Below are 144,179 nucleotides of genomic sequence, written 5' to 3' on the forward strand. Positions count from 1 at the left end.
GATCACCTCAGCTGAAGACAGGAGAGTATTTCATTATATATATATATATATATATATATATATATTTAAATTTATTTTTATATATATATAAAATTATTTTATATATATATATATATATATTTTATTTATTTTTTTAAAGCTTCCATAAGAATGTGATTGCCAGAGTTTTACAGACAAAAGTGGAAAAACACTGAAGTAGAAGTCAGAGCAATTAAAACTGTTCTTCCTTAAGGAGCTGAGTAACCTTGGGTAGCTCAATCTGTTTTGCTCTCTTTCTTCCTTCCTTCTTCCTCCCCTTTTTTTATGAGGCTGAGAATATTTGCTCCACCAGTATCTTTTGTTTCTAAAAAGGATCATAAGAAAAAGTTACAGAGAGCAATTTTAACAGTAATTGCTTGTGTAAAATAGCATACTAATATTATTGACAGAGAAACTGGGTGAACTGTTTTACTGTTACCATGCTAAATAGGCTTAAGTGGCAGATTTGTACTGTACATTAGAGACTTATTTTGGGAAATATTCATTTAATAATGCTCAGGGAAGATGGAATGAGACATGTTCCAGGACTGGATGTGTTTGTATATGAAAAAGCTCCATTAACCAGGGAGTCTATTCCATTTCAAAAATCAATAAAATGCTTCCTTTTAGAAGTCCTTTGTGAAAATATAAAAGGTCAAGTTTTCTCTATTTGCTTTCCTTTAAAAATGTTACTTTATTACAAAACTTATTAAAACAACAAGAAATATGAGACAAAATTGCCCACAGAAACCTAATCAATATTTTTTTGTATCTGAGTTATTTTTCTAATCACGAGCCACATTCACTAAAACTTTTAGATTTTGAGGTAAATAGATCTCTATAGTTTATGCTTTTATTTATTATTATACCATAGTTTTTTTATCCCATTTTATTGGTCTTTTATTACTTTAAAACATTTATTTTCTCTTCAACTGCTTTTAGCCAGTATCCAGCCTAGTGTATATCATTCTATCTGTTCTCCATAATGAACCTCTTTGAAATCAGCAGATATAGATCTCACTCATGCTTTTAAAATAGCTTCATGGTATTCAATAATGAGAAATTTTTTTCTATTGCTTTCCTACTGTTAGTATTCAGTGTTTGTCTATTGTGTGTCCTGTGTGCTTAGTGACCTACTATGTGTCATGCACTATTCTAGGTTTTAGGAAACACACATGGATGAAACCAAAATCCTAACCCTCATAGAACTTGTGTTAGAGAGAGAGGAGGGAGCCAGTAAAGCAATAAACATAATGTACTACTGAATTATTGAATGTGTTAGAAATTAATAAAGGATATGGAGGAAAAAAGCAGTGAAACAGGAAAACACATTTGGGAGTATAATTTTAATTGAGTAATAAGGAAAGGCCTCATACATTAGGAGGAATTTGACTAAAGATTTGATGAAGATGATGGAAATAGGTGGGGAGGGGCCTTCAGGGCAGAGGTAACATCCTGTGCAAAATCCTAGAAATAAGATTGTGTGCGTGTATGTGCAGGGGCCACCAGTAGGTCAAGGGGGCTGGCTGGAGTACACTTCAGGATGAATACAACTAGAGAAGTAAGAGGAGCACCAGGTCACTTGGGGACTTACAGGTCCGCATAGTCTTTAATAGTTTTGAGTGAATCAAGATGCCATTTCTGGGTTTCAATCACAAGTATAAAATTATTCTGTCATTCAATGTTATTTTGGAGAACTAGTTAGAAAGATTTTTTCTCCCTAACTACTATAGAATATTTTGCAATATAATCTATCACACTTGGTTCATTCACCATCCTATTAGTGGATATTTATGATATTTACAATTTTTGAATACTACAAATTTTGTTAAAAATACTTCTACATATCTCCTTGTACACATGTGTCAGAGTTTCCTTCTGTTGTATTCATTCTCAGAAGTACAAATGTGGGATCATTTTGTGCTTATTAAGAATCCCTTCTCTTGGAGCTAGGGTTATGGCTCAGTGGTAGAATACTTACCTAGCATGTGTGAGGCACTGGGTTCAATTCTCAGCACCACATAAAGATAAATAAGTAAAGGTATTGTGTCCATCTACAAATAAATTTAAAAAAAAATCCCTTTCTAATTTTTTTATTAAGATAGTTCTCCTTTTATCTTAATTGATTTTGAGTTCTATTTTTTGGTATTCCAGTCTTCAATCTCTTCAGAATTTAAATTATAGTTTTTATAACTTAAAATAACTATCTAAAAGTAAGTATAGTAAGATTCTAATTTCCTTGTCATGGAGACTTGAGTTTTCCAATATTGTTTTTGAATAGTGAATGTGCATATATGTGTATTAGATAGAGTAGCCAGAATAATAGCCTCCCACAAATGTCCATATCCTAATCTCTGGACTATTTAAATTACCTTACAGAGGAAAAGGGATTTTGCAGATGTAATTAATTTAAGAATCTTGAAATGGTGTTACTATCTAGGTGGGTCCTATGTAATAACAAGTGTCCCCTTAAGAGGGGAATAGGAGGTTCAGAGTCAGAGGCGATGGCAGAAACAGCTCAGACTGATACAGGGAGTAGGTCACAAACCAATGAACGTGGGTGCCCTCCACAAGAGGCAAGTAAACAGCCTCCAGAGGCTGGACAAGAAGCTCAGAAGGAATACAACCCTGCTGACACCTTGATTCAAGGGTTTGTGACCTCCAGGACTGTGTTTGTGTTGTGTTGTTCTAATAAAATTTTACTATTTTAAACCACTCACTATATTTTTGGTAATTTGTTATGGCAATAGAAAAGCCCTGCTCTCTATGTGTTTAGTAACTGGTACTTTTAATTTTATAGAGGTGAGATTTCTGAAGCTGAGGAGTTGTGTAATTAAATTTTTAATTAGTATTTCTAAATCACTTGTCCAGATTGATAAGCAAATCACCCTTCCACTAAAATTTCATACAGAGCTATGAGATATTACTATTATTTTCTTCCTCTCTGATTGATGAAGACTAGTACCCTAGTTTATTTCTAATTTGCATATCTTTGATGAGTCATTTGAATTTCTTCATTTGACTGTTCATAACGTTTGCCTGTTTTGTTTTTTCTAAGTTATCCTTTTTTATGCCTGTTATTTTTTTATGTTTTTAAAAAATTTATTCCAATTTGTTATATATGACAGCAGAATGCGATTCAATTCATATTACACATATAGAGCACAATTTTTCATGTCTCTGGTTGTACACAAAGTAGAGTCACACCATTCATGTCTTCATACATGTACTTAGGGTAATGATGTCCATCTCATTCCACCATCTTTATTATTCCCATGTCCTCTCTCTTCTCCTCCCTCCCTTTTGTCCTATCTAAAGTTTGTTATTCCTCCCATGCTCCCCCACCATTCCCCATTATGAATCAGCATCCTTAGAGAAAACATTCAACATTTGGTTTTCTGGGATTGGCTTACTTCACTTAGCATGATATTCTCCAACTCCATTTACCTGCAAATGCCATGATTTTATTTATTCTCTTTTAATGCTGAATAATATTCCATTGTGTATATATACCACATTTTCTTTATCCATTCATCTACTGAAGGGCATCTAACTTGGTTCCACAATTTAGCTATTGTGAATTGTGCTGCTATAAACATTGATGTGGCTGCATCCCTAGAGTCTGTTGTTTTTAAGTCCTTTGGGTATAAACCGAGGAGTGGGATAGCTGGGTCAAATGGTGGTTCCATTCCCAGTTTTCCAAGGAATCTCCATACTGCTTTATGAATGGCAGGAACTATTTGAGTCTTATGATTAACTCTTAATCCATTGTGTAGGTTGTAAATATTTTTTTTCTCTATTTATCCTTTTTAAAATATTGTTTTTGTTGTTTTACCCTAGAAGAAAATTATTTTAACTTTTATGTATCAAAAATGCCCATCTTTTATAATTTCTTGGTTTCCTCTCCTGTTTTCAATCTTGACATGGAAAAGACTCATTTACCTGAAGGATCATTTTTAGTTAAAAAAAAGTAATGGCAACATTGCATGGGAGTCCTGTGTTCATATGAAGGGTACAGCTTCTGTGGTTGTTTTTAGTTTCTCTGTGAGCCCTACTTGTGTGTTACAGCCATGGGAGAGCAACTCTGATACTAAATCTAAGATGATTATTCTTATGAATATCTGAGATCAATGTTAAAGTGTTTAGGAAGTTTGGATTATTGCCATTTTTCTTTAGGTACAGATGTAATTGTCCAGTTTTATTGGCTTTATTGGTCAAACTAGTTAGAAGAGCTAGAAACAATATAATTTGAGCCATTCTAACTGTTGCTGTAACTGTTTTGTGACTAGACTAACTTGTTTTGTTTGCTTTGACCCAACTAGTTAAATCTCTGAAAGCAGTAAAATTGACCTGCTTTGAGTAAAATTTGATTTTACTGTGTCTTCTGGGATGCTTAGCTATGAAGCATGGAACAGGATGAGTAACTCTTGAATGCAAATTTTGATTGGAGCCTCTCTAAACACAACTGCATCTCTAGGAATGGATGGTGTGTCTAGAGAGCCAAAATGTCTCCTGAGCCAACAATGGAATAGGAACGGGCTCACAACCATGCTGGATTGTGTGTTGACCACCAAAACGTCACAACATGTGTTTTCCCCCTTGGAGAACTTTGATTTGCATTTAGATTATGATTTTCTAATTGCAGAGAAAATTGGATCACATTCTAGCTTGTGTTTCATATATTTACAGCAAATTCATCTAGCTGGTTTTAACTTTGATGTCCTCATTTATAAAAGAAGAGATGCTATTACTTTATCTGTCTACCCTGAATTACAGGTTTGATATAAACAGCCAGTAGAAAGCGGAATGAAACCTTTCTTTATAGTGATATTAAGAAGGATCTTATTTTAGTCTTTTGGATTAATTATTATTTTTTTTCTGCTCCAAAATGTAAAATACATTGGCTTCAGTTTTCCTTCACTTCCCCAAGTTAAAGTTCATTTTTACCATTCTTATAGGAAATAATAAAATTTGAATCAGCTGATGTAAAATTTTCAAAGGATTAACAAAAAATCTAAATATCTCCAGAGAAATAATCTTAGATCTCTTACGTTTTGGAGTTAATGGTTTTAACATATACAAAAGTGATACATAGCAATTTAAATAATAATTGACATGCTTTGATTACTTACCATCAACTAATTACTGTTTGAAGCACTTAGCATGAAATCCTGCAACAGCTCTACAGAGTATATACTATTATTATACCCATCTTACAGATGAGGGACTTGGAGCACAGAGAGCTTAGTGATTTCCCCAAGATCGGTAGCTGTGCAGTGGTAGAATCAAGATTTTTAGGCAGGAGTTCTGATGCCAGGCTTTGTGCTCTTAACTACTACACTATACTTTGTTAATTTATTTTCCTTTCTCCTTGACAACTCTACTGGATCTGTTTCAATTTCTTTACCATTAGAAAGGGAAAAGTTTAGGGTCAGCATTTTCAGACTGGTTCTCTATTCAGCCATGGAAAGTAATTTGAAGTTCTACTTGTGGTAATAGAAGTGAGAATTGGGCTGGGTTTTGCCTTGCATAAGCTGTGTGTGTAATTAAGGAAGCTTTCAGATATAGGGGTTCTACAAGTAAGTAGAAGTCAGAAAAAAAAAGAAGTCAAATTGCTATTGCTGGTATGTCAGTAAAAAGATAATTAACTGCAAAATGGCTAGTTTTGCTGCTTTTATTTGGCTAAAGAAATGAGAGAGATAAAAAATCATTTAAACCGATTTTGTTTCTGGTGGAGAACTAACAGGGATAATGCTTTGAGCCATTATTAGAGCAATTTTAATATTCTGGATTTAAAGATACATCTTCAGTGCCTTGAGTCTCTAATGAGCAATGCTAGATAAGCTCATGAGGACAGTTTAATACAGAAGTGCAGTCTGTAAGTGCTATAAACACCCCTTATTCTTTGGCCTTTGCTTCTACAGATCTCTTCACTTCTTTTTGTCCTTCTAAAAATATGTGTTTAGAAATCGATATGCTCAAGAGGCTGCTTCATTCTGGAGACAGTAAGACAGACAGTGCATCATGTCCCCATCTTGGAGCAACTGCTGGACAGTCCCGGTTCTTTCCCATTCTTTTTGTATTCATAGGATATTTCTCTTAATGATATCCATTATATATGTCTTTTTTGGTCTTTTACTTAAAAAATCATTTAGAATAATTTACAACTTATAAGAAAAACTGCAACAACCAAGCAACTTTTCCCCTTGAACCCTTCCACAAAGTTGCTGACATGAATCATCTTTACCCTAGCAGCTAGTTTGTATTCCTTATGAAAAGCATATTTTTCTATGTAACCACAATATAATCATCAAAGTCAGGAAATTGACATTGATATATTACTCCCATTGAATCCTCTGACCTCATTCAAGGTTTTGCCAATTGTCCTAATAATGTCCTCTATAACAGAAGGATCTAGTTTAGAATTGTACATTGCATTTAATTGTCATTTTTTTTTTCATCTCCTTTCATCTGGAATCCTCAGTCTGTCTCTGACCTTGATGCTTTTCAAGATTACATGTAGTTTGTTTTTTTAGAATCCCTCATCTGGATTTGTCTGATGTTTCTTTGTAAGAAAAAAAAATTGGTGTATGTATTTTTGGTAGGAATATCACAGAAGTGATTTCTGTGTTCTTTTCATTGCATCCTGTCAGGTGTGACATAAATTCTATTTGCTTCTGTGCTGGTGATGTTAACTTTAATCTTTTCATTGAGGTGGTGTTTGTCAAGTTTATCCACTGTTGAATCACTCTCCTTTTCTGTATACTTAATAGGTGTTTTGTAGCAATTTGAGGCATTGCAAATGCCCTACTTCTTATTAAATGTTACCTACTAGTTTAGCATCTGTAGATGTTTAATTAATAGCTGAATTAGTTGTTACTAATGACATTGTGTGGTATGATGATTTTTCTAATTCAGTTATTTCTTCTACATTAGTTGTTATTCTGTTGTAAAAAGTTTTACATTCTCTTCATTTATTTATTTATATCAGTATAGTCTCTTGTGTTATTTAATGGGCTATAATCTATTACTAGTATTATGCATTTTGATGCTCAATTTAACACAGATTTGGCCAGTGGGACTCCTTCAAGCTGTTCTCTGTTCTTTTAACACATCTCTGTTATTATTTAAATGCTTTTTTAATGTTGGCTTAAGCTCAGAATTTTCTTCTACTTTGCCCTGTTTCACCTGTTTCTCCAAGGAATCCTGCCTCCTTTCAGGAAAGAAGAGTATTTAGAAACCAAGATCTGTCACTGGGTGTGCTCATAGCTTTTGGAGTGGCTCTGCTCTCAGACCCTTTCACTGTATAGAACTATGAAATACATATTCACATGTGTGAGAATATATAAATACATATTTATGTGTAACTTACTTGGATATTACTATAGTTGAAAACCACAAATTACATTAATACCTCCATTTCTAATCTGACATTGCAAAGTTGGTTTCAGTTTTGTCTCTTTCCATATTTGTGGCTCCCTTCTCTAAAAGTGAAAAACTCCCATTGTTATTCTCTCTCTCTCTCTCTCTCTCTCTCTCTCTCACACACACACACACACACACACACACACACACATTTGATTAACTCTTCATATATAACATCTCACTCTATTGAGGGTCCAAACCTCTCAGGGGGCTAGTGCATCACCTGAGGGAGCATTCTTCCTCCCTCCAATAGGACACATGATTGTCTACTTCATCACTCAGATTCTGACTTGAAGATGGCTCTGCCCATGCCCTCACATCCCTGAACTCTGCCCCACCTAGTTCTTTTTGGATTAAATTATCCAATTTAAGGGATGCTGTTACATCTTTTGGGTATTTACATTGGATTCCTAGGTTATAGGAATTACTACTATCTCTTAACAAGATAAAGAAATTCAGGGATTATGTCTCTGGTCAAAGTCACAAGATCAGTGACCAGGAGAAATTCAAGCTAAACTTAGATTGTTCAGTTACCATGTCCAGTGCTGTTATGGTGTAGCTTAGTGTGAAACAATGCAAGAATGTTAAGAGATGAAATGATTGGGTTATAAGAGCCTTAACCCTGTCAATGCACTAATCCCCTAATAGGAATTAACTGAGTGGTGACTGCAGGCAGGTAGGGTGTGGCTGGAGGAGGTGGGCCATTGGAGGTGTGCCTTTAGGGTATATATATATATATATATATATATATATATATATATATATAACATTTTTAAAAATATAGTTTTAGTTATACATGGACATAATGTCTTTATTGTTTATTTATTTTTATGTGGTGCTGAGGATGGAACCCAGAGTCTCACATGTGTGAGGCGAGCGCTCTACCAATGATCGACAACCCCAGCCCAAGGGTATATATTTTAAGAGCTGAGCTTAGTCTCATTCTCTGCTTCCTGATTGTCATGCCCTGAGCTGCTTTCCTCCAGCACACACTTCCATCATGATGTTCTGCCCCATCTCAGGCCCTGAAGAATGGAGTTGGTCACCTATGGACTGAAACCTCTGAAACCATGAGCTCCCAAATAAACGCTTTCTCCTTTAATTGTTCCCGTCAGGTCTTTTGGTCACAAGCAGTGAAAAAGCTGACCAAAACAGATGCCTTTTAAGATAGAACCCATCTTGTGATCTAAGCAGGGTTCTCCAGTTTTTTCAGTAGTGATTCCCATCTGTCAGCTCAGTAATTACCCACAGACCCAGACAACCCTGCCTGAGGATGGATATGCTCCTCCAAGTGTGCTAAGGAGCTATCCTCCAGGCTTCGATCCCTTGAATTTCCAGAGCGTATCCAGGAGTGAAATTCAGAATGTTCCACAACTGATAAGGCACTATAAGAATGGATACTGGTTATAGTGCCAGGGTATGAATCCTGTAGCCCCTTAAATTGCCAGGTTTTTTTTCCATAAGAGGCTCAGCAGCTGACAGAGCAGCAGTGGCAATATTTGTGGTCTTGAACAGCCACTGTTAACCAGCCAATTTGAACAATGTCGATATTTTAACAATCTGTGTGCCTGTCCAGTGCTTACTGGTAGGAGGTAAGGCCTCCAGGTGCTAAGGAGACAGGATCATAAATCTGTTCACTTGGCAGGTTCAGGAAAGGATGGCAATAGACAAGATTTCCCAGGTACATTCAGGGTAAAACCAATAAACTTAATGTTGGGATGGGAGTGTTTGAAATATTGACACATGTGGTTTGAATTGCTCCTTGTTCCTTTCTGTCAGAACCAGGAAATATCCTCTGTTAGGAATGTCATAACAGAAACGGAAACCACAGGCTCTGAAGGGGCTTGGAGGTTAGAAAATATTCTGAGCGAATTTTCCTTCTTTCTAAACCCAGAGGAAGTTTTTCCTGAGTTAGAGGGAGTCAGAGAATTGGAGAGTAAATTTAAAAGATTAGATTCTCCATGTTCACGAAAAATGAGCTCTGTACATTTGCCATCCTTCCTCAAACTCAGAGGAGGATAGAGGAAAGAAATTCAAATAGCACCAGGAACCCCGTGAAAAGAAAAGATGTGTGCCTGCTTCCTCAGGGGAACCACCAACTTCTCCTCGTGCCTCAGTGATGGTGGAGCAGTAGAATCATTTTCTCGTTTCCTAATAGAAGCCTAAGAAATGGGACAGCCTTAGCAGGCGACCTATAGCTGCAGAATCATTTTTGTACTCCAGAGGCATGGGGATACCCTGCTTTATGGAGCAACGCATTAGGAAACAAAGAACAACTCAACAATGACCACCATGACACAGTAATGATGATGTCTTAGAGGAAGCCAAGATGTATGTATGGATGGTAACTCAGACACCATAGCTATCCAGTGCTTTATTACAAGCAAGAGAAACAATATGATAACTGGGTACAGTCACAGAGAAAATGGAGTAATCTCTGAACTGTCCTCTCTTGGGAACTAGGCATTTTAGTTTATAAATTAAGTCTGGTTCTTGAAAAGTAAGAAGTTACATTTTATGCTCACTTGAGTTAGTGAACTGCCATTCTTCTCTATACACCTGGTACTAATCAGTAGCTAGGATTGTGTACTTTTCTTTCCAACATGGCCCAAAGGAAACTGCCCATGTGTGAAAGGGACAATTCTGACTCAGCAGTACCAACAACTCATAGATGCTCAATGCTGGCAGAAACTTTTGAACTCCACAATTTTGCAAGTGACAGTGACTTGGGGGAATGTAATTATCCAGGACAGTTTTACCCACGTAGAGCATCTGTTCTGCAGTCAGCCCCTGCTGCTTGAATACACTTTGGCAGTAGGCTTAGACTGAGGCACAAAGAAGTCAAGCAGCTTGACCCGGCCACGCAGAGAGGTGGTCGCTCAGTCCACCTTGAGATGTAAGACCTTCCTGGCATTCATTTATCTGCTATCAACACGGGTCTTCCTGCCTTATGAATGCAGCTGCAGTCTCTTGCTGAAAAATTTGCCTTCTTTCACATAGAAGGCGTAATTAAGAACACAGCTGCAAATTGGCTCTTCTCAACAATTTTCCCTGCTGTCCCATAAAATGTGAAAAATATGGGCCAGTACATTGATTAGACAGACTCTTAGGGTTGAATTGTGTATAATCTACCCACTTCTGTCACTTTGCAATAAGTTTTTTTTTTTTTTTTTTTTTTTTTTTTTGCTCTTCCACTGGAATTTAAAGAAGTGAATGGAAAATAACAGTAGCCTGGATGTTTCTTGGTTGGACATTTCATGGACACAGCCGTGCACGTCCTCGTGGGAGTAGGTAACACATATGCATTGTATCTTGTAGAGAGAATATTGATCTGCTTATCTCATCTTTGAATTTTGTGAGTGAAGAAACTAGTCATTTATTTTGGGTCTGCCCATCTGTGAGATGAAGAGGGAAAGGAAACGTATGTGAGTGTACATACTTCTTCAGGGGGTCTTCTTTCCATTTTTGGTGGTGTTGTATGGTGTAGCGGATTTACTGTGAACACTGGAGTCAGAAGAGGTGGGTTCAAGTTCCATATCTACCACTGAATAAGTGATCCAAGACATCAAGCAATTGATTTAATCTCTAGGAGCCTCAGTTTCTCTGTCATGCTGTAAGAGTGATTATTAGTCTTATAGGAGTTGTTGGGAACACCTAATATCTTACAAACTTAGGCTAGTACAATGTTGGGCCCATGGTATGTGCTCAATAAATTGTGTGATTAGCCAAATCTTCATTGAGACATATACAAGCCTGTTAAAAGGAAAGAGGGTAATCTAGCTTTATTTTCATTGAATCACCATTACAACCTTACAAAATGATTTTTATTAGACTGGGGCCGTTAAATCTGAGGAAAGGATGGAGAATATTGCTTTGTATAAGCTCTCTGAACATCCTGTATTGAAAGAAAAATACCCAACAATGTGAAACCTCTTGTAACCTAGTTCTAAAAGCAAAGAGAGAAGTGGTCCTGCTGCATTGACTTTTAAAGCAAGCTACCTATGGAGGACAAGGTACAGAGAAAACACCATAAAGACATGGGCTACATTTTCTTCCGTTTTTATTCACTTCACTCTGGTTCTTATCCAAATAATGAGCTCCAGAGAGTTCTTGCCGGTCTCACAGCAAGCTCCCAACTGAATTTTCCCACTCAGATTCTCTAGTTAGCAGCGGACAATGCACAGCTACCTCTTCTATCAACGCATCCTGATAAATGGCTGGGTCACTGTGGAAAATGTGGCCCTAGACTATGGGATGAAACAATAGTAAGGGGGGGGTGCTTGGTCTTACATGCTCCCCCCTCCCCCAAAGCAGAGGCAAAATGGCAAGGTGTAAAACAACATCCTGCAATGGTGGGAGACTGACACTTTTCCTACTGGGCTGCTGCCCTACTTAATCTCCTCAGGAAGATCCAGCAGGAAGAAAAGCCAGGGTTCAGTGCTTCGCACAGGCACAGTTAATGCACCTGTATCCTCCCTGCAGATGTAAAGTCAGAATCTAAATCCACGGAGGACATCTCCAATCAGAAGTTAATGCGTTCCATTAAGTGTTTTTTCAGCTTTTCTGTACTCTTATAACCACCCCCTTCAGTCCTGCCTACCACATTTATTCATAAAGAAATGAGCTAGAGAAATAAAAGGACATGCACATAAATAACATTCTTTGTAGAATAAAACAGATGTGTAAATCTCTTTGCTGGTACTTATTCTAATGAAGAAGATTACATTCATCTTAAGTATTCACCTGTATAGAGCAGAGGAGAGCTTTTAAGATGCGAATAAGCAGATTCCCTGTGGTAAAGGGGGGAGGGGGAAGAAAAGGACTGAATTTGCCCTGTCAGGGGAAGTGCTACTCTACAATTTAAGTCCTCACAAATGCCATTCAAAGCCACTGGCACTTTTATTGGAGACAGGCTAGCACAGGACACTTGGACAGCGGGGGTGGTGTTGTTTAACCTTTGTTCTTCACATCCCTCAGGAGAGCAGACAACACCTCTATTTGCAATGTTTCTTCTGAATGATTTCCCGCCTCGTGGATTGACAGGTACTCTGATTATCTGCCTAAGGAAAATGAAGGGATAAACAGCTGAGAGATGAAGATTGACTTGAAAGGACTGCGTTGAGGAGTGTGTGTTACACTTGGATAAAGAAGAGTATAAAACAGGGCCACGCCGAGAAATGTCAGATTAGCACCTAAATATATTTTGAAGAGAAACATAGCATTTTGCCAAAATGGTTTTTACTTGAATAGTAACGATTCCAGATTGTCACTGTCACAAGCCTACAGATTTATCTGAGAAAAATAAATGCTTTTCTCTTTTTAACCATCTAGAACAGTGTTCTGCAATGGAGGTTTCGAGGCATCTCATTCAGTAATCTGGGGTGGAGGCCTGGGATCTTTATTTGAAAACTTTCTCTTGATCAGTGAAGATGATGAAAGCCAGCATGGGGAACAAAAATAATACAAAAGTATGATTTATGCTTAAATAATGAAGTGTTTGCCTCTTGACATATCATGCCAAACCCAGACTTTCCCCAACCCCATTCTTTAAATTTTTTTTTTAAAATTGGTGCATTATTATGTATTCATGCATGTATACAACATCACCCCATTCTTGATGTTGAAGATACCCTTTTTATATTGTGCAATCCGTCTAAGTCAGAGAGACCAAGAGAAGTCTGCTGGAATTCTGTGTGATTCCCTCATGCTCTCAATCATCTTTTGCCCAACCATCCATCTTTTTTCCTTTTACCCAGCTTTTAATGATACTAAGAGTAGGTACTATGTAGCTGAATATTATTACCTAACATTGGATTTTATTCTGAGTGGATACTCAACTGGCTAGTGGTAGACCTAGAGACAGAGAAATGAAGTTAGCAAGAGGAAACCATTTCCTATCCAGTTGCCATAGCTTGGGTGTTTATGTTCCCCAAAGGTATTAGGAGGTGCTATGTTCTTTAAGAGCTGTGGTCTCATAGGAGGTCCTTAAGTCATTGCGATGTGCCCTTCAAGGGGAATGTGGAACTCCACTTGTCCTCTCTCCTCTGCTCTGGTTCAATACCTGAGCAGTTTGCTCTATTATATGTTTGCATTGTGATGTGTTACCCTCATCATTAGGTGCAAACAAATGTGACCTCCCAGTCTTGGACTTGAACCACAAGAACCATGAGACAACGTATCTTCTTTTTACTTTACAGGTAGCTTGCCTCAGATATTTTGTTGTAGTAAAGTGAAGCTGACTGATACACCAGTTTTATAATTGACTTGTGTTTTCCTTGAAGAGAATAGTATGAAGGCTGTTTCTAATGTAAGTTTGGTGTTTCTGTATGGAAAAAGGGGAGAGAGCTGAAGGAAAGGAATCCTATGGACATGATAATCAAAAAGAACAGCAAAATCTGACAATTCCTGGCTACAAAAAAAATTAATGTTTGTCATTTCTGTTTTAATATCACTGGGTTTAATGATCTGGTGGGTTGCAGAAGAAATTTCTGCCCAAACTAGTCATACCAACAAATGATGGAGCCTTTGGAAACATCCTGCATTATCTCCCTCTCACTGAATTAGAAAACAGAGCCATGCAAGGCTATTTTTACAACCTTTCCACTGTGTGATGTCTGCATTGCCCACTGTGTCAAGGCCCAGGAGTGGCAGGGGAACTTATCTGTGGACTGGACAAATGAGGTCATCAGGCTTTCATCTCTGTACCTTTGGCCGTGACTTGCACTGCTCTAATCCCTCTGTTCACATTGCCGCCGAGGCAGGGCATAATTCTTGTCATTAAAAGGGTGCATGGTTTTGTGTGTGATTGTGTGTGCATTCTCCTATCTCATCCTTCACTTTTTTTTGTTTGTTTGAAAATTAAAACTCTGAGTCGCTGATGACTGGATATGAAAAACACTCTGAATAGACTTTTTTTTTTCTTCCCCAAAATCTGCTCCACAGCTGTGTTTGTATCCATCCAAGTGCTATGGCCCTGCCCCCCTCTTCACGGGGCCAGGAAAAAGATCAGCCTGAGGTTGTGAGGCGGCCAGGTGCTCAGTGACCAGGACCTTTCCCGTGGGTGTGACTCTGCCCTGAAAGAGCACGTTTAGCCTTTCCCCTAGCCCTCTGCACATTCACTGTCTGCTTAAATTCATTTAGGTATTTCTTTTTTCCTTTGCAATTCTCTCCTCTTCCCACCCCTGCTACAGAGCATTGGGCACACTTGTCATTTTTCCCACGGGGGAAAATAAAACCCAACCAACCAAACAAAAACATGTAAAGGTATAAATGGCTATATTCTTTTGTGTTTAAGAGAATGCTAATAATCAGGACCACTCTTTGCTGTGCTTGTGTGTCTGAGAGGACTAAAGGGCACAGCCCAGCCAATGCAGGGCTTCCTTGAGTCAGCTGTTACCCATGGAGCCCAGTCAGGTCTGTGATCCTTGTGTCCACAATATAACTTGCCAGCTGCTTTTGCTCTGGAAGAGTCTCTCCCTCCCACTTCCTCTGAATACGGCTCACTGGGTTGTTCTGCCCATTGTTGTTGTGGTTGTGCCTCAGGGGTCCTTAACATAGGTCTTCTGTCCTTTCCACCTGTGACCGCTCTACTCACCTCACTCAATTCATCTTCTTACCTCCCTGCTGCTCCTGCTCTTCAGAATTGCCAAATGCAGCCCTGCTGGGTGGCAGGGAACATTATATCTTGCCTGGCATTATTCCAGAAAGGTCAAGAGGGATTCCCTGCCTGGGGGTGGGGGGAGAAAACGGGGACCACACTTATTTGACCTCCTCCATGTTCTATCTAACCTTACAGATGACGGCTTGACAACATGTGGAGAAATTGAAGCAATATTGACTTCACCTCAACCTTTTAAGAGGCTGTTGCCACGCTCAGAGCTGTGAGGACCTGATGACATTTTCAACAGGGAACCTGAAATGATCTAGACATCTGCATTGGGTTTCCCTCAGGGAATGCTGAGGAAAGGACCCCAGATTTTAATGATGTCACAGTTTCCTCCCTTACTCCACCTCCTGCTCTTATAAAAGGGAACATTTGAGAAAGCTGACTGCAGCAACTTTGATTGCTGGCCAGATGCCTGGCTAGGACCTGTACTGGCTGAAGCCAAGCATTGTGTGTGGGTGGCTTCAGGACCAACAGTGGTTTTACAGTGCAGCTGTGTGCAGCCCAGGCACCTTGCTGAGGCTCCAATCACAGGATAAGGATGCACCATCAGCAAGACCTCTGCCTCTTGCTGTTATTTCTCTCTGGAACGTGGCCAATCTGCCACTGTGGCAGGCCAGAGCTGTTGTAATATGCAGTCCATAACTGATTTGTTAGGAAACACCTTCAGTGTGTAATGGCAGAAAATCACTTCCATCTTCTTAAGACAACCAGGCATCTGCTGTGTGGGCTGTACTCCACATGTGAACAGCACACAGAATTGTCAGCAAATTCTTTCTTGAGATGTCACCACTGAAAGTTTATGCTGCACTTTGGGTTCTCCCTTGTTTTTCATGCTGACTCTCCATACAGGCACTTGATTTCTCTTCATTTTGCAAGTGAGTTGATTTGAAGATGACTAAACACCTGAGTGGCTTATTAGCAGGAATGAAGGTGGCGGGCAGCCTAGAATTGGGACCTCATTTAATTCCCCTTCCTCTTTTTTTGTCTTCCTCTTTCTCTCTGCTTTGATTTTCTAATGGTTATTGTTAGTATGGCTTACATTGATCAAATTGGTTCCTGAATGTTTCTGTGATAAGCATCTATGTAGATTTCATTTGGAAGGACGCATACACCAATGCTATTCAGCAGGACTTTCTGCTATCAAGCTGTCTCTTCATGGCTGTCCAGTTTGGTAGCTATTAGCCACGTGTATCTATGAAAATGTAGCTAATATTATAGGTGATCTAAATTTTTAAATTTTATTTAATTTTTATTAGTCTATTTTTATATTTAAATAGTTACTTGTGACTCTTGACAATTGTATTAGATGGTACAGATTTATAGACCAACCCACTCATTTTGCAGATGAAAAATGAGATCCCATGAAGTCTTGACTTTTTGCCCAACTGCATTTTCAGACTGTGGTGGCATTAACACATCTGACAGGTAATGCCCAAGCCAGCCAGCTAAAAGATTAGTTAGCACGTTTTGAATAATAAGTTAGTAATTTTTTTGATATCTCAGCCTGTTTTTAAAATCTTGTGCCTTATAAAATAAATTAAACAAGTAAATACTAAAATACAATTATATTCTGTGCCAGGTTAACCCTCTACATAATTGGTTTGTACAGAAAGAGGGGCCCGAAAGGGAAATTAGGCTGGTTAAGACCAGCCTGTTATTCTACAAAGGGCCCTAGGGTGGAGCTGTTGTATAACTTCTGAGACCTGCAAAATCCAAGCTCAAAAAACCCAAAGCAAAGAAAATCCTCTTTTTCTTCCTATTTCTGCTCTGTCCACCTCTAACAGTTTGTTCTTTTATGTTTAGATCTTTGAATATTTTACCTCCCAGAAGAAAGAGAAAGAAAATTCTTGTGAGTCTACAAAAATAGAATTAGAAACTTGAAGTTTGGTCTGCTTTAAAAAACATATTGAGAATACTATACAGATTAACCCCAAAGGAAGTTTGAGCAGATATTTATTGATGTTTCCAATAGATTAAAGATAAGATGGCAGAGAGACAAAACCCATCAATATTCTGAGGTCTTATACACTAAGGCATTCTTTTTTTTATTTTTTATTATTGGTCTTTCAAAATATTACATAGTTCTTAATACATCATATTACATGGTTTGGTTCAAGTGCACTAAGGCATTCTTAAACATCACAGTAGAGCCCCTAAATTATGAGCCTTGGTCAGAGTGTCATTTCTGGGAAAGACTGGGGAAACATGTATTTTCAGACTGTGGTGGCATAAACACATCTGACAGGCAATGTCCAAGTTTTCAGTGTGCATTTTCTAAAGACCTGACTAAAGGGAGTATTAAGAATTTTGTGTATAGGCAACCTAGCTCTTTAGCATCTGAGGCCCCAAGATTCTGCCCCTCCCATCCTATTAATGCTGTTCTCTCTCCTGGAGAGAACACTTCATGTAGACATTCAGTAATGCCTCATGCCTTGTAATTCCCTTAAAAGTTAATGAACGTGTTAGAATTAATTTTAATAAATGTTGATTAATTGCAGTTTGACTTGGGTTTTGAAGAACAAAGACGCCCCACAGTATTTGGCAGATTTTTCTGTCATTTTCAAGGTCCTCACAGCAGATGGCAGTGTTGCTCTGTGGATGCTACTAGGTAAGGCTGGTGTTCAGACTGGGCCAGAATATTCCCACCAGGACTCCCTAGCTGAGCTCTACAATGGGAGGTATCCCCAAATTAGAGCCTGGACAGAGACTGAAGGGAAAGACCCAGGAGAATTCAAAGGAATCACTGAGACTGCTGTGAATTCAGAATACGGGAATGATTTCAACTTTCTGTAATTTAGTTCAACCAAGTTTTATGGACTTGGTTCAGAAATATATATGAATAACATGGACAAATAATTTTAAACAGTCTCTCAATGTGTTTGTATATTTGTGTGTATGTGTGTGAGTGTGTATGTGTGTGGTTAGGGGAACCAGAGAATGGAAGAGGAGAAAAGAGGTGTAAATGATATTAGAACATGCTGTCTGTAGATAATACATCACTATCTACAGTATTAACATTACACATAGATCCTGTAGCTGGCCAACAGTTGATGTTTAGGTGAAAATCTCTTGTTACAGATACATAGAGAGGGAGACTAACTGAATGTTTTTCTTGTCCAGAGAATGAAGAGAGAGAACCAGTGCTCTTCCAAGGTCACTTGCAGCCCTGATATTCAAGAAGTTTGTGAATATTTTCGTTTACTCTGGCACTTGCTACACCTTTAGAGTTTACAAAACAGACTGCTGTCCTTCAAATCACACTGGCGTGGGTGAAGTCACGGAGCTGGATTACTCTCAATGTCACATCTTATTTGGCCTTTGAATGCTATTTAGCAAGACTCCTGTCCAAATGGCATGTGATGGTGACCAAGGCAATTAGAGAGATTGATTTGGCATGCATGATTTCATTCTCTGCTTTCTACAGCGAGAGATGAAGGAGCCCATAAGGACCTAAGACAACCAAATTTGATTTTGCCCACATGAAGACAGTAATTTTTCAAGTGGTTTTGGTGTTATAACTTAACCTCATTTTTAAAAGAATAAACATCTCAGAGAGAGGATTTTCAAAATTATGTTCTTTCAAAATTTTGTTCTTTTTACATTAGTTTATGGCCTAAAAAAGATTTAAAACAAGTAGCAACTTTTCAAATTAATGTTATGTTATTTTCTAAGGCTTTTTGTGTATTTTGCATTATGTCACATCCATCTGTTCACTAATTTGAAGTTGCTTCATTACTATTGTTTTAATGTCATACAAAGGCATTAAAATGTCACAGAATAATAACCTTGAACAGCAAAAAAAAAAAAAAAAAAGCATGGCTAAAAAGGGCTCTGATTTTTTCTGGATATTGATTCCCTAATTGGATTAGAGTCTCCCTTTGACAGAATTCCAAGAAAGTAAAGGGCCAGGCCATGATTCACAACTGGTTGGATTTCATCCCAATGACCACGGGTAATGTTCATTCATTCAACAAACTCTGATTAAGGGTCTTCAGTGGGCACTGGTCAGTGTTGCCAGCATTGCCCAGGCAAACACATTCCTGGTGGCAGTTACAGGGTGAGTAGGCAGGAAAGGCAGCATGAGTTTTGAAGTCTGTTCCTTTCATGTCTGCTTTGAAGAGGAGCAAGAGCATTTGGGAGTTGCTGAGGAGAGTTGAAATGGCAGGTAGCCCAAGATGGGAGGTTGAAATCTTTTTCTCCATTTGCCTGGAAACTATGTGTGGCTCCTATGTGACATCTCTGGACTTCATGGGAAGCTCTTGGACCAGCCTCAAATACCTCATAGTTTTCCTGTGAACTCAGAGCTTGAAGTTAGAAGCAGCTTGCCAGTGTGATGAGGCCTGCAGACAGCTTCTGAAATGGCAGCTGATGGGAACACATGCTCTGTGAGATATCAAGATGTGTGGATTGTTGTGGGTCTTTTGCTGAAATATTCACTATAGATACTCATACAGCACTATGAGCATGAGATGCCCAATTCAGAAAAGATTAATTGGTGGATTTTGCTTAATTTCATTTAAGTGTTCTACACTTTTTTTGGTGAAAGATCTTGCTGAGGGGACAAGTCAAATTAATCTGTAAGTTTCCTAGTCCTGTCCTGCCCTCCAGCCATACCTCCTAGGAGTTATTTGGGTCATCTGTACTGTGGAATAAAAATTATGATCAAACATTTACCAACAGTAAGTGCTTTTAGATGCCTTGCTTCATGTTATCTTCACAACGACACTATGAATTAGTTATCATACTATTGATATATCATTGAGGATCAGAGAAGTCTCTTGAGGCAGGATTTAGAATATTCCATTCTGTGACATTCTAAAGTGCATGTCATGACTGTCACTAAATGAAAGCATTCTCACAGGGATCTTAAATATATGGGTGAGAGGTCAGTTGACCTATTCTCTACAACATCTACTGAAGCATCACCATTCTTCTCAGCTGAGAGAAAGCAAATAGGCAATAAGATTATTACTTAGCATCTCCATCCACCTTCATATTGTTAATATTTATAATCTGCTAATCTCTTGGCAAGACTAACACACAGAATTGCTGAGTTCAGCATCTTTGAGAAGCAGCATCATCATCAGATGTCTCATCCATCCGAGATCTGGTTATCTCATGCTTTAGTAAATTATTTGTTCTGGACCTGCTCAAGTGAGCTGCCTGAGCACTGCCATTTGCCTAACTAGTGAAGATGAGTGGGGCCCCAGCTATAGAAGAAATAGAATAGATGTACAGATGGCATTAGGACTTAAATTCAATTTGTCATGTGTGTGTTTTAAATATGTTTCTAGGGTGTTAATTTATTTTAAAAAATAAAATTTAAAGATAAATTTCTTTTCAAAAGATTAAAAATATAACATCGTAGATTGATATTGGTGAATATAGAGAAAATAATAGAGTTAACCCAGGACCTACTTTATAACTGGAAACAGCAATTCAGTAGAGCTGGCATTCTTAAGAATTATAGTGAAATAAAATGAAATTGCACCCAATGAGGTTTTCTTATGTCTCTTCTTTATTTGAAAACCATCAAAGAACTGAGCAAGAATTGTTATATTGTATTCTAACAATGGCTCATTAATTCATATATGACTTCTAATATTCCACATATCCAATTGTGTCCTTTAGTGTCCCACAAATCATTGTGATCTCATGGTTGGCAAATAAGGTGCATTAGATGCATCTGTTAAAAAGAAGTTTAAAAAGTGGCTTCATTACACTTTCATGATATACAAAATATCGTCATCTCCAAGATCCCTCTTGAAAACCCATAATTCCTTTATTAGCAGGATACATTTTGGTGTTTTCAAGATACATAAAAACAGCATTGAGTACCTCTGAGAAGAATAAAACCAGTATCTTTGCCATGCTGAAAAATATGTAAATATCCTCTATCAAGAAGTTGTGTTGGGTATATTGCTATTAATAAAATTATTTCTCCTTTGCAAGACAATTGGATTTTGGTGACTTTTTAAAAATAAATCCATTACCTTTGACATATTTTTTTCTGAAGTACTCCCAGAAATTAATATGAAACTTGGCAAGTGTAAAATTTATATTGGCTTTATCGTGAAATTTTAGGTTGGTGACTAAGGTTGGCCTGAGTTTCTTCATATTCCTTAAAGTAGGATTGCCAAAATGATATTTATAATCTTTCTATATTTGTGTTTAAACAAATTGATGCTACCTTAAAATTAAAGCTGTATGATGACTTTGGATGCTTCATTACCATTTCTGATTGTTATGTATAAAAAATAAAAGGAATCGATTTGTTTTATTTTTTTCTTCCTTTATAAACTACAAACATGTTAGTTCAAGTGAGTGCCAGGAATTTACAAAGCCCCAAATGATGTTTATAATTTATAAAATGAAATGCTTGCATGTACATTATAGGCTTTACTTTAATATTCTAGATGTTCATGAAATAATACTGAGCATCAATGACCCGAAAAAGTGTATAGTTAATTCAATAATATTTGGCTGGATTCCCCACTTTTATTTATAGTTTTGTCTGCTTTTTAATTGTTTATTTGCATCTGGGCTAATTTTCACAACTGAATGACTGCTGGGTTGCATATTTGGATGTGACAGTGTAAATTTTAGAGTTGGCAATTTAAGGATTGATATAAAAATGAGTAGGATTTCCTCAAGAAAAGGATTAGGATTTTGCCTGGGGAAAATTGGTATTTTCTCAGTCTGTGATCACACTGTTGAAGCTTAGAAAATAATTCTAGACTCCTGAATATATTCTAGGGCCCTGCACATAATTCTCACTCCAAGGAATGGGAAGACTCATGGCTACAGGTGGACTGAACAGGTGATCCTCTGCTGAGCCCTTTCAATAAGATAGAGTGTTAGCTGTGGTAAGTGCCCTGTGGATTGTGGGTAGACATAAATACCATAAAAACAAGGCCAGAGATAAGGTGATGAGATCAGCGGAGCAGTGTTTGTGACGTTCCAGAATGCTTTTTATTTCACTAAAGAATTTCCATTTTTTTTTGTATTTAAAATTAAAAACAGAAGAAAATATGTTATTTTTTTCCCCAGAAAATATGAAGGGAAACTCTCCTAAATATGAAAATCATGATGAGGCATAGTCTTGCAAGAGATATTATCTAATGAGGAAAAGATCTTTAATTGCTGGTAATCCTGATATTTTGGATTTACTCTTCTAAATATTCATATAGATAAGGATGTTTATTTCCTTATCATAGAAAAAGGATTGCATTTATTTAATTTCATATACAAAATATACAGAATGTAATGGTTATCAAAGTCTGTGTTGGATTCTGGAGGGATATAAAATATATTTATTTTTCAAAGCAGGCAATGCCCCTATGCTCATGTCAAGAGATCATTGCAATTTCCAAAACCTTGGGGGCATCTCTAATGACTATTAGCTTATGAGACAATAACTGATTCAGTGTATTTTTTCAATGGAGGAAAAATGAGTGCCCTACACAGTCTGTAAACGCTTCAGTAGGTTGGAATAATGAAAATTCCTCACTGAAGAGATGATGATGGTTTATGTAAGTGGCTAAGAATCACATGCCACAACCAGAATAAAAATATTTCAATTTTTCTGCTGTAAGTTAATCACAAGAACAAATCTAATTTTTAGTATAAGAAATATTGACTATGTGCTTTGTCTTCCTAAAGTTAATTATAAGTCATACTACAAAAAGGATGCCTAATGGACAGACATAAGGAGCCTCAGGATGGGCTACTACAATATGGGTGATAATAGTGACAAAAAACTGGGTCATAAAACATAAAACCATCTTGAAAGAATATCTGTCACATGGGAGTGATCCTCACTATTCTTAATAATGCTGTTTTTTCTAGGAGCAGATTTCTGCTAAAAAACAATTTAATTTTTTTGATACCCTCAGTTCATGTCCAATAAATATCATCCATAGGTATTTTTAGATATAATCTGATTCAGTAAAGTGATAATAAATCTTGAATTTTAATTTTGACCTGAGCTAGGTCAAATTTTCTCAACAGAAGATGCTGGGCAAAATTTAATGAATAAAAGGCAGTAAATAAAAATATCACATAGGTGAATTGCACCTGGAGAAGCAGGTAGAAATATATAAAATGGTTGTAACCCATAGATAGCCAGAAAGGGAAAATAAATGTAGAAACTTTGCAATCTCATCTGTTTTTAATTTATAATGAAAAAAAAAAAACACTGTATATATTTTGGCAGGTATATTTTATGTCAGTAAAACATTAGGACAAAAACATTTTTGAAGCTTGGAGATATGTAAAAGATAGAGTTAATAAGTCAATGTGAAGAAAAAAAATGAAAATATAAAGTAAAAATACTATTTTTCCGTGCACAATTGGAGTATCCTTCCCTAGGCCTATTTACAGGAGATGCTCTAAAATTCCATATCTATAGGCATGTAAAGTTTTAACATACTATATTCCTGCTTAGATTCATTTAAAAAGGCTGATTGACTCATAGGACTTGTAAAGAAGTAGCAAGTTTGTCTTGGATGTCAGGTTTCATTTCTTACAAATCCCATGTATCTCATTAGGGTTACCTGAGACTAAACTTGATGAAATATATGTGATGTGTATGCAGCTTCAGCAAAGAAAAATATTTGTGGGCTTCTTTTAAATTAAGTGAAGTAATACAAACCATGAATGGGATGTTAATGAGGTCATTAAATTTTGGGAGTAATGCATTATCAGTTGATACAGAGATAGGGTATAGCTGGATTTATCCATGGGGTAAAAGAAGCCATGGTAATTATTTCTATAGAGGTTATACAGATAGTCTTAATTAAAAAGTTTAAAGGAAAAGAAATTATTTAAATGATTTATATTAAAAGTAAATGTATGGTAGAAATGAAATTATCTGAAGTAATGCCATGGTTTGTAGGGGTATATTTTAGCCTTTTCTTTCCTATTTTCCTCTCGTGTTAATTAGGTATGAAAAGCCAGAGTGCTAGAACTTGTATTTTAGACATTAAATGATATATTGGACTTAAAAATAGACTGTTTTTAGTATTTAATTCTTCTGTGGCAAAATCAAATTCTAAAGTAATAGTGTGCTTATAAGCTCCTTTTAACTCTTTGTTTTAGAGTTCAATTTCTAGAGTTTTGGAATTATAACTTGATCTAAGAAGCAAATGAAATCTATAAACACATAACATGTATCATGTCTCAATTTATAGTTAATTCTGTAAACAATATTGGTTTCTTTTTCTCAAAAGAAGAATATAAAAATTTACCTAAGATTTTTGATAAATTTCAGTCTCCTATAGATGAGGAGAGAAAGAGATAATTCCAATTACCTAAAGGATACCTGAATAAGCTTCATAGAAGAAATTTGAACAGGATTAGCCATGGCTGATGAAGTTGGTGTCTAGCCACCCCACAAAAAAGTCTGCCTGAATTACAAACATTCTTTATTTTTTGTGTCCAGAAGATAGCATAAGAAGGAATAAGAAATTAAGTCTTGAAGTATGCAGTAGGGGAAGATAGGAAAGGAAAGTTGGGGCAAATAGATAGTTGGGCCCAAAGGAAATGGACACTGTGATTTATCATATATCAGCCAATGATCATCTAATTTCACTTTTGCATGCAAGAAGCCCAGGATTATAAAATTTCTGGTAAAAAGAGAGAAGTAAAAAAGTATAGTATTTTCCCCTTATCTGCAGGGAACATGTTCCAAGACATTTTGGAAATGTCTTGGAAACTGTGGCTAAGACTGAACCCTACATATACTATGTTTTTTCTTATATATACATATATATGATTAATGTTAGCTTACAAATTAGACATAGTAAAAGATTAACAACAATGAATCATAATAAAGGAGAACTATTATAGAAATAAACTATAATGAAAGTTATTTGAAACTTTTAAATTATTTCTGGAATTTTCCATTTAATACTTTGGATTGAAGTTGAATAACTAAAGTTGTAGAAAGCAAAATCATAGATAGAAACCACTGTAGTTAGCAGCTGTCTCTGGACTTGATTAGATGGGGAACTTATTGGGGACAGTGATTGTGCTCTTCACCACTATATCCCAGGAGAGTCTGGTTTAGAGCTGTGTTTAGTAAACTATAAAATGAAGGGATTACTATATAAATGAAGCACCAAGCACATTTAGAAAATATATAATCAAGGAAAAAATAGAACTAAAGTTAGTGATTTGAGATTTGTATCCTATTATTAGTGAAATAAAATATTTAAGAAAAATAGAGAGACTCTCCCCCAAATAACCTCCACAAAACCCCACAAAAATACACCCTACTACAGTTATTCAGGACCAGAGATAATTAAGTTCTTTAGAGTTACCCTACTCAAATTGTGAGCTGCAGATCAGCACTAGCCTGCAATGAGACTAAGTGTTTAGAAACATTTATAGCAGACTGTCTCTTGAATCTAATAATGAAAAAAAATTGGGGCTTGCATTTATATGCCTCTATTTTAAATTAGTTTTTCAGTAATTAATTTTTAATGACATTTAAAATGATACCAATCTGTGATGGGTTGGAAAAATAACAACAAAACTGTTCCTTCATCATTAATCATATGAGAAACACAGCTATAGAGAACTTAGACTCTAAAAATACTGTGCAATTCCCAAAACTACTCACAATTGACAATAAAATCCCTAAATTTTAAAATGCATTTATAAAAAAGTGACACAGAGATTCTTCTTAGATGTTTTGCTTTCTGTCTCTCTGGACCTCAAGTACTCATTCCATCTACCTCTTGGCTAATTTAACCTGGTGATGTGATTCCCAAATAAGATGAGAAGGGTAAGCTGCTTGCATGGTTCTGATTGACTGTGTTATTTGGATTAACCACTGGGCCAGTGGGAAGAAATATAATCCACATGTATCTGTGTAAACTAGATGAGGTTTCTTCTTTGGTAGGGGCCCATATATCCAGGGCACGTTGGTGTTATTCTTGGTAATGAATTCTTGTTCCTAACATGGTTAAAACCGTGACTCTCACATAGGAGTGAGTAGACAAGTTCAGGAAAATAAAATTTAACATGCAGTTATCTGCTTTTTGTAATTTTCAGTTCAGGAATGAATAGTCTGTACTGGAGAGATTCTTTGGATTGCTCTGTCAAATGGGATAAATCATTTTGCTTGCAAAATGAACAGTGGGCTTAAATGAACATCAGCAGTTTCAGAGCTGGTGCACCCAATTCCGCACTTCTGACTCTCTTAGAGCTCCCATTGATTTTAATGATGATGTTCAAAGATTCAGTCTGTCACACCTAGATGAGAACTGGCCTCATAAAATGTGCCTGAAGCTGGTGGATTTTATCAGTAGGTAGGGCAACACTGATCACCTTGGGGAAAATACTTGTAATTGGCTTAACTCTTGCTGTTTGTGATTAATCATCTATTCTGAAATAATATGATTCGGTATTGTCTGCCCAGTAATTTTATAGTCACATGGAGCACTAGCTGGCTAGACAGCAAAAGTAAGTTTGAGTTCTTTATTTTAGCATTCCTTCCAAAATATAGTTAACTATGCTATCATATGTAGGCGTCCAAGGATGTCTAATAAACACAGCATTTTAATTACCCATTAAATAATAATGTACTAGATGCTATGGAGAGTACACAGGAGGGGAGCACAATATTTTAATGAATACATTTGTATGTGATTTGAACTACATTTAGTTTTCTCAAGATACAAATGCAGTATTCTATGCTTTTATTTTAGAGTTAAGTCACAAGATGCCTCAGAGATTCCTGATACTTTATCATTTCTCAAGTGTCACAGAATTCCCGAGGGTCTGTGATAAAATGAGGGATGGGTTAATAAAGAGTTGGTAAAAGTTAATGGTTAAAAATCAAATGCTTTCCTAGAAACACAGAAAAGCAGTTCCCCTCCCATTTAAAATCATATATAAGGATGTGTAACAGTATTTGTAACTAAAGCAATCAGGAAGATTTCTTCACCTTCTAGATAATCCTATTAATTAGGGCAGGTTAGAGTATGCTGAGACAAGAAACAACATCTGAAATTTAGAGGTTTAGAGCTATAGAATTGTTTTCTTAGTCTGTAGTCCTCCTCTGCAAGAGTCTGAAGGACTCTTCAGATCAGTGGTTCTCTAACCTGCAAAACAGTAAATCTATCATTTTGTAGAAGCATCATCCAGGAGATTCTACTTCCTTAGGCAGTGTGGTGGGGGAGGACCAAGGTGTGACCAGCTCTTAACTTTTCCTATCTGGAATGACATATGTCAGTTTCTTTCTCTCTCCATTCACTCCCCCCACCCCCCCCCTTTTTTTTGTTGGTGCTGGGAATGGAACCTAAGGCCTCATGCATGCTAAGTCTATGCTCTACCACTGAGCCACATCTGCAGCTGGACCGAGGTCATTTCTACTTACTGGCCAAAGCCAGTCATCAGGTTAGACTTCAAGAGAGTGGAAAAGTATAATCCTCTTTATACGTGAAAGAAGAGAAGAATTGGAGATATTGGTGAGCAATGGTTACATTTACCACAATTATCAAGTATTAAAAAATTAGGCAGAGTCATGAGAAAATAGAATTTTATACACTGAGAGTATGTATGAATTGATTCAATTTTATAAATGTCCAGTGAAAATGATTAACAAAATACACAATTTATTTTCTCTAGCAATCTCAGCTATGACTCTGGTTAACTTTACTGAGCTCTTGCTATATACCAAGTTCTGTAATGAGGTATTTACATACTTTATTATATTTAGTGCTTACTTTGGGAGTTTATTCCAAGAAAATAAATGGACATATCTGTAAAAATCCCACAATAACTTATTTTAAAAAAGGGAAATAACCTATTTATCTAGCAATAAAGGACTAATTAAATAGTATATCTACACAATGGAGCACTATACCATGGATCTGTGCTCTTGACCATTATCTATAATTTAGTGGAAAAAAAGAAAACAAGTATCATATTGTCTCATTTAAATGTATACAGAAAAAAGTTTGAAAAGATAATTACTTAATTTTTAAAAATTTAGTTTACTTGGTGTGATAAGATTAGAGAATATTTTCTTCCTTTACACTTTAAAAACTTTCCGAGTTGCTTACAATATAGTGTAAATTTCCTTTAAAATAAAGAATGTAAATCCTTTCCAGAATAAATTATAATCATTTACTTTTATTGCTTCAATTTGTAAAAGACATTGCTCAAACATGCACTTATAAAAGGTTGTGGCTCAGTGGTACAGCACTTGCCTGGCATGTGTGAGGCACTGGGTTCAGTACTCAGCACCACATAAAGATAAATAAATAAAATGTATTGTGTCCCTCTACAAATAAAAAACTTTTAAAAAGGTATATACATATATATATATAGAATTGAATTAAAACATTTCCTTCTTGATGTCAGGATTTTGGAGGGAGAATCTAGCTTAGACATTCTTCTAAAAAATTGGTTGCTACAATACCAAGCTTCTATATAGTAAGAAAAAAATTATTGGGTTCTTCATTTATTTAAACTAGCTTTGTATTCTCTCCCCTTCCCAATACATCTTATTAATAATCAAATCTAAAATTCTTTTCTATGTTGAGAATTTAGTACATTATTTCTTGGAGAATATAAGTCAGTATAGTTATTAAGATGTAAATTCTTTTCAGTTCTTGGATGTAGGCAAAGTTCTAGCATTCAGGTGGAAAGGATTTCTATTTCTTATCGATTGCTTAGACCAACCATGTTTTGTATTAAGGGTACTGGATTCTGAACCAGATTTTATTATTCGTTTCATTATAAGCCTTCCGACTGTGAGTTGAAATTCTGTCCAGGTCCCAAGAACATGATTTTCTTGTGTTTTTAAATATCAATTTGAAGAAGCTCAGAGAAGGCTCCACCATGGAATTGAAATTTCTAATAAATTTGTACTGCAACATTTATTAAAATGCATAACATCAGGGCATTCTTTGTGGAGGATTTCTTTAAATAGTCAGATAAATTTAAAAAGTATTCTGGTTGTAAACAAATATTCTCTAGACTTGTTTTAAACCAAATATATTCTAAATAATTCAGTTTCAACCACAGTTGTTCTCTATCTGTAGCAGTCATACAGTAAATATATGTATAGTTCTTCAGTATTTTTCCCACTTAGGGCTGACTACATGGCTGAGTTGATTAGAAAAGTATATGCAAGTCCAGTACTTAATAGAAAAAAGCATGTCCCTATCGATCAAGAAAGCCGCACAGACTTAAAATACTGAATAGAACAATAAACAGCTTTGTTTTGGTGATTTCACTTTTAAAGATATTGTTGTAATTATTGAAATATATAACTTTACTTTTTTCCTTTCCTAAAGAAGAAATGAAAATGGTCCAAGCAAATAGTGAAATATTAAGTAGAATGTGAGTTTTGTATTCCAATTTTAAATGTGCTCAAGGAAAATTAAATGATGCTGATTGTAGCTCCAAGTTTCTATTGTACTGCAGTGCTAAATAATAAAAATGAAATACATTTTTATAACCCAGTAGTGCAATGGAGCTGCAGTTGGCTCCACCACATATAAGAAGCCTTGTTTTGGCTGCATTTTGCTGGAGATACTTTGTCTATTTATAAGCTCAACAGTGAAGGCTACCAGGGGAATGACTACTTGGTGTGGCCATGTTTCTGTCAAAGAATTTATAAAAGAGGGTGGGGAGAAGGGAGAGGGAAAGGGAGAGAGAATCAGAAACCTCTGGCATAGAACATGCTGATCAATATGTAATGATATGGCTAGATCAATGACTCCTAATTTTCTTGGTTTGAAAAATGTCAACTGCACGAACATATTGGCAGATTTCAAAAAGTTTCTAAGTAGAACAAATGCCAAACTCCAGATAATTTTTATTATTTCTTTTATTCATGAGCATCACATTTTATTTCAGATAAAGTTCATAGTCAATAGTGTCTTCAGTCTGCAAATGTTACACTGTCCAAAATTTTCTTTTTTTAAACAACAGAAGTTCTGTCTGTTCTTTCCCACAGTGAGGTGTTTACATTCACACTGTTTAATAGCACCCCAAATGAAAGGCACACATATCTGAGGTGGTAAATATCCTAACTTGTGAGGAGGCAGCAGTTTTCTTTTAGACATTATATTTTCATATTTTATTTTTTATGTTTTTAGAGCTCAACTATAAATAAAGTTTTTTATATATAAAATAGTATCAAACATATCACCTGCACAGTGCTACAACTGTATCCTGGCCTGTACCAGGTGCTCTGTGCTGAGGGGGTTTGATTCCATGTTTCAGTGTATGTATATGAAGTTTCCCTTCCTCCCTCCCTCTTTTTTTCTTTTTCTTCCTGTCTTTTTTTTTTCACAATTTTTCTTTTTCTTTTCAGCTTTGTTCTTTTTAAAAACTTTAAAAAGTTATTATAAAATCAATTCATGCTTATTCTGGAAAATTTGATCAAAACTGAAAAATGTAACATAAAAATTGACTTCTTCAAAATCACCCATGGTTAATCTTTCCCTATAATTCCATTCAAATTTTTTCTTTAGTAAATAGTTTTGTTTCATAAAATTGACATGAGGATATATAAGCAATTTTATATATTTTGCTTTTCATTTAGCTCACGTCAAGTGTGATGTCAAGTCTGGTAGGTGATACCTTGACCAGCTGAATGCAGACGATGAGTCAAAAGCAGAGTATGCAATGTGATCATACAATTCAGTATCCAAGCAGGTCACTTTTGAAAGTGGAAGGATGCTGTTAATTACTTGAGAATGAGAGGCATAAAATGAGACATGCTGGGTACCTCCCAGCTACTTGGGAGGCTGAGGCAGGAGACCTCTGGAGGCCTGGAGTTTGAGACCAACTTGGGTAACATGGCACCTGCCCCCCAACTTGTCACCCAAAAAATATACCTATGACCACTTTAATGCCAAGGGAGAGGGGGAAACTACATTTCCCAGTGTGCACTGCTTCCTGAAAGTTAAAAAGCTTGACTGACACAAAACACCTGGGACTGTGATTAGTACTATTTAGAGGTTTACAGTCTAGGGCTGGTTTTGGATATGACAACTTCTTTCTGTGAGACACTTAACCAGACACCAGCTAGGGTGAAATTTCAATGGAGAATAAATCTTGCTGGAACCTCTCTCTCCCCTACAAGTCATTCTAGCACAGGTATGTGGTAGTCCCTGTTCTCCTGGGTGCTGACTCCTTCCCACAACTTCTAGTCTTTGGGAGGATTCTGTTCCCACTACACTTCAAGTGAACTGTTGGCCTAGGCATCTTCCACAGAGGAATGTCTGCCAAAATCAACCTGGATATCCCTGTCCAGCTCTTTCATGTTGAGTTCCTTCAGAGACAGTGCATTTTCCAGGCCTTCTGGTTGAGGGAGGTGAGATTTGGGAAGTGCCTTGCTTGAGGTACTTTGGGTGAATCTGGCTCCCAGAAATCCTGAAGAGTGTAGCATTTACCATATGCCTTTTGCAGATAGCGCTCCATTTGGTCCTGTGCATCACAATGCAGCAGGGGTGAAGGATGCACATCGTCTCTCTGGTTGACTGCTACATTGAGCCAAGGAATTAACATGGCCTTTTGGGTCCAGTGCTGTCTAACAGTTATATCTACCATCTTTCCTGGAAACTTTTTGCTGTTCCAGAGAGCTTATTCTCTGAGAGCTTGGGTGGGATTCTGTGTTTGTTGCATTTTTTACAGAATGATTCTTAATGAGGGGGCTTTTCAGGGGGCCAAGACACTGCAGCTTTCGTGTCCAGGGACTGCTCTTACCCACTGCTGGAGAAAGCTGTTTTTTTTTTTTTTTTTTTTTTTTTTTTTTTTTTTTTTTTTTTTGAGATTGGAGGGACCATCCAAGTGCCCCTTCTTTGGAGGTTCTTAGTGCAACTTTGGTACTTTGCTAGGGGGATGGTTCTTTCTTTTCAGAAAGACTCTTTACCAAGAACTGCTGCTCCTTGACAGATGTGAATACTTGACATTTCCTTCTAATACTCTTTTGGAAGCAGAGTTTTCCAGCTTTATGAGTAAGGCAGACTTGAAGGTATGCGGCAGGAGAGCAATTGGGAAGAGCAGTTCACCAATAGAAGGCAGGTGAGGGACTCATTCTCTAATGAATCCCATTTTCCAACATGTGGAGCTCTGAAGCAAACCTAAGATTTGCCACACCAAGAAACTTAAACCATTTTTTCAAAGTATAACCTGAATTTTTGGTCCCCACAAAAGCATGTCATTTGTTAAAAGCTTAGAAAAGCCTGCATCATTTCAGCATCTTTCCATTTTCTCTTTGATAATTGTAATCTTTTTCTCTCAATTACTTCATTCTCTGTTCTCTGAAAGTATGAACTAGTCTGTCTCATCTTAAACATATTTTCTAATCCTATGCCCTTCTCCAAATACTGACTTTTTCCTTCTCTTTGGAGTTAATCTTTCCTCATTTTAGAAACAATTCTATTTAGACTTCTGTCTATATAACTGCTCTGAAAAATGGCAGCACTGACAGGGTGGTTAAATCCATTGGTTTCTTACCATGACCTCTCTCTCTCTCTCTCTCTCTCTTTTTAATGGTTACTCTTCCTCTGCTTGCGTTAGTGTGCTTGTGTCTTCCAGGGCTCTGTCCTTATGTCTGTTCTCAAATTTTACACTCCAGTGATGGCTGCCACAACCTGTGTGTCCACAAACTTCAGACTCAACTTTCCATTAGCTACAAGATTCCTTAGTTGCTCTTCAGGTAATTTCAACTCTTTGTGTTTAAATGCCACTATTCTCTCATTTTTCTGCTTTGTTTTTTCTTGGATTCTCTTGTTCGCTATCCTTGTTCCAAAATCAGAATTTTGGGAATGCTTTTTGCTCCTTTATTTCACCCACTGCATCCCCTTCATCAGCAAGTCCAAGTGCTGTGAGAACCTCCTTCATCCTCTTCTCCTTTCCAAAGCCATTGCCTTGACTGAGCCTTATGATGTTGTTAGCCTGAGTACATCTGGCTCCCACTACTCTGGCCTTCCTTTTCACTAGTATTTGTGATCTTCAATCTATTTGCCAACTACTACTCAAATTTTAAGATTGCAGTTAAAGGTCAACCTTATGGAAACTTTTCTGGTGTTCAATTTCCCTACTGTAAATTTGAATACTTTTTTCCTTTGTGACTCTCCACATTACCATGCATGCCCTATCCCCTTCTACAGGTATTTAAAATTTTGTGCATATTCATGTCTTTCTCCCCACAGTTGGCTATGAAGCCCTCTATGTCAGAAATAACATTTACAAAGGTGTGTCCTGTTTTCATATTTATTATGCCTGGAACATAGGAGATGTGCAGTAAATGGTAAATGAAAGCTTACTGCTTTTATAATATTTAATCTTTTTGTTTAGTCTTAAAAATATTTCCAATTTTCTGCCTATAGCTAATGCTGTAAAATATATCATAAATCTCATTTGAATTTTTCATTCTTTCCTAGCGATAGAAATAATCCCCAGAAGTGGAATTACTGAGAAAAAGAGGATGAATATGTTAATGAGTCCTAACATATATTGCCTAACTATGTATCAGAATGTTTAACATTTTTTTAATTTGACCCAAATTTTAATAAAAAGTTTTTAAAACAATAGCATAGTGAAACCATAAATTCTTTTGAGTTTTCCAACTTGGAAGTCATTTTTGGATTGAGTAGTATTCAGCTTCTATTTGCAAACTGACATAGCAACACGCTGAAGTGAGTAATATTAAATTAGGCTCTACCTCCCAATGCTATTGAAAATACGGAAGGTAGCATTCAGTATAAGCCACATAGGCAATGTACAAAAGCTTATTTTTTTCCTTTCTTTTCCTTTTGTCACAGCCTAATAAATTCCTAGTGGACTTTGATTATTAAGACACAGTGCAAGGCCTACCTTTTTAACCTTCCTTTCTGAATAGACTATTGATTCAACTTAAACTGCTTTTTAAAAATTCAATATGCGCATCTGGGGAGTTTGCTACCCCTGTGCTTTACAGGAAGGTTGTGAAGATTAATACGTTTATAGAGCATTATGTGCTTCTTTGGATGAAAGGTTCGGTATAAAATACAACTCTAGTATTGTTATTTAAAAGCAAACTTTCTTTGGGGAAAGAAAAAAGGCTTCCACAGTAACTTTTGATTAAAAGTTATGTACTCCAGTACTTTTTTCCAAAGGCTATCTCCAAGGAAGTCTTGAAAATTGTACGCCTTGCCATCTGCTGACATGATGCGGCATAAAGGAGATGCTCTCATTTCTGTCCATCTATTTCAAGCCAGTGTGGGTTTGATTTGGTCTCAGCTTATCTTGGTGGCTCTGAGTTTATTGTTGTGCTTTATTTACATTTTAAACCATTCCTTGCCTGATTTTAATTGTTTAATTGGACCTAAATTCACGTGAATAATTCCTGGCAGAACTCCCCTCCCTCTCTTTCTTTTTCTCTCTCACAAAGAGATCCCATGTGATCAGGAATGCATAGGGTTTTGGTAGCTATGGTAACCGCATCATAAACCTTGATGGATGGCAGGTGCTTTAAGCACTTCAACTATTAGAACCTTATGGGCACTGGATGTGTTCAGCCAAGAATGACATTTGCCCACAGGGATCATAAAACAAAAAGAACCTTTACTCTTGATTTGGCAGCAAGGAGATAAAAGACACGTACTAACGAGGATGTAATGAAACCAGATGAGGATTACTCTGATAAATACTGCTAAAAGGGAGAAAAAGGGTTATAGCAGAGGGTATAGTTTAAATGGGGAAGCAGTGTAATCATTCTCTACACTGTAAGTGCATCTGATAACAAACACTGTGTTTATATCTGTGAGTTCTGGTATCCTGAGTTGTGTGTGGGTCACGAGTAAAAATTTTAGGAAGCAATTCTAAGTCCAAAACTTTTAAAAATTATGTTTATCTGAAAGAAGGAAAAGAAAACATATTTGTTATGTTTTTAAATGATTCAGGCGTGTGAATGAGGAGATGGTAGGCGGCCTGTTAGATGACAGAAGTGGGATTCAGAATCACTCAGATAGTCTAAAGTGGGTATAACCCATTTAGTTATAATAGGAAAAATGGTTTGAAAGAGATGAACCAGTGGTCATGCTCAAGAAGAGGAATTTTAGAAAAATATTGAATATGCCCCTAACAGAAGAATTGTATTTAGGAGAATAGATTATTTAATAAATCAAAAGTCCCAAAACTGGTAGATTTGGACTGAACAACACAACACACACAGTAGTTTCAGAAGACTTCAAGAATGAAAGATCAAATAAAATAAAAAAACAAATTAACAACGGCTTTTAAGAGCATGTTTTTTGCCACTCAGAGCTCCTGATCCTAGGTTAAAGGAAACAAACTAAAACGGACAATAAAGATGTAGAAAAGTGATGAAGGCATTTCCAGAAGGTTAATTCTGTGAACTGTTAGAACAGCTTTAGTGGGGCAGATTTTCAAATTGTCTTCCTTAAGAGTCTTTAAAAACAGAATGGTAATTTTGTTGTTACTAGAGACAAGTGGAGTAATGACCCAGGCTGTGCACTGCTCTCCCACAGTTCTCTCCAATAGACTTTAAACACGTTTCTGGGGCTGGGTGTAGGCCAAAGCAAGAGAACATGCCTAGCATGCCTGAGGCTCAGGGTTTAATCCCTAGCTTTGCAAAAATAAATAAGTTAGTAAAAAGATAAAGCCCGTATAATTTCTGATCAATAAAACATAACATTCTGATGTGCTAATGCACAACAGGGTGACTATAAATGACTATATATCTCAAAAAGCTTTTAGAAAGGCTTTTGAGTTTTTAATGATTAATGTTTGAGGAGATAAATAAGTTTTCTCTGATTTAAGCATTACCTGATGTATATATGTATTAAAACATTACATGGTACCCCAGTAATATGTGTTAATTTCTGTTTTTATATATCATTTAAGAATAAATTTAATTAATAATCACTTCAAACCTCAGAACATTTTCATTTTCTCTATGGGATTTGCTGACAAAATTCCATGGAATGAAAACTCACTTAGTCTAATCTATCATTTGCTTAAAAATTCTAAGTCTCAGGAGATCCCAGTGGATCCAGCCATTGTGATAAATTGTCTTCTTTGGACATCCTTAACTAACCTGAGTCGGCAATTTTTCCTGTTCTCTTTTTTTCTTACAGACTTTTTCTTTAGTTGAAGCATTAATATATGAAATGTATCAATTTTTCAAGTTCTTTCATGATATGAATGATAAGAATTTCTGTGACAGTTTAAAATTTTGTAAAAGTAACACTATTTTATTGAACTTAGGTTGTTTTCTCAGTGTGTTGTGTGTCATTAGTTAGAGTATTTTAATCTTAATTAAGGATCTGTTGGCTCATATAATATAAGCCACTTAAAGTATCTGAAGTTAAAACAGTAATTCATCAGAAGACAATGAAAGATCTCATGGAACTAGAAGTACAGCTATTTCACTGAAGGATGGAAAGTAGAAACCAGAACCATGACAATTCATTTCTCTATGCATCTCATGTCAAAAATGTAGACACCTTTAATGACTAAAGTAATTGATATAATAACTTGAGCCCAGTGTCAAATTCTCTTGAGAGACATTCTAAGGTCATTTTGGCTCAACTGTGCATCCTTGAGCTGATCAGTTTATGGCCTGGAGAGTGCTGAATGTCAGGTGCTTCTCCAAAGAGTAGCTTTTGGAAAAGCAGTATTAATATCATCTGTGAATTTGTAAGAAATGCAAATTCTTATGCTTACCTCAGATCTTCTGAATAAGACCTCTGGAGCTGGGGTCCATAAATTTGAGTTTTAACATCCCTTCATGTAATTCCAAGGCTCACTAAAGTTAGGAAATCTCTGCAGGCTAACCAACTTCTTTGTTTTTTCCTCTTGGTCTTAACCCTGAAAATCTGGCACCACAGGAGCCACTCAATCTAGGACAAACCTGCATGGCTGGCCACTCTAGTCCAGATCTACTTACTTCCTTAAAAAGGGTGTTGGGGCCTGGGGTTGTGGCTCAGTGGTAGAACATTTGCCTAGAATATGTGGGGTACTGGGTTCAATCCCTAGTACCACATTTTTTTTTTTTTTAAAAAGGGCCTTGGGAATAGGTGGTAAGGCAAGGGGGCCTAGAAGACTGTATTAAAAGAAGAGGATGTTAGGGTGATAGAAAAATCATTATAAACTGGTATTTTTAATTTGTGTAAGACCTCAATTTAACTGGAAAAAATCAAATTACTTATTAAAAGACCTATATCTAAGATATCCTGTCCTACTTAGCATACACTTTTCACTTAGCACTTCATGTTCTTAAAACATGACCAGAACTTCAAGGTTAGTTTATCAAAGTATCTTACAGAATGTTAAGTTTCCAGGTGGCTTTGTGTTGGCTCATTCCAAGAATTAAAGAGAAAACTGCTCAAATTAACCTCAACAACAGGATGAATAAAGCTGATACACGGCTTCTGTTGTTTTTGAAAACCCAAGGTCAAAGCAATGTGTTTATAAATAAATTTTAATTTATGAGAATCAGAATTTCACATTGCAGAACTGCAGCAAGTCAGAACAGTATTTTGTTGCCATGGATAGCCAAACATATTCCATTATAGAGCTCACTCCGGGGACGGGTGCGTTTCATTGTTTGTTCTTTCCAGAAGTCTGGGACTCAAGGGAGTTATCATTCTACATTAAATCAAAAACCTCTAAACACCTTCATCGTAATGAAAAAATCTTTCACAATGGACAGTTTGAAAGATGTAAAAGTTATTCTCTGTCACTGAGATTTTATGGGAAAAGCTGGTTCTAAGCACTACCTTTCTAAGCTTTCCAATAAATCAACACTATTGAAAACATTTAAAAGTGTCAGTGTGGCATAGAAATTATCCCCATAGAAAATTATGACTTTTTTTTTTCTCTTTTCTATTGCTTCAAGAACACTTTACAATATTGCCAATGCCTGCCACTCCTCGGAACCCTATAGTGGATGTGAACAGAATCATATATTGGAAAACATGATAGCTGAGCATTCATAAAAACTTCTTATCGAACAAAATGCATTAACACTTCCTAGCTGCATTGGGATTTATAGTAAATCATCAGGAATCACATTCTGTGAGATTTAAAAGAGACTTAGAATTTCCTGATTTTAAAGACTTAAAAGGGAGCTGCTCTGGGGACTTATACAGTTTTCAAATTTGCTAATACTGGAAATGCTATTAATTCTAGGAAATCTTTATTAACCAAAGTAAATAATACCATGTATATTTCCAGAGGGAAATTTAAAACTTATAGGAAGAAAATCCTATGTAAGGAATAAAACTTGCTTTAACAGACATTTCATTCCATCGAGAGAGCTGGTTAATGACTTTCTGTAGTTTAGTTCTTTTATTTAAGAGGCTTATTGGTGAAGGCTCATTCATCTTTTCTGATTTATGAATATTAATCCTGGATCAAAAAAAAGATGGATAGGAACATCTAGATCAATTTATGGAACAGCTGCTTCACAAACACCTTGAAGAGAAATAGCAAATGTTTGGACATTTCTAAATTTTGGAATAATCTTCTTTCCCATATTTCTTAGGTGCTTTAATTATGCATCTGAGTCTAAGCAAAGACCTGAGAGGAACTCTCTACCTTGTCATTAAATTATTGAGTTGGAAGAGAATGAAGCCATTAGCCAACTTCCTAATTTTACACATGAGAAAACTGGAACCATGAGTTGACCAGGGTTATTAGGTGGAAGGTACTTATTTCATGGGAAAACACTGGTGATCAAATTTGACACAGCTGAAAATGAGTTGTACAGCTTCCTCAAATTGTGTCCTATAGTTTAGAAAATGAAAGTTTAGTTTTGGGAAAAGAGACTTTGAATGTAATAGTGCAATATAGATACATACGTATGCAATTATATATGTATGTGTGTACAATTATATATAAACAAATTCAATAGTTTTGTATCAGATATATGCAAAGTAGAACCATTTTAAAATAACGTATTTTCTTCCTTCCTTGAGTCATCATTACTGCTCATCTGATTATTTAAAACTCTTCCCTATGTATTCCAATCACTTCCTGTTTGAGACTTAATTTTCCCGAGGTCCATCCGGCTCAAGCATGTTTCTCAGTCACTGTTTGTACCCAACACTGTTCAGATAGATGAAAATCTCTCTCTCAGACTTTTTCTTCCCCTTTTCCTCATTATCCCACATCCCTGGTGGTGTCTATAGTAAGGAACCTGCTGTGAAAGATTGAGCTGTATGTTCTTGTACAAATCCTGGCTTAGTTTTGGGACAGATTGTATCTCATCATTAGTATATCAGAAATTGACTCTTTTGGTTACCCTATCTATTAGGTACTTTAGTTAATTGTGGGGCCACTGTCTTGTTCCTTAAGCTTCTAGAACAAAATCCATACAACAACCAATGCTTATGATTCCTTTGCCTTCTATGGATACCTACCTCCATTATTTATGCTCCCATTTATGTTTCCAAGAGGATGCTTTGGTTACACACAAATTATACATATTTATACCCCACAAAAATGAAAATTTCTGGATAATGGTCACTCTTGGAATGAAAAGAAAAACCAAACCCAGATAGTGCAAAAGCACATTCTTCCCTAATCTTTTTCTGTTCATTGTGCTACACTGCCATTTCTCTATAGTTTTCTTTTCTTAGTGCCCAGTACCAAGGGGAATATCTGTGTGTTCTTTCCCTTAGTTAATTTAAACTGGGAACAAAGAGGTAACTGGAATTTCCAATCTGTTGGTCTTCAAGTTTCCCCAATTTCATAACCAAAAGAGTTGAATGGCACCCTCAAACTTTTGAGGTGGCACAATGAGGTCTTTTTCCAAGGAGCACCTTCTTTCTCCAATCCCCAGGCCCAAAAATCCATTTATTTCAAATTCTTGAAGACTGACAAATGCCAAAGTATTCATACTGACTCATTTACCTCATTCACATTTTTACTGGACTTAGGGTCTAATGTCAATTGGTAAAATCTCATTTTAATTCAGATTATTTCAGAATAAGCATTTTTTTTTTTTCCACTTTGTACAGTGATCTGTGCCCTCTTAGATTAACCACTAAGGAGGAAGAGATTTCGGGAAGCTTAAAAGAATAAATAAAGAAAGTTTTTAATGATATTTTAGATTCCATTTTTTCTATGGTTTTGGATAATCCAGTATACATCCAGAGAGAAACATCAACTACATTAAGCAATTATAATGATTTTATAGTCTGCATGTTTAATACTAGTCATTGATCAAGCAATTTAGAAACTAATGGGGAAAACAAAGACATTTTCATTATATTTCATAGAATAGCTTCAAAAGATGAAAATAGATACATTTAGATATGTAGGGGAACATTTTCCAAACATTAGCAAAAACTGAATTAAAAGTAGATCATGCCCCAATGAAAGGTTGACTGACCACAATGAGGCCTCTAACAAATCATGACCACCATTTAGTTAGCGCTTATTATTGTCCAAGTACAGCTCTTAGTATTTTATGTGTATTAAGCAAGTCCTCACAACACTATGCAGTAACTTGGCCATTCTCTCCTGACAATTTACTGAGATAATAATATGACTTGCCCACCTGGAGCAGCTAGTTAATGGATGAATTGGGATTAGGAAACCGGGTATCTAGTTTCCGACTCTGGGATACTAACCGTTATATACCAGATGGTTTCTCAAAGATATCATTAAATCTGTTGATGTAACTTATACTACCATTGAGGGTATGGCATAAAGAAAGGTATCACATCATCCTGCAGTGAGTTGTCTTTGCTGGGCCTGATGGAATGTGCCCCACATTGCTCCTGTCTCAGAAAGGTGATAATACTACTCATTCTCTCCTTCCCTGGCATATTTCTTCTAGGTCTTATACAGAGTTAATTCAGAAGGTTGGGTTGGCATTTCTGAGATCTGTAAACTTTAGATGGTGTCTAAATGGTTTTGGTGATATTGCAGGCTTCTTTCTGAAGCTTTGTGCCCTTGTTTCTCTGGGTGCTGTGTCTGTTGTTCTGACCTCCATGCAATGCTTTTCTACATATATTACAGGCAGAGAAACTAAGCACAAAGTCCCCAGAGTGGGGTTGAAACAAGAGTTGCATAATTAGAAGTGGGGAAGGAAGAGAATCTGTGATCCTGAGTGTTAGATGCTGTAGGACCTGATGGGCTATGGTATGGCACTGTTTGCATTGAATTCTAAATAAAATGGAACAGCATGGCAGATTTTTGTAGGTGTACATACCAGCAAATTTAATATCTAACTATCAAATAAAACTTGAAGCAGAATTTTCATGGCAAAACATTTTTGTTAGACTCTCCATCTAGCAGGAGATAGGTAGCTGGGCTAGTTTTCTGAAGATGTTTATGTTTCCTTAAATATTTCCAACAGCTTACTTTTTAGATTTAATTTTTTATTATTTATTCTTTTTAGATATACATGACAGCACAGTGTATTTTGACATATTATACATACATGGTGTAATGGTTAATTTGAATTGTCAACTTGATTGGATTAAGAGATGTCAAGGATTAAGAGGTTTATGGGGGTGTCAATGAGGGTGTGTTTATGAATGATTGGCAACTGAAATGGAGACCCTTTGTAAGCTTGGGCACCACCATCCAATAGGATGAAGGTTTGGATGGAATAAAAGTTGGAAGAATGAGGAAGCAGCAGCTGATGCAAGATCAATTCTTCTTGAACGGGTTCTTGATTGCTTCTGTGGCATGAGAGGATATGGGCCTCTTGCTTCTTCGTTCTTCCACAGTGGACTCTGTCAGTGATTCTCCAGAAGTCTTTGGTCTCAGACTAGTGTAGTGCCTTTGATCCCTCTTGTTCTGGGGCTTCAGCCTCTTGATTGTGCAGCTGCTGGTTCTTCCAGCTCTTCAATCTGAAGATGGCCATTGTGGACTACCCAGCTTCTGGTTGTGTAAGTGAACCTAATAAATCCCCTTTTTATAATTATACTTCCTGTTGATTCTGTTCCTCTAGAGAACCCTGACTAACACACATGGAGTATAATCCACTCCAGTTAGGATCCCACTCTTGTGGTTGTACATAATGTAGAGTTACGTTGAGCGTGTATTCATAGACGAGAAAGGAAATTATGTCTGATTCATTCTACTATCGTTCCTTTTACCATTCCTCCTCCCATCCCTTCATTCCTCTTTGTCTAATCCAATGAACTTCTATTCTTCTCCTCCCTACCTTCCCCTGTTGTGGGTTAGCATTCAAAAAGCTTATTTTTTAATCTCATATTTTATATGCAATTTCAAACACTACTCTATTATGTAATTGAGACAGCTATTAAAATTTTTATGCTTATTTTTAATGCAAAGTTTGAAAATATTACACTTTAAAAATATATGTTCTGGAATTTATTGTATGAATAGAAAATTAATACACTTAGCAAATTCCAGAACATATAACCAATTAGCACAAAGCATAGTGGCTTAAAATAGCACAAATTTATATGGTTACAGTTCTATAGGTTGAAAGTCATAGGTCTTACTTGGGCTAAGACCAATGTGTTTGCAGGACTGTCTTCCTATCTAGGGCCGGGGGGGGGGGCGCGGGGGAATAGATTTCCTTGTTTTTTTCCAATCTTTAAAAGTCACCTGAATTCCTTGACTCCCGAGGTCCTTCAAAACTAGCAATACATCTCCTTGGTCATTCTTCCATGGTTACATCTCCCTTGAGCTGGTAAAGGGTCTCTGCTTTTAAAGCCCCATGTGATTAAATTGAGCCTACTCAGATAATCCAGAACATTTACCCCATTGCAAGGTCCTTAATTAAATCACATTGGCAAAATCCCTTTTTCCACCTAAGGTAACATATCCACTGGTTCTAGAGATTAATATGGACATCTTTCAGAGGAGGGGCATTGTTCTGTCTACCTCACTATAGGCTTAAATTTTATAGAGTTCCATATAACATAAAAGTTTGGAGCTGCTTTGAATTTGGCATTCTGAATGGTGATTTTTTCATTGAGGTTTTCTTTTTTCTCTATGAGATCAACAAAATATTTCATCATTTTCTGAAACCTTTACCAGCCCTGTTATGCCTTAAATGTGTACAGAAGCTTCTATATTACACATAAATTGTTTTTCTTTCAATTGTTTCCTCTCCCCAAGTATTCTTTCCCTTTATTTGTGCATTATCTTTATGTCAAAGCATTTCTCAACTTGACATTTTCTTTCCAAGGTTTTAGCCTCCCCTTGCACAGGCTCTTTATTGCTTCACAGGAGAAACTCATCACAAAATTGTTTTTATTTGCTACCTGATTATGTTTCTTTTTGACACCAGCATCATTTTAACCTCTAAAAAATATAAATGTTTTGTATTTATTAGAAAGAGGTTTTAGAAGGAGACAATTAAAAGTCTATTGGTGTTCTTGGTTAAGTGTGCAATTTAAAATGGATTGATTTATTTTTTATCTGGTTTGAACACATGTCTTGGACTCACAGTGTAACTTAGTGGTAGAGTGCTTGCCAAGCATGCACTAGACACTGGGTTCAATCCCCAGCACTGCAAAAACAAATGGCAAAACCCCATACACACTGCATACATACCTATATTTATGTCTATATATTTGGGTATAGATGGATGTTTTCTGTGAAATTTCACTTATAATTTCTTCATGTTATCTTATGACTTTGCAGATGACTCCTATGAGGACTGAGAGCCACTCAGAGTTCTACTGAGAGTGTAAACACATATAGAAAGGGTTCGGAATATACAATCATCAGCAGATTATATATGCTACTGCTATCTACTTCCAAAGAATGTACTAGCCTGTTATATCACAGTTGCTATTAACTCCTTCACACAGAGTTCAGATTTAGAGTTAAAGCTCTTTAAGCAAGTCTTTAACTTGAAAAGTACATGACAGCCCATTTCTGTGTCTCTTCCACTTAGTAGAAAGGACCAAAAAACTTCTCACACGTTTTGTCATTTAATTTGCTCTGTCCCCACATTTTTGTAAATGTTATGGCTGTTCTTTGACAAGTCTCTAATTTTTCAAATAGAACGAATGTTCATGGGAGGATTTCAATTTTGAGCACTTGGCTTTTTCTTCTTCTTCTTTTTTTTTTCTCCTTAAATATGCAGCTTAAATTGTGAAAATGCCAGTTTGAACTTCAGCTTCGCAAATTCAAATATCAACTAAAGTCTCCTTAACTCCTGTGATATTTCATTTGTGCTCAAATCCCCACTTTCTTATGGCACCTTCAGCAACTCTGCCCACCTACTGTTTAGCAAGGGGGAGGAGAGTCTAATGTCTAAAGCATTCTGTAAACTTCCATTTTTTTTCATCTTTTGTTTCCAAAGTTGAGAAATTATAGTTAAGCTTTTTGCAGTTTGGAAATAAACTTTGAATTTCCCAAGAGGTGGGGTGGGCAGTTGAAAAATGAACATTAAAAATTGACATCACCATTGTGTGGGGCTGCCAGGGAGTCCAGGTTTCAAGAATGGCTTTTAGAAAATCTGTTTTCTTAATCTCTGAATTAAAACATATGAATCTTTGGAAAAGTATATTTCAATATAAGCTAATGTAATTTAAGAAAATATTCAGGACTTTAAAATAGTTACTGGGTAAATTTGAAATGATATTACTTCTCAGTTTGGGAAGATATTCAGGTCAACTTACACCAATTTGAAAATATTATATTTGCAGACAAATGGCACAAATATATCATAGGCCTAAAATTGATTTATAAAACAATCTAAACATTACATGCAGAGTCAAGATATTTTAAGGATGTGCTTGAGGGAGTGCAAACCTTCATTTCATGGGAAAATAAAGAACTCAGTGCTAAGAAAATTGATGTTATGCTAGAAAGTTCCCTATCTAAAATATGTATATAAACTGTGAAGGGGAAAAGAAAACCATCTGTCTAACACATGACTTCCAAGCCCTGTATCAAATACAAAAGTCTATACTGTAGTGGGTATACCTCAATATTTTAATTCTTCCATTAAAAAACCTTGTGATAATTAATTCTTAAATATTTCTGTATTGAGTGGGTGAACGACTGTGTAGTTTGTTGTGGAGTATTCAAAGTCAAATCCAACATGGCTTGTTCACTCATGGTCATTTAATTGGAGAGAAAAATTATTCATGAAAATAATTATTGAACTAGTACAGTATTTAGTGCCATAAAAAAGATTAAAACCTTGTGGTGCTTCAGAGGACAAATGGTTGCATCCAATGGGTTCAGGAAAGGCTTAGTGAATTGGTAGGTGAAATCATCCTTGAAGGTTCCCCTTAAACCTGGGCACTCAGAAGAAACAGTGCAGGGACAGCACAGAGGAAGGACAGCAGAAGTTGTAGCTGTAAGTGTGAAAGGACAGAATGCAAGATGGGACACACATCCCAAGCCACTCTCCTTAGGCCATATCTTTTTCGAAGATGTGTTTTCATTGGCTCGAGAAATATCAAGTTTTCTTTCGAATTAGTTTTCCGCATTTACAAACCTAAGGATTTTATCTAAAAATCCAGACTTCTGGTTTCTCTTGAGACACCAGGCTAACCTTGGTCCATGGCAAAAATCAGTTGGACTTGAGTGGCTACAACTCTTTTGATGGGTCCTCTGGTCTCTACCCCAAGACCACTTCACACATTTATGCATCTGCCTCTCCTCTGCTGGTATTTGAAGTCTCAACCCCTGAGTTAGGGCCAGATCATGAAGGGCATTGCATGAACAAGCTCATGTATTTCATGTTTAGCTTTTCCTGTAAGAAATGGTTTTTGAGGGACAGAGTGTCATAACCAGAAAGATGCATCAGAAAGACCTGTGTGGGAGCTCTATTTTAGATGCAAAGCCACAAAATAAACAAGGCAAGAAGCTAGAAAAATGGCCACGTAGAGAAATTGTCAAAGTGGAATTTATCAGTTTTTGTGACTATTCATATGTGAGGTTTAAGAGAGGAAAGAATTAAAGTGTTTTATTTCCTATCACCACCTTCTCCGTGATGCCTTATCTAGTCTTTAATTCATTCTTAAAGGAGATCAAAGGAAATAGCCCTATGAAGTTTTTGTTTTTATTTATTATAAGAAGGCTAAGAATATTGTTCATATATTACACAGAATTTCTTTGGGTAACCCATGAAGGAAGTTTCTGTCCGATCTTTGTACTATAAACAGGTATGAAACTGTGGAGTGTCTTTTCTTTGTATGGACATTGTGAACAATGTTCCTATTCATATTTATTTCTCTCTCTTTTTAATCATCTTAACCATTTAAATGTGTACCATTCAGCAATGATAAGTACATTTATGTTATTGTGCAACCATCTCTATTATCCATCTCCAGAACTATTCATCTTGCAAAACTGAAACTCTGTATTCCTTAAATAATAATTCCCCATTTTCCTCTCCCCGAGTCCATGAAAAAAACCATTTTGTTTATGTCTCTCTAAATTTGACTAAGTACCACATAACTAGAATCACGTAGTATTTGTCTCTTTGGGACTACTTATTCCATTTAGTATGTCCCCATGATCCATCCATATTGCAGCATGTATCAGAATTTTCCTGCTTTTGAAGGCTGAATAATATTCCATTGGATGTATACACTACATTTTGCTTATCCATTCATCTGTTGCTTTCACATTTTAGCTATTGTGAATAAAGGGGCTATGAACACAGATGTACAACTATCTCTTCTTGACTGGTAATTGAAAAGACCCTGCTTTCAATTCTTCTGAGAATCTTCCCAGAAGTAGGATCACTAGATCATATGGTAGTTCTATTGTTAATATTTTGAGGAGCAGCTATACTGATTTCTAATTACTTTATAACATTTCACATTCCCACCAATAGTAGCACAAAAATTTCAGTTTCCTGATATTCTTGTCAAAAACTTATTTTCTGTTTTTATGACTGTAGCCATCTTAATGGGGACAAGGGAACATCTCATTGTAGTTTTGATTTGCATTTTCCTAATGGTTAATGATATTGGGCATCTTTTCATGTACTTATTAGCCATTCCTATATCTTCTTTGAGGAAAGTTCTATTCAAATCTTTTGCCCATTTTAATCTTTTTTTTTTCTTTTCTTTTAAACTATTGTTGCTACTGAAGTTCTTCCAGGAACAATGCTTAGTACTCTGCAGCTCCAACCATCATAAGAGCTCTGTCTGGCTCTGATTCTCACTTAAGTCCAGCAGCTGTTCATAGTACCAGAAATTTTGCCATTTTATTACACTTACCTTTATGTCATTCAGTGCTTTGTCACTTAATTTTCACAAATTATTGAAGTCAAGAGTATGGATTATCTTCTGATTTAATCAATATAAGAATGAGGAATTTTAGTTCCTTCTATTTTGTTTTCTATCATTTGTTCCTTCACCAATTGTCTGGATTTTGTTAACAAAATTGCAGTTTGTGGTTTCTTACATTTATTATGTATCTTCTCCACCTTTGAAAAATTTAAATTTCATTTATGTTTACTTATTTAGGATGATTTTTTTAAACTTTAGCATTATAGTGATTGCTTTTAATGAGCCTAGCCAGTTCTTTTATTCACCACTCATTAACACGAGAACTGACATTATAATTTTCTTTGAAGTCTACTTGTGTGCATCTTCAGATAAATTTTTAAGAAGGACACATAGAAGCTACATTTTCTGATCCCTTAAATTTACAGGAGTTTTTCCGATGCTTTCGGGAAAGAATAACCTTAGTGAAAATTGAAATTATTATGTCTTAAGGATATTGTGCCAAGTTTTTATAATTATTGCCTCATTTATTCTGGTATAGAGGATGTTAGAAAAATATACCAATCAAGGTTTCTAATCGAGGTTGACTTTTGTTCTCTTTTGAGGAACATCTCTCTTATAACTAAATTAGCTTAGAATTATTCATTTGTTGTTTGTTGAATAACTTTTACAAATGTATTTTTAAAATTTTTATTGATACATTAGAATTGTACATAATAGAGGGATTCATTATGCCATATTTGCACTTGCACATAATTTGCTTATTCGCCTTCTCAAGTACCTTCCGTTTCCCTCTTCTCTTCCCTTTCCGTGATCTGCTTATTCTACTTTGCTGATCTCCCTCACCACTCTCTCTTTTCTTTGTCTGATAGAGAAATCTCAGAGCTACATATGTGCCTACATTAATTTTGCTACATGTACTTTATTGTTGGCTCCATCTTAAGTATTTTTTTTTGTAAAAATCTTTTTTCCTTTTGTTTTGCTTTTTTTTTTTTTTTTCCCAATGCTGGAGATTGATCCTGAGGCCTGGTGCATGGTAGACAAGCTCTCTACCACTGAACTGCATCCTTAGCTCTATGCTACTTATTTTAAAAGTATTTGTGTAACATATGGCATTTTAAAAATTGCTTTATGTCCTCTTCAGTATAATCTAGTGTATAAATGATATGATCATATTAATTAATTTCACATTTGAATTAGGCCTGATATTCTTTTATGACTTTATAAATATAAAATAGGAAAATAATTGGATTTGATAAAAAGTAATATAACAGTAATCTTTTATGAAGATTCCTAAGGTTTGGAAATTCAGAAAAAAATGATAGATCCAAAGACATATCAAAAATGGATACTCAGAAAAGAGAAACAGTTCATGACGAGAAGAAGAGATCTTGTTCCACTATAAAAAGACTAATTAAAAACAAATGTATTCCAATGTTCTGTAAGATAAAATTTATTCTGATTTTCATGTAAGTTTAACCTGGAGTTATACCTGAAAAACATCATTCAGGTTTGGGAACAAAAACAAAGCAAAACACATAAACAAAAACAACAACCAAAAACCTGACTCAGTGATTGAAAAATGAATTAAGGAATACAACCCATTGAATTCAAACATTTTGCTAATAAGTAGATAACAATTTGTTAGTTTCATTTCTTGATTTTTTTTTTGCTTGGATTTTCAAACAATTACATACCTTTACTCATCATCCCTTTCACGCTTTGGAAATACTGAAATAGGTGTGAGATGTTTCTGCCCTTTGAATAGATAGAAATTGATCCTAAGACTATGATGAAAATATTCATGGCAAAACATTAAGCAGAGAGAAATAATTCAGCATGCATTTTTTGTTTATATCAGGAAAGTAATGTTATTTGCAAGGTCTGGGAAAATGGTGTGTTATTACCTATTTTGTTTGAAGTTAATATTTATGATAAGATCCCAGTTTAGAGAAAAAAGCATTAGGCTGAGAGTCAGGCTTATTTTGGATCTGTTACCAATTGGCTCAATGATTATCAGCAAATTGGTTAATTTCTCTGTCATTCATTTCTTCATTTCTGAAATGGCACAGATGTCTTAGAACAAGACAATCTGCAAACTCCCTGCCAATTGTAACATGGTATGATTGTCATCTCTATTATCCCTACATGGCAAAAAAGATTTATGCTGGACAATTTCTGTGTATTCATGATGAGATCTTCAGTGGTTTAAAAATTTCCCTTTGGTTTGATATTTGTGCTTTTGCTTTGTGCCTCCCTATTTTAAATTTAAAACTATTATTGATAGATTCACAAAATGAATGAAACTAGATCATGCTGAGCAGAAGGAAGACTGAAAAAAAGTGACTAGAGCAGAAAAATAGGAGGAATGTGTAGAAGTTGAGAACATGGCTAATCAAGAGAGAAAGAAGAGAACATTGAGAACCATAGGCTCAAATTCTTCCGATGTAAGAGACATTTCTATTTGCTGTGACATTTTACCACTTTATTTGGAATTAAGTATATGGATAATTTTTTCAGACCCTTTCTGTGTGTCAGGGTCCATGGGTCAGAGGTATTTGGCTCATCTCTTTCAATATTTACTTATTTTGTGCTTCTTATTGATATCTGATTGTAATTTTTGTGCGCTCAGTTCATCCACCCATTTGTATTTGAGTTTATCCTTAGCATATTCTTATAGACATTCCTTTTAAGAATAATGATAAAAAACTCTTTACCTTCTGGGGCATACTTTCTTGCATCTCCTTCAACCTCCCTGACAAATTCATTTCCAGATCTTTTGCTGGTTTTGCTCATCTTTGAAATGGACTTCTAAATGCTAGAATGCCGCAGGCCTCATAATGTCTTTTTCTTTATTGATCTTTGGGTGATCTCATCCAGTCTTCTTGTTTTCCATACCATCTTCATATGCTGAAAACTCTCAATTGTCAGAGTACCTCTACAGAGACCACCAAGGAAACTTGCTCATCAAGTGCATTAAGTTTATTGAACTGGATGACCAAGAGAGCTTCATCTCAACAGAGAGTCAGAAATCTCTAGAAAGGGGGAGGCTTAAGGAAGGGGTGCATAGAGCTCTAAGGGCTGGAGTTAGTCCAATAGTAGTTGAACTGACTCACATTGAAGTGAGTAAGTGTGTCTGGACAGGAATTGGTCAGTATTGAGTGAGTTTCCCTTCCAATGCTACTTTGTCTGTGGCACTCTTGATCACCCACCGTACATACCATGGAACAACTTCACCTTGACGTTCTTTCACTGACACTGCTGGAGGATTCGTGACATATTCACATCACTTGACATGATCTATGTTGACCCATTTTTAATTGTTGCACTCCTTCCCCTGTCATGCAAGAGCTCTCCGAGGGCAGTGTTCTCATGCAGCACTCAGAACAAAGCCTAGTGCGTTATCAGCAATCCAACGTACACTCGTGAGAGAAGTGAGTAAGGGATACTCTTAATTAATGCTAGCTATAATTACAACTTTAACATTTAAGTCTCCAGTAATTAGCTGTTTCAAGGATTGCATGTCAGTTGGTGCCTGCAGAGCTTCATCTGTCTGAGGACCAGTTTTCCTGTGTCCAGGTCTCCTCTGTCACGTGATGATAGGTCAAGGGAAGTGTTCTGACACTGTGGTTAGTGGATTTGAGAGACATGACCCATTGTTTTCATTTCACTGTCTTTTTGTTCTGTAAGACTCTATGAAAGGAAGCCAAAAGCATTTGTTTTTTGTTTTTATAGTTTTCCCCCTTTTTCATATCTCACTTGCCTCTTTCTCCCAGCTCATCTTCTTTTTTTCTTTATGAGGGAAATTGTTAGGTTGACATTTACCTTACTCACTGAAAAACAATTTGATCTAACTAATGTAGTAGAAGACAATGAATCATTGTTTTTAATTTCTGCCAAAGCTTTTCAGAACTTTCTCAAGGTTGTATTTCTACTTATATAAACATTCAGCTTTAGTATAGGTAAAAAGTGGAGCGTCTTCTGGGAGTGCCAATTTGAGAATGGGCAGAGTATGTGAAGATAGATTTCATTTTATTGGTATCTTCACTTGTGATTTGTGCTGGATTCTGGCAGAATTTATTATAGATTTGACAACTGACTAGAGCTTAGACTAACCAGGGTTGAAGGGTTGAATTAGGATTTGGGATCCGGATATAAGAAGACAGCCAGAATTGTACCTGAAGCTGTGAAGAAAACTAAGGAAGAAATCTTACTTTCATTTCATTCAGTGAATTTTCTTTTGTTTTTAATTTTTAGTGGAAGGCAGCTTTACCATTTTTAACACACTGTAGAGTATCATACAAAGTAAAGCATTTCAGTGTTATGTAAAACCATTATCATTGATCCAAATTTTTTTGCACATGAATAAAAAGGTGTCTAAGAACTTAGGAATAACATTCTTTTCACGACTCTATAAAAATAATCATGACGGATAAGTATTGCCTAATATTTACTCCATTGCCTCTTTTTGTGACCCAGCTATAAGGGTATTTCAGTGTTGGTAAGGATATCTTGATTGCTAGTGGTGGTATTAACAGTTTCTATCTCCAAAACAGAACCTTGTTGAATGTTTGCAAAGTTAAGTGTTGTTTTTTTTCTGCAGTAATCCAAACATTGTTCAGCTTCCACAGATGCTAACACTGTACTGCTGGAATAAATAACATTTTTATTTTGATGTACTTTAATATACTTGGCAAGTGGTCACTTCTCATAAGGCATTTGAAACATGCTGGACAAACAAAATTCTTCTCATGTGTTCTCTGTGCCTTTGTAATTCATCACTTTGAGTAAATCTTTGACCACGGAATATTTAGTTACACATAAAAGGGCGCTCTCCAGAATGCCAATGCACATGTGCCTTCAGATGTGAGGTTTTCCCGTAGACTTTGCCATATCCTGGTACATGACAGATATGTTGCTTCTTTTTCCCAGCATTGGTCCCTCTCCCATCACCTTCTTTACAGTTGGGATAGGTGCAAGCTACCCTCAGAAATATTTTTTCCTTCTTGATGTTGTTGGTCCCTTCTTTACCTGCTCTCTTAAGTGTATTAGGTTATTGGTGTTCAGTGAGGTTGTCACTCTTCAGGATTAGGTTCTTCCTTGAGCCTACTATTGCAGGAATGTCAGCATTCTCTCTGGATGTAGCTGGATTCTGGTGGAATCTATGGTTTATTATGACTGTGTATTTGGCAACTGAGTAGTGCTTAGACTAACCAGGATTGAAGTCAAAGCTCCACCTGCTGTGACTCGACCTAGCCCAAGTGTTTGAACAGACATCGACATTATTATTTTTGGCAGTAATATTCTGTATTTGCAAATTCTGCAAGTTCTGGACCCTTTGTACTTAGCATGTTTGCCAAATTATCTGTCCAGGAATCACTATCTGTGCCTGTATTAAAAAGGCTTCAGGATTCAGTCTCAGGTAAAAATTTTGCAAAGCCTGTTATATTTTGACCACTAGCTTGCACACCATGGCTTGTCTGTGGTATAAATCTTTGTATAATTTGAGCATGATTGGTTGGCTGCTGAGACTCGAAGCTGTAGATGGTATATAATAGGCTGTGCTGCAGAAACCTGCATATTTTGTCTTATGTTTCTTCAGAAACAGATAACTGGATAAAATTTCCCTAAAGATCTGAAGAATGGACTTTTCCACTAGAAGTAGTGAAGCTATTTGTGTCTTGTTGAAATGTACCTATACTATTTATTGTAATAGGCAACTGTGATGAGGAATATATTGGCACAAATAAATCTCTATCAGTCTTAGTTTCATTAATATCAGGAGAAACCAGCGTTAATCTTTTCTGAATGTGTAAAGTATCCATAGCTTCTCCTGTGTTTATCAAGTTTCCATTAGCAATTAATCACTGCAGTCACTAAGAATTGACCAGTAGTCCCAAGAGTTTAGATCAACCCTATTGATGAGTACCATGGTAATGGTTCCTGCAGACCAAGAGACACATTAGCAAGTACTTGAGTTTGATACAAAAAGATGAACCAGCAGTTGCAACTCCTCAAACCTGAACTTGACCATTCCACTGTGAGATTCTGGATATTAACAGGAGGTATTCCCAGGGCAAGTAAGGTTTGATTAGAGCCACGAATGATCTGAATTTGACTGCTTTCTTGACTTATACTCCATTATCTGAAGAGCCTGTAAAATTATTCTGAAATTTCTGTCTGTTGACTGAATCTGTTGTGTTACTTCATGTTGAACCCTGTACACTGTGCCTTTTGATAAATCTGATCCTGGTGCAACTGAAAATATTTGTTGTTTTGGCAAAATCTGAAGAGGAAGGACATAATATTCACTGTAAGTAGCAGCACTTGGAATCTATACTAGATTTATAACTTCATCTTTTAATTATAGTGTGTTTGGTATAAACTTCCATCTGTTTGGTGTTCCTCCCAATTTTACAGAAGCCAAATTACCTGTCACTCTAAGGGCTGTGGCAGGGGCCTGGGCTACACTAGCTGGTTCTTTTTTTTCTCATCTGCCAGTGAACTACCCCACTATATTCCCGTCTTGTTTTATTTTGCAATACTGGTTATTCTACCATTGAGACACGGTCTCAAGCCTTAATTTTTTGAAATTGTTCAGATGATCTCAAACCTGAATCCTCCTACTTGAGTTTCCCAAGTAGCTAGGACTATAGGCGAGTGTCACCAGGCACTATGGGCAGCATTTTCTTCAAGTAGTGGCCAGTAGAGCTAGCAGTGATGGCTAAGTGTCCTATGTGTGATTAGCCAATACATTTTTTTTTATCAGATAGACCTGGGGATTTGAGTGGTTATGACATTCATTGTCTGGATAACTTGGAAAAGTTTATAAACTCTCTAATCCTCTATAAAATGCACCATACATTTTTTAGTTCTATTATGGGCTTGTAATAAGAATTTGGTTAATATTACAAATATTAAATACTTAGAGGACCCATTATTCCCTGATGTAAGAGTAAGCCTGCTATATAATGAATACTTTTGAATAATTGCTCACTTTTTCTTTAGTATATGCTTTTCTTTATTATACATTTCATGGTATGGTATAGCCTTTTAAAATTTTGATACTGTTGATATATTTTTAAATAGGAGGTTAATATCATTTTATATCACAATAAAGAACATATATTTCATTACCCTGGAGCCAGCATTGGACACTTTTCCAATGTCTTTAATCTTTGCCAATCAGATCGTTGGAAAATAACATCTCATTATTTTAATTTGCATTTTAAAATGTTTATGTTTCTTTTTTAATAGTCTTTAAATAGTCTTATGGCCTTTATATATTTGGTAATATTTTATTAGTATGAGAGCTGTTAAAATGTATCATTTTAGAAAAAATATATTTATTAAATATAATATATGCATAAATATATACAACATATATGTTTTAAGTGTTTTCTGTAAGGTTGTTGATCTGTTTTCTGCACTGCTTTTTTTTACTATAGAAGATGCATTATTAAATATATGCTGATATTTTGATGCAGTTTTCTACTTTTTGGAAGAATTAAACTTTTTGGAATTTTAAGCTCAGCCTGAGGAGAAGACTTGGTTTTCACCCCTTTATTACTGAAAGGATATACAGATCAATACAGCTGATATGTTTTCAAATTATAGATATGAGGTCCTTGAAGTCCTGCTGGGGCTCTGAGGTAGGTTACTTGACAGACATAACTTGGCAAATCTCACAGAAGCTTATGAGTGTGTTTTTCAGAATTTAAGATATGTCATTTTCTGATTCCATGCACATTCAGTCCAAAAGTATTGAGAAAACTCTTGACTGTAAGGAAACACAAATTTGTACACAGTGTTGATGATCTTGCTGCTTCCTCGTGAAACACTGTGGTTGTATTAAATGAGATTCGAATGATGAAATGGTGTAGTCAAAGAAAGGTATCATGATCCTCACCACCAATTTCAGAAACAGAGATGAAAACTGAAATATGCTGCCTAAAGTCTGATTCAGAGTGAAATGGCATCTGTCTCTGCCATAGCTTTTACCTGTCATCTTTCATTGGCCAAGTGAAGATGCTGCAAATGAAAGTATTTGGGGCCACTGCAATGATAGAGAATTTTTTAGAAACCATTTTTTTTAATAGTATGGTTGAACCTGCTTTAACCTGGCTGGTTTCTTGCTATCACTTTGTCCATCAAGGTATTTGACAAGATGGTACTTTAGTTATTTAAAGTCACCTGACACTGCCTTGTTAAACTTTTCTCATCACTGCTGTTCAAACTGTCTATTTCAGGTATGTCTATTGATATAAAATTCTGGAAGCAACCTTATCTTCTTACTAAATTGGTCCCTAAAAACAGTGTATATTTCCCCAAATTTCTATTAATATTTGAATACATTCTGCTTGCCATCTGACATTTTTCTCTAACATGAGAATTACTAAGCTTAAGTTAAGTCTTAAGTATTTTCATGTGGCCCACAGATAGCCTTGGATGCTGATAACCTGCTTCAATGCACACTGCAAACTTGCAAAGAAAGCAAATCAAAGTAAACAATATTTCTCTTGTCAATTGAGATGCATAGAAAACCTTGACAATGGTTTCAGTGTACAAGGAAATAAAAATCACTGATATCATGACTAAGCAAAACCTACTAATAAGCAAGAACACTGAGTTTAATGCTGATAAAAATTTCTCACTTGAAGTAGTTGTAGTTTACAATTTATTAAAGGTAAACCATTGCCTTTTTATTATCTACTCAAAATTTTATTATCTGTTCAATATACTGCATTAGGGTTTGTGGTGAGAGTGGATATATTTTATAGTTTCATAAATTCTTCTGGTTTTATTTGTCAATATTTACTATTTTGAGATGTAATATTTTTATTGGCCTAGTGCAATTAGCTTTCAACAAAGTTCTTAAATTATAATCTGTGCTGCAATAAAAGGACTAAGATTTTATTGTTGCTTTCTCCTCTACTAAGTTTACTCAACATTTAAATACATGACATCTACAAATTCTTTGAACAAAATTATGTGATTCAGAACAATTTTTTGTGTTTGACACGTAATTTGTACCTGGGGGTTATTTATATTTTTGAAATTTGAACAACTGTCTCTCATATTTCACTAACTAGTTGTTATAGACTTGTATAGGAGGGAAAAAATCATCTATGAAAATAACAGTGACATCAGGGGTCAGCCAACTATGGCCTCTGGGTTAAATGCAGCCCAGTGCCTATTATAAAGTTGTATGGGCACACAGTCAAACTCATTAGCTTTTGCATTTTCTATGGCTGCTTTTATGCTACTTTGGGAGAATTAAGTAGTTATGACAGACATCTATTGCCCACAAAATTAAATTCTATCTTATTTGGACCTGGAGAAAAAGTTTACTAGTCTCTGAGCTTGATTATTTTTTGAAGGCTGACTCACATGACCATCAAATATTTTATTTTTGATATACTGTCTTCTGTTTATTCATAAACACACTCTATTTTTTAAATACACTATACTCACATGATATAAAATTCAATAGAGAGTACAGTGAAAATTAAGCCTTTCTTCCATGTACTTGTCTTTGAGTTCTCCCCCTGAAAGGCCATCATTTCATTTTAGAAATATTCTATATTAATTTTATGTAATATGATTATAATTCACATTTTTTTACACTGATTAAACATTCTTTTCAGAATTTCACTATTTTTAAAAACTCTGTATCTTGCAGAATCACAATTGTACATGCAGAGCGGCATTTTATTTTTAGTTACTAATATTATTTCATTTCAAAAATTATAATTTAGGTAGTACCTTATTAATGAACTTTATAACCAGTTTTGCTATTATAACATTTTTGGATAGGCTAGTATATGTTTCTGTGGACATGTGCAAATATATCTGTATGATAATTTCCTGATACTAAAATATGCTTTAAATGTTTTTGGTTCTTGTTGCCAAACTCTCCTACACAGAGGGAACACTGATTTACATCCCTAATTAGAAAGATGTAAGCATGCCTATTAACACATACATATACTAACATAGTGTTTTATTTGTTCTCAAACTTTTGGCTATTTTCTGTTTGAGAAAAAAAAATGTATCTCATTGTTTCAGTCTGCTTTTCTGTCACTGTGACCAAAATGCTTGACAAGAACAACTTGGAGGAGGAAAGGTTTGTTTAGGGTTCACTGCTTTGGAGGTTTCAGTTCTTAGACTGCAGACTCTATTGCTCTGGGCCCAAGATGAGGCAGCACATAATTGAGGGAAGGGCCCAGAGGAGAAAAGCTATTCAGCTGATGATTGGGTCTGGAATGAAGAAGGGGCAAGAAGGAGAGTGAGAGCACCTGGGAGAAGGAATTGCAAGGCAGATGTACACTTGCAGGACATGTTCCCCAGTGACCTACCTCCCAGCGGATGTTTGAAACCACAGATAGTATTGAAACTATGTATGGTGTGCTTTATTTTCTCTCCAACCATGCCTTCTCACCTGTCTATAGTTACAACCTAGCCATTCAAACTAGGATGGACAGATTAGATTCTAGCTCTAATAATCTAATTATCTCATCTCTGAATATTCCTGCATTAAAGTGAGCTTTTGGAGAACAACTCATATGAAAACAACAACACTTATTTTGGTTTTAATGTATTCATATCTTGTTATGAATGAGATTTAGCATATTTTTATTTATTTACTAATTGTCATGCTGGGGATTGAACCCAGAACCTTGTGCATGACCCCAAACCACTAGCATTAATTAATATATTACAAGACATATATAGTAGTCACCTTTATATGCAGGGAATATGTTCCAAGACTCCTAGTGGATGTTTGAAACCACCACAGATAGTACTGAAACTACATATGCTATGCTGTTTACTAAGCATACAACCTATAATTAATTTTAATTTATAAACTAGTCACAGTGAAAGATAAACAATAATGAATAACATTAAAATAGAGTGACTACAACAATATACTATGAAAAATCTTATTTAAAACTTAAAAATTGGGCTGGGATTGTGGCTCAGTGGCAGAGTGCCTGCCATGCATATGTGAGGCACTGGGTTTGATTCTCAGCACCACATAAAAATGAATACACAAAATAAAGATATTGTGTCCATGTATAACTAAAAAAAAATTTTAAAAAACCTTAAGAATTGTTTGTTTCTAGAACTTTTCATTTAGCATTTTCTGACCAAGGTTGCCTGCGGATCAGTCAAACTGAAAAGTGAAATCAAGGATTGGGTGGTGGTGGGAGAAACATTGTGTTACCTTTCTTGTGATTCGTAAGTTTATGCTGCCAAATCTATTAGAATCAAGGAGATTTATGTGCTGTTATCAGCCCCTTTCTCTCCCTCAGCTTTAACAAACAAATGCATGCTTTGCTCCTAGAAGTAGGTGGGTTAGCTACCTTCATCTCTATCACTTTAAGTGGACTGTTTTTGAGCTTCAGAACTGGGGGAGCATTATGTTTAATTTCCTGTCATAATTTTGTTCTTGTATGAAATACATAACCTTTCTTTTGGGGACATGCAATTTAATATATTCCTATCCACAATTATTAGAAAAGAGAGGATAGCTTTCAATAAATGACAGCAAATTTAAACATTTTTATCATAGAACTATTTCTTTGGACAAATATCTAATGCACATATCTAACTATATGAAACAAATTTGTTTTTAAAATGAATTTTAGAAGAAACTACTTAAGATCTTGTCAAGTTGAATACCATAAACTCCTTATCACCTTTAAAAAGCTCAAATAAATCCTTAGAAGAGGATTAGGGCTCCACTGTGAGCCCTGAGGAGATTTTCACCATAACTAGCCATGGTAAGACTTTGGTGAGTGACTCTATTAACTCCAGATTGAGTTTGACATCTAGGAAGACCATGTAACTTACCCTAATTACTAGGAAAAATACTCAAGCTTTTTAGACCTAAGATAACTTACTGATTATAAGCAGGTTATGCTGACTAATTTGGTCAGAAATACTGTGCTCAGACATACCAATGTAAAACTAAACATTTGTTGCAGATTTTGCACATTAGTTTTAATTATTCAATTATACAGATGTATAATTTGCATCCCATTTATACTGAAGGATTCATCATGGACACTGCTTAAAATTGGACTATGTAGAGTTGGGTCTAATGGAACAAGGGTGGATCTTTAACTTTGGAAGGTTTTCTGCAGGCTCAGAAGCTTTAAGGTGAATGTGATACTTCTTTTCAGTCTCAATTTTTCTTGGAAAAAATGTTAAATGTATTATAAAGGTATATATTTAAATGTATTATAAAGGTATATAAGTTAAATGTATTATAAAGGTAAATTTAATTAATGTAAAATTGCATATTGCATGTGTGTATATATATATATATATATATATGTGTGTGTGTGTCTATACATGACCTACTTATACCACTTAACATTTTTCCATACATACATATATATGTATATAGATGTACATGTATATATACACATATATGTATAAATATGTACTATATGTGTATGTATATGAGAAAATACTGGAATTCTTTTATATATATATATATATATATATATATATATGGAAGTTATTTTCATATATATATGAAAATAACTGTAAAAATGTTAACTGGTGTATCTAGGTCATGGATTCTCATCTGGGCCAGTGTTTCCTTTAAGAGAAGTGGATAATCATTCTTGAGAGACATATAAAATATAGGTATGTATAGAGTACACAAGCAGATATACAGTATATCCACAGTCATAAAATTTCACTGGATGGGGATTGGCAATTAGGAAATAGTTATGTTAAAATTCTTCTTAGGATGGCAGTATTAAAAAAGAGTTTGAAAACAAATAATGAAGGGCATATTCATGATTATTGTACTATTCTGGTAACTTTTCTGAAGGATTGAAATGGTAGGCCCTGGTCCTAATAAAAAATATTTCCACTTGTTTCTTCCTTGGATAGTACTGGATAGTATCAAATAATCTAGGTGTAATTTACACATGTGTAAACATTTTAAAACTGGCTTTATTATAAGCCAAACAGCAAACTCCTTTTGGACCAATCTGGTTGCTGGTTGCTTTGATGGCCTAGAGAGACAAATAAGGACAGAGGAGCAAAAGTGAGAAATTACAAGATGGGTGCCATGACTGGCAACCTAGTACATACCCTGCAGTGGAGCCCAGACAACCTGAGCCATGCATTCTGGCTGATGGAGTAAACTTTTGATTTTACACTGAAAAAATTATTTTCTACAGATTAGTTCAACTTCTTGCTGCAATGGCACCCAAATATGTATGTTATGTTAAACATGTATGATTATGCCAAAGGTCCTCTTCATCCTATAATGTTTTTTTGTTTGATATAGTTGTAGCCTAAATTCTTTATTTGTGACTGAGTTTGTGTGTGTGTGTGTGTGTGTGTGTGTGTGTGTATGTGTTGTGGTTTTTAAAGCAACCTTTGTTCACTTCCTTAAAGTATAATTTAAAAAAAATTTTCAGTTTGTAGTAACATTTGGGGATGAAAAGGAAACACTTCAGAGTATACTTGAAAAGTTATTAAAAATAAAACAGATAATGAGAATAAATTCGTGGCAGCAGGAGATCAGCAAGGGTGAAACAGACCTGGCATCATTCCTCAAAGTCCTCAGAATTAGCTCTAAAGTGGTAAGTGTGTTAGCAACCAGCCACCCGTAACAGCAGAATAAAAATTTCAGATAAAGGGGAGTATATTTTAAAATTCAAGTATGAAATTATCATCACAGAAACACAGATGAGCCCAATCTATGTATCTACATTACATTTGTAAAAATGTATCAAATATATGGGTCTATGACATTTTCAGTGACATTTGCAAATCACAAAAAAATTTGGAAGGAAAATCTTAGAAAAAGAGGAATATCTTGGCCAGAAAGAATATCAAAGAAAGTCCAAATAGTGGAATAAAGGTATTTTTAAAATCCTATAGTCAGTTTTAGTATCACCTTAAAAGGTATCTCTCCTGTGATAGGAATCACTGTGTGATAGAAATGGCTGAATCTATTTTGGATCAAAACCAGGCAGCCAAACTAAAAAAAAATGTTCCCTTACAAAGTACCACCTATTCTAGTGTGTTGAAAAGGCATACTTTCAACGCTGATTGAGAGACTCAGGCTCAGTTGGTTGGATAAAAGCAAGGATAATAATAGTTTGGCTTATTTTTAAAATTTGGCTGTGTTTGCTATATTTATCATGAAACTTCTGAAGAAAGGTTATTTTGTAAAGTGCTTTGTAGATAAAAAATTTTCAGTAAGAGGAGTTTAATAAAACTGTCCAGGCATGTGTACAGATGGGCCAAATTTATTAAGGAAAAGAATGCATCAGAAACTCTGAATACACTGATAGCAACCTCAGTCTGCCTTCTGTACTTTTCACTATGAACCAAATTGATGGGTGGATGAGAGGATGAAAATTACATTTTGGCAAAAAAAAGTTATTTGATTGCTGAACTTTTGGGCAACTTTATAAATTTAAAGCTACTCCCCCCCCCCCCAGTGGAAAAGAAAAGGTAAGCCAAAGTCTGAAGAAAAGATGACTAAAATGAATGAATCTACTATTTAATTTAATGTAACTGAAAATATCAACAGCAATTGTTAAAAAGTTTTCTGCAAGAATAAAAGAAGTTTAAGAGTTAGATGCAGATAGTTAATTATGGGAACCATGAATTATTTGAGATCCCAGAGTTGCAGTGAAAATTAATGGAGTTAATGAATACAAAATTAGATGCCCAACACAAAGCAGGCATTCAAAAAAGATAGGTTGTTCCTCTTATACATGTTGAAAAATAAAGCATTAGTGAAATAAGAAACATAATTATTCACCTTCAGTGAAAATATCATAGCATGAGTACTATTTTGCTGTCCCCCCCACCTCCTCGAAGTAAAAGAACATCCAGTAGATATGAGTTACCTGGCTCCTTGGTAGCTAAAAAGATAAAAATTTCCATTACTGGTAGCTAAAAAGTTGTGTGCTGTATAGATAGTGGCATGCTAGAACCATCTTTTCTTGACTTGCAAGAATCAATTGTAAAGTTTTCAGAAATTTTTGTAAGCTGTTTGGTATCACATTGGCAGACTGAAATATGTCATGGTGGGAATCTTTATACCATGGAAATGAGCAAACCGTATAACTCAGGGTTTTTTTTCTATTGTATAGAACTGGTTGCTAAAAATTTGCTAGTTTACTATGCACGTACAGCCTCTTGGGCAAATTCTAGAGTTCTCAAACTTAGCATCTAGCAGTTAAAAAGCAGGTTATTACTTTTATTCTTATATTTATAAATAAGAGTTTTAAAAAAATATAATATCAAGTAGGAGAAAATAAATCAGATACTAAATCTGACATATGGTGCCTCTTTCAACAATTTAGCCCATTTAAAATGACTTCATAAGTGTAATATTAAATGTAAATTATTTAAAATGTTTAAGTTTTTAATTCAAAGAAGTGTGTATTAATTACAGTGTGAGAGCTAAATATTTATATAAATACCTAAGCTAAAATGAAGTATTTCAAAAAATGTTTTGAATTATGAGTGGATCGATAGTAGTTTTACCTTTTCAACTGTTGAAAGGAACTTCACATACATCATAGCCTCTCTTAGCAAATCATCACACATCGTGGGAAAATCATAAAACAACTCTAAAACATGATTAGCACATTCACTGGCGGGAACAAGTTGAAGTTGGGTAAGGCTGATTGCCTAGTACAAGAGGGGGATGGCTTAAGCCAAAAGGGGAGTACGTGCTGAACTACATGGTTTCCCAACATATTATCAACCACCATAAACTACTGGGAAGGTCATCTGGCATCCCAGGTATTTCCCTGTCTCATGCTGATTGGTGGTTGCCAGGGAGTTTGCTATGGGTCCTCACCTAGCCTGACTGAGTCAGGGACACCTAGTGCAGCAGATCTCTCCTGTTATTTGTAGATAAACAACTCAGCAGGGTGGGTATGTGCCTAGGAGTGCTCTGTGGGTCTTTCCAAGGACAAGGGTCACGCCCCCTTCCTTGGACAAGCTTTGCTCTGAGGTAGAGGCTGGCTTTTCATAAATTGTCAGGTTTCTTCAGAGAAACAGAACAAATAACACACACACACACACATACACACAAGCATATGCAACACACACACAACAAAATATATTTATTATGGAAGTTGATTCATATAATTAAAGATGATAGGGTAAGTCCTGGATCAAAAGCTAGAGGCACCCAAAAAAAGGATGAATGTCCAGCTCAAACAGAGAAGGTCAATTCTGTCCTTCCTCAGCTTTTTTGTTCTACTCAGGCCCTCAATGGATTGGATGTCCACCCACATTGGTGAAGACAATGTTATTTACTCTCATAACCTATTCAAATATCTTCCAGAAGTGATAATGTTTATATTTATGCCAGTCAAGTGAAACACCATGACAGAATGATGTGTCACTGAGGGAGATTGGGAGAACAATTCACACACAGTAGGTAGGGAAGAACACAATGAGGATGTGACATTCACACCAAGTTATGGATGATAGGAAGGAACTAGTCTTTTTAAAATTTTGGGGCAAAGAATTGCAGGCAGTATAACTGTGAAAAGTCCTAGGCAGGAATGAAATAGATGTTATTAAAGACGACCAGGGTGGCTGAAGACAGAGAAGATCAGATTGCTGGATCATAGGCGTTGGCAGGCTCCTTGTAAGTAAAGGACTGTTTTTATCAGGGAGGTGTAAGTGACTGGAGGATATTAAGTGGAGGATGACGTGACTGTATTTGCCTTTTGGAAAGATGTCTTTAGTTGATATACAGAGAATTAACTCCATGTGTGTGTGTGTGTGTGTGTGTGTGTGTGTGTGTGTGTACATGTGCATGAATGTGTAGAGGTGCTCAAAAATGGAAGCTGTAAAGTTAGCAAGGAGGCTACTGTAGGAATCCTAGGAAAAATGAAAAGTGGGTTAGACCAGGGTGGCATCAATGGGGAGGGAAGGAAATAGGTCTGGTTATTATTCGGAGCCAAAATTGCAAGAACTTAGGGTGTATATGTGTGTGTGTGTGTGTGTGTGTGTGTGTGTGTGTGTGTGTGTGTGCATGTGTGCATGTGTGGGCATGGGAGGGTAGGGACACAACTCAAGGAGAGGCAGTGAGACTGAAATTACAGAATCTTACTAGGTTTTTGGTGTCATGAATTGGGTGAACTATGTGAAATGAAAATGACTAGGGAAAGACTGGATGTGGTGTGTGTGAGAATGTGTGTCTGTATGGAGGTGTACGTCAATATTTTTCACTTGAGTATGTTTCATTTGAGGAATGTATTAAACATTCAGAAGGAAATGTAATCAGTTGTATATATAAATTTTTGGAGCTTGGTGGTAAGGCCAGGCATAGAGATCTGTATGTAGGAATATTTGACACAGAGCAGGTATACAAAGTCATGGCACTGGGTAGGACAATTTCTGGAGAAACCATGCATAGAGCATGCTCAGGTGTTATGATCATTTTCTAACCAGAGAGAAACAGGATTGGGCTTAGGGTTTAGGCTGAGACAGTGAAAAGAATTCCCTAAGGTGCTAAAAGGAAGTTCCTTAAATTACTCAATCTAACCAAGTTTACAAAAGTTTTAATGACAAAATTATATTTTGTTTTCAACTGTGCACTTCTCCTGTATCTTTGAGAGTATGGAATTCATGGTGAACTGTATTGGAAAGCTGTGATTATCAAATTTTCAAAACCATGGTCACATGGGAGTTTCAAAAGATCCTTAGTGCCCTTAGCTTATAAACTATTACTTTCCAGTGGATTATATCTTTGTAAAAAAAAATCACTGGAGAGAAAGAAAATAAATTGTAGTAAATATGTTGCTAGCAACATATATGAAGCATTTCTTTAATACTATTTTATTTTACAGAAAAATTCTCTGTATACTTGAATACAATCTGTAATCTTGATATAAGTCAGTAAGTTGAAAATTAAAAGTCCTCTAGGAAACAAATTGCTTTTATAAAATTCTAGCTTTTTACTAGTAAGTGGTACAAACAGTTTTTATTTAAAGTTATGAAAGTGACTGTCACTTATATGTTAAGCACCTAAAATGGGATTTAAGATTTTCACTAAGGAAATCTCTCATCTAGGGAAGGGCATTGGGCTTCCCAGCCTGCATTAGGTTGTGGTGCAGAACCACGTTCCTTCCTTATATTGTAGGGTTCATAGGAAAACGTTCTTTTGTAATGCTTGCCCTCTGGACAAATGTTAACTTGTAATGAGAATGTCTTCTTTTGGCTTCATAATCATTTGTAAGATATTTGAAGTTGTCCATTCTATAAGCATGAAGACGCAAATTTGTTTTAATGCTATGCATAAATGATAAGGCTTTGGTTGTTTTTTGTGGAGTGTTTTGAGATTTATAGTTTACGTGGACATAGACCTTGATTCCCTGGTCTCTTAAAACTTGTTTTTTTGGTATCCCAGTTTGTCAAAACTCTTATTTCCTCTGTTGATGTAGGACTTGTGGAAGAGTTTACTGTTCTCTGAAGCTACCAGGATGATGTCCACCTCTTACCCATGTGCCATCCATGTGTACTATGCTCTGCCCAGGTCACTCTGGGATTTGGAATTTCTTTTCTATTTCCCTGTGAAAAAGGTTGAAGGGATAAAGTGCTTAAATTTTTAAGGAAACTGGCATTGAAATTTTCTTTTTACCAAAATGTCTGGTAAATATGTATTTTTATACAGTTTCTGCTTTATGAAATAAAATAGTTCTTAGTTTCAACTTTGTAACATAGAAAATTTGGCTTCAAATAGGTTAAGTCATTGCCCAAACAGGGTTGAGCTTTCTAAACAAAACTCTATACAGAGAATTAAGATTGAGCAATTTACATGCCGAAGAGGGGAGAGAGAACACAGAGACCAAAGTTATAAATGAACAAACAAAACTTTTAATGTTTTCAGTATTCATTAAAATTAACGTGGATGAAATAAGTAAAACAAGTAATGAGGCAATGAAGCAATTTTAACACAGTGAGTAAGAACTAGAACTGACCCATTTTCAGTACCTTATTTTGGTTCCAAGAAATTTATAGGGTTTCCTTTATGCTTGAGTTTTTATTTTTCATGATACTGGGAACAAAAACCAGGAGCACTTTGCCCCTGAGCTACATCCCCAGTCCTTTTAATTTTATTTTGAGACAAAATCTTACTAAGTTTCCCAGTTACCCTTGAACTTGGAATCCACTTTCCTCAGTCTCCTGAGTCACTGGGATTATAGGCATGTGCTACTGAACCCAGCTTCTATGTGATTTTACTATGATCCTTATTGGTGAATTTTCATATATTGTAGAAATATGTATATTTAGAGGCATGTATGTGTGTGTGTGTGTGTGTGTGTGTGTTGCTGCATTAATTCTTCTCATATGGATTTTTGATTCAATTTTTAATTTCAGTATCTTGGGCTCTTTAATGATTTCAGATATCAATTAAAAATTGATGTTGAAGATTGGAAAAAAACTTAGAGATTTTAATTTATTTGACATTGTTGGGACATTCAGTGAAAAACCATAGTCTTAATTCTGTTTATGGTCATTTCAAGTTAACCTATAAAACTTTTCATTTCTTTTTCTTTAACAGGGATCAGCTCATTCATTCCAGGGTGGGTGTTTCAGAGCTTTGCAGGCCTTCACAGAAAAATCCCTTTAGCTTATTATTCCTCTCTATCTTTTCCCTTCTAGCCCCTCATTCCTGAATGTCTTCAATTATCTCCAAAAGAAGAATGAAATTTTGGGTCCTGGAATAAAAGTTTACAAGCTTAAGAAAAATTTATACACAGAAATAATCCTATTTATATAACATTTTGTAGTTGAAGAGAGATATAAAGGGCTTTGGAGTTCAAAAGACTTAGATTGGAGGAATGACTGTGTCCTTGGGAAATTTATTTCTCAGTCCTCCAGTTTCTTTGAACAGTACACACACAAAATGAGTTAATACATAAAGAATGCTGAACACACTGCCTGACATATTACGTTTAATAAGCTACTACTAATAATTTCTATAAATATTATTACAGGTATATGAGAATTTAAGTGATGATGGTTTGGGTATGAGGTGTACTCCCAAAGCTCCTATTAATGCAGGAATATTTGAGGTGAAATAATTACATTATGGGAGTTGTAACTGGTCCATCCTAGTTTGAATGGATGAACTGGGTTTAACTGCAGGCCAGTGGAACATGGTTGGAGGAGGTGGTCCAATGGGAGTGTGCCCTGGAAGGGTTCATCTTCCTTGTGGTCCCTTCTGCTCTTTGCTTCTTAGCTTCCATGAGCTGAACAGTTTCCCTCTGCCACATACTTCTACCATGATGAATCACCTCACCGTGGGCCCAGAGCCTTGGAGTTGGTTATACATGAACTTAACTTCAGAAACTGTGAACCAAAATAAACATTTCATCCTCTAAGTTGTTCTTGTTGGGTATTTTGGTCACGGTGAGGAAAAGTGGACTAACACAGTAAACATTTAGAAAGATACACTTTCTTTTGCAATGAGTCACTTTTGTATCATGAAATTTCTGTTAATGAAATTCTAGGCACTATCACCTTATGTCATACCAGTTATCAAGACTTTAGTATAAAGTGGTCATTGTGGTAAGTGATTGGCCACTATGGTCACTTACAATATGAGTATTCAGTTGAAGGATTTTAAATGATCAATGTGTGGTGGGGACAAGAGGCAATTCAAGGGAACAACATTACTGAAATGGCAAAAAAAAGTGGGAAAAGAGCATTTCTTCTAAGTTGTGATTGCTAAGTTTTGAAGGATTCTAACAGGTAGTTGTTTAAAACCAAATGTAAGTCTGGTGAAAAAATAGGTTTACTAGTCATGAATGCTGTGGTTTAAGGATGTGAAATAATCACACCTGTAGAAGAGGATCAATACTACTGGTACAGGTGAATTATAGAACTTTCCATGAACCCAAAGGTAGATTGGGCTTTCCATTTTAACCCTATGACTGAATATTTCATCTAGTCCCAGATCTGGTTGCAGACTACTTGTAGGTCTTTCTTGACAGTGGCAATATTCTACCATTCTGCTTACCATTGGAGCAGATATCAAGAGGAGAACAAATACTTCTTATAGGCTTGCAGAAAGATTAGAAAGGGAGAGAAATAGAGAGAATGAATTCCAGAAGACACCACCTTTTATCAATAGAAACCAGAAAGCATCTCTTTTTATGGACAGAGGGATCTTTAAGGGAAGAGAAGCCGGGTGGGGTCAGGGGGGGGGGAGACAGAGAGAGAGAGATCCCTTATGACAATGCTACTTGGTAAGAACTGTTTTCAGTTGCTGTGTATCATTTTATGGCTGCTTCCAATGTTGTCTTTGAATAATTCTTGACAGAATTAATTTATGAGAATGATTTTTAGCTGATAGTTTCCTAAGTTCTGGGGATGAAGAGAACATGGCTTGGTACATTTGGGGTGAAGTTTAAGATGATCAGAGTATGGGAAGTACAGTTTAAGTTAATTGAGGAGTGTTCAAGAGATAGAGAATAGTGGCATACCTATGTCTATTTTAGTAGAATGGCTTCTCTGACAACTTTTTTGTTTTATTGACCAATGGTACATATATGTTTTATATAACTTTTCTTTCTGGGATTATTGCATTGTAACTGGATGAATGAAATCTTCCTATTCTCCCCAACACAAGGTAGGGTGGAGGGTGCCATGTTGTATAAGTTTATTGAATACTTGGTAATTTTGGAGCTCTGTTCAAATCTTTACTCAGCAAGAAGGAGGCCCAGAGCTGAGTTGGCTGTTTGGATTAAAAAAAAAAAACAAAAAACTGAGTTGAATTTCTCTGCATAAGAGAGTGGCAAATTATTTTTTCTCTTGAAGGGAAGTTGGCAGAAAATGGAATGGAGTCAAGTGAAGCCAAGAGATAGATCAGTGGCTGAGCAGCAAGGCAGAATGATCAAAGGATTTAAGAGCAGGTATGTTTGTTTTCATTGGAAAGGCAATGGAGATGATTAGAACTTGCAGTATTCTAAGGGAAATGCAACTGTCCTAAGAGCACCTAACCCACTGTGAATGACTCCTGTCTCCCTAAGCTTTCATAAAGACCAGAAAAATCACAGCTTTGCTTTCTGCCTGAGTCCTGTGCTCTTGGAAAGTTAAAAAATACCCCCCAACATTTTTTTTTTTTGTTCTCTGGGAAATAGCCTCAAAAGAAAATCTTTGTTTTGCACATTCTGAGATAAACCTCTTTGACATCCCCACTTTGGGTTCCATAAGACAGAATAATTTCTTGCTTACTTGCTTTTATCAAACCCCAGACCTGGGCTGGGGTTGTGGCTCAGTGGTAGAGAGCTTGCCTAGCATGTGTGAGGCTCTGGGTTCAATTCTCAGTATCACATAAAAATGAATAAGTAAAATAATGGTATTGAGTCCATCAACAACTAAAACAAACAAACAAACAAGTAAATAAATAAATACTAGGCCCAGCCGGGTGTGGTGGTGCCTGCCTGTAATCCCAGTGGCTCCTGAGGCTGAGGCAGGAGGATCCTGAGTTCAAAGTCAGCTTGAACAAAAGCTAGGTAAGCAACTCAGTGTGACCCTGTCTCTAAATAAAATACAAAATAGGCCTGGGGATGTGGCTCAGTGAGTGCCCAAAGTTCAATCCCTGGTACCAAAAAAGAAAAAAACAAAACAAAACAAAAAATCCCCAAACCCAGGCCCTCTTCTTTTCTTTAAGATCTTTTCATCAATGATTGTTATCTCTATAGCAATAGCTGGAATAAAATCATATCCTTAATTGTCCTGGGCATTTTTGTCTTTCACAGTTTTGGTGCTGTGAATTGCATTGAATTGGTCCTCTGAGTGAATCTCATTTATTATATTTGGGAAACAAGTCTTCTCAGAATCCTTTGTGCTTTGTTCTGATGGGCTTTCCAGGGACCCTGGGGTGAGTCCAGCTCCTGGTACTGTGCTCTGGACCTGGGTACACTGTTAGGACAATCAGCATTTGATGTTGATTCTGGTTTTGCTTCCTTTCTGATGTCAGCTTGGTTTGGTCTGATAGTCTAAACATTTGTAGGTCTCTGTCAATCGATAAATGGCTTATAGATATCTTACCTCTGTTAGGTAGAAGACAAAAGAAAATCTGGTTGGTTAGTCTCTTTTATTTTTATGGTTATCTTTTTTGGGGTCAAATAAATTAAGAATCTTTATTGACTGGGAAAAGAGCAGCTTTTCTGTATTATGGACTTTGTGCTTCTAGTTATGCTCGATCCCATGGCTTAAATTTTAAAATTGAAGTGTTATAAGCTTTTTCTCTCTCACGTTTCTTTCTTTATATGTCTGAGATTTGGGAAGGCCTTTAAACTTTCATTCTGCTAGTATGTAATATTTTTCTATTTGTGGGTGGTATTAGCAAATTGGATTATAAAGTTTCTTGGAGGAATTCATTTTCATTGGCTTAGTATACTTACATAAATTAAATGTGCATAAAATTTCCAGAAATTAGAGAAAATGAAATAAATATTTTCAAGGTAAAAAAGAAATTAAAAAATAGAATCTAACTCAGTAATGTTTTTAGTATATTAAGTTCAGGTATGTCAACATAGTGTTTTGTTGTTTAATTATAGGACAATAATAAAATGGAGTTTGTATTTGTTATTTCTAGTTTGTAATATTTAACACTAAGGTTAGGTTGAAATGAAATAAAATATAGAAAAAAATTTTGCAAAAAAAATTGTGTTCAGATAACTTTGATAAACTTTTGGCAAACAAGACTTACAGAAACTCCTTACTTGATATAGCTTAAGTATGTGCTTGATATTTTTATAGTAAATGATGTCTCAGAATTAATATACATTATATCAGAATATTTTTTTCTTTTGAAAAGAGATTGTGCCCTTCTATTTTTATACATTAGTTTTGTAGGCCATAAAAACAAATTTCCTTGTCAATTACATTATTTTGATAATTAATTCTCACCAGATCATTCTTTTTTTATTTTTAAATTTTAATTTGTTATATATGACAACAGAATGCATTATAATCAATATTACACATATAGAGCACAATTTTTCATATCTCTTGTTGTACACAAAGTAGAGTCACATGTACTTAGGGTAATGATGACCATGGCATTCCACCATCTTGCCTACCCCTGTGCCCCCTTCCTTCTCCTCCCTCCCCTTTTCCCCTTTGCCCTATCTAGAGTTCATTTGATCTTCTCATCTTCCCCTGCACACCCCCCTCTCCCCAGCATATTATGGATCAGCATCCTTAAATCAGAGAAATCATTTGGCATTTGGTTTTTTGGGATTGGCTAATTTCACTTAGCATTATATTCTCCAGCTCTATCCATTTACCTGCAAATGCCACAGATCATTCTCTTTTGACAATTATTAGTAATACAGTAGCCACAGCTATTTTTATCTTTTGTCATTTATAATTTTTTTTTGGTTTTACTTCAATATTTCTCCCAGAGCACTTGCAATCATCTACAAGACAGAGTATTTTGTTCTCAACAAAGAAGGACTGTTTGAAAAGACCATGGACCACATACTTTTGGCATAGATTTCTGATGAAATTGTTTAAACAACTTTGAGATCATATCACTAGGCTAAGTCAGGACTTCTAGGATTATAACTGAGAAATCTTTGTGTTTATGAGGCTGTGAGCCCAAGATGAATAAAATAAAAATTAACTGTTTGGAGCATTATTGATGTTTTAGTGTCCATTTTCTGGATATATTAAAAAGCCTTTGTCTTTCAATTTGTCTATAACTCATGACTAGTAAACTATGCTTTTGTAAACTAAAACAAAACATCTGTATATGATATCTTCTTCTCCCTGCCTGACAAATATTTCTGTTTTCAGGATAACATAATTATTTGCATAGGCTCCATGAGAATTTGTATGAAAAACATTTTTGAAATCTTTGGTTATGCAGGGCCACTCCTAGAATGTCATATTTGACAATAAATGATATGACCAAACACTTTTAAAGGACTCAGCAAATTTTTACAAAGCTCTCTGGGGAAAACCCATGTGGTACCTGCAGATAAGTTCCCTGTTGTACATGTGAGTAAGGAAGTCACTCTGTGGTTGGTCCAGTGAGTAGTAAAGAGTAAATTCAACAAGTCTGTGTTGTCTATTACCTGGATATCCTAAAGAAAGGTGTGGTACTTTCTCTGGCTCCTGAGAGGTAATATTTAAATCTTGTGCTATGAACTGAATGTTTGTGTCTTCCTCATCCTGCAAAATTCATATGTTGAAACTCTTAAGTCTCAATGTGAAGGTATTTGGGGGACCTAAAGGAAAACTATTTGGGAGATCCTTTGGGTCATGAAGGTTGGGCAGTTATAGTGGGATTAGTGACCTCCTAAGAAGAGACAGGAGAGTTTGCTTTGCTCTCTACTATAATAGCACACAAGAGGGTGTGCCTTTAAAAGACAGAGTGGATCTGACAGCTTTTTTATCTTGGACTTCCCAGCTGATACTGTAAGAAATAAATATTGGTTGTTTATACTTGGGGGTTTTTGGCTACACCAGATAGGTTATACTAACTGTAACTTATGGTGGTATTAGCTTGGCCTCCAGAGGGACTGGGGCTAAATTATGAGTAAATTACAAGTAAATTATGGATATGTAAACTTTGTCTTTTCTAGTAGAACTTTAACTGACTGCTTACCTATCGAAAACCCAGGTTTTGTACCTACCTATGAATTGGACTGTGTGTTAGGTTTTTGTTGCTATGGTCCAAAAAAACCTGACAAGAACACCTTAGAGGAGGGATAGTTTGGCTCACAGTTGTGGAGGTCCAATCCATTGCTCTGGGCCCAAGATGAGTCAGACTATCATGGAAGAAAGGCATGGTGGAGGAAAGCTGCTTCCTTCCTAGAAGCCAGGAAGCACAGATAAAGAGAGGTGGGAAGGGACCATAGGGAAGATGCACCCTTCCAGGGCATGCCCTCATTGATCTACCTCCTCCAGCCACACCCCACCTGCCTACAGTTGCTACCTAGTCTATTCAAACTAGGATGAACTGATTAAGTTCCATTTCTTTTAACCCAGTCATTTCACCTCTGAACATTTCTACATGAATACAGGAGCCTTGGAGGGACACCTCATATCCAAAGCATAACAGACTGAAAACTGTTACTTTGCTCAAATTGTCAATCATTTCCAAAGTTTCAGTTTTTCCAGTTTCTTTCAAATATTGTTACAATTCATCAGAGTTTTAAAATCATTTCTCCCTTGCTCCTGGCTTAGTATCACTGACATTAAAATATATATATATATATTCCCAGATCCCTATTGGGACTAGGTTGCCTGGCAATGGGACCTATTCCCCAAGATCTGAAGAAGTTCCCTGAACTGACATTTTGATAAACACCCAAATCCCCGACCATGCATGGGACAAGTCATTGTTGTTACTACTTTGGAAGTGTGGTTAAACACTCTGGTCAGGCGAGCCCTTGTATGAGAGGTAACCAAGACTTTAATAATACCAATTGCATCATCATTCTGGCTTGAGAGCTTTGTGACACTCTCATGTTTTAGGCATCCCTCTATTAAGATGCCTGATCCTTAGGATATCAAACAAGGAACTTTTACCATCACCTCTAAACAAATGGTTCAACCAATTTTGTAGGAGAAATGTCAACAAGTATCCTCCAGAAACTGTTTCTTAGACCTGTTCTGTCCCACTTAGGAGGTTTATGTTTACTTTTAGATTGTTCAGCAACAAATGGCATTTGTCCTGACAAAAAGGGAGGATGGTCAATGTTAAACTTTACCAGAGTCTTGTTCTCCTGAGAAGCAGTGATGATTAGAAAGTTCTCCACACTTTGTGTTCCTGAAATGTCTAACCACAAGGGCTACCTTGTTGTTTCCTATTCCAAGACAAGATCCATGTCTATTTTTCCTCCTGACTTCCATAAGATTTGCAGATGACAAAGTCTTGCTTACCAACCTCTAAAAAAACCTCAATTTTCTCCATTTTCTCTACAATGTTCCTCTTGAATAAATGTTATTCATATTGCACTAGTCTGAATACATAAAATAATCTCCTTAATTCTAAATTTTTCAATATGTTTTGTTTTTCACATCAATTGTAGGCCTTATAAGTAGCCTGTGTGTTGTATGTGTGTGTGTTGTGTGTGTGTGTGTGTGTGTGTGCGTGCATGTATCAAGAACAGAAGTTGTTTTCTACTTTTTAAAGAAAATTAAAAAGAGATAAGAGAACAGTAGCAACATGCAGAGAGAATATTATCAATGCAAAAAAGTCAAGTGAAGTGACCATAAGCAGTAGGCCCCCTGGGATTTCAATTCTCTTGAAATCTTAGGGGTGACTTCACAGTAGTGCTTCTCAGACTTTAATACAAAGACAAATCTTTTCAGGAGTTTGTTAAAATGCAGATTTTGATTCAATAGAGCTGATATGGGGTCCAAGTTTCTTCTTTTTTCCCCAGGTAATGTTGATGCTGCTGTCCAGGCTATGCAATTCCAGTAGCAAAGCTCAGCAGGACTTGGAATGAGAGTTTGAGCTAATCTTTTCTAGAGTTCAAGGATGACCCCAGCTGACACTGGGTTATACAACCAATGCAATGATGCCAGTTTATGTTTGATCACTTTGTACTTTTTCAGAGATACTTGGATCTATAGTATATAGACCACTCTCATGACAGTGTTGGGAAGAAGAATAGCTGACTTGCAGCTTTGTTCCCAGGAGGCAAAATTAATAACCACAACAAAAGGTGGTGACTCTTTTCAAGGCTATCTCATAATAGGTAAAATCAGTCAATAAGAGAACTGAGATTCCAAGCAATAAGCTTGATGCAATATATCACATAAATTTATATCTCATAAATCATAATAAATTTTGAATGTAGCAGTTTTAATAGCTACAGCCTTTACAGAGATTTTTTTTAAGCAAGGTAATTAACATTGTAATTTTTTAATTAAAGGAAGTATTTATTTCAGTTTTCCTATTGCCTTAAAAACAGGTATGAGAAATTTGTCTTTGTAGCATGATACTAAAAGCAGTATTAATATTTAAACTATTCTCTACCCATGCAAAATTATATTATCTTTTAAAAATACGATTTCATCTTGGCTTCTTATATATGCGTGACTATCTAAATGCAGATTTTTTTTTTCCAGTTAGATCTTGCCTTACTTAGTTATCCAGCCAGGTATCAGATACTGTACTCATCTCCAGGATAAATTCCCATTAGAGAGCATGAGATTGAATTTACAGTACAGTATGAGCCCTTCCTAGCACAGATTATACTTTTGAATTTACAACATGCTGTTTCACAGGAGATGACTGAATTATGGATACATTGAAATGAGACTGTTTCCTCTATTGTCCCCACTGTTTGTAAACCTGGGAAATTGACACCAACCTGTGTGGTGGTATTAACCTTGATGCAAAACACAGTTCCTGGTGTCTGGATTCCAAGGAGTTATATGCACAAATCCAGTTAACAAAAATAAGAGTTTTGGACAGATAAATCCTCCACCATAATTTTGAAATTATTGCTCCAGTGAATTCACCCATATGCCCAGCACTTTCAAATGGAATAGAAAGGGATAACTACTACTGTCACACTTTTCACCAAAAGGGAATTGAATTGCAATGTGCTGCAAAGAAAGACAAATAGACCAGACATGCTTAAATAATTTTAGTGGCCTAATGAGATGAAGAGAGCACATTTAATTGTATAGTGAGCAGCAGCATCATTACCTTTTATATGTAGAGATGAGAGGGTGTGTGTGTGTGCATGCATACTCATATGGGTGTATAGATCATCCAGACTTGTGTCTGAAATAATAGGTGATAATTTTTAAAAACCTAATTATGACCTTAACAAGATAGTGTCAGAAAAACTAAGCATTTAATTTACACATTTCTATTTACATATTTAAAACAATGTTTTACTTGATTTTTTAAAACTCATTTACTTAGAGTCACAAGTATGGAATTCAAAGAATGCAAATTTACCCATTTTATCCTCAGTGTAAGAGTCACATTGTACAAACTCAGCAGTTACACAATACTATTATTCTAAGTAAATTTTCAATAGCTCATCTATACTGCAAATTAGGCAAAAATAAAAGAATAAAGGAACAAGATAACTGTGGGACATTTTGCTTTCTTGTGAAAATTTGACAAAGTTAAGCAGATTGACAATGACAAAGCAAATCAATGATTATAGCACTTGTTTTAATTCTCTATCAATTTCACTCTCTTTCATCTCTTATTTAAAAATTTCCTTTGTCTTAAAACAAATTGTTATACTCCATTCCACTAGGCCCAGCATAAAAGTTTTAGAAATGAAAACAATCAAACAGAATTTGAGACCTCTGTCATTGCATACAAATTCATCTTGACTTCTAATATTTGGTCAGCAAGTATTGCACTCAACAGAGGTATTCTAGATTTTCACACAAATTCTCAAGTACTTTGCTCAACTCCCAGCAGATACTGATCTTGAAAAACTGATGTGACTCCATTTTTGAGAAACCAGCCTCTACCTCAGAGCAAAGACTGTCCAAAGAAGGGGGCATGACCTTTGTCCTTGGAAAAACCCACAGAGCACTTCTAGGCAGATAGCCACCCTGCTGAGTTGTTTGTCTGTAAATAACAGGAGAGATCTGTGGAGCCAGGTGTCCCTGACTCAGTCAGGCTAGGTGAGGACCCATAGTAATTCCCTAGCAACCACCAATCAGCATGAGACAGGGAAAATACCTGGGATGCCAGATGACCCCCAGTAGTTTATGGTGGTTGATAAGATGTTGGGAAACCATGTAGTTTAGCACATATACCCCTTGTGGCTTAAACCAATCAGTTTAAACGAATCCCCCTCTTGTACTAACCAATCACCCCTTCCCTACTTGTTCCTGCCAGTGAATGTGCTAATCAATGTTAAGAGTTATTGTTTGATTTTCCCTTGGTGTGTGATGAATTGCTAAGAGATGCTATGATGTATATAAAGTCCTTGCCTTCCCCAAAGAGTGTATAAAACTGCTGCAAACCCTGGGCTTGGGGCCTCTCAGCGTCACCAGTTGCTGTGTGCTCAGAGGACCGAGCTAGCTCACAATAAATGCCTCTTTGCTGCTTACATCTATCTTGGTCTCTGGTGGTCTTTTGGGGGGGTCCCAAACTTGAGCTTATCAATCTAATCACAGAGGAAAGGAACATCAATTGTGCTTATTCCCTGGACCTTACTAAGGCAACATTCCTACATCCTTCTCACAGTGTGAGCTAAAGACATGGCTCCCTATTCAAAACTTATGGATAAAATCTCTCTCTCTCTCTCTCTTTCTCCTTTTGTACTTGCATTAAAACAACCTTACAACCCTCCAATATAATTATTTATCTCCTTTTCAATATGTATATTTCATGTTTTTCCTATAGTATTTTGCAATGACTATAATCTCCAGGATAATGTTAAATAATGTTTTTTTTAATTTAATGCAACTTCCTTTAATATTTTACCATTAAATATTAAATAATGATGTTTCCTCTAAACCAATTTTCTTCTATTTTATTTATGCTTATTTGATTTTTCTTTTATCTGGCTTCTCTAATTGAATTCTGCTTAGTGCATTAATTTTTTTTCTTCCTGGGTTTCTGTTACATACATTGTAGTCTGCTTATTTTTCTCTAGGTATTATTTGAGCTATATCCAGTAGGTTTTGATATGAAGTACTTTCATGTCATTCATTTTGGGAAGTTGAGAATTTAATTTAGAATGAAATTTTATAATTTCCTAGTGAATAGATTTTTTTTCAGAAGTCTTACATTTCAGTCAGAAAATATGGCCTTAATCATTATCATATATTTTGTAGATTAAAATTTTGTTTGTGCATATACACATAACCCTATTTTTATGTTACATGGATGTTTAAAAAAACCCTTTATAGTTTAATATTTCTTACTTAGATGGATTCTTTCATTGTCACAATTATGTATAAGGAAGAGAAAAAATTTCCTTTTACCCTTCTAAGTTTTTGGTTGGTAACACCTGTACCAAAAAACAAACAAATAAACAAGCAAACAACAACAACAACAAAAAACCAAAAACAAACCCAAACAAAATATCACAGAAAAACAAACAAAAAAATATCAATAGGTACGCCTCATATATACATGGAAATGGGAAAAAATAAGTAACTCTCAAAGAGGTGCCTTGGAATTCAGCCTCATGTGGCATTTTTAGCTAAGAGCAAAGAACGTAGGCTACAGGGAAGCCCAATCACAGCCAAGGTGACCAGGAAAGACTTGGCAAAGGAGAACAAGGTTTGTTATGGAGATTTAAGCCAATGCCTTCTCCAATAATAAGAGTTCTCTTGTGGTTTAGTCATCCTTCTCTTTTTGGTACAGGGAAGGAGGCACTCTTACAATAGGAAATTTCATTTATAGATATAAATTTCTATTACAAAAATGTAACTTCTACTGTGCTTTCAGTCTTCTTTTGTGCTTGCCATTTCTCAAAATAATTGTCTGAAATAATCCTTATGCTAAAGAGGCATATTTTAGCATATTCTGGTCTCTTACATTTATATTTTGGAGTGGCATATTCTGGTCTTTTATAGTTACATTTTGGGGTAGCATATATTAGTTTTATACAAATGTTGATCTCTTTGTTCTTAAAGCTCTCTCAGGACTTTGGGATCCTCTTCTAGTTTGAGTCCTTTATTTATTTATTTTTCCTTTTTTTGTTCCCCTTGTAAGCCTTCTTGAAAGAGTGAACACTTACTTGCTAGATCTCCTTTTATATTTGCCATTGAATTCAATAATTTTCAGCCTGCCTTTCATTTCCAAAAGGCATTCTTAGTTACTAATAATTAATTTCCTAAGTGCTATCTGCAATGGAATTTTCTCAGCCTTTATCTCCTCACTTGGTCTCAATTTGCAGTCACATTTTGAAGAGTAAATATTTACAATCCACTATCTATTCTAAGAATATATGCAATGTGTGAGAAATCTCAGTTTAGAGAAATTATTTAATTTATGCAAATTTTAAAAGGTGGTATAGCCAGAATTTAGGCCAGAGGCCTAACTCTGAGCATCTCAATGAATCAAGTCTAGTCACTCACCCTGGAAACCAAATGGAAAAGGTAATGGTGAAGGAAGAGAAAGGAATGTAATCAATAAAAGTATATCAGGAAGATAAGGAGATCAAGCATCCTCAGCTCTTTCTTTGGGGATATTGATCAGTTCCAGGTTTAAATAGGAAATGAACAAAAATAGGGGTGGGGAATGAGGAGCACTTGACTGGCCTGGTTGATCATTATCTCAGGGTTGGTCAGGCAGAGTTTTGTCTGAGATAAAAGCTGCCATTCCCTGGCAAGGGCAGTTTTGACTTTCCTCACAAGATGTTTTTTTTATCAGATCCATTGCTCCTGGAATCCAAGGTAACTGCAAGAGAGAATGACTTAGAGCAAAGGAGACATGTGTAAAATGGATGTAGAGATGCCAAGCTTTTATTGTGCTTTTGGTTACCCATTAGGCACGTGCAGGCACCTACAGGCCCAAGTGAAGAGTCAGGACTTTTACCAAAAGCAGCCTCTAAGTCCTCATGACAATAGTTGATGTGCTTCATTTGGAGAATAGAGTGGAATTTTAAAACTTATCTACAGTCCTAGATTTAACCCAAGTCAGTGTAAAAATCCCTGCTGCATGGTATTGGATCTTCTAGCATTCTGGTTATCCCCTTGCCACATGTCATGCTTTGCATATCTCTAGAGGTCACATTGGGAGCAGTGATGAACCCAGCCTAATTCTGTCTTAAGATTGGGAGCCATCTTGTCACAAAGTCATGGAAAGTTTATTTCTGTTTTACTATAAAATACTAAGATTTCTATTTGGTCTGATCATAATTTGATGTTTTAAAAACTTGCATGGGATTCTTACCCATGCTTTAAACTTACCCATGCCTGGCTGTCCTTGACCAGATAACAACCCTTGCTGAAATCCCAGCTGCTCCTCATTAACTTTGATGTTGAAATCTGAGTTTGCTCTGTACCTTAAGATTTTAAACAATATAGATCAAAAACCTGCTATCAGCCCTTGTATTACACTTGCCTGAACTCTGTCAGATGTGAGTTCCCAAGAAACCCCCCCTTTTGTAACTTTTGTGTTATAAAAACTTCCATGTAATCAGACCAGTTGCTGTCCTCTGGCCCTGTTTTTCTGGGTGAGGCAGCTGCTGGCCAGCTCTCTTGTGTACACAACATAAGCTTGCTTTAATTTGGTTTAAATTGGAGTCGACAGTCTTTTCTTTGTGTTGTGTTTCAACAGCAGGAGGAAGAGGCAAGGATGGAATTTGACATCAGTCTGGCAGACCCTCCACCATGCTTTTTTTTTCCTTCTTCCTGTTTTTAAGCTCAGGAGTTTTCAAAGTGCCTTCATTTCTTCAGATTCCACAATGGCTTCATTTGCAGAGTCACTGGAATTCTAGCTCTGCAAACTATACCTTGTGTTGATCTCCTAAAGTCAGGTTTCTCAGTGCCAGGAGAATGAAGTAGATGCAGACCTATGAGACACCACAGGGTCCACCCTTCAGGTCTAATTGGTATACTGAACTAGCAGCAGAGAACCAGGAAGACAAAAAAGGGGTACAGAAGTCTGGGAACAAATTCAGGTAACAGAATCCTATAGCTAAAATTGTTAGAAGAGCTAGCAGAAGAATAGGTAACAGTAATGAGGAAATCCTTGATTCCTCAGCAAATTTTTGATCTAGCCAGGAGCATTTTATGTGCAGCCCACTTAGTAGAAAGATGTTTAGAAAATATACAGGATGTGGAAGGAAGGAATAGAGGGTAGCAACCAAAGTTTATCTGGAATTTCATAGTGTTTCTGAGTTTGCTTTGAGAGAAGCATTTCTCCATTCTTTCTATTCTTTCACGATCTTTGAAGCAAAAAAGGTCATTTTTACATAAATACCTCTTCCTTGAATATAGAAATGTTGATGGAACTTTTAAAGATGTTAATTTCAAGTGTTTAATATCCCCCAATAGCATAAACAACACATGAATTGGATTACCATATGGAAAATGACAAAATTTTCCTCCTTTTTATTTTGAAGTCAACAGGATGCAGAAAATCTATTGTTACTTGTTACTGCTGTTTTGCACATTAAAAATAATAGAGATAAGTGAAGCTGAGGTCAATCTGGGCTTCTATTCTGCAGTTCTTCTATTTTTCAAGGTTACTGTGTTACTCTTTCAGGGTAGACTTGAAAAGTATCTGCTGACATTTAGAAAAAAATGAGATTCTTTGTTATAAATCATATAAGCATGATGCTTCTTTTTCTTTTCTCCCAGAAAGTGAGAAAACAGAAAATTTCCAGGTTAGAATGAAATTTAACAGACTCTGATAATTAACAGCTCAGTGTTTAGATCAAAATTTCTCACTTCTTTTCTTTTTGAGGAAATGATTATCAACCTTGAAGCTGGAACAGGTTACAAAAGGTGAGACTGAATTCGTGGGCTGGGAGTTGTAGGTCACAGAGAGGGATGCTGCTGAAATATATGCTTGGAAGTGTCTATCTTCATTGTAGCCTTTATTTTCATTGTAACCTTTCATTGCAACCTATGTAATTGTAGGTGCCTCCGGTCTTTTTTCCATTTTCTTATCCCAACTTCTCTCAGCTCAAGATGTTTTCAGGTGGCCCTTATCCTTGAGCTAAGAGTAATTATAATAGGGCAATGTGGCAGCCAGAGTGGAAATTATTAGGGAAATAGACAGATTTGTATTGTAACTTATCATATTACAGGTTCAAAACCATCCTCTGGAAGACCGATTCTTGTTTTTATTTATTTTCAGAACCATTTTTATGTTCTGTTTTACCACCACCGCCACCATCAACAAAAAGAGTAATATTTAATAGACATTGGAAAACCAAGAATTTATTATATGTGCTTGGCATATATTAAATAATATAAGAGAGATAATCGTTAAGGTTTCTTTTTACCAGAGTTTAGATGGTAAAAAGAGACCTTAACTATTACTCTAAAAAAAGTAATATTTATTACTCTAAAAAAAAAAGTTCTCCTGTCATAGGGGGAGCCACTTGCTATTTGTGAGTAAAAAGCACTTCAATGTAGGTAATCAGAAAGGAGATGAATGTTTAGTGTAAATTACACATTGAATTTTGAAGAATTAGTATGGGAACATATCAAATACCTACTAATAGTTTTATACTGATAACCATTAGAAGAAATATCTTGATTAAATATAATAGTAAAGTTGATTTCACTTGTTTCTTTTCATACTGTTAATATGGCTATTAGAAAATCTAAGATTATATGTTTGTATATTTTGGCTCACATTATATTTCAATTGGATAGTACTATTTCCAGGGTGTTGATTAAAATAATATATTCTCAGCCTAGGGATGTATGTAGTTGAGTGGTAGAATGCTTGTCTAACATGCGAGAGACTCTGGGTTTGATCCCAGCACTAAAAACCAACCAACCAACAACAACAACAAAAATAAAACCAAAACCAAAACTAAATTAAAATAACAACAACAACAAACATGTTCTCTCATTTCATTCTCAGAGACTCTGATTTAGGCTTCTGGTATCTTAACTATGACTCTGCATTTTCTAACAAACATCTCAGATATGATCTAAGGACCACATTTTGAAAAATTAAAAGTGGAGTACAGGGCAGCTGTAGAGACCACTGAACAATAAATAAAATGATTAAAGAATGATAAAAACTACAGTGGGAAAAAGTCCAGTGTTGTTCAGTGCTATGTTGAGACATATAACTGAGGGGTTGTAAGCCCAAGTAGTTTTTCCAGAGAAATAAATTGAGTTAGAATGCTGAGTAAAAGTTAGATGAAGGTGAAGTCTCTGTTCCAATAAATGGATGAATGCAAAGATCAGAGCTTTGAGCATGACAGATTGGTGTATTGCAGGACCCAAAAGTAATAGTATGGTGGGAAAGTGAATAGAAGTTGGGAGAAATAATAGATAATTTTAGAAAAATAGGTAGGAATCAGTCCAGGAAATACTTGTAAACTTAGTTAAGGGATCAGATTTTTATTTTAAGATAATGAAACATCATTGAAGGTATTTTAAGGATGAATATTTTGTGGATGAATATTTTGTAGTCACCGATATACCAAGATATACCAAGATACACATATATACATAGATATACCAAGATTGCCCATGGAACCAAGGAATGAGAATATTTGCTTGAAGTTCATTTTTAATCGTATTATAAATCTTATGATTTTATCTCCTCTTTGCAGTGCTTACTTGGAAATGTAAACTCAATCTGTGACCATATTTAGGCCTATATGTGATTGAATGGTTAAAATTTCTGAGCTGCAGTTTTACTAGTAGAATTACAATTTTTCTATCCTTAAATTTCTTTGACTCCTCTCCTCTCAATTATTTTATTCATTTTTTTTTTTGTGTAGTGACTTAACAAAGATATAAGTAAATATGCAATAATGTGACTTTGGAAAAATAATGCTGAATAAAGATGTGACTATGAACAGTGTTTTTTTTTTAATTGTGAAAATTAAGAATAATGATATAATTCTTTGGAAAATATAGATATTGTTTTGCTTAACCTATCATATTTATTGCTAATACAATAAGAATTATTGTTCCTGTTCCATGTACAATGTTCTGCTAGGTTAAAAGTAAAGCTGTTGTTCATGCTTTCAAATATATTTCTTATCTGTTTTATTTTGCATGTTACCTTTCAGTTTTAAACTCATGATGTGAATTTATTTGTATTTCTATAAAGTAAATCCCCCAAACATGCTCTCCATTTCCTAACACTCATGCGGAAAGGAGCTGTCAATAAAAACTCTATCAATCTCTGGTATCGATCTTTCCAAACTAGGTGATAAAATTATGCATTATATTTTATATTGTCGTTGTCATATGGGGGATTTATTTTATATACAGTAATAGAACTTGACATTGACGTTGATATGATAATTTCCATTTATCTCATCTTTTTTATTCTACTGCATTGAATTACAGAGTTCTGGGGAAATTGTTCTGAGAATTTCTTTCTAAGCTAGGAAAGAGTATATATCCCAGACCAAATTACAAAATGTTTTCTCAACTTTTTCATTGCAAGGTTCTAAAATTGGTGTGGAGCATTGTTACAGAGAAGTTGAAATTGTTTCTGTGCTTTTAACTTTTATTTTATTAGAAAAATATAACTGTTCATTATAAAATCATAAGTGTGAGTTAAAACTTTAGAATCCTTCCCTGGTTTCCAGGACACCACACACTTCTTGTTTACTAGTTTTTCTGCTAACTCCCTTTTCCTTCCTTAGTTGAAAATTTTACATGATAAAGGGTTTAGCCTTTGACCTTTGACCATTCTTTCTTTCTGTCTACACTATCTCCTCATGTTCCAGATCTCTGCATTTAAATATAACTTTATGCTGATGATTCTCTATTATGGTTTAGATGTGAGATGTCCTCAAAAGCTCCAGTGAAAGACAATGCAATAAAGTCTAAAGGTGAAATGATCAGAATTATTAGAGCCCTAATCTAATCAATGTACTAGTTCATTTGAATGGATTAACTAAGTGGTAACTGTAGGCAGGTAGGATGTGGCTGGAGGAGGCTGGACAGTGAGGGTATGCCTTTGGGATGTATATTTTATCCTGGGTGAATAGCACTCTCTCTGCTTTCTGATTGCATTGTCCTGAGCAGCATTCCTTCACCACATCCTTGCACCATGATGTTCTGCCTTACCTTGGGCCCAGAGTAGTGAAGTTAGCCATTTGTGGACTGAGATCTCTGAAACTGTGAGCCTGAAAAAAAAAAATAATAACTTTTCTTCTTCTTCATTGTTCTTGTCAGGATTTTTGGTCACAACAATCAAAAAGCTGACTAAAACACTCTCAAAGGCCTATCTCCACCACTAGCTCTTTTCTTAAGTTCCAAAATGGTAAATCCATTTAGATTTCTCACAGATATCCCAAATTAACAAATCCAAAAGATAACTCTGGATTTCCTCTTCTTGAAATTCACATCTTCCCAGTTATTTTCTACTCCAAAACAACCTTGCCTTACCCGGTTGATCAGACTAGACCTAGAGGCCATTTCTGATACCTTACTTTAAGTGATAAAGATGGTGGTAACTCACATTTATTGATTATGTTAGTATCTGCCAGGATGTCTTGTAAGGAATTCAATTCTATGAAATAGATGTATTTATTATCTCCATTTTACAGATGAGGAAACTTAGATGCAAAGAGGTTATGTAAAATTGCCCAATAAATAGTGGAGCTGAGATCCTATCAGGGGAAAGGCTTATTAGTTCTACATCCAAAGTTTGTCCAGAAAATTTATCCATTTATCTTTATTTTAAATTATAATAATGTAGTCTAAGTCACAGTTCCTTCCCAGCAAGACCTCAATATTTCCAAACAGCTTCTATTTTTGTTTTCATTCAGACCATTTTATAATGGTCTTTTCATAGGCAACTCAAGTTGAAGGACTTCTGTGATTTCTCATGGGACTCAGGAAAGAAAAATATCTAAACTTCTCATAGGACCTATAAGATCCTACCTGGTTACTTCTCTAACTGTTTGAACTTCTCTTCCTTTTTAGTTTTTAAGAAAACAAAAGTTGTCTACCTCAGTCTTTGTATTTGCTACATTCTCTACCTGGAATGATCTTTCCTGAGATTATTAAATGTCTTGAGATTATTAAATTTTCATAAAATTATTACCTCCCTAGACTCAATGCCTTGCCCATTCCTCATCCCTATCCTCATGTGATATTTCATTTTCCCACTTTCCTTTCTTTAGAGCACTTATTACTTCCAATGTTACCTAATGATTTATTTTCTTTGTTTGTTGCCTTGCCCTAGACTCTAAGCACTATGTTGGCAGGAACTCCGTCAATAGCCTCACAACTGTATTATCAACTCTAAAATATTGCCTGGTCAAGATTAAGTACCCAACAAATATTTGTAATTAAATTTTTTTTTCCCTAAGAAGTTTTCCAAAGATGAGCAACTGCTATTGCTGCTGCTGTTGTGTTTTGTGGTCTGGATAAATTGATATCTTTGATATCCCAAGGGATTTTCATCTTAAAATTTGCTTGTCAATTTTTCAAAAACAAAGCTCACTAAGGCTGGGGTAAGGATAAATTGAATAAGGTCCTTATATTAAGTACAAGATTTAAAGGAATACAGAAAAACTTAGTGATTAAGGTAAATAATATTAAATGTAATATTTAAAAAAATATTGAATTGGCAAACAATCGCCTCCAGAAAAAGTGACCTGTTTTTATAGATGGAGCTCTAAGCTTACAATGGATGAGGGCAGGGCACTTCCTTGCTTTGCTCACCACTGGTTTCCCAGTGCCTACCTAGAACAGTATTGTGTACATAGTAGGCATTTCATAAATATTTGATGAATTACTAAATAAATATCCCAAGAGAAAAACAAGCTATGAATATTTACCATATGTAGAGTACTGAATCTTTTTATTATAAATTGAAACAAAATTTGAGATGACCTCTGTCCTCTAGATGAGTCTAAAAATCACAAGAGGCAGTTTAGGATTATGACTCCAGTTACAACCAACTTGATCTTCAGCTTTCTGTGCTACTCTGAAAGCTCTTTCCTCTCTCAACATGCTACTTTGATAACTAGCTCCCACACTGTTTTTGGCCTACTAAAGAATATCTTTTTTTCTTTATCTCTTGCTTTTATTTTCTTAGTCTCTTTCTCATTTCTACTCCCTGGGCCAATACAATCTAGTCAAATTAACGGAATGGGGGAAAGGGAACAGTAGACAAAATGATTGTTCTTCCTGGAATTGATGATTCAAAGGTGAAAACACTTAGCCCCAAGCCTTAAGAGACTGCTTCTTCTTTTAATATGATAATCTCCTCATTTTTGGCATCCATTCTGATTCCCATTGACACAGCTGAACATGTTAGTTATAATTAAGGTGGGTCATTTCATGAAAGTGCAGGTACAGGATTTTTGCGCTCTCCCCATACATGAAGATGAATTTAAAAATTATTGTAATTGACTTTATATTTAAATGTACACGGGGATCTTTTAAAATTATATGAAGGCAAAGGTTATATTATCTTGAAAGTTAAGCCTGCTACCTTTGCAGATCAGTACACTGCATTGTTAGAATCTTTTATTTCTTTGATATTTGACAGGATAACATTCTGCATTGTTATCAACTGAAGGGCAAATTATTACTAACAAGTTTGTCTGCTGAGATTCTCTTATTATCTCCTTCAGAGAGAGAGAGAAGATGAAATAAATATTATCATGTTTAATATAAGTAGTTGAGTTAGAAATCTACTGGGTTGATAGTAAGATGAGGAAAATATACTGCCCTGGAGAATGTAAATTGACACAGTGTTTTTCAGAAAAAAATTGCAATATATACATTTATATATAGTTTTAAAGCAGTGTAAATCAATTGTGTAATTCTGCTTTTGAGATTATAATCTATGAAAAACTAAAATAAGGAATAGATATATTCACAAAGATAATTGCTACTGCATTATCCAAAATGGAGCAACCTAGATGCCCTCTTGCCCATATTTAGTGCAGGTGATGGAATTTGGGGTTCCTCTGCAGGAAGAGAGCTGTCTATGAAACAAAGCTAAGAAAAGAAGACGGGGGTGGGGGGAAGAACCACAGGACATGGAAAGTAATTTTAGAAAGCAAGGGCAGGAAGGCTCTTTGACCTTAGAGGTCCAGCTTCCACACTGGAAAAAGAGAGCTAGAGCATGTTTGCTTCATTATGTGGGGGAAACAAAGGTTTTCCATAGAATGTTCTTTGTTAAATAAGGAAGGAGGTGGGCTGTCGGGTTTACAACGGGGGACGCCCAACTCCAGAGCTACTAGATCAGTTTCCCTAGCCCAAGGAAGACAGAGGTCAGTGCCTTGTGCAATCCATAGAGTGGGAGGAGCCACAAAACAGATTGCAATGACAAACCTAAATTTCCTAAATTTCAGTCTCCTGGCTGAGTGAAGATGCTCAAATAGCCAAGGGTGGCTTTCCATAATGCCCCACATGAAATAAATATTAAGATTAAATAATAGTAAAACCTGGTGACTGATTATTTGAGTACATTTTTGTTACTATAATCAAACACCAGAGGCAAGATAACTTGCTAAAGAAAAGGGGTTTGTTTCCTCACCATACTGGAGGATCAAGGGCATGGTGTCAGCATTGGCGTGGTTCTGTATAAGACCTCATGGTGAATTGCAGATGTGAAGGAAGAGATGATATCATCTCAAAACAGGAAGCCAGGGGTGATTCTGGAGTTAGGCTTAGTCTTATAACAACTCACTCTTGTGAGAGGTCAGGGGTCATGAGAGCTATCTTAAAACCTTCTGAGGGCATCTCCCCAAAAGACCTAAGGAACTCTCAATGGCCCCTCTTCCTACCATCTCTTAATGCCACACACTAGGGACCAGGTTTCCGACAAACAAACCCTTGGGAGACACACAATCCTTATCCAAGCATAGCAGGTGCACATCAGAGTAATATTTCAAAGATTTTCTTTTTTAGCTACAATGGAAAAATATTCTATGAAAGATCCAGGGTATAAAATTGTATATAAAGCTAGATCTTTAAGTAAAAAAAGAAAACAAATGAGCAAACAAAAGAATTGCATAGATAAATCTCTCTAAAGTGAAATCTACTGATCTACTGCACATATAATAGGCTTCTAGATGATGAATTCATGAGTAATTTTTAAATTTTACTTATTGCTTATAAAAAATGATCTTTAGAGGAAATATAGGTCACTTTAATAATTGGGAGAAACAAACTTTTTTTTTTTTTTTTTTTTTTAAGTGCAGTAGCTCCCCGTTTGATTCAGGATTATTCCCTGGAGTTGTGCTCCAGTTGTGACTGCATCCAGAACCTTAAGATTCCTCAGCTGCCTAATAAACCAGAGAACTGAGTGATCTGGATGATTCATCCAGGATTTGGCTTGAGCTGCTGTATTCATCACAGGGTCCTCCTGTTCCTGAGCAATGATTGTGGGGTTTATGAGCCCTGGAAGGGATAGCAAGTTAGAGCTGGAATTAGCTGCATTCTGATCTCAGTTACACAGATGCGGCTTTCATTGATTTTTATGGGAGATTTGTGCACATAATGGGGAGAAAAATGTCACTGATTTGTTTTAATTTAGCTTGAGCAGTAACCCTTTACTAATGGGACTCCTTCTATACGAGGCAAATCTGCTCTCATTTTTGTTCCTTCAGCCACAAAAAGCACTGGTTTAGATTTCTGTGATGAAGGAAGTCTCAGGGATTTCAGATTAACCTAGACACTTGCATATGAGTCATGCTACTTAATTTCCATTGGCTCAAACACGTAAAGATCTCAGTTGTAAGTTAATGAAATCAAGATATAAATAGTGTTGCTTCCTCCTCCAGTTCAGATTAGACATTAAAAAAGGGTTTCTCAACCTTGCCACAACTGACATTTTGGGAGGGATTTTTTTTTTTTGGGGGGGGGAGTGGTGGTTACTGGGGATTGAACCAGAGCCTTGTGCATCTGTGGATGCTGGGAAATTGTTTTGCTTCTGACATACATATGCAGCCTTTTTGTTTTTGTTCTGTGTTTCCCTAAGTTACTTAGGCTGCCCTTAAAACTTTCTATCATCTTGTCTCAACCTTCCAATTAGCTGGAGTTAAAGGCATGGGCACTGTACTTGACCGGAGGGGCAATTGTTTGTTGTAAGGGACTGCCTGTGTGAATGTTTAGCAAAGTCCCTAGCCTCTACTACTTCATGCTAATAGCACCCTTTCCTCCAGTTATGACAAACAAAAATGTCTCCAGATATTATGAAATATCCTCTAGAGTCTCCAGGCAAGAAATATTGGATTGGAAAAAGAATAAAGAAAAGGTGAAATGGAATGTAATAATTTCAAATTACAAACATGTTATTAAAATCATTAATATTCTTATTAATTTAGGAACTAATTTAAGATGTCTAGGAAAAACATATATACTTCTCAAAAAAGTTTAGAAAAAACAAACAAAGTAATCAGCATAAAGAAAAGTGGATAAATTGGACTTCAGCAAAATTAAAAACTTTTTATAAAGTGATTGGTAATAAGATGAATAGACAAATCATACATTTGGAGAAATTATTTGTATACCATATATGGGATGAAGAATTTTTATCCAGAAGATATGAAGATTTCCCACAATTCAATAACTAAAATGCAATGCAAAAATGAGCAAAAGACTTGAATTAATAGCTTACAAAGGAAGATGCACAAATAGCCAATAAGCACATGAAAAAAGTGCTCAACATCAGGTGTAGGGATCACAATTTAAAGTGAAAGTAAAGTCATTTCCCTAGGTACATGAATGATTGCACCAATGGTGTGACCCTACTTCGTGTACAACCAGAGAAGTGAAAAATTGTGCTTCATTTGTGTACAATGAATTGAAGGGCATTCTGCTGTATAACTTATTAGAACGAATTTAAAAAATGAAAGTAAAGTGACACTACCAACCTACCAAAATGGTTAATGTTAAAAAGACAACAAAGACCTTTGGGTATGGACAAGGAGAGGAATAGCTGGGTCAAATGGTGATTCCATTCCCAATTTTCCAAGAAATCTCCATACTGCTTTCCATATTGGCTGCACCAATTTGCAGTCCCACCAGCAATGTATGAGTGTACCTTTTCCCCACATACTCACCGACACTTATTGTTGTTTGTCTTCATAATACTGCCATTCTGTCTGGAGTGAGATGAAATCTTAGCATAGTTTTGATTTGCATTTATCTAATTGCTAGTGATGATGAACATTTTTCATATATTTTTGATTGTATATCATCTTCTGAGAAATATATGTTCAGGTCCTTTGTCCATTTATTGATTGGGTTATTATTATTATTATTATTATTATTATTATTATTTTTGGTGCTTAGCTTTTTGAGTTCTTTATATACCCTAGTGATTAGTGCTCTATCTGATATGTGAAGGGTAAAGATTTGCTCCCAAGATGTAGGCTCTCTGTTCACCTCATTGATAGTTTCTTTTGCTGAGAAGAAACTTTTTAGTTTGAGTCCATCCCATTTTTTATTTTAATTGTTGCACTATAGGAATCTTTTAAGGAAGTTGGGGCCTAATCCCGCATGATGGAGATTAGGGCCTATTTTTTCTTCTATTATACACAGGGTCTCTGGTTTTATTCCTAAATCCTTGATCCATTGTGAGTTGAAATTTGTGCATGGTGAGAGATAGGGGTTTAATTTCATTTTGTTGCATATGGATTTCCAGCTTTCCTAGCACTATTTGTTGAAGAGGCTATCTTTTCTCCAATGCATGTTCTTGGCACCTTTGTCTAATACAAGATAAATGTAGTTTTGTGGGTTAGTCTCTGTGTCATCTATTCTGTAGGGACACAGCCACATCAATGTTTATAGCAGCACAATTCACAATAGATAAACTGTGGAACCAACCTAGATGTCCTTCAGTAGATGAATGAGTAAAAAAATTGTGGCATATATACACAATGAAATATTATTCAGCAATAAAAGAGAATAAAATCATGGCATTTGAAAGTAAATGGATGGAGTTAGAGAAGATAATGCTAAGTAAAGTTAACCAATCCCCAAAAACCAAGTGCCAAATGTTTTCTCTGATATAAGGAAGCTGATTCATAGTGGGGTAGAGAGGGGGAGCATGGGAGGAATAGACGAACTCCAGATAGGGCAGAGGGGTTGGAGAGAAAGGGAGGAGCATAGGGTTATTAATGATGGTGGAATGTGATGATTATTATTATCCAAAATACAGGTATGAAGACACAAATTGTGTGAATATACTTTGTACACAACCAGAGATATGAAAAATTGTGCTTTATATGTGTAATAAGAATTGTAATGCATTCTGCCGTCATATATATAAATTTTAAAAAATTTAAAAAAGACAACGAAGACAGTTGAACAGTGCATGGAGAGATGAAACTAATAGAAGGTGAGGATGTGAATTGTATACAATAGAGGGAACCTTTAAAAATGGTTTGCAGGGGTTTTGTCTGGTTAAAGATATATATATATATATATATATATATATATATATATATATATATATATATCTCCTATGACCAAAAGCAATAAGCCTAGGTAGTTACAGAAGAGAAACACAACAGTGACAAAAAGACTTGTGTAAGTATGCTCATAATATTATGGTTCACTGAACTCCAATGCCAGAAACACCCCCAGTGCAGACGTCATCTACTTCCTGAATAGTGCCACAGGAAAGACACAGCATCATCCCTGTGGTGTCCCTGCCCATCATGAATATGTTGAATCCAGTCATGAAGAAACTCAAATAAACCCTGATTGTATGCTTAGAAATGTCAGGTCAAGAATGACAGAGACAGTCTAAGAAACAATTCTGGAATAAAGGAAACAAAATTGAAATGACATGAGTATAATCTGAACCCTAGAACAAAGAAATTAGCTTCAAAGGACCTCCTAGAGTTTGAATGTGAGGTGACACCCCAAAACTTCCATAAATGCAGGAATATGCATAGTGAAGTGATTAGATTATGAGAGCTGTAACCTAATCAGTCCATCCTAGTTTGAATGACTGGGTGGTAACTGTAGGCAGGTGGGGTAGTGCCCTGGAAGGGGTGGGGTGAGGGACTCCCACCCTCACCCTCTCTGCTCCCTTGTTGCCATGAGGGGAGCCGCTTTCCTTATCCCATGATGTGCTGACTCTCTTGGGCCCAGAGCAATGGAGTCATTGTCTGTGGACTGAGACCTCTGAAACCGGGAGCCCCTAGTAAACTTTCCCTTCTCTAAGTTGTTGTGGTTAAGTGTTTTGGTCACAGCTATGGAAAAACTGACTAAAACAGCACTTTATTGGTACAATTATATTTCACTATGAACTATAGATTAGAAAATTAAACATAAGTCACCTGTTTAATAATTAAACTAGAAGGCAACAAAATGCCATTTCTTGAGAGGGAGAAATGCACACTGAAGTATTTAGTAAGGATAAACAAACATTTTTTCAATTTATTCTCAAACACTCAGAAGAAAACTCGTACACACATATGTAAGAAAGTAAACAATATAGTAAAAGTAAACAATATAGCAAATGGGCAAGATATGAACAATTGATGAATGTGAATAAAGGATATATTAGATTTTCTTGTGACTTTTCCATATGTTTAAAATTACCAAAACAAAAAGTTTCAAATAAAAAAGTGATAAAGTATGCAAAAAATAAATAAGGGTCATAAAATTGAATTTTAATAAGAAGATGTATCAGTGTTTATTATTGTGTACTTAGTTGTCACAAATTTAGCGGCTTAAAATAACACATTTATTATTTCAGAGCTTTCATGGGGTAAGATGCTAGGGACAGTTCAGTTCAGTGTTTTACAAGGTTTCAATCCAGATATCAACAGGGTTCCTTTTTATTTGGAAGCATGAATGGGGAATAATCTTCTTCCAATAGCATTAAGGTTATCAGTGGTTTATTTTTTTGTGATTGTATGATGGAGGGTCTCAGTTTTTAACCAGTTGTCAACTGAAGGCTGGTCTCAGATTCCAGAGAGCACCAGCAATTCCCTGTCATGTGACCCTCTCTATAGATTGTTCACACATGTCTGTTTCCTTTCTCAAGGTAAGCAGAAGAGTGTCTCTAGTTTGCCTAGATTTTACATTTTACTATGTAATGTAACAAAATCAAGAGAGAGCCACTCCATCCCCTTTGACACTTTTTATTTGTTAAGGAACATTACAGGTCTTTCCATGCTCCAGCAAAGGGAATTTTACATGGATGTGGTCACCAGGAAATGAGAACCTTGCATTTCACTACTATACAAGAATTTATGACTAAAATTGGAGTGCCAATGTAATAAAAACCTAAATTTTTGTATCAGTTTAATGGTTGATCAATTGCTGGTGAGAAAGTAGAAGTTGGAAGAACAGAAACATATCATCTGCAGGAAGGAATTGTTCGATAAAACCTCTCCTACGAAGCAAATGATGTGCTTAAAGATTATACAAGGGGAAGAAGTTAGAAAGTAGAATGTGAGTGCCACATATTGACTTCATTGGCAAAGAATAGCAAGAAAGATTTAAGGTACAAGTTCAGGGACCAGTGCAATGCAGTGTCAGCAGGGCAAGCCACAGTGTCTGTGCTCAATGGCAGTGGCAAAGGACTATCCTAGAATAGTCCCGCTCTGTTTTGAAAATTATTTCTGGCTACAGAACTGTGGCACTTGACCTTCTGGTTCTCATGGGAACTCTGGGGTTATCTGATGTCATCTAATAAATCTAATTTCTGCTTAAACTGGCCTCAATATATTTGCTGTTTTAATGAGGATTCTGATGATACAGAAAGTATTCATACTTTCACACACATTGGGGCATTTTTATCAAGCAATTTCTGTGTACTAAATTCCGGTACTAAATTCTAAAACTAATAATAAATATGATAGGTATAGATTTTTATTTCAAGAGGCTTAAATTTTTAAAATGTTCAGATTTGTTTTTGTAGAGATTTATGAACTTAAATTTAACATATGCAAATAATCTATGATATCAAAGCTAATTAATCTTATAATTCCAGTTGAAATACCATTTTCATAAATAAATACATCTGTTATTATATAACATTTAATAATGGGATTATTTTTCCATTGACTCAAAAACTAATCAGAAACAATAGTAAGCAAGAAAACATTTCTATCACTTATAGCAACTTTTTCTAGTTTTTAACATTCACTCTAATTTACTTTTGTTATATTTTTTAGTTTATTTCTTTCTGGAGAATTATTTCACCACTCAACATTGAAACAATGTTTTTAAATGTTAGTGCTTATTTTAAAATTTGACACAAGATTCTTTATTTTGAGAAAAAATATTGTAAGAACAGAATACAATTGCATCTTTTAAAAAGATCTCCTTTTTACTGTCTTCTCCATATATGATGAATTTTGATTAAGGAAATCAGAAATTTAGACTTTCTGTTGCAATTGGAAAATTCATTTATGCAGAGCTGCAAATTATATTTGACAAAATAGAAAATTAACATTCCTTCTGAAGCTATGTTTTGCAAACAGCAATACTTCCCTGGAGTTTTAGCTGAAATTTTATTTATTTATGTATTTTTATAAACACTCAGATGTATTTAAGGTATAATTAGTAGGAAGTCATTTACCTAAGTTAAATTTCTTGGACCAGTGTGTTTTAAAATTCTTGGGAGTTGAATTTTGATCATTGGAATTAATTAATTTTTAATAAGAAACGTTTTTACGTAAGAAACACTTTTGAATATAAAGTGTGGACTTCAGAGGTAAACTTTCGAAGTCAAGATCTATTAGCACATTTCAAATGGTTCAGACATGATTTATATGAGGTTTCTTGTCAGAGTAGTCTTTGGAAGGTGCATTCTTAATGGCAGTTGAGTACAAGGTGAAGTTTCCCCTCAGAAACACTTTGTGGTAGGGAGGAGGTGGAACAAAGGGGCAAGAACGTCAGGTTTAGGATCATGGGACTTGCACTGTAATTAAATGTCTTTATTTATTTATTTTTACTGAACTGTAAAATTAGTGAATTGGATTATATGATCATGAAATTTCCCTTGGGCTCTACTTTCTATTATTATGCAACAAATAGGGTAGAAATAATAAAAATAATCGATACTTCTTTAAGCTGTTAAGTTAAAAAAGAGACTGAAAAAAGAACTCTATATTCAAAAACATGATTTTACCATGGATACTTATTAGAATTATTTGATGTTTATACCCATGGGGTTGATTACATGAAAACAATTATTCTGTGTTTAACTAATTCTATAGCAAGGGAAAATAAAAACTATCCAACTAAGATAAATGGAAAGAGATAAGAAGAATAGGGCAAAGATAAAAATCCATTCTCATTTATTTTCTTTTTTTGATGAATTCATTTTGTAAATATAGTTACTTACTACTCTTTGACTTGTTTGAACATAAGGGTAAGCTAAGAGTAAAAAGAATCTGCCTCATTGTCTGGAGTGAGAAATTAGGATTTGTTTTTAAATATGCCTGCTTGGAAGTCTGGTCATGATTCGTTTTAGGTGGAATTTTGTGACTCAAATAAAGAGTTGATGGTTATGGTGCTTGGTGTATAAAATAAATATTTCCTTCTTGTAGGGAAAACAGGAAGTATTCAGAGTGTTTGTCTTGATGTAGGCAACTTCTTCATATCTCTGCAAAAGAAAAAGCTTATTCTTCCTGCAAAACTTTTTAATAGTCTGAATTAATCGTTAATCTTGCCTTTCTTTTTCTTATTGGACTGATCCAGCTGTGGAGCCTCTAATCCTGATACTTTTTCTGTCACCAAGATACAATCTCTCTTAGAATCATTTGCTGGCCTTCTTACAAATTGTGCATCTGAGCTGATATAAAATTGGTACCTCTTAATATGTAAAGCACTGGAATTGGAGTGACCCTGGGTGAGAGTTCCTACCATGTCCCCTTCCTGCAACTGGATGCCTTATTTTTAAGCTCTTTGAATTCAGTCTCTTTTATTAGGTTCCCAGGGAATAGTGGATGCTTAATAAATAATGATGAAAGTTTTAAAAATCTCATTTTACAAATGAGAAGTCAGAGGTGTTTTGACCGATGAGGATTAACGAGTCATCCAGTGAGGCAACCTTTATCCTCAGGATTCCCACTGAGTATATCCAGTTCAACCTGATGCACAACACCAGGTGAAATTATAAAACGAGCATATCTACCCAGCTCAGGATGGGAGAAGTAGGTCTTTCTAAAAACAATAAAATGTTCATAAATGAAGATATTTCAGTTGCTAGTGGCAAGGAATAGAAATATGTACAGTATTAGGATACCACTATGCAATTATGCCTAATAAATATGGCAATAACGATTTGTTTCACACAATAAAATGGGGAATGAATATTGTGATATTATTTAAAGATAATTATGGCATATGAGAGGTATAAACAGGAGAAAATAACCTGCAGTCCATTTTACATGAGTATAAAATCAAGTTAAAATAACCTGAACTCCTTATTACTCAGATACTATGTCTTACACCAGAACAAACAAAGGGCCATAAAGATGTATATGACCTTCAAGGACTTTATAATACATGGGGTTCAGGGATGGAGTGGGATGGGGAAAAATAAAAGAATAAAATAAAATAACAGATATCTTTATTTCACACTTATATAGATAATCACTACCAAGATAATGGAACACAATGAGTATTCTTGAGGCAGAGAATTTATGTAGACAGAGGAATTAAGAAAAACTTTGCCAAAGATTCACAACATGTATATAGTTCTTTTTTGTTTGTTTGTTTGTTTGGGTCCCAGGGTTGCTTATGCACTGAGCCACATTCTCAGCCCTTTTTATTATTTTTTTTTATTTTTGAAACAGGGTCTTGCTAAATTGCTGAGGCTGGCTTTGAACTTGCAATCCTGTCTCTTCAGCATCCCAAGCAGTTAAGATTGCAGGCATGAGTCACCACACCCAGCTACAAGTATACATTTCTAACAGGCTCAAATAGAGGTAGATATGGCAGCATTTTAGATAAAGGAATCAACTCTGTTTCATTCATTCAGAAATACATTGTTAAGCTGATACCTTCCTGGGGTAAAAAACGGCATATTAAAGAAGAAAAATATGCTCTTTGACTTCTAGAAACTTCCAGTCTGGGCAGACTTATCTAATTGTTTTTCATGTTGCAGGTGGGGTCCTGGTTGCCATAGGAGATTTATGCTATTATGATGCCACTTTCGAATCTCAGTAAGAAAGACTTCCCCTCCTCACCTACAGTTTTTCCCAAGGTGATTGGGAAGTACTTAGCCTTTCTTTGGAACACACTTCCTGACCCACCACATGGCGCTGGAGACTTGTGATGGGAAGGAGGCACTTTAAACATTTCCCTTTAACAAAAACATGAGCCTATGATGTCCTGTGTGTTTCAACCTCCAGATCTCCATCTCTTCTCCGTGCTCCCTCCTTTCCCTAGAAGTACTGTTGTCAGATGGATGGCATTGGGTGCCTTGCCATCTTTCGGGAAATTTCAATTCTCTAAAGGAGAAGGTTACATACTTTTCTGAATATTTTAGTGGTTTGTAAATATAGGACTTTGATTCTCCTTTTTCCATCAGAATTTAATGACTCCAAAGGTGGAGTGGAGAGGTTGCATAAGCAACCCTGGGATCAAAACAAGCACCCATGGTGCAGGCAATCTTCAATTGCCATCACTTTTTCCCATCTACCTAAGGACATAGCATACTTTTTCAACCTGGGCATCCATTTTTTTCCCCAAGAAAAATTAGTACTCTAATATATGAAAATATATTTCCCTTGTTGAGTTTAACCATGCCTTATAAATATAGTGATGGGAGCATTGGGCTACCAGATTTTTTACATAAGAATCACCATTTCCACTCTAATTGGATGTTTCTCAGCCACTTGAGAAAGGGGTGCCAATTCTAGTTAAGTGATTTTTGGTTCCAAATCTCCTCTAATATGTGTCTTATGTGTATGCACAAATGTGTATATGTGTCTGAGTCTTCTCTGTGTGTGAGAACATCAGTTTCTTTCTGAAAAACTTGATATGGGGCTATAGTGTTAAAAGAAAGCTGACATGCTGTGGACTAAAGAGTTTACCACGAAGTAGACATCTATTAAGAGATTTTTGTAACAAACTGTATAGTGTTTGTATAGGTTGCATGATTCATTCATAGATTATACAACATGGTATCAGAACAAGGCTCAAGGGATTAGTGAGCCATCTCTTTTGAAATGAGGTTCAGCTGCTACCCAGGATAGAAATACAGCTAATGCTAAGGAGTGTGGAGAGGAATTTTCCTGAAAAAGGAATTTTAAATGGTGTACCCTATATATAGTTCCACACCATTTTACTCCCACGGAGAAGATGGCATTTGTTTTAGGGAGGTAGATTTGAATAAATTTGCCTCTTTGGGCTGCTAATCAGTATGCAGAGTTGCGTCCAAGAAAAGCCAAATTAACTCACTTGGAAAATTTGGGGGTTTATACTTCAATTGCTCAGGTAGCCTCTCTCCTTTTTTTTTTTTTTTTTTTTTGGCTGATGGTGAATTAACTGCTGACAATTATTAGAGGCACAACCCTACTATTAATATCAGTGACTTCTATACTAGAGGTGCTAGCTTCCAACTTTGGGTATGAATTATCAGATTAGATGTAAATCCAGTGGATTTCTTGGCTCCTGAGTATCTCTAGAGGTGCCTTCACTCTGCTGTCAATGGTTCCTTTCTTTTTAATGTCTCAAGGACTCCAAAGGCCACCTGCATATTGTGAGTTGCTAGAGGGATTCACAGATTTTAGCAGAACACACACAGTCAATATTTATTACAGCAGCACAGTAAGGATACACTGCCAGATCAGTAAGGGAAAAAAGTACATTTCTCATGCAGAATCTAGAGAGTCTATGCGTAGGCTTCCTATGCCCTGTCCTTCCTGTGAGATCGGGACGTACAACACTCTTGCAGTAGTAGTTAAAACGAATTCACATGTGTGCAGTGAATCTGCTTAGGTAAGACTGTGACTCACGGTTGAAGTTTTCTCCTGGGGTTGATCACAAAGGCACCTGTACCCATCAAAATTCTAAGTTCTCAGACAGAAAGTAGATGTTCACCATAAAAAAGATTCATATATTTTCAACAGTCAGATTTTACCACTTAACCTATGTTCTAAAAACCAAGTTACCAAGTGCTAGGCAAGGGTGAATCTTGAAGGCAGGAGCCTAAAGATAGTAGCCTCAGGCCAACTGTATTGACTCTGCTGAAAACTTCCCCTTCATTTCTGTTTGGTTTTGAACAAATGATATAGGTTTGAGTCTTCCTGGATCTAGGTTTCCTCATCTTGAAAGTAGGTATGAAAACCAGCTACCAGTGATTATCATAAAATAATTTGGTTCAAAACAATTTGGAATAAAATAGTTTGATTGGCATGACTATATAAAATAATTACCTTTATTAAAATTAGTTGGGGATGTTTTTATCAAAATGCTATGTGAATTATAGATTGAAATGCTTTACAAAATACTACCTATTATTCCTAAGTTTTTGGTCACCAGCATGATAGCCTGCAGCCTCCTCTGGGTGGTTCCCAGGTCTTCTTTGTATTCTGGGTTCTGAGACACCTTAGGAATCAGCAGTGGTGGTGGTGGTGGCGGAGAGGACAATGATGCTTCTGTAGGAAGGTTGCAGTGTGATTTTTCTGGGGGGTATTGACATCATTTGTATTTTACTTATCTCACTTTAGAAATGAAGGGCTCATCTGATCTTACTTGTAGTCCATAGGATTTAGAAACACAGATTCTAAATCCAGATGGCCTGGTCTTGAATCTCACATTTTCTACATACTGGCTTGGTTACCTGGATAAGTTACTTACCCTCTCTGAGCCTTAGCTTTCTTATGTACAAGATGAGATAAAGCACCAATATTGGTGGTTGTCATAAAAAATAATTCATCTAATACATATATAGTACTTATAAAAGTGCCTAGTACTTGAGAAATACTATTTTCAACTATTATTTTTAACATTGTTTTTTGTACCAGGGATTTAACTCAGGGCCACTTAACCACTGAGCCACATCAACAGCCCTATTTTGTATTTTATTTTGAAACAGGTCTAAGTTGCTTACTGCCTCGTGATTGCCGAGGCTGGCTTTGAATTCGAAATCCCCCCTGCCTCAGCCCCTCAAGCTGCTGAGATTACAGGCGTGTGCTACCACATCTGGTTTTAACTTTAATATATTTAAACATTGTGTTTACAATAGAAAGAAAATAGAGCCTTAAGTTCTTTGGATTTCAATATTGGCTCAGTCACTTATTTTGTATACTACTTTGGGGGAATTTATTCAACCTCTCTGAACACTTTTCTTCTTATATAAGAAAATGAGAATGTTTATCTGATGGGATTTATGCATTTTTGTGTATGTGTGTGCTTAGTATTAAAAATACTATAAATCAGGGCTGGGGTTATGGCTCAGAGGTAGAGCACTCACCTAGCATGCATGAGGCACTGCATGTGGTCCTCAGCACCATATAAAAATAAAATAAAGATATTGTGCCCACCTATAACTAAAAAGTAAATATTTAAAGAAACACTATAAATTAGCCAGTGCATGATAGATACTAAATTACTATTCCTGCTCATTCTGTCACTATTTACAGACTGTCAATTATGTGCCAGACATTATTCTAGACTTTGGAGAGATAGTGTTAGGTAAATAAGATGAGTCCCTGCTGCTTGGTGCTTACATTAAAGTGAGGGAAGACAGGTGATAAACAAAGGAACCAGAGCATACATAAAACAATGTCGGATGGTGATGAATGCAATGGGGAGGTAACAGGTAGGAAGGTGAAGCCAGGGTGAGGTTGGGAAGATAGGGAGGCTGAGATGGAAGATTGGGTGCAGGGGAAAGGTCTTTGTATAGAAGGGAATAAGGAGGATCAGAGAAACATGCAAAGACCTGGGAGAAGGTCTAGACAGATGCAGTGGGAAGGGCAAAGGCTCTGAAATGGGAAGGAGCTCTGTTTATTAAAGAATAGTGACAATCCAAGTGTCAGGAGAAAGGTGAGCAAGGGGAGAAGGGTGGGCATGACAGAGACAGGCAGGGACAAGTCAGGGCCTTATGGCTCAGGGTAGAAATGTTAGCTTTTCTTCCAAGAGGAAGGAGGAGCCATTGCAGAGTAAACAGGAAAGAATCTCATTTACACTTCAGAACTCAATCCAGCAGCGGGGAAAGTTTGGAACCGGGGAGAGCAGGTAGGAATCATTTTCAGAATATGAGGTAAATAAAGATGGTGGCCAGGACTGGGTGGTGGCAGTGTGGATGCTGAGACGATGTGATTACCAATATTATTATGACCAGTACTACTGTATAAGCTTATAATTTTTCTTAATATTGTTAGCATAAAATAACCGTCATTTTACTTGAAGCAACAATAATGCAAATTAACCTTTGCCAAACTAATATTTTTGAAGAGGTTTTTTTTTTTTTTTTTTTTTTTGGTATTTCAGGAAAGGAAATATCGTAAAGGAGGAATTTTATGAAGTGGCCTTATTTTATTCTCCTTACAGCTATATGCGAGCGAGACTTATTACTTTTGTGATTTCTCATATTTCCTCATTATAAAACTCCCAAACAACTTAGAAGAGGAAGGAGCATAAATGTCTCGGGTGTCATGTGTGCAGTGATGATTCTGAAAATGTCGCATCAATTTGTCTTGGCTGGTTAGAGTTTTCCTTCAGGATGTCTGCTTCCTGCCCCTCTAATGGGGTGTTGAATTTCCCCAGAGTAGGTGTGAGAGCTCTGTTGTCAGGGTGGTTATGGTGTTTTATGCTGGTTGTTGCTTACCCTTCTGTTAGGACGTTTTTCTTTTGTTAGCATTTGATTGGATTCTTTCATCTGTGATTCAGTGTCCACACTGAACTCCATTTGAGTCTCTGCTCCTCTTTAAGACTCTATTATGTGGGGAAAAGCCGACACACTTTAGTGCTGGTTTTTTTGTCTTTTGGGAGGCAGTCACTAGCAATGCTACACAATAAAGAATATTTATGGTTGATTAACCTGTAATGGGTTATTACAGAGGGGGTTCATCAGGTTTGCCATGTAGGAGTGAAGTTCAAGGAAACCTTTAAACACCCAAACAGGTCACTTGGGTAAGAAACATAAAACCATTCCTTAATGTCACATATTTACCCGGAGGCAGAAAACTATGGAAGCACACATGTGTGTACTTCAGAAAAGTCTTAGAGCGTGGTGGACTGAAATCATCTTCCTTTGTGAGGCAATAGATCCCTTTCTAGTCAGAAGGCAGAGAAAGCACAGTATTTTCCCTCTTCTTTGAAGGGATCTGCTGGAAGTCGAAGCTTGGTGCTTGCTCTGCCAGCTCTTTGTGATATATTTGGCACATCATTCCTCCTCTGTGGGTCTAATTTGTAAAATAAAAGGTTGGACTAAAAGATTTTAAAAAAATTTTTTTAAGTTCCCTTTATCACAACCCCTGGGATGCACTGATGATTTTTCTATTACTATTTATGTGAATATCTCTAGCTACTTCTGAACTTGGTTATTATTTTTTAAATTGCTCATCCAAAAAGTAATTTTTTGATCTTTTGTTGTCTTAAAATCTATTAGACAAGTTTAAGTATTTTCTGAGTAAAACCTGCTCTTAATGAATAAAAATGTCTGGTTTGGTGTATCAAGACCATTTACATATCTCTACAGGTGGCCCAGAGTAACAATATTTTACTGAATTCTGTTAAACTTTTAAAAAATAGTCTTTAAAATGAAAGTTTTCACAAGGTTATGTTTCATAAGAGAGTCAATTAATGCAAGACTTATGAAAACATTTCTTAAAAGCAACAATAATGGCATTAGAAAGAGCCTGTTTGTTGTCTCCTACTTGGTAGTATTTTATATAAATATCATTTTATTTACTGCATAACAGGAAAGTAAATATTGGTAATGTCCCTTTCAGAGGAGGCAACTAGGACAAAAGTTGAAGGATTTTGCTTACCATGTTGTTTTCACTAATGAAGTCAAGTTCAACCAAATTCAAATTCATAGTCCACAATGCCAAATACAGAATTAAGTGATAAGGGGTAGAGAAGGAGAAAGAGATGGTCTCAGGACACAAGACACTTCCAATATGGAAGAGGAGATTGAGAACTTAGAACAGGTCCTTCTGCCTCTCTCCTGGACTTTTTATAACACCTGAGGTACTACGCATTATTATTATTATTATCATCATTATTATTATTATTATCCATCTCTTCCAATTGGAATGCAAGTTGGATGAAAGCAGAGAATATACTTTTTATCATTTAATCATTTATGTCAAAACTTGACAATGTTGCCCATACAGTAGGCATTCTAAATCTATTCATTAAATGAAAAAATGAACTGTCTATAGTCTGGGGCACAGTGAAAAGTGATACACAGATTTTTAAGGGAGATTGTGTGGGATACAGTGCTGGGAGGGGGATTGATTTTGACACATCTTGAGTAAGATTTCACAAAGGAAGAGGCATTTGGATTGGATCTAAGTGATGACTTGGGTTTAATTTGGTAGAAATTCCGTGAAAAGTGTTTCTCCAGGAACAGCCAATGCAGGAAAGCAGAGGGCATACTGAGAGTAAATTTAACAACCAGGAACACTAACTAACTCTTTCTGCATTAAGTGTTTCTCTAAGCTGCTGTTGCATACATTGTCTTATTTGAGCCTCACAGTTACATGGAGAAGTTGGTAATACATCATCCCCCTGCTTTGGGAATGGTAAGGCTGTATGAGATGTAGGCGGAAATAAAGATACCAGCTTAGGTTTATATTTTTGAACACCTTTCATGCCAGGGTAAGGAATATGAACTTCTTTCTGAAGGACACAAAGAGACATTTGTAATCAAAATGGTTTCAAATTCATGACAGGAAGGTGACACTGATGTTGGGGATGACAGCTTGGAGGTTAAAGAAACTGCTAGCAGGCAGGTAAGAGAGGAGACTATTTCACCAGTTCAGAAAAGATAATGAAGGTTCAACTTCTCTAAAGAATATGGGAAAGAGAGAAGTGGTATTTGAGTGGCATTGTGGCCTTAGAATTAATCAGATAAGAAATCAACTATGACTCTGAGGTTTTAACACTGAGTGATCCATGAATGATATCAAAATTGGAATACTTGAGAATAACCAGATTCTTTGTGTAACAAGTTTAACTTTATTTTTGACTGTTTTGGATATGATATGCTATTAGCTTTCTATCATGGTGGGAGATAATCAACCTAATAAAAGAAAAGTTTTATCTTGGCTCATAGTTTCTGCTTGTGGTTACTTGGTCTTGTTGCTCTGGGAAGTACAATATATCATGGTGGGTTGGGAGGTTTGTGGTGGAGGCAGCCTATTTACCTCATGGTGGCTGGAAAGCAGAGAATGGGAGAGAGAGAGAGAGAGAGAGAGAGAGAGAGAGAGAGAGAGAGAAAGATATATATATATATATATATATATATATATATATAGAGAGAGAGAGAGAGAGAGAGAGAGAGGGAAGGAGGGAGAGAGAGAAAGATATATATATATATATATATATATATATATATATATATAGAGAGAGAGAGAGAGAGAGAGAGAGAGAGAGAGAGAAAGATATATATATATATATATATATATATATATATATATATATATATATAGAGAGAGAGAGAGAGAGAGAGAGAGAGGGAAGGAGGGAGAGAGAGAAAGATATATATATATATATATATATATATATATATATATATATATAGAGAGAGAGAGAGAGAGAGAGAGAGAGAGAGAGAGGAGATGGAGCCAGGATTTTTACAAATCCTTCAATAGTGCCACAGGCTGGGGACCAAGCTTTCAATACATGGGCCTTGGGGGGACATTTCAGATCCAAACTATAGCATATGCCTTTTGTATCCTTAATGTGGTACTAGAATCACAAGCTACTTAAGTTGTACACTATCATAAAGGTTATTTCATAATTTAATACCTTCTTTTCTATATGAAGAAACTGAAGCCCAGAGAGATGAGTATCCTGATCTACAATGAAATATTTAGTCATTGGCAGGGGAATTTAAGAAAAGACGCAGGAAGACTGGGATTGTGGCTCAGTGGTAGAGTGCTCACCTACCATGCATGAGGCATTGGGTTTGATCCTCAGCACCACATATATGTAAAATAAAGATAATGTGTCCACCTAAAACTAAAAAAATAAATATTAAAAAAGAATAAACTCAGGAATATGGATTTAGGTAAGCAATGTGATTGAGTCTTGAACCCTGACAAGTTTACAGAGGCTAAACATTGTGATTTCTTATTACTAGCCCCATAAAAGTATTGAATTCAAAAGAATTTCTGAATTGCATATAGTGGCAGGAAGAAAAGATGGGATTGGGGAAGTTTGTCTCATATATTTAACACAAACAAAACAGAGAAACTAACAATCCAAACTCCAGAACTGTATCCCTTTCTGTATAGTAGATGTTGTATTTCTCTGCTTTAGTGAAACTCTAATGTGATGAAGCAATTTTGATGTTCTGTATGGTTCAATAAAGCATAATTCTACTAATTCTGTGAATTCTTGTACTGTTGCCCAAAGCAAGTTAAATATTTTTGTGGAAACACTACCCTCACCGGTATATCTTAGAATTACTCTGTTTTACATAAGGAAAGGCATTCTACAAGTTGAGTAAGATCTTAAATACAATACAATTCCAGTTCAACACAGTTGATTCACAGTGCTTATGTTAGTTTCTCTCTAATCCTGTAATTTACAGTGAAAACAGAGTTATTCTCTCTCCCATTACCTTTATTAAGCAGAGTCTCTTAATAAAAGTGTTGGATCATCTAGAAAAATGGTTCTTGGGCTGATAACAGTGAACCAACAGTACTGAAAACATATGAATACTATTTGTCAGAGTAGGGGGAGAGGGCACTGTACTCCTGGGTTCTTCAACATAAATGGTAGACCCAAAAGTCATGACTGTGGGAGGTGGCTTGAGTTTTGCTGTTCAGCCATCAGAACTGCTCCTAAATTTCTAGTAATTTCCTTATGAGCATATGTATGAATATATATGTATCTCTATATAAAAATTTATATGTAATATAAACATAATAAGTAATATTGATATATGTAATATAAATTTATATATAACATATAATATATCCATATATATATATACACATATGTATTTATTTTGCTGTTAGATGAGGTTTAAAAGGATCCAAAACTTTAAAATTCTACTTCAAAATATTTTCTTTTACTCCCAGGTATATTTCCAAGAATTCAGGCATCCAGTGGACAAATCTGCCTGGTGTTTGTTTTACATAATGAGGCAAGAAGATAGATCTCCCATAGGTAGCCAGGATAAGGACCTTGGAGAAGGGCAGGAGGGGAGGACATCATGCCAACCTGAAAGGAGACATCAGGTCTGAAAAACATGCTGCAATTTGCTACTTCCTGACAGCTTCAACCACAGTGACTCCATCTTATAATACCATTTCTGTTCCTCACAGCTTTAACTACAGTAGCCCTTCTTTAGTTACTGTTTCCATTACCCTTAGCAATGGCTGACCAGAAGCAGACGCCTACTGGAAATGTTTCTTCTCCCTACAGACATGTCAAACCACAAGGTTGAACCTGTTCTCTTAATGATGTAAATAATGGCTTGAAATTATGCACTTCTGATTGGCTTAGCAACCTTGGAGCTTGAAGAGCTTGATTGGTTCATGCTGGCATCCCTTACTGTACCAATCACCTGTGCTGGGCCATCAGATACCAATTGACATCCCTCTCCTGAGACCCTTCCCTTCTGGGGGTCTGCTTGCTTTCTTTCTCTTACTCAAAGAAATCCTATTACTTTGGTTTCACCCTTATGTTTGTGAATTTAATTCCTTAAATTCATGACACGAAGAATCTGCCTAGATCCATGTTACAATAACAAATATTGATTCAGTAATTTTTGCAAAAGTACCTTCCTACACACTAAAATCACTTAAGGTTAAGGTCATCCTTGGACCTCACTTAGCAGGTATTATCATTGATATTATTTCATAAATGAGGCAAACAAGGATGATATACGATGTGGGAGAATTCTTGTCAATCATTTTCATAACTTCCTTTTGCAAAAATGAAATGAGTGCAATTTTTCTTTTGTAAAGGGCTAGAGAATGAGTGTAAATATGTGGAGTAATTTTAGCAATTTGGCCTTGATCAACCTAAAAGACATGTAGTGTTGAACTGATAATAACTTCTGTTGCAATGTTTAGATTAGGTTTTGAGTTCAATCCACTCTTTTTATCTGACTATTTGAAATGAATTCAAGATACTTTTTTATTCCCTGAGTTGAATTATTTGTTATTTTTTTTTTCTTTTTTATGGTCCCTAATGTACCTTTTTCTTCAGAGTAAAGATTTTCTTCTGGTGATCAAATACTTGCTTATCCAGACTGAGATGATATGAGGCTGCATATGCAATGAGATGAAATCCATTGCCAAACCGAGATTAAAGAAAAGAAAATATTGCGATGTAGGAAGTCCTGGTATTGGTAAGGGCCATATTTATTTGAATGGAGATTTTTTTCCTTAATCTCCTCTTACGTTATTTGAAACACATATTTCTAGCACTACTATGGGTATGACAGTTAAGTGGAATGAGACAAAAATCTAATGGAGTGATTATTTTTGTCTCCCTGGTCTTAAGTTTGTGCATAAACTATATATAAATTCCAATGATTGGTATCAAAGAGTTAATGAGGTCATTTCCATAATTATTCATCTTCCTAAAGTGGAGAGAAGCAGGAAGCCACTTCAGCTGTCAAAATTAACTGGGGCATCAATCAAAAGCCCATAGATTTTGAGATAATTCTGTATTTAAACTCAATTTACTTTTCACAGGGGGACTCTAACCTGCCTAGGAGGCTTAATTAGGCTAACTGCCTGAAAAACAGCATAAAACATATGGGTGGGTTCCCATTCAAAACTGGGTTTATGAGCATTCTCAAAGCTCTCATAGAAAACGAATGAACTTGCAGAGATCTTCGACTAAACCTTCTGTTTAGTAATTCCATAAGGGGACTGGCAGCAGCTTGGAAGGAATCGATCTTTTAAGAGTCATCTTTATATTTTGCTTTACTGTTTGTATAACATGATTTGAGCTCTGAGAACCCGTGAGAGACAGAGTACATTCAGGGGGGCTATTTTTTTTAAAGCTTCCAATGAAAACTGAAACTTTAAATATCCCAAGGGAATGCCACTTTGTTCTTGTACCTTCTGAAAAATTCAATAAATCAAATATGCATTAAGCATTTTTTATGTTAATTTCCAAGGAACACAAAGATAAATAAGATACAATTTTTGTCCTCAAGAATCTTAATGATAGTGATAGATACATATACAGTCAATTAAGATAAATATTAGACTGTGGTGAGCACTAGAGATATAAATAAACATAAATGAGAGCATAAGGTAAGGAGTGACTAATTCTGCATGCTGAAATCAGAGAGGGCTTTGTCAAAGTCTTTTGTAGCTGGGTTTTGTAGACATACTGCAGAAACAGGATAGGTCCCACTCAAAATGTGGACCAAATGTGGAGACTGATCATGCCACACAGGGTATAAAATGGCTTATTACTTACATAATGAGTTTTTTTTGGAGAACAGGGTAGGCTTCTCAAACTGGTCAGCAAATAGAAAATGAGACTAACTTGGGGCTTTACTGTGGTTAGAGCGTGAGGCAAGACTTAGTAGACTTAGTATACCTGAGCATGGGTGAGTGCTTGCTTGATTTGACTCTCCTGCCAGTATCAAAGGAAGGAATATTGAGGCTTACTTAGCAGCTTGCTCAGATGAGAGTCAAAAGAAGGAAAAGGAAGAGGTGGACTTAAATGCTGTCAGCAGTCAAGCCTCACAAAGTGTAATCAGACTCTTCATTACATCCAGATCCTCTGGACTCCATTTTACAAGGACATCAAAATATTGCCTAAAAATTACTTTTATTTGAAACAGTAAAGGTTTCAGGTACCTCACGGTGGTCAAAAACTGTGAACCTCATCAGTTCTCTGGTTGATATCACCAAAGCTCTTTTTCTGGAGAATCCAGGCCAACCAAACTCATCTTGCTTCAAATGGTGACACCATGTGACTGGTGTCACCTCCTGTCTCTGCCCCATTCTCCACCTTCCTTCTTACCATCACCACTTATTGCCTACACACACCTAGTCTGCTAAATAATGGTAGGCATTCACTATTTGCTTTTACACAGTATTTCTTGTCATGACCCCAGGAATATTCCACTTTTGTTGAGGGAGATAAAGAAGGGCTTAGGCAGCCAAGGCAAGAAGGTGAGTAAGGAGGTGGAAGGAAGGACCACAACAAAGGAGCATGGAGAGGGCCTTCTAATGAGATCAACTTCCTGGTTGACAAAAGTGCTCTTGGACACAAGTTGGGGACCCAATCAGACAGAGACGTCTATACTTGTGTCCCTAAGTGGGGGAATCCAGTAGAAAAACTAAAATAGACACATGGACACAGGGGGCACTGATCAATAAGAGTGAGGAGAGCAAGGAGAGGGGAGGAGATAAGGAACAAAGGAAATGCCAGAGACATAAAAAGAACAAGCCAAACTTTCCTCACCAGACTCCAGGCTCTGTGGCCCTTCTCTTCAGAAACCTGCTGCTTGCTTGCTACCTCTGTATCCTGTTGTTCAGTTCTTTGCTGAATGAAGACAATAAACCCAGCACCTCTAGACAGTCACACTATGACCACAACCCATCTGTTACAGTTTAGACGTGGTGTTCCCCAAAATCTCACCCGTGAGACAATGCAAGAAGATTTGGAGGAGAAATGATTGGGCTCTATCTTTAACCTAATCAGTGAATTAATTCCTAAGGGGATTAAATGAGTGGTAACTGGAGGCAGGTGGGGTGTGGCTAGAGGAAGTGGTTCACTGGGGGCAGGCCTATGGGGTATATATTTTGTAACTGGAGAGTGGTGTCTCTGCTTTCTGATCACCATGTGAGCAGCTTCCCTCTGCCACACTCTTCTCCAGGCTGTTCCTGCTTCACCTTGAGCTCTGAGGAATGGAATCAGCTGTCAATGGATTGGGACCTCTGAATCCATGAGTCCTTAAATAAACTTTTTCTCCTAAAATTGTTCTGGTCAGATCTTTTAGTCACAACAGGAGAAAAAAGCTGCCCAAAACACCATCCAACATCTTAGTATAAGAACTTTCTGGTTCTCTAAACTCCTCTGCTTCACCATACTTCAGGTATCCACTCCCCAGGTCGCTTCCTGGATTGTGGCATACATTCTGAGATCTTAAACCTGAGTTCTTTATTCTAACCATAACCCTCATCTCGACGTTGCTTTGAATCTCTTACTGTTTGGCAATCTGCTCTTGGGTCTCTGTTTTCTTTCTGACAGTCTGATGTAACTTCACTAACTTATAATCTCTTGTATACTGGTACATTTTTTCCCTTATTTCATTCATTCACTTAACCAACATTTACCTGATTACCTACTGAATGCCAGTCACTTGTTTAGAAACTTGGGAATTCGGTGTCAGAAATAAATAAATTTAACTTTTATTTTGGAGTGTATATTTGAGAAGAGGAAGGCAGACAATAAGCAAATAAACAAGCACATGTATATACATCAGAATATGATAAGAACTATGGAAAAATATAAAGCAAGTTAAAAAGGGGTAGAGTGGGCTAGGAATGAGGGAGTTATTGTTACTTTATATGCTAGAATGGTCACGGAAGTCCATACTGAGGTGACATTTGGACAAAGACTTGAAGGAACTCAGGGAATAAGCAAGGCACATCTTATGAGAAATGCTTTATAGGAAAAGGAAGGAGGTTGCTGATGATCTCAGATTGAGAGTGAATTTGGCATGTGGTGGACAGCAAAGGAGCACTGTGTTTGAAGCAGAGTGAATGGCAGAGGGCACAGGGAGAGGCATCATGAAGGACATGGGTGGGGACCAGGCTGGATCCAGTTCAATCTAATTCCTGCTAGCATTTTATTTATTATTTTTTTATTTTGCTTATTTTTATACTCTTTAATGGATCTTCCTCTAAACATATAAGCATGCTCTAGTACTTCTCCTGGACTAAACGAATAAACCACAAATACACGATTTTAACTACCACCTGATCTTTCTCCTCCTCTTGCTAATTAAGCCTCTCAAAAAAGTAACATTAATTTATAGTCCCATCCACACATGCACATCTCTTATTTCTTCTTTAATCCACATAATCATATGCTACATACCGAACCTGCTGTTGTCAAGGTTGTTGCTAAAATCAAAGGACATATTTTAGTACTGCTTTTACTTTATACTCTCTCTCTCTCTGGCTATGAATTATTGACCATTCTTTTCTTGAAATTTCCTCTATTGGTTTTCAGGGCATGATATGTTCCCCAGGGTTCCATTTTTGGACCTCTTCTGTCCTCCACATCCTCTTCTCACAATGCCATTCACTTTCATGACTCCAATTGTCATCTATATGCTGATAAGTCTTTAATATATAATTCTAGGCCAAGCTGCTTTTGTAAAATTTAGTTCCAGGCCATATATCAAAGTTCCTACTACCTCCCTTGAATGTCTCCAAGGTACTTGAAACTCACTGTGCCCATAATTTATCTTCTTTTCTTCTACAAGCTACTTCTCTCCTCTTTCCCTATTTCCCAAGTTAATGATGAAATCAAGAGTCAACCTAAGTTTTCAAATGAAACTTTGTTTCAGTCCCTTGCTCAAATGGTCACTAAATCCTGTGATTCTACATACAGTCACATCCTTGATGAAAACCTCTGTAGCTAAATTCTATTCGTCTTTTCAGAGTCCTCTCAGTTGTCTTTCCGTCTTAAGTTATTTCTTAGATTCCAGGTCCCTGCCCTTGGCTAGAGTAAATAGCCTTCTTACCTGCTTCAAGTGCTTAATATACTCTTTGGCAATCATTTTGGATGTGTCTTTGAAGACTGTAAGCAACTTGAGGGTTGCTTATGTGTCTGTAGTGTTTATCATAGTGCCTGAAATATTGGAGATGCTGAACAGATATGTGTTGAAAGAATACAACTGACAGCCGACACTTGATAAAAGGTAAGTGAGACTTTATGAGGTGGAGAACAATTTGTTCATCAGAATTCTTATGATAGCAAGTGGCAGGAACTCACTAACAATTAAGAAGATACTCGGGTAGTTCCTAGAATGAGGGCTCTATATTTGTACCCCAGCAAGGCAATAACCAGAGCAGGTATGAGACCTGGAGAATGAATTAGGGATTTGAAGGTAATCAGGTTCTTTTTATTTTTTACTGTTTTCCTTTTCTGTGTTGGCTTTATCTTCTTAGTAAGGCTTTCCTCATGAGCCTAAAACTATGCATGCCTGGAGTTTCTGGAGGCAGACCATATATATGTCAATTACTGGACTAACAAATGTAACCAGTGTGATGGAGTGTATCAGATAGATGCCCATTTCCAAACGTGGATAAGGAGTGTGACCCTGGAATTTGACTGGTTAGAAGAATGCAATTCTCAATCAGACTATGTGATCAGAGTGGAGATTGATAGTACTAAAAGAAGGGAAGATTTCTGGACAGACATTAAAGTATCTACTTACTAAAACTAGCAATATTAGCTAACTTTCTAGTATCTATTTTGTAATAGGCACTCTTTTAAGCACTTCATGTGAATTTTCTCATTGAATTATTATAATTACTCTATTGGATGAATACTTAAATTATTTTATCTGTAATAATATACTGCTCAACAAAGAGTGGCTTATTTGAAGGTTTTATTTTGTCCATATAACTACCAGTACAGAATAAGACATGTGATTCCAGTATTGTGATCAGCTGCTCAAAGACATCAAGACTTTTGGTTGGCTTTTCTCCAGTTCCATTGGGTTTCCATTCATGATCACAAAATGGCTGCCATAGCTCCAAGTTCATATCGTCATGCACCCTATTAAAATATAAGAAGGCAGTGGAGGCTTCTCCTTGTGCTTCTTTTTTTAGGAAGAGGAAACATAACAGGAAAAATTCCCATCAACTTTCCTTGAGAAATAACAGACCAGAATGACATTTGATACTCATTGATCAAGTAAAGAAGGGAAAACAAGTCTCTTGACATTTTTAGCCTAATAGTGGAACTATATATTTTCTGGCAAAGAAGACAATAGAAGAAAGGCTATTGGCAGTCTCCACAAGTTTTTAATTCAGAGTGTAATATTTTATTGGAATGTTTTGGTAAAAGAAATAGAAAAAGTTTATTTTTTTCTCTCATGACGTTTAACATTTTATCTTTGTTCTCTGTGTTAGTCTCTGTGTATGTCTTGGTGTGGTTCTTTTGTAACTTTGTACATTTGGGGTCCTGTAAACCTCTTTTATTTTGATTCTCCTTTCCATTCCATTCCTTAAGTTTGGAAAATTTTCTGATATTATATCATTGAAAAGATTGTGCATTCCACTGGATTGTATCATCTATTCTGATAACTCTTAAATTTGGTCTTTTCATGTTATCTCATAATTCTTGGATGTCCTGTTCATGGTTTCTTACCATCTTCTCTATTTTAAAGATTTTATATTTTGTCTTTATTGCCTGAGGTTCTGTCCTAAGTGATCTAGTCTGTTGGTGAAGCTTTATATTGGATTTATAATTTGGTTTATTGATTCATTCATTTCAAGGATTTCTGCTTGTTTTTCCCCCCATAGTCTCTAACTCTTTATTGAGGTGATCTTTCACTTCCTGTATTTTTTTTTCTTTGATTTCACTCCTTATACTATCCTTTATTTCACAAATACATTTAACTATGTACATTCTGAACTCCTTCTTGGACATTTCTTCTACTGTGCTATCATCAGTGAATTCTGTCATTGGAACATTTTGGTTTATTTGGGGCACTTTGTTCTCTTGTTTTTTCATGTTGTTTGTGTTTTCCTATCTAGCAGTGTGGATCTAAGGCAGAACAAATTTTATCCTACATACCTGTAGTGTCCCTGAAGGTTTCCAGTGCCTCACTTTTAATGGAGAGACCAATATCAACAGTGCCCAGTGTAAACAATATATAGCCTTAAACTTAATAGCTCCCACTAAGGCATCTACTGCTTTCTTGCATTAAATCAAAATGATAAGTTCAATAACTATCCATAGTATAAACAGAAAAATTGTTAAAACAGTTTATAATTTCAAATGGTGGAAAGCATTCCCTCTAAAAACTGGAACAAGACAAGGATGTCCTCTTTCACCACTTCTATTCAACATCATCCTTGAAACTCTAGCCAGAGCAATTAGACGGATGAAATAAATTAAAGGTATACAAATAAGTAAAGAAGAACTCAAAACTATCACTATTTGCTGATGACATGATCTTTATCTATAATATCAAAAAAATCCCACTAAAAATCTTCTAGAACTAACAAATAAATTCAGCAAAGTAGCAGGATATAAAATCAACACCCATAAATCAAATGCATTCCTGTGTATCAGCGATGAATCCAGTGAAAGAGAAATTAGGAATAGCCTCAACAGTTCACTAAAGAAAAAAACCTCAGAAGATAGAAAGATCTTCCATGCTCCTGGATAGGCAGAATTAATATTGTCAAATGGCCATACTACCAAAAGCATTATACAGATTTAATGCAGTTTCTATTAAAATCCCAATGACATTATTCATAGAAATAGAAAAAGCCATCATGAAATTTATTTGGAAAAATAAGAGACCCAGAATGGCCAAAGCAATCCTTAGCAAGAAAAGTGAGCAGGAAGTATCACAATACCATATCTTAAACTATACTACAGATCCGTAGTAACAAAAACAGCATGGTATCATCTCCACAATAGACATGCAGACAAATGGCACATAATAGAAGACATGGAGACAAACCCACACAAATACAGTTATCTCATACTAGACAAAGGTGCCAAAAACATTCACTGGAGAAGAGTTATCCTATTCAACAAGTAGTGCTAGTAAAACTGGAAATTTATATGTAGTAAAATGAAATTAAACCTCTATCTCTCACCTGCACAAAAATCAACTCAAAGTGGGTCAAAGACTTAGGCACTAGAACAAAGACCCTGCACCTAATAGAAGAAAAAAATAGGCCTAGATTTTCACCATGTCGGCCTAAGATCTGATTTCCTTAAGAAGACCCCTAAAGCACAAGAAGCAAAATCAAGAATCAACAAATGGGATGGATTCAAATTAAAAAACTTCTTCTCAGCAAAGGAAACAATCAATGATGTGAGGAGACAGCCTACAGATTGGGAGAAAATCTTTACCACTTGCACCTCCAATAAAGCATTAATCTCTAGTATATGTAAAGAACTCAAAAAACTTAACACCAAAAAAATCAAATAACCCAATCAACAAATGGCTAAAAAACTAAACAGACACTTCACAGAAGAATAAATATAATCAATCAACAAATACATGAAAAAGTGTTCAACATTTCTAGAAATTAAAGAAATGCAAATCAAAACTACACTAAGATTTCATCTCACTCTCCTCAGAATGGCAATCATCAATACAGGCAATAATAAATGTTGGTGAGGATGTGGGGGAAAAGGTACACTCATACAGTGCTGGTGGGACTGCAAATTGGTACAACCACTATGGAAATCAGTATAAAACTTCCTCAGAAAACTTGGAATGAAATCACCATTTGGCCCTGCTATCCACACCTTAGTTTATATCCAAAAGATTTAAAAGCAGCATACTACAATGATACAGCCACATCAATGTTTATAGCAGCTCCATTCACAATAACTAAACTATGGAACCAACTTAGGTATCCTTCAATAGACAAATGGATAAAGAAAATGTGGTATATATATTCAATGGAATATTATTCAGTTTTAAAGAAGAATGAAATTATGGCATTTGCAGGTAAATGAAGTTGGAGAATATCATGCTAAGAGAAATAAGCCAATCCCCCCAAACCAAAGGCCAAATGTTTTCTCTAATATGCAAATGCTAACTCACAATAAGTAGGGGTGGGGGGAACTAGAGAAGAATAGAGTTACATTAGATTAGGTAGCAGGAAGTGAAGGGGGTAGGGAATGTGGGGATAAGAAGGATAGTAGAATGAAACATACATTATTACTTTATGTATATCTATGACTGCATGACCAATGTGTTTCTACAACATGTACACTCTGAAAAATGAGAAATTATATCCCATCTATGTATGATATATCAAACTGCAAAAAATGTATTCTACTGTCATGTATAACTAATTAAAACAAATAAAAATTATTAATAAAAAGAAACAGGAAAATTGACTAGCAATGACTTCAACCACAAGGACACTTCTTGTTAGTCTAATAATGAGTCTGGGATTAGGCTCAGCATTGTTACCAAGGACTTGCATTCTCTCTACCTTGCCATTCTCAGTGTTGGTGATATGGTTCCTCCTGGTTACACGTTGTGGATAATTCAAATGTCATATTTGCATTTAACATCTTCACATTCAGTATAGAAGGAATAGATGGAAGACATTGTTCTTCAGTCTTTCTCTTATAAAGAAGGAAAATATTTCTTAAAATTCCCAACATTTCTCTCTCTCTCTCTTTTTTTTTTTCTTTTTGGCCAGACTGTCATTCCAAATTATATGTCTTGCCTTAGATCTATTCCTGGCAAGTGAAAATTGTTTGATGTGGCTGGGCATGTTGGCACATGACTGTAATCTTAGGAACTGGGAGTCTGAGGCAGGAGGATTGTGAGTTCAAAGCCAGCCTCAGTGACTTATCGAGGCCCTAAGCAACTTAGTGAGACCATGTCTTTAAATTAAAAAAAAAAAAACATAAAAAGGGCTTGGGATGTAGCTTAATGGTAGAATGACTCTGGATTCAAAATTGCTTGATATGATTGGTATGGATTAAACGTGTACAAGCAAAGTAGACAAGGGTAAGATTATTTTCAAACAGTGCCCTGCAAGTGCATGTGGTTGAAACCTAGAGTGGAATGAGGGATACTGAATATTTGTCTCCTCAACAGAATCTTTTTTATATAAGTCATTGAATATTTAGACCCATTCTTAATGTTGGATAGTTTTAGCCAACATTCAGTCAGGTTAGTACCATAAATATGTTTAGTTATGTATTAGGGAGTATGCTAGCAATACAGATACAAAGATGAATCAAACAAGTCCTTGAACCTCAAGGAGCCAACACTCAGGCATTAAAGAGAATCTCTATATTTGATCTTCTATGTATTTGAGTTCATGTTTTTTTTGTGTCTTGTATTTTCTCCCTAGAATTTGTTTAAGTGTATGAAGATGCGTGATTATTTTTCTTAATTATTATAAACTGAAAAAAGAATTTGATCAAACAAGAATGACATTACAGAATTAATTTCTTTTTCTTGTTGTCTAAAACTGTGTGAAAATTTATTAGCTGGTTGGTGGCACTAATTGGCACTCTCTTCAACAATCTCCAAGCAAGCAAGTATTAATTAGACATGGAAAAGAGAGTGTTCTCTTATCATGTAACCCAGCAGGTGGTTGCTACAGTTGAGGGCAGGGGTGGAGTTGGTGATACAAGTTGCATCTTGCTAAATCACTTTATTTTAGTGTAGAAACCTGTACATCTTATTCGTTAGATGCAAAGCGTTTAGTTCAAGACTCCCCATGGACTCAATCTATGGCTTTGCAGATTTTTTTCTATTCTTCTTGTGTAGGACAGAAATACATACAATACATTATTAGCAAATCTATCCTTTCCAGCCCTTCCAATCAGTGTGGCAATGAGGTTCATTAAATAATGACTAATTTAAGTCTCTAGTCATATGTTTGGGCATCGATCCCTATGAATTTTATATGCCGAAGTGACAGTCCTTTTCTGTGGATTCTATTATCTCTCCTACCTTTCCTTTTGATTTTCTTTCCCTGGGGTTCTCTTCTCCAGCAGGACTCACTGAACCTCTCCCTTTTCTCTGGTAATCTGACCCATTGTCATGATTTTAACTTCCCTTTATAGCAGAGGAGCAGGCAGGTATTAGATATGTGAACTGGATCAGTACAAGTAATAGGAAAGGATGGGGCCTGTGGCAAACTGGAAAAAACTAAAGACATTTAATGTTATCCTTAGAAAAAAAAAGTAAACCAAACAAAACTCCACAGTGCTGGGCCAAATAAAAGGTTCTGTCAGATGAATTCAGCACTTATTATCTGACTTCCTATGCCTAACTCTCAAATCTGTGATCTGTAGTTGGCCTGTCCCCAAAGGTTCAACCCACATAGCAAATTGCCTGCTGGCCACTGAATGGGCTTCTAAAACCCACTGAATTTTACAATAATCTGGAAAAGCTTTTAAAGATTTGCTGCTTAAGAGCTGGAACCTACAATTTTTAATTTTTTTTAACTTCCTCAGGTATTGAGAATCGCTGCCAAAACACATTTGTATTTTTTTCAAGCCAAAGGATTTCTTATAATTTAAAAATGCAACTGGAAGATGATTGAAAACAAGAAGAGTGCTTTTAAATTTCAAATTTACAAATGTATAAATGTTTTGATTTATTCTTTCTTGTATAGTATATATTTCTATTGCATTACGGAATGTTACAGTTTTCTGTGATTTGTACTTTAAAAGATTTTAGATGTTTTGTGGATATTTAAAAGCTTCATTTTTTAAAACAATGTGCATTCTCTCTTTGATAGGTAAAACATTCTTTCTTTTATCTGATATCATGCTTCTATGTTTCCTTATTTGAGCACTAACAATTTTGGAGATATGCATGCTAAGTCTACATGAATATATATGATTTGTAACTTTTTCCTTATAGTTTAGAATTTTATGTTTTAATGTTAAAGGTTCTTGAGGGGACATAAATTTATGTAATTATTTGCATACAACTTTTTTTGTGAATTGTTACTCTTATCATTAATGATTTCTAGACACTGTAGTAAACAGCTACCTTTTTGGAAGGAAGGGTAAATGTTTGAAGATCTATCATGTATTAGTCTACAGACATAAATGTATGTGTGTGTATGTGTGGTTTTTATATTTCTGTATTTTCAATCTATCATTTTGTTTTAACTATCATATCTTGTTAGGATGCTATACCTGGATTAGAAATTCAGCTTCTAATGCAATAGTTTGTATTTTTATAGTAGAATATAATCTATTTGCATTTTTTGTGTTTATCAATAATTCTGAACTTATTCTTTTTGTTATTTATTATACTTACTTTTTTTTTTTAGCCCTTTTCTGCTTTCTGTCATTTTTGTCTTTCCAGAACTTTAACTTTCAGGAATTGATTTGAAATTTTGTATTCCATGTCTTTGGATCTTATGTTATTAGTATTTTTGTATGTTGGGGGCTGTATTCTGAAATCATGTCTTAGTTTTTTTGTAGTTAGCTTTCATTCTGGTAAAACACAATAGTAAATAGCTTCTCAAGAAATTATTTCAGAAGAATTTATGTATGATAAAATTCCTAAAAATATCTACATTTTCCTTGTACTTGAGTTTTGATGATATAGTTTTATAGCATCCTTATCTTTAATATATATATATGTATATGTACATATATATATATATATGTATGTGTATATATAATATATAATATACACATACATATATATATATATTTCGTTGTAGATGGACACAATACCTTTATTTTGTTTATTTATTTTTATTTAGTGCTGAGGATCGAACTCAGTGCCTTACATATGCAAGGCAAATGCTCTACTGTTGAGCCCCAGCCCCAGCCCCTAGCATCTTTATCTTTATCTTATCTTTATCTTTAAGGATTATGTGCAAGTTTTTGAAAAATATATTCTGTCTTTCTGCATTACATTAGAATTTGCTATATTTTTGGATATCAGAAATTTCACTGAGTTATATCTAAGTCAACTTCTTTCACTTAATTACTTACTCTCTGAAGTCTTAATTTTTTTTTTTTTTTTTGGTCAGGGAAATTTCCTTTCTTTTTAAGATTGCTCAATTTCTTCTTTTCTCATTGTCCTCTTTAATTTGGAGCCCCTATTAGTTTTATTGCAGAATTTTCAGACATAATTTGGTATCTTAATATTTTTCATAATTTTTTCAACTTTTTTATCTTCACATTATTTAATTATTATCCCTGGGCTTGATTTTTCATCTGAAATAATTTATCTTCAGCTTGAACTTCTCAACCATTTAGTCTGTTTCCCTCAAGACTGAAAGTAAATAATGGAATTTCCAAGAATTATCACTTTCTCTTCCTTCTTCTCTTTGTTTCTTTGAGCCTTTTTTTCTTCCTTAAACTATTCCTCCCTTTTCTTTGTTATAATCCCACATCTAAATTCATCCATATTAATTACATGTAAATATACCTAAATAATAATACTTATCAGAAATGTTCTTTTTCTGAAGTAATAAAACTCCCTCAGAAGTTATCATTTCTGTTTGTAGGGTTTGGTACCATCTGTTGTTTTTCCACAAAGTTTTGGTGATTTTTTTGTTGTTTGTTTATGTAAATGAGGATTTTGCCTAGTACTAGTAGCTAGTGTGTATTCTTGGGTGAGAATCCTATTCTTCTGGGAGTGAAAGCAAATTTGGATGGGTATAAGGGATGGGGAAATTTTTGCAGCATAGTCCAATTTCCTTGAAAGCAGATGTCCTAAACCACCCACTGATGTAAAAATTGGAAAACTTCTTATGAAATTAGAAATTTCATTTTTTTAAAATATGAAGATCTCTTAAATCTGGGCCCATGTCCATATATAGAAATAACAAATTAGAACTAAGTTGAGCCTTCTAGACTAAAAGCTCTGGAAGTTTTGGAGAGAGGATGTTAGAAGGTCATTGAAAGGTTAATATTAAGTGGATGGATCTTGAAGGACAGAGCTAGCGTTTGAATCTTAAACATCCCCCCAATCTCATGTGTTGAAGACTTTGTCCTTATGTTAACAGGGTTCAGAGTTGGGCCTGGGGAAGCGATTTGATCTTGAGGAAGCTGACTTCATGAATGCATTAGTCTCTTTATGGATTCATAATGTAATGGGCTATTGGAAAGTGGTGGAAACTTTAGGAGATAAAGTCCAGTTGGAGGAAGCAAGTCACAGGGTATATTTTGTCACTAGCCCCTTCCTTTTTGTTTTTTTTCTTCTGGCTACCATGAGGTGAGTAGCTTTGTTCCACCATGTGCTTCATCACAGGCCTGAAAACAATAAAGAAAAATACCATGAAACCCAAAACTTACCTTTTTTCATTTTGGTTGAATCCTCTCCCTTTGTAACATTGATCATCTATTCAAGGATATATGTTTGAGATGTATGCAGTCTGAATTAATGCAACTTTCTAAAAGAACTCATGGAGATTTTATGGTTTAGATATGAAGGGTCCCCCAAAAACTCCTGTGTGTGACAATGCAAGAAAGTTTAGAGGTGAAATAATTGGGTTGTGAGAGTCAACCTAATCAGTGCATTAATCCCCTGATAGGGAATAACTGGATGGTAACTGTAGGCAGATAGAGTGTGACTGGATGTGTCATGGGGTTACATTTTGTACTTGTTGAGCAGAGCACTCCCTCTGCTTCCTGATGTAATGTCTTGACCTTCTTTCTTCCACCACACTCTTCTGCTATGATGTTCTGCCTCACTATAGACTCTGAGGAATAGAGTCAGCCATCTATGGACTAAGATCTCTAAAACTCTGAGCTCCCAAATAAACTTTTCTTCCTCTAATTATTCTTGTCAGGTCTTTTGGTCACAGAAGTGAACAAAGCTTACTAAAACAAAGATATTAGGTTTTATTTTTATTTTTTATTTTTTTAGACAATAGAAGGGAACTCCTTCCCAGTATGGTAGTTTGGCATTTTGATAGAGAATGTGGTCAGCTTGTACTTACATATATTAGAAAGCTTTAAAGATCAAAATCTTTCTTAATTTTTGGAACTTTTAAAAATTCTCTTCAGCCAGTTTTGGTAAAAATATAAAAATGTAATTGAAAATATCGTAGGTACAATTGGAAACCTAGCTTCAGTAATGAAATTCCTAAATTTTTCAACTGTCATAGCTAAAACACTTAATTTAAAAAGAATCACTCTCTAAAAGATTCAATACAATTTATCTTGGACTTTCAGTAAGATGCTGTGGTTCATCTCTTCAGAGAACTGTTTGTAGTGTGAGACTGAAATAGGGGTTTGATTCTTTGAAAGAACTATCTATAAGGACAAAATCCTTGAATGTCACCTTCTCTACAGTTAACCTTGGGATACAGGCCCACTTAATACTAACCATGGAGTGAACTTTCTGCCAGGGAAAAGCTGTCATATGACTTTGGTGTGGCAACTTGTTTCTCCCATTTGTTTTGTGCAGATAATACTGATGTGGGTGTAGGTTGAGTGGCTAAAGAACTAGTAGGGAAATCAGAATTAGTGCTAGATAGTCCTCTTGGTTCAACTGGTGCTTAATTTTTTTGTCTTAGAAATTTTAGTCAATTTTAAACAGCAAATGGTGGGATTATGAAGATTGCCTTTAGAAACATAAAACGCTATGTGTATCCTTGAAAAGACAGCTGAATGACTCTTCTCCCCAGTCATTGACTAATTTACTACTGCAATGTTTTTTCAATTTAATGCAGTTAATACCTCAGTATATTTCCTAAACACCAAATTTATTGCTTTTCCCTGCAGCAAAATAGTGATGCTGCTTTATTAATATGAGTCTAAAATTGTTGCTTTCATCATGCTGTTTAATCAAACTTTTCTTTGACATCTTTTTTTTTTTTCATTTTGCTTCCAATATTGGCTATGGTATTTAGTAAAAGAATTTTCATAAACTATGGCTTTACATCACTTCTGAAATGTACAATTAAAAGCTCTGTTAATATAATGAAGATGAATTTTTCTCCCTGTTGACATCAGTTCAGCTGATTTTCAAATACATTTATTCAAAACAGACATTCAGCAGGATTGTAGTTTCATCCCTCTTTTTATAGCAAGCCCTGTGGCTGCATCATCCCCGTGGTCCATTAATCTCTTACTGCATTACCCTGAAATTGTGTTGGTTATAAGTAATCATAAACTGTCAGCTTTGAAAAGCTAACATTTGTTAACTTCATAGGCATGAAAAAACTATTGATAAGTGAGGTTGTTAAAAAGTCAAATTAAATGTTAATTGATGCAAGGGCACAAAGCAGTAAGGCACTTAAGAGTTTAGATGCAGGCACTACATTTATCAGACTTGACAAATTATTCTGAAGAGTTTCCATAGATATCTGCTTTTATAGTTTTCTTCATCACCATTCTCTATGTAGGCATGTCACAATTAAAAAAAAATAGTTAAAATACCACTCTTGCTAAGTATTTACATAGTCTCATGTGAAGCCATAGGAAAGATTCCGATTCTATTGTGTATATTTACAATGTTTTATTTTTAAGCAGTGTGGTGATCTAAGAAAAGAATCAAAGAACAGACTATCCTAGAAATTTGCATAAGGAGAAAAGAACATGCAAGCTCTTGGGGAATTAAAGAGAAGATTCTTTCTTAATCATCTCATACATTTAAATTACCCAAATTTGCATAAATGCTGAAGTGTGAATTGTTGCCTTTAAAAAAAAAATCCAATTCCTTTCAGACCATTGCTAATTATTCTTGGCTAATGTGGTAAAGTTAAAGGCACAGAAAGTCACTGATACTCCTCGGCTGCCTTACCCAGAATGCTGACACCAGCCATGGTCAGCTTATATTTTGTAGTTAGTGGACAAGGCAGAAGTAGACTGAAATGTTGTGACTAAAATTGTTTTGTTTTCTTGGATGTTTGACTGCTTATAGACTATAAAAATATAGGAAAGTATTTTGTCTGACTCTAGAGGCATCACACTTTTATAGAAATGGCTAGCTAATCATAGATCTATTTTTGCTGGGTTTTCCTATCATTAGAACTAGTCCAGAGCCAGTTATCTTGTATAAATTTTGGATTCTACTTAGTAATTTGCCAATTTTTGGCAAAATCTCTACTTAGGAAGTAATGGCAAATATATTAAAAAACAAAGGTCCTGGACTTTTTGAGATACATTTGTGACTCTATTGATTTTTGACTCATTTTGTAAGTAAAATTTCTGGGGCCATAAACATAGAAATTCCCTTTCACATTCATGGTGAACATAGTGCTCTGGCCTGAAACTGAAATGTATTTACAGAACTTATAAGACTTAAGGGTTTTTCTTAACTGTTTGGAGAATTTTGACAGCTTAGTAACCGACCTGTCATTTGAACAGTCTTATTTCTTGATTAGAAATTTCTTTGAATTCACATTTTCCCCTGAAGTTGGATTTTGGTGAAGCATAATCTTGGCTAGAAAGATGTTTGAGAGACCACCAGACTACTAGGGACAAACACTTTGTGTTTGAATGTAAGCAATGAGAAATTGAACTGAATTCAATGGATGTTATTGACTGGCCACATTGTGCTTTCCTGAGCAGTCTACAAAAAGAAATCTGCAATTCTTCTCCTTTAAGATCAAATGGTGTTTTTAAAGAAGGTTGGCAAAATGAAGCAATAATAGCCACTCTGTCTAGTTGTTCAGAGTACCCAGCACAGGGGCATGGCTGAGGGGAGCTTTGGGAAAAGACCCTTCTTTTGTTCTGCTTACCAAGCCAGGTGCTTATGAGCCTGAATCTGCCCTGTTTTTTTTTTTTTTTTTAACTTGGATAATAGAAGCTATTGTAACAAACATTTTCCATATTTCCAAGTGGCTTAAGAGGAGAAATGTTATCTGTAGCTTATAAAACCATTCAATTTATATTTCTCATCAAGAAGTGGCTTTCCTCTATGTAATGATTCTCATTAGGAATCATTCTGTGGTTTTGCCACTGTCACCAAATGATTTCCAAGATTACTGTGATTGTCTGCCTCCAATCAGAATGGAAAAGAGTATGGAGGATCCTAAGTAGGAAGTACCCAATGGCCCAGTCACACATCACTTTTGCTTACTTTCCATTGGCTAGATCTCAGTCATATGGCCACACCTTACCTCAGGTGAGATTGGGAAAAGTAGTCAAGCTATAATACCAGGAAGAAGAGGAAAAGAGTCTGGTACACAGCTAGTGGTTAGTCTCAGCCATACTTTGCTATTTTGGTTATATATTAGGTATGTGTCTAGGTCTATATGTATACAATCTATTGATGGATAGTTGCTTTACTATCTTATCATTCAGTACAAAATATATTCTAGAGCAAGTACCTAATTTTAATTAATTAATTCGCTTTTATGTCATATTGCCTAACATACAGATAATAAAGTGTGATATAATAAGACATGTTTGTTCAATTTATGCACCATTTCCTGAGTGAGAGCTGGGAGAATATTTTATTTGAATATTTGGTCTTTGACTCTGATTCCTGGCACAAAGCTCATAAAAATTTTATAATCTTTTGAGTGCTAGGAGCATCTGATAGAGTTTTCAAATCTCTCGGAATTTCCTGGATAGTAGAAAAATATTTTGTTCAAAGGCGGTGACTCTTGGTGGGTTCCTGGATAGTCTCAGGATGGGTGCTGGTTTCTAGGAGAACCAATCATGTGATAGAGGCATGGAATTTTCAATTCTACCCTCTGATTTCTTGGGAGGGACAGAGGCTGAAAGTTAAGCTCATCACCAGTGGCCAATGATGTAATCAATTATACCCATATATAATGATACCTCCATAAAAACTTAACAGGGTTCAGAGATCTTCCATATTTTTGAACACACTGAGGTGCTTGGAGGGTGGTGTGTCCAAAAAGGACATGGAAACTCTACATCACTTCCCATAGACTTTGCCCTATGAATCTCTTCATCTGACTCTTCATTGATGTTCTTTGCAATATCTTTATAATATATAAGTAAAGTGTTCCTGAGTTCTGTGAGCCCCTCTAGCCAATTAATTAAACTCAAGAAGAGGGTCATGGTAACCTAGCCAGTCAATCAGAAGTAGAGGTCAAACCTGAGGCTTGTGACTGACATCTGAAGCAGCAGTCTTGTTAGACTGATATCTTTGGATCAATGTTATCTCCAGTACATAGTATTAAATTGAATTGTAAACAGTATACTCAACTGGTTTTTACCTGCAAATTGTTTGGTTGATATTAGGGTGGGGAAATCCACACACATTTTGTTGAGTAGAGGTGAAGTTCTCTAAATTAAGCATTTCATTGTTTCTGTTTCTACATTAAATAATATTGAGACCAAGCAAAATTTATTTAGCTACAGTCTCCAGGACATTCTTGTTCTTCAGAAATAATACTGTGGAATAATTCATACTGTCACTTTTCACAGCTTCTCATTGAGGCCTTACTTCACTGTGTTCAGCTATCAAAAGTTTTAAAAATCCCATTTTACTTAGCTAATAACCACAATGAGTTTTAAATATATCTTGTTCATTGTTTGTGTATTCCCAATACTTACCAGACAATTTTTTCAGCCAGCAAACTAAAGTGTGATGGTTCTGAAAAAATTGCTCGGTTTTTGTTTTCGATCTTTCCAGTGATGAGGCACCCATTTTCCTGAGTCTTTCATTAAAGAGATTCTCAAGGTCTTAATGTTCATTGAGAAACTTCATAATCACTACCTCCCTCAATCTTTGAGAGGGGGAAGGAACAAAAGGGATCCTAAAATGAAAAATGTTAAAGATCTCGGTGTCCTTTGAAGTCTATGGTCTAAGACATTTTTGTTGGGCTTAATTATAATGAGATTGATTCCTTTTCACTTTCCTCCATGTTTTTTTAATAGGTTAGAAACAGGCTGATTCATGAATTGAAGATTTTCACCTTTTGTACAGTTCAGTTGAAAGCAGACATTGTCAAACATTGCAAGGGACTTCTGTAGTGCATTTAGTCTTATCACCACCAGGTTTTTCCTAAAAAAAACCAACTTTGTATAAACTGAGATGTGGTTTTGTTTCTAGAAGAGATGTTAAAAATTGAAAAACCTTAACTTTTTTCTTTCAATTACAAAAAAGAGGAAAACCTTTTAATCTCCATGAAATAGACATTATCAGCCACTGTTAACCATTAATCCTGCAGTAAAGTTTGAGAGGTTTTACTATGGGGTAGTTCTTGATTGATGCCTATCAGTTTAAGAAATATAAAACATTCTCAGGTCACTGAAGATTCCTGGCCAAAGACCTGAAACTGGTGATTTTTACGTATCTTCCAGAATCAGTTAATGAGTTGAGAATAGACAGCTTTAAGGTATTTGAATCAAGTTGAAAACTACATTAAATAGCTTCTGTAGTGCATTTAGTTTTATCACCACCTGCAGAACAAGATCTGGTTGACCAGAGTCAAAGATTACTATGCTTTAATTTGAAGCTCTCATTTATTTTTTCTAAATGTTTAATATATTCTTTATTGCTCTAAGTTTCTAGATTTGATAATACACACTTGATATCCATGATATTAATCTCCTATCCTTAATACTGGTGTCTGCATCACTAACAACTCCTTGGGATGCATCTGGTATCTGGCTTTAGTTTTCTTGTGATTTAGCTAAAAGATAAGTAAAAAATCCTCAGTTCTGTTAGAACCAGTTCTTCTAATGAATTATTCAGTATCTTGGCTGATTAGATTCAACTACCAAGAAACTTAGATTGAAAATATTACAATAGAACAGACAGACAAACATGTCATTTACAAACAACATCTAGGATGGGACGTTTTGGTGTTTGCAAAAACCAAAAAACAAAACTAATGAATAATGATAACATTTAAGGATTTTTTTCAATAGTAGTTAGCTTTTATGACAGAACTTTTACCAAAATAGAGCTTGAATATGATTTAAAAATATGCTATACAAGGGGGCAGTTTCAAGATGGAGGAACAGAGGAGGTTGCTTTCTTGGCTGCTCAGTGGTGTGAAGCCATTAAAGCAGACAGGCAGCTTTGCAACGAGGTAGGTGAATGAAAACAAAGGATGGGGGTGAGGAAAACGTACTGAAATTTCATATTGGACATTCAAAGCAGATTGGGGACTCAGGATGTTGTATATAATAACATAAAGAAGAAATCTCCAGTGCCACACCTGCTTCCATGGCCAGAGGCACCAGCCAGAGCAGTCACTCTGTGAGCACAGTGGAGAGAGAGGAATTTAAAAAGGAACCCACATTTTTAGGACGACTGAGGCCTGTTTGTGTACAGAGAATTTAGAGATCATAGACACTGCCCAACTAAACTGAAAAGTGCTGCACAGTAGCCTTGTATGGGAAAGAAACTGCATCTCTCCTAGCAGTATGTGGAGGACAGAAGAAGGAGATGTTTTGCAGGTGCAGCTTAGTGACTGGTAGCTGAGAGAGCTGAGTCCTGGAAATTCAGGACTGGCAAACCCGTGCCACACAACATAGAGTGTGCCTATGTGACCAGGAGAAAAATCAAATGTGAAAAGTGGTTCATATAGGGAACAAATGGTCACAGAAACACACATGGCTCTTCCCTTTCCCCCTCTCATCTGGCTGCTTGCCTAACTGGCTGAGAGAGACAAGCCTGGCAGAGAATTCAAAAGGGACAGGGCAGGAGAGATTGAATTTGGAGACTGAACCTGAGACCAGGAAACTTGGGGTGTACAGGTGACATAATGAACTAAGAATTGGCTCCTCCACCACATGAGTGGAATCCAGGGGAGATCCTGGAGTACAGTTTTTCAGTGTGGACCAGCAATTGCTGGACTCTGGAGTGTGCTGATTTAAAATCTCCAGACCAATTGGCATCCAGAGAAGAGCCTGGAGCTTAACACACCCCTCCAGGAGTTCTGCCTCATGGATTACCTCTCTCACCCTAACAATCCCATGTGGAGGGTGGAACAAGCATCATACTCTAGACATCCCCATCTAACTGCTGAGAAGGGAAGCTGAGAATCTTTTGAACTCCAATGGAATCAATTCTTTAACTTTTGATTGACACTTTTTTAATTTTGTTTTGTTTATCCTTTTTTTCTCTGCTTAATTTTGACCTTGATGGTTCATGGACATTAAGACATATTCAATTTTCCCCCTCATTTCTAGCATTTTTGAAATCAGTTATTTTTCATGGATCAATTGTTTTCAGAACTAGGAAGACTTTCTGTTTATTGTGACAACTGTAGAGGTCATAGCAGAAAACATTTGATTTAATGCTGTATATTGTTTGCATTGGTTGTTGTTATCATTTGTCTCCTCCTAAATGGTGAGGTACTGGAAACATTCAAGGACATGATAAGTCTACAGGGCAGAAACTCTACTGCCTCATATCCCTTATTATTTCATGGGTATACATACAAACAGCATGAAAAAAAAAAGGAAACAGATTAAAAAAATAGAAGCTACTTTAACACCTAGAGACTAAATAATGTGATATTTAATGATCAATGAATAGCAGAAGAAGTCAGGGATGAAATTAAAAAAAATACTTAGAGGTAAATGAGAATACCAATACAACATATCAAAACCTCTGGGCCTCTGTGAAGAAAGTGTTAATCATACTGCCGGTTATCAGTGACAAGTCCTGCTTCCCCACATGTTGAAGTTTAATTCTCTAATGAGAAGCACACGGAGGTGAGCATATAAAGCAGGGTATATTTTAAAAGGGGTAACTTAGACTTCTCCTGTGAAGAGAGGTATAGCTGCTATCCCTAGAAGGGAGGTGTTCTGCCCAGGAATGCTCGGTGGGAGGGCCAAAATGTGGAAAACAGGTGGGCTGACGAAGGAAGGGCAGGATGAAGTAGCCAAGGACCCATTAACAACCTTGTAGCTCCTGATGAAGAGGGAAAATTTCTGGGACAGTTTACCTTGGCAACAGGTTGGAGCATGGGCTGGTTCTTAATAAGATCCCTCAGGGCACAGTCTCCCACTTCCCAGACTCACTCAAAACTGGCCTCCTTGATCCAAACTGACTCAATTTACTTATCTATACTGACTGCCTGTCTAATTCTGACTTCACTAACAGGGAAATTATTTGCATTGAGATCATTCATTAAAAAAACCAGAAAGACAACAAATAAATAACTTAGCATTATATCTCAAAGCTCCAAAAAAAGAACAAATCACCATCAAGTGCAGACGACAGAAAATAATTAAAATTGGAGCTGGAATAAATAAAATTAAAACAAAAGAGACAATTCAAAAAATTGACAAAAGAAAAAGTTGGTTCTTTGAAAAAAATAAATAAAATTGATAAACCCTTAGCCAAGCTAATGAAGAGATAAGAGAAAGAAAACCCAAATTACAATATTTGTGGTGAAAAAGAAAATATCATAATGGACTCTAGTGATGTAGTATGACACTCAGATGACACTCAGAAAACATTGTGAAAATTTATACCATAATAAAATAGAAAATGTTGAATATATTGGCCTGTTTCTAGAGACATATGACCTACATAAATTGAATTAGGAGAACACAGAAAATTTACACAGATCAATTTTAAGCGATAAAATTGAAGATGCCATCAAAATTCTAGCAAGACAGCAAAGCCCAGGACCAGACAGGTCCTCAGCCAAGTTCCACCAAACCTTCAAAGAAGAACTTACACCAATCCTCCTGAAATTATTTCATAAAATAGAAAAGAAGGAAAACCTTCCAAACTCACTCTATGAAGCTAACATCACCCTGACACCAAACAAAGACACATCAAGGAAAGAAAATTTTAGACCACCATCCCTGAAAAATATAGATACAAAAATTCTTAATAAATACTGGCAAATCATATACAAAAGCATATTAAAAAGATAGTGTCCCATAATCAACTGAGGTTCATCCCAAGAATGCAAGGTTGGTTCAACATATGGGAATCAGTAGACATAATTCATCACATCAATAGATTTAAAGACAAGAATCAAATAATTATCTCAATATATACATTAAAAGCATTTGACAAAATACAGCATCCATTCATGTTCAAAACAGAATTAAAACTAGGGATTATAAGAACATACCTCAACATTGTAAAGCTATATATGCTAAACCCAAGGCCAACATCATTCTAAATGGAGAAAAATTGAAAGCATTTCCTCTAAGACAGGGATGCTCTCTTTTACCATTTTTATTCAACATAATTGTTGAAACTCCATCCAGAGCAATTAGAAGAAAGAAAGGGATATGAATAGGTAAAGAAGAACTCACACTATTCCTATTTGCTGATGACATGATTCTATAGAAGACCCCAACCCCCCAAAAAAGAAATAACTCCACTAGAAAACTTCTAGAACTCATAAGTAAATTCAGCAAAGTAGCAGAAGGTAAAATTAACACTCATAAATCTATTGTGTTCCTATATATAAGTTATGAGTCAACTGAAAGATAAATTAGGAAAACTATCCCATCACATAGCCTCAAGGAAAATAAAATATATGTCTATAAATCTAACAAAAGAGGTGAAAGACCTCTACAATGAAACTACAGAACTCCAAAGAAGAAACTGAACAAGACCTTAGAAGATGGAAAGATCCTCCATGTTCTTGTATAGTCAGAATTAATATTGTAAAAATGGCCATAGCACCAAAAGCATTATACAGATTTAATGCAATTCCTATAAAGCAATTCCTATAAATCACAATCTTCATAGAAAAAGGAAAAGCAGTCATGAAATTCATTTGGAAAAATAAGTTGTTTAGAAGAGCCAAAGCAATCTTCAGTGTGAGAAGTTAAGCAGGAGGCATCACAATACCAGACCTTATAATACAGAACTATAGTAAAAAAAAAAAAAAGGCATGGTGTTGGCACCAAAACAGAAATGAAGACCAATGTTACAAAATAGAAGGCACAGAGACAAACTGAAATAAGTACATTTATCTCTTGCTAGACATAGGTGCCATCAACATACATTGGAGAAAAGATAGCCTCTTCAACAAATGGTGCTGGGAAAACTGGAAATCCATATACACAAATGAATTTAGATTCCTGTCTCTCACCCTGCACAAAACTCAAAGTGGATCAAGAACCAAGGCATTAGACCAGAGACCTTGCACCCAATAGAAGAAAAAGTAGGCCCAATTCTCCATCATATTGGCTTAGGAACCAAATTCCTCAATAAAACTCATAAATCACAAGAAGTAAAATCAAGATTCAACAAATGGGATGGATTCAAACTAAAAGTCTTCTTTACAGTGAAGGAAACAATCAAGAATGTGAAGAGAGAGCATACATAATGGAATAAAATCTTTGCCACCTACACCTCGGATAGAGCATTAATCTCCAGGATATATAAAGAACTCAAAAAGCTTAACACCAAAAAACTAAATAACCTAGTCAATAAATGGGCTAAGGAATGGACAGATATTTCACAGAAGAAATATCATCAGTCAATAAATATATAAAAAATGTTCAACATCTCTAGTGATTAGAGAAATTCAAATTAAAATTACATTGAGATTTCATCTCACTCCTTTCAGAATGACAATTATCAAGAATACAAGTAACAGTAAATGTTGACGAGGATGTGTGGAAAAAGGCACACTCATATATTGCTGGTGGGATTGCAAATTGATGCGACCACTTTGGAAAGCACTATGGAGATTCCTCAGAAAATTTCCAATGGAACCACCATTTGACCCAGCTATCTTACTCCTTGATATATACCCAAAGGACTTAAAATCAGTATACTATAGTGACATAACCACATCAATGTTTATAGGAGCTCAACTCACATGGCTACATTATGGAACCAACCTAGGTGTCCTTCAACAAATGAATGGACAAAGAAAACGTGTTATACATACACAATGGAATATTAGTCAGCTATAAAGAATAATGAAATTATGGCATTTTCTGGTGAGTGAATGGAACTGGAGGTTATTATGATAAGTGAAATAAGCCAGTTCCCAAAAACTAACGGCCAAGTGCTCTCTCTGATATGCAGATACTGATTCCCAATAGGTGGTGGGTGAGAGAGAGAGAGAAGGGGAGGTTCACTGGATTGGACAGGGCAGAGTGGGGGGAAGGAAGGAGATTGGAAATGGAAAGACAGAATGAATCAGACATAACTTCCTATATTCATGTATGAATACATGACCAGTGTAACTTCACATCATGAACAACCACAAAATGGGAAGTTATACTCTGTGAATATATGATATGTCAAAATATGTTCTATTGTCATGTGTAATTAAAAAAAATAAAAAAATTAAATTAAAAAATATACTATACAAGTTAAAACCACTTGCTACAGACTGATTTTTTTTTCCTGTCAAAATTCATATGTTGAATCCCTAGTTCCTAATATAATGGCATTTGGGAATGAGACCCTTTAGAAGACAATTAATTTAGATGAGATCTGAGGGTGGGACCATCAGGATGGGATTAATGCTCTTATAAGAAGAGATATAATAATGTTCCCTCACTCTGTGTCTGTGTCTTTTTGTCTCCCTTCTTGTGAGGACATAGCAAGAAGAGACAATTTGCAAGAAAGGAAGAATTCTCACTAGACTCCAACCATACTGACACCTTGATCTTGGATTTATTGCTTCTAAAGCTGTGATAAAATAAATGTCTATTGTTGAGGGCAACCAGGATACAGTATTTTGTGATGACAGCCCAAACTGAGTAAGACACCATCTCATTTTAACAGACTTGCAGGAAGGCTTATTAAGCTTAACCTTATGCTATTTGGCTATACATCCATCTGCTGATTTCCCTAACTTAAACCTCACCATCTGACTCTAATCTACACTTAATGAGCAATATAATAAATGTGCAAAATAATTAAATAACCCCATGGATATTTTTGTTTAAAAAGAAAACATTAGGTGATTGATGACAAATGTATTAGATTTGTGTATGTAAAATTTTCCATCTACTACCTGTAAACTGGACAGGGTTTTATTATCTCAGTCACCAATGCTTATATTCAGGATGATGCCTAAGTCACTGGGATCCATTTTGATGCATTTTTCCTCTTTTCAAAAGCAAGGTAAAATAAAAAAAAAAGAAATCTTTAGGAAAGTTGGCTCAAAGAGAAGAACATGTCTCAATTTGAGACCCTCCACCCCCCAACTTAACTACTAAGAGGGGATTTGAAGCTTCTTTCATCTGGCCCCAAGTCTTCCCATTTCTTACTTTCCAATATTCCTTCAAAGTAGGAACATGTCTACGTGTTATAGCTCATATATTGACAGGAGACCTTGACAATCCATCTAAGACCAAATGTTCTGTGCCTGAGAAAGTCATGACACCGATTGATGGTGATTCAAGGCAGAGCAGCCCTAGATGTAATACTGCTCTCTTCAATTCCATAGACTTTCCTGGAGTCCTTATTATTTCTAAAACACCTAGAAAGCCAAAAAGTAAATTATGCACTACAGGTTCTTCACACTGGGAATTAAATATGTTCACTTTTTTTTTTTAACATTTGGGCACTTTTTACTCTTATTTTAGAAGTAAATTACCAACTATGATCATGGTTTATAGTATGATCATATTTTCCCAGGTTTCCAAAGATCACATATTTTACCATTAGTTTCTTAAGTTCTGTCATGAAACCACTTTTTTTTTTTTATCAAACTGGTGTAGAAAAGCTTGTTTTTCCTGGCAGTGAGATAAAAAGGTGACAAATGGAAACTGGGACACTCAGGTGTGGGATCAGTCAGGGAATCCACTAGCTCCAGTGAATTAGAAGTTTTGGTAGAGGATTAAACTGCTAGAGAAGCTAGATGTGTAATGGTCCAAAAGTTAAAGACCTAGCAGAAGTGGCTGAGGAGGCTGATCCAAATCTACTCCCCACTCTGAAGAGAAATTTACATACCACCCTGATACCATATGTCTGAGTAGAGCTAGTGGAGCTGGGGTCCAAGTTCAGGCAGAAAATGAAAGAAAAGAATACTCGGATGGCTTCTCTGCTTGTGGCACACCAGCACAAAAGGGACAATGTCAAACAGTATAGAATTTTCTAAAATGGCTTCAGTAACAGCCTGCTCTGTTTTACATCAATGTCTTTATTCTAATGCAGCTGGTAAAAGTGTGGTGTCATTATTGTTTGGCTGCTTCTCACCACTTGCAATATGTGGCCAAATTCAGGAGATATTCCTATGCTCAGGGTACCTGGGCCTCTATGAAAGAACCATAGGCTTATTTCCAAGAACTCAGCATGGAATATGCTATTTATATGTAGCCTTTTCCAGAACCAGACAGTATGACTTTCATTGCCAGATGAGGGACATAATGTTTCATGTGGCACCTCCACCCATTTAGGGTGCTCTGGTATGAGTATTTCCCACATTAGTAGGGTATTCCATTCAGCAAGCAGCACAGCTGATAGATCTAGGAAAGATGGGAAGACTCTGGCAGAACACTGGAGTCCATAAAGCCCAGCCAAAATTAGAAAGGTCTCTTTGAGTCCTCCATAAAAGATTGGGGTGTACTTAATAGCTGCAGGAGTGGACAAAAGGAAAATAACAAAATCCACTCTGGTACAATTATGGAAATAACTGCCAATGATAAGAAATTTCAGGGACTGGGGTTGTGGCTCAGTGGTAGAGTGCTTGCCTAGCATGCGTGGGGTAGTGGGTTCGATCCTTAGTACCACATAAAAATAAGTAAATAAAATAAAGGTACTATGTTCATCTACAACAACAAAAAGTATATTTTAAAAAAAGAAATATTTCAGCCCTCACCTCCAAAAAAGAAAAAAAAAAGGGGGGGGGGGGTGGGTAACAGAGGCAGCATGGATTCCTACTCCAAAAGGAGGCAAAAACAAACATCTGCTATTAGGAAATGTAATGAAAGCAGAGTCCATGGTTCCCTATGAGGAGACTTTGGGTCCTCGGTTGTGGGACAGCTAGTGGGGAGGTCAAGGTTCAGGGGTCTAAGCCATGTCTCAACAGAGAATATATAGACAGAATGGGCAATGCATTGCCGGTTCTTTTTTTTTTTTTTTTTTTCCTGGTACCGGGGATTGAACTCTGGGGCACTCAACTACTGAACCACATCCCCAGCCCTATTTTGTAATTTATTTAGAAACAGGATCTCACTGAGTTGCTTAGTGCCTCTCCATTGTTGAGGCTGGTTTTGAACTAGAAATCCTCCTGTTTCAGCCTCCCAAGCTGCTGGGATTATAGGCATGTGCCACCATGCCCAACCACGCATTGCCAGTTCTTTAAAAGACTATTCAGTGAGCAACAGCATCTGTGGGCACAGGAGCCCACGGATATTTACCCTGATAAATTCTTAGGTGGATTAACACCCATTAATGGATATGGGGGGAAAACAGTGAGAATTCTAGCTGTAATGCCTGAACACCTGCTGCCCACCTCCTTCCCAGTATTCATATTTTCCATTTTGCATGCATCAAACTACATAGGGGAATTCCACTTACATTGCTGGGAGACTAAGCACATGCCATTTGTAAAGCCAACATCAAGGGAGCTTGCTACCTGCTCCCATTGTTTTGCCTAAACCTGTGCAGATAATTACCACCAAATAATTCAGGATCCCAGTAATCACCAGGAGCTAATAAAGACCATACATGAATTAGCTAAAGTAAACCTAATTCTCTCAATTTATAATACTTTTAATTCCTCTGTGTGGCTGGTAAGAAAGCTGAAGGAAGTTGACACATGACAGTTGGTTATATATAATGCATCCACTTTATGCATCCATTCTCAGCATAGTCGTCACTCTGGAGGAGCTTAGCACTCAGCTGGGAACATATCACTATGACCTTAATAATGCCTTCTTTAGTACAGATGTAACTCCTGAGAGTCAAGATCCATTTTCTTTCAGGTGGAAAGGCAGACAATGGACTTTTACTATGTTACCTCAAGGATCTCCAAAGCCCCATTGTTACGGTAAGGTAGCATAAGATTTGGAAACCTGGTTCTGACTTCTACTGGTAAAAAAAATTTCATTATATTTATGCTTCTAACTCTCAACGCTCACTGAGGCAACTACTGGGCTTTTGACTCATTAGCAAGGGAGAGTATGAGCCAAGAACCCCAACAAAGGGCCAGGTCCTGGCTTATTGATTAAATTCTTGGGTATTGTCTAGTTGGGTAAGACAAAGATTATACCTCAGACTGTAGTAGATAAAGTTCAGTCAATTCTACTTCTTGAATTACAAGAATTTTGGGGCTTCGGAGCTTTTGTCCTTCATCTATCTTAGTTGTTATGGACCCTATATAATTTGTGTAGGAGGGGTACAGGATGGGATGGAACTTACCAATATACTGAGGCATTTAATCAGGCCCTTCAAAAATTAAAAAACCAGTTAGGCCCACGTTCCTGCGACATCATCAAACTCTCTGGAACCTGTTGAGCTTACTGTCCATGTCACTCCAGATAGGGTTTATGGGAGGATAATGGGAGATAAGACCCCAGTTGGAATTTGGTCACAGTTATAGAAGGGGGTAGAGGAACATTAAAACCTGTTGGAAAACCAACTCTACTTATACTGTCATCCTCACCATGGAGCCTATCACCAGGAAGCAGTAATAGAGGTCATACAATTGGTGAAAATAACGTGGCTACAGGAAGCTCCAGCAGAGGAAATTGCCACTTGGTTTCACCCTAGATCAAAGCATACCATACTTTGAAAGACCATGTGGCAGTTGTGACATGCTGGGGACTTCCCCTAAAGATGTGTGTTGTTAAATGCCAAAACTATCTTGCTGTTCTCAGTATTACTTGTAACGACTGGATGACACTGTGGGTTATATCAAGGGAGGTGATATGTCTCTTCAGTGAGAGCAAATAGACCACACTGGCCTTCTCCCATTCTAAGAAGGGACCAAATATGCATTGACTTGTGTGGACACAGTAACAGACTTGATGCAAGCTTTCCCCAGTAAAAGAGCCAATCAGAAGGCACTATTAAGGGGTTGATCCAAATGAGTGCCAGGTCTGACATACCACATGTAAATTTTTTATTATTTTTTTCTTTTTAGATATACATGACAGTATATTTTGACATACTATACATTTATGAAGTATAACTTATTCTGAATAGGATCCCATTCTTGTGGTTGTACTTGATGTGGAGTTACACTGGCCATGTATTCATATATGAACATAGGAAAGTTATGTTTGATTCATTCTACTGTCTTTATCAAATGTAACTGAGTGATCAAGGAATCCATTTCATATGCTACAACATGCAACAGTGGGCTCAAGAACAGGACATGTTATGGATTTTCCACTTGCTGTACAATCCAACAGGAGCTAGATGAACTGAAAGAATAAATGACCTGATGAAAAATAATGATTCTATGCAGGGGTGGCCTGCTCATTTACCTGAGGCACTGAGAACATTAAATGTAAAACCCAGACATTAGTAACTTGCAGGTATTTCAGGGTTAACATGCCCATGGTCACGAGCATCAAGATTACACATCTACTGAATAGTTTCTTTTTTTTTCTATCTTTTAAAAAAAAATTTTATTGGTTGTTCAAAACATTACAAAGCTCATGATATATCATCTTTCATACATTTGACTCAATTGGGTTATGAACTCCCATTTTTACCCTAAATACAAATTGCAAAATCACATCAGTTACACACTCACATTTTTACATAATGGCATATTAGTGACTGTTGTATTCTGTTACCTTTCCTATCCCCTACTATACCCCCTCCCCTCCCCTCTCATCTTCCCTTTCTACCTCATCTGCTGTTGTTCAATTATCTCCCTTGTTTCCCCCCACTTCCCCTCACAACCTCTTCTATGTAATTTTGTGTAACATTGAGGGTCTCCTACCATTTCCATATGTTTTCCCTTCTCTCTCCCTTTCTCTCCCCCCACTCGTCTCTGTTTAATGTTAATCTTTTCCTCATACTCTTCCTCCCTGTTCTGTTCTTAGTTGCTCTCTTTATATCAAAGAAGACATTTGGCATTTGTTTTTTAAGGATTGGCTAGCTTCACTTAGCATGATCTGCTCTAATGCCATCCATTTCCCTGCAAATTCTATGATTTTGTCGTTTTTTAGTGCTGCGTAATACTCCATTGTGTATACATGCCACATTTTTTTTTATCTATTCATCTATTGAAGGGCATCTAGGTTGGTTCCACAGTCTAGCTATTGTGAATTGTGCCGCTATGATCATTGATGTGGCAGTATCCCTATAGTACGCTCTCTTAAGATCCTCAGGGAATAGTCCGAGAAGGGCGATAGAATATTTTCTTAAACCAGGCTGGGGCACAAGTAACAACTTACTGTTGCTATCCCCTTAAGGCATCACATCTGAGACAATAAGCATGGGTTGGTCATAGACTTTATAAGTAAGACCCTAGCGGTTAACTTAACTGATCCCATGAGGGAAGGGAGAACATCTAAATTTACAAGTGAAGTCTACTATGTTGGAGCCTGACTCTCACAAATACAGATGGTTTTATCCTCAGGTGTACCCCAATGAATGCTTTATTTCAGTTTATGGCAGTTATATATTCCATATATATTCTTTCTATTCCCTTAACATTCAAATAGATAGATTGGTCTGGTACACTTGCCCAGGAAAGTTATACAATTAACTTAGGTGCCTCATCAAGCTGACTTGCCATTTTTGGTAACTATGAAACATGTCATATTTTCCATTAGATTAGTAACAAGTAATCTATTTCTGGGCTGGGCAATAGTTAGTTGCATATCAGACTAAAAAGATTGACTGTTGAGTCTGCTCAGAACACCCTGCGACTGCACCAAAAGGATTTCCCTGGGTAGTCCAACCTGCAAATGATATGGAATGGGCTTTGCTGACACAGAACTAGTCCAAAAACACAATATTACTCATACTTTAACTCAAGTATCTAAACAAATAAATTCTATTTTAATTAGCTTAGCATGCCTGATGAGAGACTCTTCCTTTGTATCGCTATTATGAGATAAGGCTGCAATATACCTCTAAGATGGATTTGGGGCAGTACAGGATGGCGAGGGACATTAAAGGATTTCGGAGGCACTTAAAGGGTGGAGCATTGGGGTAAACACTATTCAGTACCTAGGAACGCTTGTTGTTCTTGGTAGTGAGATAAGGACTCCAAAGAATGTGTTGAGAAAGAAAACTGAGAAGGGAAGCTGGCCACTTCTCTTAGCTCCAGTCTTTAGGTAGGCATCAAAGCAGAATGACCTTGATTGCCAAATAAAAGAGTGTACTCATAAAACATCTGAAGGAATCCCCTGTGCACTGGGCATGCAACCCATCCTATACATTCCTCCTGCTTGTAGATATGGTAAAGCCCTCCATTTTGTCTTGGCATGCCATCACCAAGGAGCTTGTGAGTAATAAAATGTTAAAGCCTCTCTGGGAAATCCTCTATGTTCTCTCTTTGGGATCTGTAAATAGTATGTTGGGGCTTCTGCAGCTCTGGGGTTGAAAAAATGGTCCTATAAATGATCATCTAACAAATTTAGTACAGAACCATGATTCATTAAAGAGCAATGGACATTTGGATTGATCGTGACCCTGGATGATAAATGATCTGTCATCTAGAATAGGCTGAAGAATGAGTGGAAGTCAGAATTAATAACTAAAGCCAACATAATTTCTTGTATCCATGTTGACCATTACTTAGATATACTTTCCTGTGCCTGTGGACATAGCTTATTTTCTCTGAGTTAAGCAACAATGAAACTGGGCATATATCTCATCCCCATTTAAATAGTTCTGAGACCAAACATAAGTTAGTTGTTTGTTCCATAAAATACTTTTTTTTCCCACTTGGAATATAAGGCTTTGCAACAATTAACTTACTCATTAAGAGCAGCAGCTTTGGGGCTGGGGATGTGGCTCAAGCAGTAGCTCGCTCGCCTGGCATGCGTGTGGCCCGGGTTTGATCCTCAGCACCACATACAAACAAAGATGTTGTGTCCACTGAGAACTAAAAAATAAATATTAAAAAAATTCTCTCTCTCTCTCTCTCTCTCAAAAAAAAAAAAAAAAAAAAAGCAGCTTGCTGCTACTTTAAGCCATGATCTCTGTGTCTGCACATCTAAAACTAGTAAGTTGGAGTTTGCTCATTCTAAACCAAATCCTCCCTTTGCAATATCTGTCCTAAAATCACTCAATCCAGGCCCTAAAACCTTCTTAAATTCCCCCAATTTTCAGCTTTTGAAATACTGCAAGATTAATAAACACATTTTCTTGATCAATATGCCTTCCTGGTGTTGTTTGTGAAACGACTTCCATTCATCTTGCCCCTATTTCTCAGTCTGATGGAGCACAGATAGGCTTTCATGGGGAGGAAATGCTCTCAATCTGATTTGCTCAGAGTTAAGACACTTTGCTTAACTGAGCAATCATAACGAGCTATTGTCCTTTGAAATCATTTTCAGCCTTTTATTCTTTTATTTGAAGTCTAAAAGCAGTTGTACTTTTTCATTTTCTAATCTTCAAGGCCTTATGTTGTTGGGTTATCTATATTCCCCTCTGTTTTCCTTCAAATTGCCTAATTATTTTGTCAGCACATTTCTTTTATTGATATACTTTTGTAAAAAGTAGAATGAAAAAGTAATCCACACTCCCTTTTTGCAACCTTTTTCCAGGCTCAGTAGGCATGTTATTTGCACTCCAGATTATCTCAGGTAACAGTTCTGCTCATATTTGCTATTGTGTAACATTGGTCTCTATATTTTCAGCATTCAGTGTCAATTCCTTTGCTGTCTACTGCCTAACCACTAGCTAACACTATTTCTGATACCAATGTCTGTATTGGTTTCAGTAACACCAGCAGTTAAAACAAGAATTACACAATACCAATGAATAAACACAACACATTTATAGAACACTCATGTAACAGTCCAAACAAGTATTCCTGGGGAGAAAGCATTTTTCCCCATAGAGAGAATACATCTTGTGGCTGTACCATCTTCAAATTCCTATCCTCTAAAACTGATATGATTGTCTGACTCACATTGAGAGATATGGAAAGGAAGCATAGAGAATTGCATGAAGGAGGTTTGTAATGAGGTAGGGCCCAGTGCCACACATATTTTTCATACACGTTTGATTGACTGCAAGGAAACTTGGAAAATGTACTGCAGCTATAAGCGTAGGGTGAAAAGAAAATGAGTTTGATGAAAAGATAATCGGTGCCTGCTATAATTGTATCTTTCTGAGCACACAGATTGCCACATAGGTAAACTGAATACTAGGCATTCAGCAATTGTCTCAGAGACCGATATGAAAGACATGAGTCTGTGATGTAGCTGGGAAACTGGTTGGTGAAAGACATCATTAATGAAATGGACCAGGAAAAACATCAAATGTGAAATATGTGAGTGGAATATACAGAGTTGGTAACCAGAAATTGTGGGTAAATATACTCTTTTTGGAGAGAACTTAAGAAGCAAGTGTTTAGGGTAAAAAAATAACTATGATCTGTTTGAGGGAGAATTAAAGGATTTGTTGGCTATGGCAGAGTTCCTTTAGAGATTAAGAAAACTTAAAAATTGACTAGGGAGGTCAAAATGGAATAAGGTCCCTTTATTACAACTCACAGTAAAAACCTCTTATTCAGTACTATGGTATTGATCATTTAAGTTATTGTTTACTTATAACATTATACTCTTTAGTTCTGCTGCCTGTGTTTCAGCATTTGATGTTTTTTATTTAGGTGGAAAAGAATTCTGTGTAAGGATGAGATACAGACTGAAAAGGCCATATGTTGGGAGTGGGCTATTTATTATGCATCGGTTATATTACTCTAATGTCAGCAGGAGTTTTCTGGATCGCTGGTAGCTGTGTGCATAATGGCTAGAAGATTGAGTACTAATTACTAAGATCAGCACTGCAGAGGCACTGCCAGAGTACAACTTGGTTAGAACATAATATCTTTGTCTGAGGTGATTAGACATTACAGATAGGGCTTTTAAAAATGCACAGGTAAAATTCTAATTGTTTCTGTTCAACCAACCCAATTCTAATAGTAGATAATATTCCTCCTTTTTAAAATGAAAACTTTACAGTAAAATCTTTCAAAAGATAAAACCTATTTTAAATGAGAAGAGAGCCAATTCATACTAATTCAGTGTTCATATAGGACTTTGTTATAATGAAAAGGCTAATTTTATGTTTTTGTATGTGAATAATCTGAAATATGATTCAAAGAAGCAAAGTAAGCTGCATAGGCAGGAAAAGGACAAAAATAACTGCATTCAATCCTGTCTCCCTAGGGAACATTTTTTCTCTACATGGAGTGACCTAGGATGTTCTCTGATGGGGGAAAAATACCAAACATAACTATTCAATTTAACCTTTCCCAAAGCGAATCCAAATTCAAAATAATTTATTTGTGTTGTTGTAAAACTTATAGCTTCATAATGGTAGTCTCCACTTTGGTTGCTTAAAGATGCTATTGAGTTGCATCTTTCAATAGATTATATGATACATATGAAATGTATACTCTCTGTGATTGACAGTATTCATTCATCAGATTGTATAGGTAGCATGCTAAGACAAGTAACTTATGACTTGAAAAGAATATCTGATTTCCTTCTCTTTCTAATATTTG

At 35.9% G+C, this 144,179-nt stretch overlaps 1 pseudogene; it reads right to left on the reverse strand.

Moving 5' to 3' along the window:
- Window positions 1-51,762: 51,762 nt before the first annotated feature.
- Window positions 51,763-111,163, reverse strand: LOC113175992 (transcription factor Sp3 pseudogene; annotated as a pseudogene).
- Window positions 111,164-144,179: the final 33,016 nt, after the last annotated feature.

This window comes from Urocitellus parryii, chromosome 2 (genome assembly GCF_045843805.1).
Source record: "Urocitellus parryii isolate mUroPar1 chromosome 2, mUroPar1.hap1, whole genome shotgun sequence".
Classification (NCBI taxonomy): domain Eukaryota; kingdom Metazoa; phylum Chordata; class Mammalia; order Rodentia; family Sciuridae; genus Urocitellus; species Urocitellus parryii.